Below are 115,466 nucleotides of genomic sequence, written 5' to 3'. Positions count from 1 at the left end.
ATGTTGTTGCCTCCTTCAGCTCTGCGACTTCGTTGCTATCAGTCATACGGCTCCTCACAAACCTGAACAAAAGAAAGATTGTGCTACTGCTTCGTATTCGTAATTTCAGCTGCAGTTTGCGACACTCATCGCAAGGAACGTGAATTGTTACATTTTTAAATAAGGAAAAATTATGAAGGTTAACGAGGTGAAATAATATTTATACAAATAGAAACACAAAATTAAAACATACTGGGCTTGAGTGTATGAGTTGATATGTGTCACTTGAACAAATTTAAGCGAAAAGAATTTGCTATATTTATTATCTAAGAATTAACATTTAAAGAAAAAGAGATCGTTTAAAAAAATGTATTTCTTTTCCATTGAGCTGATTTCCGTCTTTATTCCCCATATTCAATATAATCATTGTGTATCCTTGTTGTTCGACGGGCTCGGGCTTTTATTAGGCCACAACTTAAACGCCGTTCTGGTAAGACATGGGGCCAGGGACAACGTGGAAGATGGAGGGAGGCAGCGGCGAGGTAAACAACGGAGGCAGCGATGCAGCTTAAGGGAGAGTCACCATAACTACCATATAATAACTCAAAGTTATATGTGCTATGCATTGGCGGAACTCAAGGACTAACACGGTTGCATGTTTTTCTTTATTTTTGTAAACTGGCTACGGTGTCCACCCGTTTCGGCACTTTTTTCGGCACTTTCTATTTTGACGTTTTCGGCACCCATATAAAACGCTTGGTCCCCCCTTGTATTTAAAATCTCCTCGTTCATTAAAAAAATCTTTCCGTTTCGGCACTAATATTCTCCGTTTCGGCACAAATTGTGTCTTTTTCGGCACCAACTGTGTCCGTTTCGGCACAAAAACAAAAAATTATTTTTCAAGTCATCTAGGGGTGATTTTCATATCCTCCATTAAATTCACCACGTCTACCTCTGCCTCGCACAACCCGCACAGATTCACCACTAACCTCATCATCAACTCCTCCAGAAAAGTTTGGGAATGCGTTTTGTGCAAAGATGTGGGAGACAATAAGGCAAATAAAGGAAACTTACTTCTCATCTCTAAAGTCATCTTAAGAAAAAAAACGGGGAAAGATGGTAAAAACGATTCTGATGATATGAATGTAGACTTCCGATTCTAATGAATGCCCAGTCGTCTCATGTAGGCATCGAACCCTTCTATCCCGCATATTAGTCGAATGCTATGCCACTGTGCCATGAGTCCCTATTCAGCTGAACGAAGGGCAAGTAGAAATCGTACCAAATTTACTAAATAAGACAAACAGATGTATCTCATTTCCGACCTTACGATTACACCATTCATTTTTGCATGGTTAGTTATAAAATATGCATCTTAGTTATAAAATGAATTTCCTCTAATAAATTATATTATATCAGAGATTCAAACCCGGATGTCCCGAACTCAAGCTGAATACTATGCTTACACGCCAAGAAACTCAGTTCAATTCTAAAGAAGTACGAGAACAGATCACGCTAATTTTCATTTTTACCGATACTGAGCAGCGATATATCTTAAAATATAGATATAAGATATCGATACACCTGAAATCTGAAATTGACGATATATCGACATCCCTAATGATAATGAGCAAATAAACTTTATGAATAAATAATCTAACATCTGAGAAATGTATATAGCACTTGATAATAAAGCGTCTAAGAACAAAGTGGGCAAAATTTCACAATATATACACGGTGCCGAAACAGACAATAATAGTGCCGAAACGGACAAAAAAGGCTAAGAAAACATGCATCGAAATACCAATACTTAGGACCACCTCTGGTGGCGGTGCCGAAAAATACAATCGCAGTGCCGAAACGGAAAAAATTGGTGCCGAAACCACCAAAATTCAAAGTGCCAAAAAAAGTGCCGAAACGGGTGGCAACCCTGGCTACACGACCTAAAAAAAAAGGATAAAGTTTTTTTTAAACTATCTCGTTGTATTATATTGTAATTTTTTGCTCTCTCAAGCTATTATAAAAACGACAACAGCAAGAGGTAGACCTTAACAAATGAAATGTAAAGTTTGATAACTTGTAATTTTATTGTTTTCGAAAAAGAACAATTCAAAATTCAAGCAAATCCGATTGAAATGTACGTAATTATAATAATTTGTCTTGATTGGTTGAATCACTGAATGTATCAAAATTGCGGTAAACGAATAAACGCATTAAGAAAACTTTAAATTCCTCGTAGGTTCCTAATGAATTTCATATTACGAACCATAATAGTACTTCTTTTGGTGTGACCCATGGCTAGAACTGTGTCCTCAAAGACTTGGACTACAAAATCTTCTGAAGCAGTCTGTAGGCTTTCAAGTGCATTAGGGGTAAACCTACTGAGAAAAGCTTACTTTAAAAAACTGTGGACCAAACACACATAGGTTTTGGAAAGAGAACAAACCTTGCAGTTAACCTGTAAGCATATAGAAGACATCCTGAACAAGGCGCTGGAATGAGGCTTTCTGAAGTGGTAAAAGAAAAAGGAATTAAGTCTTCACATGTTCTATCTCAATATACAGTACCTACCGGCGAAGTTGTTACTGCGTACCAACTTCGCCCGTTTTTACATGGCGTCTTATGGCACTACGCAGCTTTATTTTTTATTTTTTTATTAGCAGCCTAGTTGCTGTAGTGTAAAGATTTTTGGGGAGGGAGGTCACTACATAACTGTTAACATGAAAAAAATACGCCCTCCCCCTTTTTGTACATTTCCCTACCCCCTGGAACTGGCGCCATGCGTAACCGCTTCGCCGAGCGAAACTTTGGGTAGTTGCCGTGCTTTTCTCATGGCGCTACCAAAAAAAGGGCCCTTTAAAAAAAATCATTAAAAATTAACCGCTATAGTTACGCACTTCTAGCTTTGACTAAAAGATGAAGACTAAGTTCATCTACATTTTAAGTTATTCAATTTATTTTTTTGTTAAAGTGTAGGGGTGTAAAAAAAAGAAAAAGAAAAAAACGGCAAAATTTTCCCCGAATGATGAGTCTCTCTAGTGGTAGGCATAGCAACTTCTTGTTCAGAGACGATAAATTTTGTCATTTTTTTCTTTTTCTTTTTTTTACACCCTTAAACTTTAACAAAAAAATTAATTGAATTACTTTTTTTTTGAATAATGCCGTGACTTTGCCAGGTAGAAAACATTTTCTAAGGTGTTTTTTTTCATTAAAAAAACTTTAAAAGCAACCCCAAAAAACCCTGCTTTTCAAATGATAAAACCCCGAAAAACACTAGAATTTAAAAAGAAAACCCATAGAAATGATAAAAACTTTCTTTTATGTTTTAAAAATTTAATAGAGTAGTTGGACATCCTGCGTTGCCATGTCATTTGTGTCCAAAATGGACAGGCCAATAAAGTCAACTTGATCTTCGTCAGAGCCATGGCTTATGGTTGTCCGACTCAACGTTAAAGGCTTTCAAAAGCTTTTGGCGTCGTTTTGAATTCGTGACGACAATCACTGCCACCTGGTGGGTGTGTAACAACACTACGTGCCAGGCGCCACCTTACTACCATTTGAAATTTCTGCAATAATCTGTTTTTTTCTTCAAAACATTTATTTTTATTTGTAAATCTTATTTGGCAACATCGCATACCACTCACAGTGAGCACTCTCATGGACTACTCTAATTAAGGACGGGACTCTTAGCCACCTCGCAGTGTTAAAGCTAATCGGGCGGGGTATTTTAATGAAAAATAAAAATAATGGATAAATTCAGTTTTTTACGCCGAATCCAACTATGTATACGAATCTAAATGAAAAAGATTATTAAGAAGGTTTTATTTTTATAGTTTTTCTTTCGGGAGGAGTGGTATTAAGTAAAAAAACCGGTGCCATCAATCAACCAAACACACTAAGCTCTTAAGAATATACGCTATAAGGTGAAAGATAGTTAGGTAGCTATGTCAGAAGACTAGAGATAAGAGAGTGGTCTCTCTTACTTTAGGTATGCACGCTTGGGCATCTACTTGCAAACTCAAAGAGCTTAGGGTTTCTAGTTCCTAGATGGCACCGGTGTTTTTACCTATTTCAAATTTTCCTTAAAGAAAAATTGAAATATCTCTATAAAAATAAATTTTAGATATAGGAACATTAGTTTATTCAATGTTTGTTTTAAAATTCAGATTCCGATTCTCCCAGAAAAAAATTTACATGGCCAAAATAGGAAAGGCCGAAGAGTTCCGTCCTTAATTAGAGTAGTCCATGGTACTCTAGAGCTAGCACTTAACGAATTGTGGGTGCTGAGTTCCAATCCTCTCAATATAGGATTGTGCGTCAACGGGCATTCTTAACGTTGTGGGAATAGTAGAAAGTGTGTTTTTGATTTTTTAAGCATAGTAATACTTATCCAATCATCTAAGTGTTCAGGAATATCATAGTTTAGAACATTCTGCGTCTTATACTGAAAAATCCAAATATATAATTCGTCCACCCTAGATTACTCATGAAAATTAAAGAGAGTCTAATCCCCCCCCTTTTGAGATGTCACCAGCAGCTAGAATTTCGTTTAGTTTTTTTGTCTAGTTTTTTTTTTAAATAATTATGAGGATAATTGTTATTTTGGGATAGGGTAATGGACGTTCAGGACAGGTACATTCAGGCCAGCGACGTTCAGGCCAGGACCTGAAAGTCCCCGGGCCACCGACCTGAATTGCCAAATCCTTCAGGCAAGTCAGTGGCCGTGACGATCAGAGCTTCATTTTCTATCTGAGCTCATAAAGCCTTTGATAATCTGCTGTAACAGATGTTACTTTATATTAAATTGAATACATTATTATTATTATTAACTTGTAACTATGGTGACGATCAGCTTAAAAGAAGCGATTTAGGAATGTGAAGCTGGATCTTATTAGAATCGGGAGCGAATAGCGTGTTTGTAGCCCTTTAGACTTGAAATACGAATAATTGCAAAAAACTATTTTGATTTTCTTACTGTAGCTTGCTGTAAGCCAGTCAGAAAAAAATAAAGCCAGATGAAATAATATGCTGATGATGGATGATAATACATAAGAGGATGGTAGCTTGACGAGTTTTCAACTAGAAAATTCTAATTGACCCCACGTTCCATTGCCCCGAAAACACGGGCTTCCTTCCCCATCTTTCCTTAGTAATAGGGGAGGGCGGGGTTATGTTGGACGGGTCCAGCATTGGAAAAATTATCCTGTGACTAAACTCTTTAGAAAAAAAATGGAAAAAAAATCATTTTAATGATGAGAATGTTATTCATTATACGAGAATGTAATTAGATGTTTCCATCTATTTAATTTCTCAAGATATCATTAAAAGTAAGAAAACCGCTAGGAAGAGAATAAAAGAATGGAAAAGGGGGAAAGGTGTGAATATATGGGGGTGTGTCACTTATTGTTTCATTTTGTCGATGTCAATCATCTCTCCTGTCATTCACCCACTATTCCCTTTCGTCATTGCGTCTGAATCTGAAGCTGCTACTGATTTTTAAATGGTTAATATTCGAGCTGGATTTACGAACGTTAGGAAACTTCCAGGAGATCGAGATGGAGCTACTCATTACGTGACACCCGACGACATGATTTATCTCGTGGAAAGAAACAGGCAAGTAGTTTTCATTGACTGTGCACTCTATATACCTTAATAATTTAATTATTCTTTAGGGGTCATGTTTGTTACCTCCATTGTCGTTTGAAACAGTCACAAGATTGTCCGAATCGAATGACGATGAGAAACGGAGTTTACGTTCTTAATGAATCGCCTCATAATCATGGTCCAGAGACTCAATAATTGCGAAGAATTGCCCTAGTTAATGAATGTGTCGCTAAAGCTGCTGCTGAACCTGGCAATTTAAGTGACATTTTTAGAGAAATTCATTGCACCAGGTAAATATTGTATTTGTGCATGATTTGTACTTTCTTAAAACATGCTTTTAATTGTCACAGTTATGCTGACGTGCCAGCTTCGAGCGATGACGCTATTCAAAAAAGAATGCAAAATGCAAGGAGAAAGAATGGGCCCTCTCTGCCGAAATCTGTACTCGATATTGAAGACATTTGTACCAGATTCGACCATTATGGGTAAGAATGTTTTTTTAACAAAGATTGTATTTGTTTTACTAATTAATTTATTTATGCAGTAAAACACACGAGGGTAAACCGTTCTTTAGTAAGATTGTTGACAAAGTGGTGGGTGGCGTCGCAATGTACGGCGTCATTTTTATTTCCCTCTCGATTTTGGCTCTTCTTGGTGATGCCACCACTTTAGCGTCAGACGGAACTTTCAGATCTGCCCCTGAGTTGTTCAACCAAGTGTATACAATTCACGTTGATTATCAAGAACATTCTTTTCCGTTCGCGTACGTATTGATGACGCACAGAAACCAGCTGCTCTATAGTGATGTGTTGTATCACATTAAGGAAAATGTTTCATTGGAGTTTCTAGGCATCAGTCTTTGTAACATTAAATACTGTATTTCTGATTTTGAGCCTGCGATTCTTGGGGCACACATATGAAAACAGATATCGATGCAAGAGGTGAGAAGAGAAAAAGAAACCCACAAGCGGTACTAGCAACAAGTACTAGAAGAACTAAGCGCCCATCTTGGCTGGTTGACTATGAGGAATAGGGAGCATGATAATGATGTTTAATTGTTCCGTTAGTTTTATCGTTTTAAGATAACAACTTTTTTCTTATTGCTTTTGTGATTAATTGCATTTTGTAATCTGTGCAAAATTTCTCGCCGTCGTTAATTAATTTTTGATTTATTCCCTCTGTTTTTTTTTACAAACAACGCCTTGATTTATGACATTCAAATACAAATGACGTTATTAACAAAAGTTACAGGGATATTTAATAAACAAACACGTAGGAAATCCAGTCGGGGGGAAATCGCATTTTGTCGGAGTAAATTCGGGAACTGTCGGGGTAAAATCGACCTCTGTCGGAGTTTTGTCGAGGTCTTGTCAACTTTAAGTTTTGTCGGGTGGATATACCCTTGCCCTATTTTTTCCTTTTTTTCTATAGTTTTTTTGGGTTACGACCAAGTAATAGCTCACAAATTAAATATAAAATATAATAAAAAATAGCCTACCCATCCCTTTATCAGTTGTAATAATTTTCAAATTATAAATGTACTTGATTAAAACATTATAACAACTTTCCTTGATGACCATTGCTGGGGGTTGTTTGGACAGGCGCTCGGGGGCAAAATTGGACTGCAAGGGAGATTGAGATACTGAAACGCCCCCCTTTTTCTTACTTTTTGTCCGATTTGTCCAGTTTTTACCCTCTAGTTTTAATTTATGAAATTCTGTGTTAATTAACAAGAATTCAACATTTTTTTTTACAAAACAAGAGAACAGAAATTTCTCTACTTTAATATTTACAAAAAAACAATAAAACTTTAGTAAAAGTTCTTTTTTTGCTTGTCCAATTGATCACCCAAACCGTCCTGTTTTACCTCGTTTTTTTTTATTTGTTGTATCTTGTTACGATTTTTCTAAACTCACCTAGAACCCTGAGAAAAATAGGGAATATGAGGGAAAGAATAAACTATACTTTCATCATTTTTTTTGTCAAATCGTAATGAATTTCGTTAAAATCGGTTATTTTACAAATTTTGTCCAGGATAACCCCGCCATCCCCTATACTATACCCTGCTAGCACAGCTGGTCTAATATCCGTCTATTTGACGTATGTTTATCCATTCTTCGTTGCGTCTATTTTCCATAAAAAAATACGAAGAAACTACGTACTGCTACGTTCAAGCATTTCATTTATGTTGTAATCTTGTCTATTTTGTATGAGTTTTAACTGTCTAATTGACGTAATAATTTCACATAAACTGGATTTACTTTTCTTTGTTTAAAATGGCGTCCATTAGATGATCATAGCGGACGATAAATGGACAGACCTAGTTTGGACGTCCATTGGATGCAAATATACGTTTAGTTTTATTTAAGTTCACCTTAACTACAACAATGGACGGCTACAACACTAGAATCCAAGCTAAATTTGTTCTATCAGTTGACAGAACTCACGTGAAAAATAAGACAATTTCTTAAATGTTATAAGCTAAGTAACAATAAAACAGTAAAATTAAAAAGTACAAAAAATCTAATTCTATTGTTTTTTATTTTTCTTCTTTAATCCTATTCCTTATTTAACGTGGATGTAATTAGCTGTTAATTTAAGTTATTTGACAATTTCTAAGTTATAACATATGAATCATAAAATTGTATAGTAACTGTGAGAAGCGTTCTAGTGGATAAAGCGGGAGATTGGAATACGAAAAATCTAAGAATCGGTTCCATGGTGAGTCAAATCTTTTATCTTCTTTGTAAAACTAGCTTTCTTTGCTTGAAAGACACTACCAATATGGCGGAATGAATATGAAAGACAACAGTATAAGGTGGACTTAATATGGAAGACATAATCATGTTAGACTTAATTTGATTAACAACACTACCAATTGGACAAACTTAGTAAGAGCCAGCTACTCTTGATTTTTTTCTCTAATAATTTGAACGGCTGGAACTGGTTGCTTTTTTATGGTTAGAATGCCTAGTACCTAACGCCTTGTAAATCTATTCGGGTTTCCCGACGAGCGATTCATTTTCATGAACAACTTGAGTTTTTGGCGGAGAAATGGGTCGAGTAGTTCAAGCAGGTGTTCAATTGGCCCGTATGGTTCTTGCAATCTCTTCAGTTTCGTTGACTACTTTTCTGATATCAGCTTCATGATCGTGGTGTTCTTGAGCGATGGTTGTGTGGCGTTGATCGATTGGGAATGATTGCGTCCCTACCAAAGGGTGCTAGAGCTGGTAGATTTTCAAGATTCATGGTGTTTCTGATTTATGGTGCACTACAATGAGCACTTCTCTTCTACTTCAGCAACAAATTCTTTTCTGGTGTTTTTTTTTACTGCGTGACAGTTTCAAGCTTTATAGGAGATCGGGTCTTCGACGGCACGGGTAAGAAGAAAAGGTCAGCTTAGTCAAATGTCAACGATTTGGCGATATAAAAATGGAACGAGATGAAAAGTAACGTAGTTAAAAAAATAGAATTGTGATGATATAGGCTACGATAAGACACGAAGGTCGACGGAGGATTTTACATGAGTGCGCAGACAATAGAATCAACGAATATGTCAATACATTAGAGGAGACCGGACCCATGTTGGACACTGTATCACGTTAGACAGGGTCGGTAAAAATAGTAAAAATGATTTTAAAAATTCAATTTTTCTATAGTTCATTGTTTGTAGTGTAAGAATTAACTGTAATAAGTTTCATGAAAATCTAATTGTTATTTCCTGAGATATTCAAGAAATAAAAAATACGCAATTTTTTTCCCCACTAACGGTGCGATTGTGCCAAAGTTTGACGGGTGAAGTAAAATCTGCTCACATACAAACATAGGCTAGTCATTTTCCAACAGTATTCACAAAAATTTTTATTTTTAAGTATGATAGTTTATACGATATTCACATTTAGTGGAGGACGGTATCTCGGGGTCATTTGGGACAAGATTGTCCTATCTTAACGAGAGACTTCAGCGCCACCAACATTTTTTCCCTATCTCACCCAATCTAAAAGTTACAATTCTTTTTCTATAGGAAATCTTTTTCAGTTTTAAATATATCATTTCCAAAATTTCTGGAAGGTTTAACCACATTAAGATCTACATTTCCTTATTTTTTAATAATTTTTTATTCATCCTTTCCCTCTTTTAATACCCAGTCCAACATGGTACAGGCGTCTGTCCAATATTACCCCCGTCTGGTAAAAAACACGAAAAAATTTAAATCTCAATAACTTTTATACTTAAGTACTTAAGGTACTTACTTACGTACTTAAAGTACTTAATTGAAAAAAAAAATCATGTGTGTGCGGAAACTATATCCGCGTGTTTTTTCAAAAATTTCTCTCTTTCGCGTAAGGGGATGGGAGATTTGGGGATAAACCGAAACTGTCTAATATGGGTCCGGTCTCCCATATAGATGTTATTCCGACCAAAAATAGTAGACATGCCAAAAAGTCGTGCGCAGTTTACTCCGATGCGCACCACTGTGGCCGATAACAGAACAAAAATTTTTATTACTCTTGGCACTTAACCTAGGTAAAATCCTTTGTTCGAGAAGCAGACAGTTCTCGAACAAAGGATTGTACCTACGTCATCTGTCAAGCATAATTAAAATTTTCGTTCTGCTATACAAAAAATAAATAAATATAACAATAAAAAAAAGGCACATATCAGATCCCAAGGAAAAGTCAATGGCTGTCAACGGTGTGATGTTACGGTGCTGATCGGTGTAAGAATCACCGAACAGTTTTTGTGTTGGAGTTGTTTACTTCCAACCGCCGCCAAATTAACTTCGTCACAAATAGTCGTATTTGGATTAGTCGGAGCAAGTCGAAAATTTTCAAATTCCACTCTGAATGTTAAAGTCAAAAGACAACGCGTCATCAAGACAATTCATACGAACACATAAAATAAAATGAGTAATTACTTCAGTTGGCAGCTGCGAATGCTGCTGCTCGATGAAGTCAATCCATCGCCGATTGTAGTTCCACCGACCCTGACTGATACCTGGATTAATAATGTTATACCGAGTGACGTAATTGGTGTAGATAGAATCTAGTAGGGCAAACCACGTAAGATGATCTGGTAGCCACCACGCTGAAGTTAAGTGGATATCAAAAAATAATTTTAAGGCTTTCAGATTTCACCGCATGAATAAAGACTTTACTTACAGACAACTTAAAAGTGAGTGTTCGGCTCACTCCACAGACCGTGGCTTACAGCAAAAATCCTGATTTGATAACTTTCAGGTTAAAGATTTCCCGGCAGGATCCGCGGTTCCGTTACTTCACGGGTCTTAGAATCGCCTAAATTAATATTCATTTGAAAAAAGGGACAACCTCTTGATTTTGTTCAGGTTTTCTACAGGTATCATTCCGAATGTAAACCACATCTCACCACACCACATCACACCACATCTGTCTTTTTTGTAAATGACATCAAATTTCCAAGCAGAGACATTTAAACCGTTCGGCACTGGAGTAAATTCTTTGATGATTGGAGACGAATGATCGGAATAAAATTAATAATGACGATTTATTCGAGAATAAATTTATGAATAAATTATACTTGTAGCTTGATAAACGGTAATGGAGTCACTTTCCATTCCAACCATTACTAAGGCAATGATAGATAGAGAACAATTGCGACCCGGTCTTGACCAGTGGATTAGCGGAGGTATCTAGAATGTCACTTGTATCGGCAGCGTTAAGAGCTGTCACATCGCCGGCAGAAGGAGGGTTACTATCTATCTCAACAACCACTTGATATGCTATCCGGTAGGCATCTTGTTGAGAGCAAACTTTAGGCAATCAATCGAGAACTAAATCCGGTGCAGATGTTACACCCTCAGTTCGCCTCAGTTGTAGGAGAAGGAAGAGAGGCTGTCAAGTTATGAACAGTTGGGGGATTTTTTGGTAATATAATAACATGTAATACGGGGGTTGCTCACCTTAGGAATGTTTGTACGAACCTAGGCCGGCCAAAAACCCATTCTGTAATGATCTGTGCCTGGAGGGACCAGAACCAAAGATGCAGCTTCATCGGGAAACCTGATGCTCACCGAAGCTACGCCAACTTGCTGAGCCTGTAATACGAAAAAACAGACACAAATGTAAAATAAATTAACTTTCCGTTATGCAACAATCGAACCAGTTATTGATGGATCACAAAGTAAACAAGAGGGAAAAAAACGAATATTGAGATATTTCTGGGTTCATGTATCTTAAGAGAAAGAGGGCGAGACAATCATGGCAAGAGACGAGAAGCCGTATGACGGTACACAAGATTCTAAACGAGGACCAATCAATACGCGAAAAAAAGTTATGGAAATAAAATGGGGAAATTTATAAAAACAAATAGCAACGCTTATTCTCAGCGCATTTGTCACTTTAATGATGGGGAAATGCGTTTGAATCACCGGCAGACGTCATACTCAACATTGATCTACATTTTTAACTTCTAAAATGTGTCCCTTCTAAATTAGAAGGCCCCTCGACGATTTTTAAAAATATTTCAATTCCAGCTGATGATTTTGTTATATCTCTGCTATACTAAAAGAGGTAGTGGGGGGAGTGGAGATCATCCTCGGAAAATGCATGCGCGTGTTCATTCACACGCCGCACGTATTTCGTCAATATATTTTTACTATCGTATCGCCAAACCAAAAGAAACAACTCAACTCTTTTGTTATACCAATGAGTTTGTATCATGATGAAGCGAGAGAAATGATACAATAGTTAATATTATTATTTAATACATCTATGATTATTAGAGAAACCCATCAGGTTGCAAACTATGGAACGCAAAAGGGACAACAAATTTACTGCTCCAAAGTAAGCATTAATTTAATGCTCTCAAAAAATAATTGCTCAAAATTTAGTGCTCTCTTGCATCCGCCCTCTAGCGGGCGGTTCAAAATATTTCGTTTCTCCGCCTGCTTGTGAGAGGAGTTAGAAGCTATTGATTAAAATCCAATATTTAGCTTAACTATGGGATTTATAAAATCGAATGCTTGCTCTTTTTCTTTCCTCATCACCTTTGCCAAACGCCTTCCAAGAATCCTGAAATCCGTCATCCATCCATTACGGATTCCGGCGATGACGAACATCGGAACATGCCAGGACTAATATTGCTACTTCTGCTTAGGCTACTTCTGCTGGCAAAAAATTTGTTATGTATGAGTTTTTTATATGTTTGAGTCGTGGTATCCACCAAAGTAGGTGCATACCAACCGAAAAATGCATTATTAGGATACAACGACTCAAGCATACAAAATACTCATACGTAAGTAACATAACAACATTTTTAGCAATAGTGCATTGGAGTAAGCTGCGCACCGCTTTTGCTTTTCACGTACTTTGAATTCCAAAAAGGTCTATACAATACAAAATATTAGCTGATAAAATACTGATGATCAATATTTACTTGTCGAGTGTACTAAATTAAAAAGTTTATTTTAAATTATATTAGGACCCATGAAAAAATAAAAAAAAATTGTTTCCCCAGCCAAAGTTGTGAAAAGATCGTCGTGGGCTTAAAGAGTGTTCAAATTGAGGAATTCCTCCGAAAACCGGATAGCTTTGAATTGAATGAACTCTCCGATTCCGGTTTGGGGGAGAAAATGATAGAATTTTTGTCAACGGATAACTACGGTACAGTTCTACACAAAATAATCAGGTGATATATTAAATAACTATTGAATTAACTATTTCTGAAAACTTATATTTTACTTTTTGCTCCATCAGCGTTTACAAACCCTACATTGCATTGAAAGGGGGCTTTCAGATGTTCGTGCAAGCTGAACGTGGGAATTGCCAATTTATAAAGAGATGCTTGCAGCCACTTCTCATTGGTTCACAGTTACAGGTAATTTTAGGTTGCGTCTCACAATTATTTACTCTCAGTAAATTGTTGAAAAAAATTACTATCAACCAATATCGATAGTAATTTTTTAAAAAATAAATAGTACTTTTCATAGTAATTCGATAGTAATTTTTTTCAATGAAAAAGTACTATCGACAAAGTTTTTAACATGCAATTTTCTAAAAAGTTACATAAGGTAACCATTCTACTGAGAAAAAATAATTTATTTTTATTTTTTATATTTCACGTCAGCGCAAAACACAATTTATTTTTTTAAATTTTATGTAACAAATTTTCAGATACTGCAGCATACCAAAGTTTATGTAGCGCCACTGCAGGATGAAACAATTCCCATTACAAACGATCAACAAGCTTCTTACAATGTCGAATGCCTCGAATGCGGAACAACTATTGATGCACTGGAGCTGGTGGCTCATTATTCTATATTTAAAGACAGACTTTGCGAGTTAGGACTCCTAAATCCGGAGAGCTTAAGACTTCTATCAGAATTAAGCCACCAGCAAATGAATGCTACAGAAGAGGATGCAATGGGCGACAAAAATCGTCGCAATTCTGTGCGTGTCAAAAGAGCTTTTTTGATGGACGACGCAATTGGACTGAGGATGGAAATGAGGATTTCCTTGTGAAATTGCCCTGCTGTAGTCCGAAGTTGTTTGCTGAATTGTTACGAAATTGATGAGCCTGGCGTCGATTGTGGTGCTTTACGTTCGGAATTTTTTTGGAGCCTTATGAATGAGGTAAAAGAAATTTTTGATATTGTACTGTCCTCCTATCAGTCCGCAACTGCATCAGAAGACGCAGACAGCGGCCCAGACGAAGGAGAAATGACTGCTTTATCCAAGGAAAACTTTGGTCAACGTCTTTTTACATTTTGACTATTTTGCGGTATATTTAAGCAGCTTAAACTATTTAAGTAATTCATAAACATAAAAATTGTTCGTACAATTCAGGTATAACAATTATCCAAATTGGGCCGCTGGGTCTTTTTTTTTCTAAGTGCCTTAAAAATAGTTTCTAGTGCTGGACAAGACCATCCATTTCTTAGAGGTTTGAATATACAGAAGGTCGCTGATCTGTTGGCGCAGTACAAAAGTGTGCGCTCCTTTTTCGGTGACAAAGTTTTGACTTCTGAAGATTTTCTGAAAAGCGTTTCGTTCGACCAGTTACACGAAGATCTCGCAACGTCATCTTCAGCTGTGTTGCCAGAACCACTTTGAAACTTTCATTTAAAATGTTGAAAGTGGCACTGTTGATTTTCCAACAAAAGGTAGGAAATTGAAATCAGAAGATGTTTTCCAGTTTTGTACTGGGGACCGTCAACCAGGGCGGGATCTAGAAAAAGAAAAAAAAAATTTGTTTTCTTTCAACTGAGCCCGCTGCGCAGCCTTCCACGACCACAAGTTAGGACTTGTTTCAAAAATCTATTTTCTCCCTGACAACTTCCGCAGAGTCGATGGAAAAATTACTCATGAAATCCATCTGCAACGGAGGATCCTTTTCGATGGCGTGAATTAAATCACATTCATTTCGCAAAATACTTTCGCGGCTTCAGCCAATAGACCTTATTGGCTTGAGGACTTTTTTCTTTTTAAAACTTAATTGAACTTAATACTGTCGAATTTTAAAATGTTGAATTGTCTAACTGTACTGTTGAATAATTTCACTGATTTACGTTAAACACCGAATATCATACACAGAATATCGTACACCGAAAGTCAAACACGGAATAAATACATGGCTAGCAGCTATTCTTGACAAACTTATCGATTGTAGTTTGTTTTCCTTTTATTGCAATCTTTAGTTTTCAAATAATTCTTCTCGGTAATAAATTGAGCTACTAAAATGTATTAATCAATCAATTATATAATCCGTTGATCCGCCCATTTTGTCAGCTTCGGAGACCGTTAAGACATTCAGTATTAAGTCATGATTCAGTCACGATATAATAGGAAAGGTACACTCTCGGCTATCCCCAAGACCGGCGTTTAGTAAAGGGTCCCAAAATTCAGTTTTGTTCAATTTTACAGATAACGAAGGAAAACCCCTATTTTGCTATACCCCCGAGAGGCGAGGGACCTCCTAACCTAGCGAACCTGGCGGGGAATCTTGGGACCCTTTACTAAACACCCGCCGTTTCTTCCAAGAGACTGGGATAGCGCGAGAGTGTACCTTTCCTATTATATCGTAATTCAGTCATTCAGTGGTGAAATGAATATCTCGCAGACTCGCAGATAGAATATACGCCAATCTGGCAAAGGCCAAAGGATAGGATTACCAGGGGTTCGTTAAGTGCTAGCCCTAGAGTGATCACTGTGAGTGGTATGCGATGTTGCCAAATAAAGCCCCTTGGGTGCCTTCGGAATTTAGAGTTAGTTAAATTTTAGATCTAAGTTTGAAATTTAAGATATGGGTGGGATTGACCTAACGTTAAAAAAGGCCACTCTTTTTTAACTTATTCTTACTATGGTTTTTTAAGGGTTTGATATTTACTTAATGTAGCGCAATCTGTTATCAGATCTGGGAAAACCACAGCCGTCAAAAAGGCCGCTACTTCACTTTTTAAATGCATTGAAAAGGTTAAAAGAATCACATAGTTTCTATTTTTAGGTTCAGAAGTATCTAATAAGCTCTATACCTAACTTCGTCATGCCTTATAGTTAAAAACTAAACCTTAAAAATACCCTAAATCGTGTTTTTCGGATTTCCTCGATTCTGATTGGCCGAGAAAATTCCCAATAAAGACTTTCAGGGTGCCTCTCTCAGCAGACTACTGTAACTTGTGCTGCATTAAAGGCCCCTAAACCTTTGGTAATTTAGTTAACTAAATTCCTCAGAGATAAACCGTTTCTGGGGTGCAGAACACTCTAGTCTAGTCTAGTAACGCTACGCGAGGTGAAGTATGCTGGTGAAAGTAGCGGCGTTATATATGCTGTACTCTAGACGTCCGCACTTTGAAACACCCCCTCAAAAAGCTGTGACGAGGCCTTACGGCCAATTCCTACATGTGACGGTACCACCTACTCATAGACCATGATCCGGATTCCGGACCTGGTTGCGGACTTTTCAGTTGTCACTTGTGGCAAAATGAAAAATAATTGTAGATTACCGGAGGGATCGTTCAACGATCCCGATAGGTAATCTTGATTGTGTTAGAAAGTAAATTTAGTGACGACCCTAAGGGTGTAGACACTTTATATTTTCAGCTTTTCAAAGACCAAACAAAAAATAGTGGTGCGGAAAAAAAACAATTCTTGTTAAACTTCTCTCTCCACTACAGCCAAACCAAGAAATACTTTTAGAACAAAAAATTACCAAAGAGAGAACTACGACCATGAGGGCAGAGAAAAAACCTGATTTAACTTGATCAGGGAAAAAAAAACTCAAACCCAAATTTTTCCAGTGGTCACATCAAATAACATAAAAACACAGACAAAACAAGCGAATAGAAATTTGACAGGCGGTTGCCAGCTGCCGTGTTCTTTCATGAGACGCTGCCCGTTCTGGCCAGTCTGCCCGTCACCCGTCTCGCGCTCAATTCTTCTGAACCAGAATCTTAGACACGCGTCGGGTTTGGATGTCTGCCTCTTCCCCTAGTAATAGTAAGGGCCTCCGTTTTACGTCCACCCGTCTGCTGACCTCTGCATGTCCCAACAAGAAGATTTTTCAAATTATGATGTAACATAAATGTAGCTAGGGAGGGCACGGGTTTGGGAGACGAACCCTCAGGGTCGTCGCTACATTTACTTTCTAACACAATCAAGGTTACCTATCGGGATCGTTGAACGATCCCTCCGGTAATCTACAGTTGTGTTTCGAAATCCATTTCGGTACACCCTAAGGGTGATTTTAAAGCTTACGGCATATGTTAAATTTTTATTCTTGTCTCTCGACAATCCGAGCTGGAGGCCGATTATAGAAGCGGTTGAATGTTGCTTCATGGGCCGAGCTACCTGTTTGAAGAATCGCATCAATCGGAGCGCCTTCGACCACCGCTCTGGAAGCTGCTGCACTTCTCGTGGAGTGCGCCCCGAACTTAGTCGTATCGACGCCCCCTTTGCTCAGCATGGATTTGATCCAACGACTCACAGTATTAGATGATACTGGTTTGTGCGGTCTAACGAGAGCAATTAGCAATCTAGACCCCTCCGAGGGCTCCGACGCCGGCCTGAATTTTTCCGTTCGCTCTATAAAATCTTTCAACGCTTTGACTGGACATAATTTCTCCTCCGTACTCGTCATCTCAAAAGATTTCAGCGGTCCACACCGCTGAGTCTTCCTCAGTCGGTCCAAGGAAAATTTTACACCTTCTTGCGTAAATTGAATGGACCGAAAGCTAATGGCCGTCACTTCCGCCACCCTCATCCAGGTGGTTAGCGCTATCAGAGTAACCAGCTTGCTCGTCAAAACTTTCAATGATAAATTTCGGTTTTCTCCTAACGACTCGAAAAACGTCGACACTTTCCCCGAGTCCCACATCTCGTTATATCTAGGCTGCGGCGGATTCTGGTGATAACATCCTCTCATTAATCTAACTATCAGAGGGTCCTCTCCTATCGCTACGCCATCCACCGCGTCTAAAGTTTTTGACAACTTCGAGCAATGAACATTCACTGTGTTGTTGGACTTGCCCGAAGCATGCAAGTCCGTGAGAAACTGGAACACGTTTTTAAAGTTGCCGATAAGGGATCCGCACTCCTTCGCACACACCAATAATCCCAATTTCGCCACGCGGAGTTGTATGCGCCGAGAGTTCTCTTTCTGTTTCCGGCCACGAGAAGGTCGACCACTGAAGAGGAAAATCCCTTGTTACGTAGTTGTCGCCTGACAACTTCCAAGCGGCAAGGTGTAGGCCGTTGGACGTCAAAAGCGGATGCGTCTCTTCTAGCGCTGACAACAAAAGACTGGGCTCTTGACGGAACATCACCGGTACGTCGCATGCTAGTCCTAGCAAGACAGGGAACCACGGTTGGCCTGTCCACGCAGGGAAAACAAAAACGATTTCAGCTTTTTCTTGCCTAATTTTTTCTAAACATTAAAAAATAAGTGCAAAAGAGGGGAAGACGTAACCTGCTAGATCCTTCCAATTAATCACAAATGCATTCACCAACATTGCCTGCGGTTGCGGTCGCCAGAAAATAAATTTCGTCAATTGAGCGTTCCATCGTGAAGCAAAAACATCCACTTCGGATGACCATAATGCTTGGATGGAGGCAAACACGGCTGGATTTAAGATTTAAGTCCCCGGAATCCGGCTCCGTGCGGGACTATTCATCCTCCACTTTGTTTAATCTGCATTGAAGATAAACTGCTTCAATGCCAATATTCCAGCCCTCGCACCACTCTGTCAAAGCCGCCGAAATCCTCGTCAATTCCGCTGACCTAGTGCCGCCGCCGTGGTTAATGTACGCCACTGCGGTTATGTTATCTAAATAAATCCGCACCGCAATGTTCCCTGCCTCCGCCGTAAACGGTTGGATTGCATAGAGCGCCCCTATCAACTCCAGCTCATTTATGTGCATTTCACTATCCTGCAAGGTCCACGAACCCCTTGTTCTCCCGCTATTACAGCAAGCCCCCCATCCTGTTAATGAAGCGTCTGAAAAAATTTCCAAATCCGGAACTTTGGGAAAAAACACTTTCTCTCTGTGTAAAGTAAGATTACTGGACCACAACGCTAGATCCCGCCTTGTATCCAACGAAAGAGTGCATTTGGTGTTAAGATCAAAACTCGCTCGTCTGTCTTTACTAATATAAAAGGCCTGCATTCTTCTGAAATGCGCCTGCGCAAAGGGCATAGTTGGGATCGCCCATATGAAATTTCCCATTATCGACGCTATTTCCCGCAAGGAAATGACCCCTTTTACCAATGCCGTGTCGCATTTAGTCTTAACTTCTGACGCCTTGGTGTCCGGCAGCGCAAAGGATAAATTGTTCGAATTTATCAGAAGGCCCAAATATTCCATTATTTGGCTAGGTTCCACTATCGATTTATCAACATTTATTAGGAAACCTAGATGCTGTAACAACCCGATCGCATTTTTAACATCCGCTTTCGCATCCTCCTTCGACGAGCTCATGATTAAAATATCATCGAGATATTTAATCAAGCGCATGCCTTGTTTTCTCAGGTAGGCCGCCACTACCCTCAAAATTTTTGAGACCAACCTTGGCGCAGGAGCCAAACCGAATGCTAGACAATTAAATTGATAGATGCGCCCCCTCCACGAAAAACGCAAAATTTTTTGATGGGATGGGTGTACAAGAATGGTCAAATAAGAATCTTTCAAATCCAGTTTGACCATCCAATCCCCTTCTCTCAGAATGCCTTCTCAGCCCGCCTTTTTGGAATGACGAAGAGAGCGCAAACAAATCCCTCGGAATTAGTGCCCTTTACGTCAACTATGGCTCTCTTCTTCAATAAATCCTTCACTTCCGGGTCACATACTTTTAACATGTCCGCCGACATAGGGACAGGCGACGGTTTTCTAAACTGTTTTGGGGGCTCCAAAAATTCAAATTTAACCCCGCTCGTCACACAGTCGATTACACAAGCATCGTCCGTAACTTTACTCCAATTACTTGCGAAATCTAAAATCCGCGCTCCCACTCTAACCAACTTTTCCTCTTTACAATTACCGCTGGACTTAGGGGGATTGACAGAACGGTATTTGCTGGTATTTGCTGGTGCTGTATGCTTCTTTCTTCCATCCGACCTCTGTCGCTCTTACAGAAAATAGCGAGCCCCCTCGGATCTTCTTGGCCTTAAGACCCTGGTGGACGGATCTGGACGGTTCGTCTTCCTTATGCCCGCTCTCGCCTTCTCCCTTGCCGCCGTCGAGTTGGCCAAGGTGACGTCCTGTGTTGCCTCTTTCAACATTCGATTGCAAAAAGGCGTCCGTAAAAAGGAGCTTTACGGCCTCCTTTTCAGGGACATAAGCACTGGGCTGTGACAGTAGATATTCAAAACCCGGGTCAACTAGCGACACCACCGAACGTCTTCTCCGTTGAGAAATATAATTAAAGGCTCTTCCCCACTGCTGCAGGATCGCCTTTGCCACACTTTTAGCCTCGTTTTCCGCTTCCCCTTCGCCGAGAGAACATATCTTGGTGTACAATTCAATGAGAGGCGGCGCTATATCCATGATTTTTAGCTGCGTGGATATAAGCGCATCTTCAACCGCGCCAACCACCTTCGAACGATTGCTATCTTTAGCCCGACGCGACATAAAGCTATCGAGCTTCGGGGGCTTGATAGAGAAAGATTTGTCCTCAAACTCAAATTCAAATCTCTTGGAAATCGCCTTAGAATCTTCCGCCGATAGACCGTGCACCAGCCAATTACTGATTTCTTCCGTGATTTCTCGTGAAACGAAAGTTGGCTCATCGGATCCACTGGTGGCATTAGACGGTCCAGCGCAACATGCCTGGGGAGCTCGGCTTGCATTAGACGGTCCAGCTTGATTTGCTTGCTCAGGGACTACCTCGAATTTCCGCTTTTTCTTCTGCGATGCTTTCGGTAACCAAGCCCAATCCGCTGGTCTGCGCTTAGGGGATTCAGCCTCCTCCTGCACTGACTCCTCATCACTAACGTCTTCTTCTAACACCTCAATAGCCTCCTCCTCTTCTTCCTCTTTACGCTTATTCTTTCTCTGATCCACTCGATCCGCTCCCGGTTTCTCTACTACTTTTAATTTCTTCCCTCGATCTGCTCTTGGTTTCTCCAATCGATCAGATCCAGGCTTTTCTACTTGATCTTCGTGAATTTTCTGCTCGAAATCGCCTTGTCAATTCGAGAATTCCCCAAACTCCTCGTCCTGATAATAACGCTCCTTATACCTTTCGCCCTGCTGATGATCAACGAATCTCACACTTGAACGACGGTCACGATATTTGAACTGGTCGCGTGGTTGAACATGGAACATTGGGCCAGCACCGTGCTGGTCCCAAAATGGGGCTCGATCTCTTTCCGCAAACACAAATTCGTCGTACGGACCACGAGGTCACCTATCCCGTTCCTCAAATCTAGGCTCAAAATCACGATTTTCTTGATGTCTAACTCTATTCACGGCCCGTGGATCCCACGGATAACTCCCACCATAGTAATCATTTGGACCTGACATCCTTTCTGTTCAAGAGCTGAAAAAAGTCTGAAGATAGGGGGCGTGTACAGGTCTGAAGAGAAAGGTAGCGTACCGCACCTCTATTTTTTGTTTGGTCTTTGAAAAGCTGAAAATATAAAGTGTCTACACCCTTAGGGTCTAGCGAAATGAATTTCGAAACACAATTGAAATAATTGAACTGCTTGAAATGAAAAAAATATAAATAACAAATTTATATTTAATTATTTGTTCTATTTTGCATCATTGCCAAACATGGATGCATTTGTACTAACCACATTTTAGTTCTAGTTTCTAGTAAATGAATTTAGCAAGGTACTATACGAAAATAGTTTGAGGTATAATAGGTTTAAGGTGGAACCTTCTTTTTGGATAACTGGACTCCAATATGGACACATCCAGGTTTACTAGAGAAACAGATGAGGATAAAATTTATAACTCTGGGCTGTATTAAAGTATGGTGTACACATTTTTTATCATATTGGTAAGTCGACGCTCCTAGTCCTTGCCCTAGATTTGACGCTTAATGCATGAGCATCTTCTCAACTAAATGGAGTATTCAGATTTACATTGAACTTCAGAGTGTATTATATAGATTTCATAAGACTAAAAATGAATTTGAAAGGGGGGGGGATAACACAGGGCATTTAGAAATCACAAACCTTAGTTACCTCCATGTTAATGAAGACAGCAGCTAATACTTGTGCGGCTTTTTTAACTTTATAAGCTAGTAAAGTAATAATATATTCATGCATAAAAGCATGTAGGGCGTGGCGCTAACTGCCATTTAACTGAAATACTCCAACAGATTTAGCTAGATGCGGGGGGGTTGAGCCAAACGACCGGAAAAGAGGATCAACTTTGTTACATTGTCCCGGATGAAATAGTAAAAAGGATGATCAGCAATAAATGGTGCAGGCGGATCCGAAGGGATTCCATACGTTTCATATACATAGCCTACAAGAATAAAAACAAACTCTCATGGGTTAATAACTAGATGTATGTATACTATAATTAAATGCGAGATTGAATGTGAAAGTTTCACTAACTAATATCTACCGTACCAAATCTCGAAACTTAAAAGGAACACACGGATCCCAGAAGCTGTCTTAAACGAAACCGTTATGCTTAAAGCTCATCATTATGGTGGGTTTATGTTATTTCGGGAATGGCACGAATGAAAATTGGATCAACATATCGTACGAGGAAGATCCACATGCCAGAATCATTGTCTCGTAATAGCCACATGAAAGGGTGATCAGCGATAAAAGGATCCACTATCTGATCTTCCTCGAAATTCAATTATCTCTTCTTTCTACTGGTACTACCTATTTGCGAACCCAAACCAACGTAGAAAGCAAAGTGAACATGAGGCAACCAACCATACACAACAAACACGGTAATAACAACAAAGCGCACACTACAGGGATAGCGTTCAAAATTCTAGTGCAAAGCAATCTCTGCAACTTTTCGAAATAATTATGATAAGAAGAAATTATCAAAACAAATCAAACACCAACCCATTTTTTCGGCAGTGTAAAACTAAAAATATAATGATTTTACTCGTCCGAGCTATTTAAAGTTAAGAAACTAACCTGTTGCAGCATTAGCCTCACTTCCTTCTTCGTTGACGTCGATAAATGATTTGTGGAATATACTGGACACAAAAAGGTCTTTCTCTCCCGATATTCCAGAAAAGTCAGCAGCGTTTGCGTCAAACAAATCAGCTATTCCCATTTTGATTAAAATATCTTTAAGTTTAATATCAGCATCCAGCTTGAATTTTGGGATAGCCACATGCAGTTTAGCACTACGCATTTCTACATTGGAGTCGTCCAGAGAAGCCTCGTGCATTTTCAATTCCAATTCAGGCAACCCATCAATTTTGTTGGGAAGTACGATGAACATGCTAAAAACCCAACCCTGAAATATGACGAGAATTTTGGTAAAAATAATCTCTGTACGAGGTATTCCTTAAAGCTTGAAACAACCCTATAGGGCAGCTCCAAAAGTCGAGCGTCCAGGCTCTCGATGTATCCAGTATGAAATTCCGCATCAATATGCATCATATTAACATTCTTTTGTTTGTCTTTGGATCCTAAATAGAAAGGTTGTACTGCGGTAAGCGACGAGTCGAATTTTCGCATCCAATTTCCCTTAAAATATACGGCATTGACCAACACCAATTTGGATAAAGAATTCACCGATCCTAATATAAATAGATAATGATTTTAGTTAAAATCTGTAGAATGATGAGTATGTCTGACTGATTTTCTCAATGAAGAAAGCAACCTTCAGGGAGAAGATCTTTAATTTTGTGCTGGGTGAATTCTTCCACCCACTCATTGATTTTTTTGCGTGAAGCATCTACGGCAAAATCAACGGATTGCCCAGCGGCTCCATAATTGTCATTCAAGTTTTGTTTAAAGTTATCAGTGAGCTGATACTTTTCGGCAACGTAAAGCTGATTAGCGGCTTCGAAAGAAAAATTTTCATCACCCTGCAAACAAACGATTCATGTTTAAAGCAATTTTATTAAAAATATGTCACACTATGTGGTAATGTATTGGATTTCTTACCTTGATGCTTTGAATAAGGCTTCCAATCACACTATCACTATTCCCATTTTCAGCTACATAGTTTGTAAGGCCCATTGATTTCTTTAGTTGTACAGCTGTATTGCCTCTGGCACCAACACCTACCATACTTAAAACTGCAGCAACGCTAAAAGGAGAAATGAAAACATTTTCTGTTGGGCTATGATGCTTTCCAACTGCCTAATACAACAGGAAAAATTTTAGTAAATAAAGATTCTTTACTTTAAAAGGCATTAGTTTTATGTAAACTCACCTGGAACAAAGAAACAGAAAAGTTCTGAAGTGCAGCTACAGCTTTTGCCTGATCAGCTATCGTAATTGGAGTTTTGGAAATTGAAGCCATTGTAGAAATATGATAAAATCCCAAAGCTATGAAAACAGTTGCTGTCACTCAAGCTAGAGAACCTGTAAACAAACTTATCTTCTTTAGATATGCAAACAGGTCAAATAGATTAAAAGGATATAGGAAATGTGAAAATTACTGTACAAATATTAAACAGAAGTATTTTCAATATAAATTTTTTCAGCACTTGTCCGTGTGAAGCGTGAAAACTAAGTGATGGTCCGATACGACTATGACTAGGGAGATAAGGGAAAACTTACGAAACACTGATGGAATAGGTGAGACAGCGCAACCGGAACTACTACCTGCTTGCAGTTTCTGATAAGCAAGCTGTTTCATGTCAAAAAAATCCCAAGGATGCCGTGGAACTGATTACAAATAGTGATTTAACAGTTTCTTTCCGATTTCACAACTTAAATGCGAAATAAAGACAAATAATATAGTAAATCGTATTAAGACTTACTTTTATAACTATTCACTAAAAATTCAAACGTCGGAATGACAGAATATTACAATTAATACTTCCTACGAAAGCGATAAAGCCCCTTGGGCGCCTTCGGAATTTAGAGTTAGTTACATTTTAGATCTAAGTTTGAAATCTAAGATATGGGTGGGATTGACCTAACGTTAAAAAAGGCCACTCTTTTCTTACTGATTCTTACTATGGCTTTTTTTGGGTTTGATATTTACTTAATGTAGCGTCATCTGTTATCAGATCTGGGAAAATCACAGCCGTCAAAAAGTAAATGGCCGCTACTTCACTTTTTAAATGCATCGAAAGGTTAAAAGAATCACATAGTTCTATTTTTAGGTTCAGAAGTATCTAATAAGCTCTATACCTAACTTCGTCATGCCTTATAGTTAAAAACTAAACCATAAAAATACCGTAAATCGTGTTTTTCGGATTTCCTCGATTCTGATTGGTCGAGAAAATTCCCAATAAAGACTTTCGGGGTGCCTCTCTCAGCAGACTACTGTAACTTGTGCTGCATTAAAGGCCCCTAAACCTTTGGTAATTTAGTAAACTAAATTCCTCAGGGATAAGATATTAATGTTTTGAAAAAAAACAGGAAACACCCTATCGAAAACTCCTTAAAAACCCATAAAACAAATTAATATATTGATTGAAAATATATATTTTTTAATTCTTACTGTGTAGAGTTGGCCCATTTCGAAGGTATTCGATGCCATTTACAACTCATACATAGTATGTTACAATTTGGCGCGTCTGCGCAATTTGCTGGGACATGGCAGCTTTGTCAGGGGTATGGAGAGAAAGCTATGGGGATCTCTTCGCTTTGTTAAACACACTTTTCGTGCCATGTCGAGAGTAGGCATGGTCGAGAGTACTCAATGCATCATCTAATTGGGTAAAATGTGGCGTCACGTGACTTTTGGCAACGTCTATTGGGATTTTGACTGTTTGCAAACTTATAGAACCCCAGACAATTCAATTCGAAAGCGAAAACTGACAATTACAATTACAATTACAAACTTCGATTACTGAAAAAAGTTGTACTTCAAAAAAGTGGTTACTGAGTTTTGACTGATGACTTACTTTTTCAAAACCTAAAAATAATTTGTTTTATTACGTGTGCTGTAATGGCTGCCCCGAATCTTTCCTTCTTTTTTTATGAGAATGTACAAGTTCAATTGTACAAGTATGCAAAGTGAAAGATGGAGTAAATGACTTGCATTTGATAAAAGAACTTCTTGGTTAGTTATACGTGTCTAAAACGTTTTTCATATTCATTTTCTTCCATTTCAATACATTTTATTGGGTATTTTTCCTTTTTTAGGTATGCAGTTGACAATAGGCCACTAGCGTCACGACACTCTCTTACGGCCCCAGTTTCCCATCCACATTCTCTCAGCTACACGTAATTACCACACGGCGACTGCCGGTCAGGCTTCCGTCGGGCTTTGGCTATACCAGCGACTGTCCGGTACAGTCTTGAAGGTCCAACCAAGCCGGGCAGGCACAAAAAGGTCCGACTGGAGGCTGGGGCTGTGCCCGACCCGTGGCGGCTAATAGGCCCAATTTCCCCAATTTTCCATGTACAGTTATCATGGTACTGGTACAAGACTATCAAGAGAACGACTTAGACGATCTTTAAATCGTGTTCGAGAAATTCTTTATATTACACCTCCAATGTTAGCTGTTCGTCGCCGTGTGTACCACGTAAAAGGGCCTTTATCCATGATGCTCATTGACAAACACCACAGCCTCACAATGTTATTTTGTGTAGTTTAATGACGTTGACTAATAATATATTATTATATTTAATTACATTTCATTAGATGGCGATTTGTAATTCATGGTGGAATAGACAGATATTCAAGAGCCATATCTTTTTAAAAATTGTCCAACAACAATCGTGCATTCACCGTGCTGGAACATTTCAAAAAGAGGGTACCGGTTTGGGGTCTTCCCGTTCGAGTTCAGTTAGTAATTAAGAATTATCTCTTTATTTCCCGTAGGAATAATGGATTCATTACGTAAAAAAATATTTAATATAGATCTGACAAGGGAACGGAGAATGTTGGGGTATGCGATTTTATGTTGGAGGCTCAGCCTTCAAATGCATTCATCACTGGGCGTTCGATCATGGACTACTTTAACTAAAGGACGGGACTCTTAGCCTATCTCGCCGTGTTAAAGCTAGTCGGGTGGGGTTTGTTCAGGAGATAATTAATGGAAAACATCAATAAATGCAGTTTTTTTTGCTGATTCCAACTGTGTTTATAAATCTTAGTAAAAAAAACTAATTAATAAGGTATTCTAATTTTACTTTCAGGAGTAGGGGTAAAAAGACAAAACACCGGTGCCATCTAGCAGCCAAGCACCCTAAGCTCTCAAGAATATATGCCACAAGGTAAAAGAGAGTTATGCAGCTATGTGAAAGCAATAGAGATAAGAGAGTGGTGTCTCTTTCTCTTGGTATGCACGAATGGGCATCTGCTTGCAGACTTCCAAGAGCTTAGGAGGTTTGGTTCCTAGATGGCACCGGTGTTTTGTCTTTTTTCAAATATTTCCGTAAAGTAATTTGCAATATCTCTATAACCGTACATTTTTGGTATAGGGACATTAGGTAACACAATACATATTTTTAAATTTCGATTCTGATTCTCCCGGAAAAATTTTTACATGGCCGACATAGGAAAGGCCGAAGAGTCCCGTCCTTTAGTTAAAGTAGTCCATGGTTCGATTCATAACAAAACGAATTGATAGGGCCTTGCGCGATGTATTCCAGAATTGTGTGGTGCCCTTCTACAATAATTTTAGTAAGTATTTGAGGTCAATAACTATTATTGCTTAATTAAAAAAATATATTTTTGTAGTAGTCAATTGGAGTACGAAGGGATACTCAACCCCAGCGACAACTTTGATATTTATTGTCTGCACTTTGTAGCCACCAAGCTGCTAACTGATGCGGTAGATGGATTTATGCGCGGATGGAATGCCCACCCAATTTTAACAGAAAGTAATTTCTCGCCTAATCAGCTCTTCGTTATAGGTCTACTGAGGCTGATGATGTCGGGATTACAACATGAAGAATTAAGTCAAAGCGAAGTTACAAATAAATTTGCCGAAAGAAAAGCTAACATGTTAGCAGAACTTTCGTATGAGAATCGCGTGGTTGTTCCTCCATTTGCGTGTCCTCTATCCCCAAACCATGAACTTCTTCTCGCATTCTCAGTTTAATCCTAACAGTGTCACCCTGGCTAATTTAAAGGAAAACTACCTTAAAGTGAAAATTTTAGCTCAACTACTTTCCATCATTAACCTGTAAAGTGTTTGTTTTTTTTTAAAGGCTAAAAAAATTAATCTTTGCACAGCAAAACGAATAGTATTCTTTCCGATTAATTTAATCTTCTGAATTTATTCCCTTACTATCCTTTAAATCAGCTTTTTTTATTTCGTGATTGATTCAAAATGAAATTATTCTTTAGAGTATCGTTTATTATAAAGCTAAGATTTTGTGATTGATTCACAATTAATGATTAGCATTCGCGTTGCTTTGCAACAGTTAATATTAATATTTCGTTTAATGTTAGATTGAACAATAATTCATGCATTTCCGATTTCTGTTATTTGTTTTTCAGTTAACAGTTTGATTTTATTAGTGATTTATTTGTCCCGATTGATATTCCTGTTAGCGGGTTGATTTCCTGATTGGTTTATTAATTACTGTTCTAAATCTTTTTTGTTTTGCAATTGAATTAATTGATGGTTAGTGTAATGTTACGTGATTGAATGACTGATTAATTTAATGCAAATTCAACCTAATGTGTGTTTAATATAGATGGCTTGATAGATGTTACCTTTTATGTTTCATTTGACATTAGACGTTTGTTTTTTAGTTATGAAATCTTAGTTCATTGTTATGTATCGAAAATCCGTGTTAAACAAATGTTAGATTCGTTTGATGATTGTTAGAAAGGGTGTTAGATTAGTAGTTAACGGTTGGTTAACTTTAGATGGTAATGTTTCCTTTATATTTATTGTTTAATCTCAAGAACGGCACCCTATAGATGACTGAGAGAAACTGTTTTATTGCAACATTTCGAAAAGTTTTTTAATTGCTCAAAAGATAAACCTATATTGCTAACATTGGATAAACCCAATATTAATAAAACCTGACCCTAAATGGCACCATTTAAAAAAATACCACCGATTTTTGCACCATACTGTACACTCGTATCCATAAATATGAAAATATCCGACCCACCCCGAGTAATGGGAAATTTTCTAATACCGTAGTATTTATTCTTAACGTTGAATATCATTGCAGTAGCATTTTGTGAATTCTGTTTTCTTCTATTTAGATTTTGGCAAATACAGCTAATGTTTATTTTTGTCTTGTTTAATCCGTTAAATATAGCATTAAAATTGAAGTTTCTTTTTGTCACTACTAAATGGCACCACATATCGGGATTCCCGCGAAACCTAGATCCGTCCCAAAAAACAGCCCCAAAAGAAAAATTATTGTTAAAGGGATACCTCTTAGCGGGATTTGTTTTCCTTGTACCGGGATCTGTCCTGGACCACAACTCTCTTTGGATTATGGAATCTTATATCATGTAGATATCACGTAAATTGTCTGGGAGTTCAAACAAGGTTAGCTCGCAATTTTTTAAGTATAATGCTGGAGATAGCGTATAATTACAATAGCATTGTTCTCGTTAAATTGTAAATAAAAAATGTGTCGAAATTCGATCGAATCACATTATTATTCGCAAGATAGGCTACGTACACAATGTTGAATATTTCTAAATATTTTGCACAGCCAGTTTATCTTATTGCAAATGCCAAAGTGTTGTTCATCTTCATGTTCTTCAGTCCTAAGCTAATTTTTTTATTGTTGATTCGATATATAGAATGTATTATCAAGTTTCGAATAAAAATGTCTACAAACGTTAAATCTACTAGATAGGCCTACTTTGAGTGTATGAAGAACGTTTTGAAGTGAAATTTGTGAAGAAAAAATTTGTAAGAAAGGGTTCATTCAGATTTCGTAGCTATATCAGCTTGATCTTTCGATGGGCTGTCGAACATAATGGAAGAAGATATTTTAGCACAAAAAAGGACATTCAGTTACATGAGTCTGCTTCCCCCTCTGCTATATCAATACCAATAGTAGTTAGAAGATAATCGTAGATAATAAGTGAACCAACCAATCAGCTGAAATCATTTAAAGAAAAACTAAAGCAAATTTCATATTAATTATTTTTTTTACGATGAGTTAAGCGAAGATGACAAACAGGAGGTCTAATATTAGTCTTACGATTCGGTAAAATACAATACGTGACTTATTACTAAGTTCCGACATAAACTGTCCTGCGGTTGGTAATAATGTAATATCGACAACGTTTTTTTTTCTTCTTGGAGCTTCATAAATTGGGAAAAAACTGAAGATTTTGAAAGGCTGAATTGGATAGTGGACCAACATGTTACAAAATTCAGTAGGTTAATTATATCGGAGAATCAACTTCATGAAAAATACAACTAGTGAACGAATATAAACCTGAACAAATAAAGGTTATATATACTTACGGCATTAAAGCTACTCGGCTCCAATGACATTTCTTTTACGAATATAATTTAAAGATAGGAAGCGAAAACGACCCAATAAGACCCATTTAGCACAGTAAACAGAAATGGGAAAAAGAATCGAGAAAATCGGTCGACTTGAATAGCCCTTATTCGCGCGCGCTGAGCTGGCGTTGGTCCTGGCGGCCTTGGTGGTTGCCCCATCAACATGCGAGCGTTTTCCTTCAAGTCCAAAAAGAAAAAAACAGAGAGTAGAATAATGCGTCAATATTCCTCCGACCAAAATGAACGGAAGAAATATGTCAGACAAAAATACGCCTCAAATACTGTGATATTTTCAAAAAATATTGAAATTGTGAAATCATTGACTACAAAGACGACAGGAATTTTAGAACGAATATTAAAATACAGAGAAGCCTAAATGGAACTCAGGTTACCCATTCAATATCATTGGAGTTAAATTTCAAAATTTAATTTACATTGCGTTACGAATATCAGAATGCAAAAAAAAGTATGTTGGAATGCTCGATTGATTTAAGACTAGCGATTACACGTTCTACACAGCCCCATTTTTCACCAAGAATAACAGGATTCAATTTAAAAATATCCATTTAAGTCAGTCAGTCATTCTGCTGAGTACAACGAATTCCTATCTCAAAATTTCGCCTAATAACAAAAAAAAGGATTTTGCAAACCTTTGCAGCCAGGTCAAAAACTTTTTCTGGCTTAGGAGGCTCATTTGCAGTCTTCGGTGTGTCTGAATCGCCCAAGATGATGTTCACCAGACAATACTCCATCAACGCCATGAACACGAATCTTTTGTGAGACAACAGTGTAGAATATTAAGAACATGATGCCGTGAAAGCTCCAAGAAAACAAAGTGTGCAATATTTCTTGCAAATCATTACACAAATATGGAACGTCCAGTGAATCTATAAAAACATTAGTTATCTAACGTAAGAAAAATCAAACGCTTACATTGTGCATGTTGACATAAAAGCGTCTACCGCCTTGAGATAGGAGACGGGTGGTAATGCTGCTTGAGATTTTGCATGTTGCGTTGACAGAGTCAACAGTGACGTGACGCCCAATGTGACTCGAGCAGGAGCTACTTCAGGTTTAATCCAAAACGATACCCACTGTTCACATAGACAACACAGTCATTATTATAATATCCAAGATTATTTAAAGATAAATTCTTAGACCAAGATCTCCAAGACTAAGAACATCCTCAGCATGATTTAATATTTTGTAAGTGTTTTCTCAGCTTTTATGGACTTGATCTCTTAAGCTAATCATCTGGTGTCGAATATTTTTTAATAGGACTACAGTTTTTGCCTCCTCAATGGGATTTTTAAGATTGCTATGAAGGACAATGATCCTAAAAGGCGATTATAAATTGAAATCATTACTTACAGACATGACAACAATCAAGCAAGTCGGGATGTAGGTGTGGAACATGTAGTAACCCAGTCGTCGTTTCAGCACGAAAACCACCTCCAGACAAGTAAAGTTTCCTTTAAAAAAATTGTCAAATAACATGTTAAGTACCAAGAACAAAACTAAAATAAAATAGTAGATCAAAAATTGACTGTTATTATATCGTAAACGCTAGAAATAATGAAAGGAGATCTACCAATCCATCGTACCCGAAAGTTAGGGCCTGTTAGTTAAATAACAATTGTCCTGTGGCCTGCGCATTATGTCAATACTGTTGTGTACTTAGAGAAGCTAGTGTGCACTTGCAAGACATGACACTGGGTTGCTACCGTTTCGCATTCACTTGTCGGAAACAACCCTCTCTCAATATTTGGCATTGAAACAGAGTGAAAGACCATAAAGAATTTCTATTAATTTCGTTTCTTAACAAATCGTAACAAATTAACGCCAACGCAGAACGTAGGGGAGAGTAGTAAGGGTTGGCACACATTTTTTTTATTTTCTCTCCCATTTCTCTCCATCAATACCTTTTTGATATCTTTTGGTCTTAAAAAAAGAGAAAAAAATTCTTTTATCTTGAAAGTATTTTTTTGAAAATTTCATTAGTTACAATTCAAGCGTTATTAAAGTTATAAAACAATAAGAAAAATTACGCAACATGCCCCTACAACGGGACTAGTTGGCTTTCCTTGTAATTCTAATGGGAGAACAGCCTATACGGGGGTTGATTTGAAACCTTGATTTTGATCAAATAAATCATAATAACAACGATTTATTTTTTCAGTGTGGTTTTATATAATTGCCTTGGTTAGTTTTTAATATCCATAAGTAATTTGAGCTAATTAAAAAATTCAGTTATTCTCAGCAATGGTAATTTTCCATAAGCCAACTAGCCCTACGGTTAAAGGCAGAAATAGCCCCAACAAGGTCGTCTACACAAAATATATTTAAGGCCACTATAATTTATTTTTCTGTTTATCCCTTTACATATAGTCGATAGAGAATAAAATTCTCTATTTCACTAGTTTTTTTAAATATTTCTATCGTTATTCCAAAAGAAATTATATGAAAAAGCTTTTCGAAAAATCTTGCATAAGAAAAGTCAAAAGTGTTTTTACTTTATATCTTCAGAACGGCTAGTTATATATTCTTGAAATTTCCAATATTAGTGCGAATGCTAATGATGCACACATGGTTCAAAGCTCAATTTTTTTAATTTAATACAGAGCTAAATAATTAGAAAAGAGCGACCTGCCCTCAGGACTTTTAGCCCCACTCTCCCGGATTGCGGATCTGGCCTATAAGGGTTATTGGGTGCACTGGCCACTTTCAAAGAAAGCAGTGATACATGCCTTTGACTTAAAATATAGCTCTGAATTAATACTATATATGTATGTATTTGGCCTAAAATACCTGTAGCATAAACTTGTGTGCAATCGTTTGTGTAGTTTCCTTCCAACTGCAGCTGCGGCAATTCAATGTTCTTCCAAACATCAAGAGGCACGTCTTCTTCCCACTCGAAAACCAGGTCGTCAGTAGTGTGAGATACTTGATGAAAAATAAATAAAATTAAAAGACATATAGCAAAAAAAATTGCAGTAGAGAAAATTTGTCGTTCTTTCTGCCTTGGTAATAATTATTTCTCTATTAAAACTATTGCCAAATACCTAGTGTTGCCGAAATCATATTTTCAGAAGATTTTAATTCAAATTTACGGTCACTCATCCACGCATTTTGTTGTCCACAGCGGAATTTTCCAAACCTTTTAAAAATTATCCTTTCACTTTTCATATCGAGGTCTTTTGGACAGGGCCTGCTGAGCCGTTGACTGTTGACTTCCCGCAATCCAATCTCAATGACTTCGACTGTACTGGACTGTACTGGACTGTACTGGACTGTACTGGACGTCTGGACTGTACTGGACTGTACTGGACTGTACTGGACTGTACTGGACTGTACTGGACTGTACTGCTCAGTACACACAACAACACATCCGCCAGAGGTGCCTACGTTTTTAGCGCTTTTGCTCCGTGTGAGAATCCGATTTTCTCTTCTGACAAGTGGATTTACTGATTTTAATGGCGGCCCTTATTATTAATTCTGAAGAACTGTCACTGATGGTCAACCCTCTCTCAAAAACCTCAGACTGCATTTTCATCCTACACTTTAAGATTTTTGTTCTCTACTTTCGTCTACTTTCGGCTACTTTTTCGGTAGCGAAATGGCTTTTTGGTAGGGCTTTCTACCTTGTTGACGTAACGTCTACCATTGCAATAAAGTCGCGAAAAGGTAGTCAGCAAAAGTAGAGTATCTACTATTTGTCTACCATTTAAAAATTCCCGATGGTAGCAAAGAAAAGTAGAGTAACAACATTTTGTCTACTTTATCCCTACTCCATCCCTACGCAACCAACCAGACTTGAACCTTCAACCTTTGGAATGGCACTCCAGCTTGCTAACCACTGTGCTAATTGATTCTAACATTACTTATCAAATCGTAAGTCATAATTAACAGTTATGGTAAATAAAATGGAATCTTTTCACATTTTCGTTGCAGTAGGGAAACTAATCATAAGCATGTTCCCAAAATTCTTATTAAAGCTTAACAAATAATTATTAACCATTAAAATGCTAGATAGTCTACTTTTAACCTACTATACAAAAGTAGAATGAAAAATAATTTCCTTCTTTATTAAATATAGAAGAAATTTCCTACCTTTTCCCTACTTTCAAAAGTAGAAGGAATAAAATTTCCTACCTTTCCCTACTTTCAAAAGTAGAAGGAATAAAATAGTTTCCTACTTCGTTAAAGTAGAAGGAATTTCCTACCTTTTTCCTACTTTTTCGCCTCTACCATATAAAGAAGGGAAAAAGTAGGAGATAAAAACTTAGAGTGTATATTACACACCTAGGTGGAAACGAAAAATCTTGATCGATCGGCCAATCAAGTCTTTCAAAAAAATTCGCTGATTCACTAGAAAAAAAAAGAAAAAGTGACAGTACTTATATAGCTCCCATCAAGATCTGAAAGCTTTCTGCTGATACTTTGATTTACTATCAGTTCTTGTGTTCAGTAAATATATTCATCGATGTATAAAAAATAAAAAGTTCCTATTGCGCGCTGTAAAATTTGTAACAAGGTGTATAAAAAAAAGTAAGAAGTTTTATTTTTGTTAACATCTTATAATAATCAATAAAAGAAAACTTTAAAAGGCAACGGCCAAAAAGTTTTTCAAAATAGGGCCTTTTTTACGCTTTTTTAGATGCAGAGAAAAAGTTCATTCCTGATTTTTTATATGAAGTAATAAGTAACTGTTCTAACATTGGTTCTGGCATCATTTCGTCTATTTCTTTAGCATTTTAACGACGAAGACATAATTTCGCTTTTTAGCCTAATGCCTGTGCATAGATAGATCGATCATATAATATACATGTTGTTACTTCGCTCCAGATTACATGACGGTTGAGTATGGACTAGTCATCAGCATCATTTAGCATTGCCCCTTTTTACGTTTCTGGTGCAGTATTTTTTTTTTTTTATTCGAATATAATGACATCAAAGAGCCGGGTTAATTTGACTTATTTGAGGTTCCTTACTATACTGAAGCGGGGAATTAACTGTACTATAATGAAAGAATCTAAAAAAAAACTATAGACTTCTAATTATTGAAATTTGACAATGTGTATCCGTAGACATGGACGAGGCCTATTCACGAAATAAATTATGATTTACATTTATAATGAATAAGCTATTCATGAACGCTATAGTACGTACGTACGTAATATTAGCTACAAGATTTAACTATATTACGTGTACATTACATTAGATCTTACATTTTTTAATGTTGCAGATAAAGTTAAAAAGAAAGCAGAGACTTACAGCTTTCAATCTGAATCTTGCACTCTTGAGAGTCGTGTGGGTAGAGGGCGAAATTCATGGAGCACGACAGAGTCAAGGTGAGTCTATATGTACCATCAAAGCAGATTTAAAAAACAGAAGAAGTCAGAATACGTCAACTTGACAGCTCTTGAGTCTATATATAACAACTACTCACAAAATCGCATCATAAAATGTAAGTCTTCTCACTCCTCAAACTTACTTGACGACATAGAGGATTTTTTTGTCCTTGTAGAGCCATAGATAGTGGTTCGGAATGGTCATTGTCTGGAATGTGACTTGTTTGGCATTCTTGAAATACGAGTCTGGGCGCCAAATGCTCTTCAACCATTCAACGTCCAATAATCTGCAATCGTCACCAAAAAAAAATGAATTGAAAATGAAAAACGCCGGTTGTCTTTGCAAGTCAACAGCGTGAACTAGGACGAGACAGGAAAACTTTTGCCATTGTCAGCAGCAATTTAAAAAAAAAATGTGTTCTATTCAGCAAATTTTTCACATCCGTATATCACTAATTATGCGCATTCAGCAGTTTTCTTTCATCCTTATAATCGATTATATATCAACAGAAAATGGTAAGACTCGCATTAGACTGCCATTATATCAAGCAGCCATTGTTGAAGGAGGTAAAAAGCTCGGCGCCTTTGCCCTTTGACTGGATCCAACTTTCAGACTTATTTATTGGAGCTGTATACTGCGGAATAGGATTGGCGACTTATCTAAAGTTTGGTCAGGCGCGAAATAAAACTCAATCGAGGATAATTGCAATCCTTCTAGCTTCTCTCAGCAGAGCCGTCGGATTCCGCTGACTTGATCTATACCCGGCCAACTCGCGCTCCCGCTCGCCCTCCAAATAGAGATTGAACGAGCTGCTGGACGCGTGCTCGAAACGAGTGAGAGAGTCCACAATCACCGCCACCACCTTATTATATATATTTGTCCCGTTTTCATTATTACGCTCAGGGAGCACAGCGTACGTCTCCTTTTGCGCCCTTTCTTCTTTTCTCATTTCCACCTTGGATGATGCAGTATATAACCCTCCTTTTTTTGTCAAACGAATCTGAAGAGGCGAAGAGCAGCACGGATAACAAGTGAGGGTAGTAGCATAGTTGGAGGCAGACAACAGAAACACAGTCTGAAGCTGAAGAAGACTAGAACCGTGGGCTTTTGTGTTGCGCTCAAGTGGTGGGAGCTGCTGGAGAGTTTCTCCTTCTTCCGAATGCGGAGTGTACTACGAGAGAGTTGGGAAAAAACAGTCGGAAGAATATAAGGAGCAGACGGTGATGGGAGGGGGGGGGGGGGGAGTAGAGAGGGATGAAGGAGGGGGGGAGGGTTGAAAAGGTTCTGGTTGAGAATAGATAAGGCACCGCACCACCACACTACGTTAGTTTGGGCTTGTTGGTCTCCTTCTATTTCAATCTGAACATCATCGACGTACAGGCACGGACGCCAAGGACAATCACGGCCAACAAGAGTACATGACAAGAAAAAACTACAGACGGGATGACTTGTAGTTGGGGTGGATGAGTGGACATGTCAAACTGATTCACTGAAATACATTTCTTCCTTTCGGTTTTTTAGAATATCCACGAGCATTCTCGGTCGGAAATGCGGCAAGAGAATTATTCGGGATGCTCGTTTTTGGTTCAATGCCAACGGCACAAGACCATCGTCGGTATACTATTAAATCAAAACTAACGTAACTTTGGCCTATAAAAGGTCTACTGGTACGTAGTTATATCCAATACTTGCTTACAATTTTCAACATTTTACCCAGCTGCCAGTAGTAATCAAAATAAATATAGCTCCGTATAATCATACTGCCACAACACAATCACCTAACCTATATAGGCTAAGTTGAGAAATCGTAAAAATGTCTATCACAAGTATTTTGCCATCAAATCTTGGAATGAGTGGTCAACAGCAGTGAAGTGTGGTTATTACCTGTATTCGGACGTCATATTTTCCGGAAGGCTGAGACGGTGATCCCGCCACGACTGGACGTAAAAGACATCAGCCATGTAAGTCTAGAAAAAGGCAATAGGGAAACGGGGTTTATTTTATTTTTATCTTCCTTTATATAGTCGCTCAACTTTTACACAGTAGTTAGATCCAGTCATTCAAGCTCATGTGCAGTATGCTTGTTTAATGTACCTATTAAGTGAACCGTGTACACCCACCCCCTTTCAAAGTCATTTTTTATTTGAAAATTTTGAATGCTCGATCTTGAGAGCTTCTAGAAAGGCGTGGGGTTGACAACAGATTCAAACTTATTATGTAAATCACCATGGCAAAATCTTTGAATTTCGTAAACTTTCTCCTAAAGTTGCCGACCTCGGACCCCGCCTCGTCTAAAAGTGACGTTATGTTAGGCAGTTCAGCTCTTTTGATAAAAGTTTATTTTTCTAAACCGTTTATGTGTGCAACTTACGGATGCGTGAGTAAATCACAGACTTACAAACATTCATTAGGGTGTAATTCAAAGTATTCAATAAGTTATGGAGCTGAATAGTTAACTAAATACGCGCGACTAGCTACGTGCTGTTCGTGCAGAAATAGAAGGTAAAGGAAACTTCTATGTGAAAATCTACGAAAAAGTTTCCACATCAGGGCATCATCAGGCACAGCCTTTGTCGTCAGAGAAGAGAAATAATTACGTATTATATATACCGCTAAGTCGTGCAGTGTTAGATCAAATCAAGAAAACCATGACCATTATAAGAGCAATTTGACTTACCATTGAGTTCTCGTTAATGGAATCAAGACCCATGACTGTCAAGTGATTGAACACCTTGGCCGGCTGACCTTCCAGTCTAGGTGGGCGCATTTTATCGTAATTGAATCGATCAGGCAGAATATCGGATAACTCCATCGCATCGACTAGGATCCCACAACCAATCAAGCTGCTCCAAGGAATATACAACAACGAAAAACGAAGATGAGATTAAGGCAATAGTAGGCCTAATGGGACCAATAAAGTTGGCCTGCCGACACTCAGCACACAAGCACAGGAATTATATAATCATTAATTTTTTTTTTTTACTTTTTGTTCTGAAACTAAAAATTTTACATGTTAGTGCAAGGTTGCCAAGTTGACCATTACGTTATTTAAAATTACGAAATAACTCTTGATGTATAAACTTATTGTAGGCCTAGGGAAAAGTAAATCGAATTTCATGCAAGTATCGATAGAAAGAATGAATCGGGTAGTTTTTTGTTGTTGTAGCGTGTTTAGTTGATTTAAGTCATTTGATTCCTCGATTGCAATAATTTTTAGCTTTTTTGGAAAAAATGACAAAAATCAGCTCAAATTCATCATTTCATTTTATTCATTTCTAATTATTCACGACATTTAAGAATTTTGAAAATTTACAGCCGCTTTTGTGTTTTCTAGAATATGAATTCCATCACTGCCTTTTTATTCTTCTTTTTACAAGCATGCATAATTATCAATACAAAGTTCATTAATTAGATAGTTTTTTTGCTGCTCAACATTTCGTTGCATAACTTAGAAATATAGTAATGTTGTTTAATTGAAATGTGTTGAAAAGTTGTAATTTAGAAATATAAGAGCAAGCACTTGCGGAGCGCTCACTGCCAGTGAGATAACAAATTACCACTAGAATGATTTTCCATGTTTTTATAAATGTCTGTCTAAACTTTCGTTCAATATCAAGCGGTGACCCATTAAGCACGGAATGAGTTTGGAAGGAGCATGTCCGGTACAAACAGAACGAATTTCATTTTGGCGACTGGTGTCTCACCTTGAAATGACTAGAGCGACGATCTGCGCCATGGGAAAAAATTCAGGTTGCCGACTAATGCTGCAGGAGGTAGGTAGATCCAAGTGGGGCGCTGGCGGCAGTTGCTCCTACCGGAAGTAAATTCCCCTTCTAGAGGAAGATGGGTTTGCTATATATAGGCTACTATGTAGGTAGCTATACGATGCTTTGCGTGACTCTACGCCGAGCTGCCGGTGGCGAGGCTGGCGATGCCCGTGATACTAAAATCTATTGATTATCATTTAGATATACATAAGGTTTCATCAATGCAATAGAACGGGTGGAGCGAATAGTGGGGAAAACACAGAAGGAGCGAGTAAAAGGAGAGAAGAAACGAGAGCGCATAAGAGAGAGTGAGAGAGAGAGAGTGGGAAGAGGAGAATAAAGGCGGATGAGAGGGAGGGGGAGCAACGTGACCAAACGGAGAGCAACGTCGAGCGGAGGCTGCCGGAGCTGCTCTGCTTTTCGGAGGTTCCGTATCGATCCGCCCGTTGAATCTGCAACCAAGAGCTGGTACACATTTTTGATCGGGCGGCATTGCTGGTGATCCATGCCCAGATAGATCTTGATGTCGACGTCGGCTTCCATTGCCATTGAGTCATTGAATCTTAAGACTCGGGCCCATTATAAAGCGCCACTGAAAGAAGCATAGAGGCCACTTGCTTAATTATTCAACGTCGACGTCAAGCAAACCGGTTAGTTTGCATTTCGGCTAACTCTCTCTCTCTCCCGTCGCAGAGCCAATGTTCATACAAATCGATCGATTTATAACAACTGATAGTTTTGGCTTCGACATCTCAGATCTTCAGCCCATGTCGTGCTCACGCCAGCCATCATTATTGTACATCATCATTCATTAATGTAGTATAGTACATTTCTTTTCTTTCTTTTCTCTTTATATCATCCCAGGCCATCCCGAATAACACGACTGGGCGGAATATAACGACGAAACAATGTCACGAAGGAATCTAATCATAGATGTATAGGCCAGTATAAGGTATCCTTTCTTTTCTTTTTCGGATTACGCGGTTAGGTAAAGTGCGAAACCCTGCACCAATGAGATCTATAGATCTCATTGGTGCAGGCCTTGTCATTGAAGGATCTCTCGTGCCATTAGGGCAAAATTCTAGTATTGCTTTTAACGTTCTTTTTTGTTCTTTTTTCGTGTTTCAGCTACACTATCCTCCCTACATAAAGCCCCTATTTCATTTTTTTGAACAGCGTGTGGTCCAAATAGCATCGATGTCGGCTTCAACCGCTGACTTTGTATCCCGTCTCGAGTCCATCCAGCCTCTTTGAATTTTGTTTTATCCCTTGACTTAAATCTATTCAAATACGAAGTTTTTTATCGTTACATTTAGTTAGTATGTCTCAACTCTGAAGCCAATATACATTTGAATTTCTTATCTTTATTGTTTTGTATCTACTTCTTTAGATTAGCAAAGAAGAGAGCAAGCGTGTGAAGGGGTATATGCGGTATTCTATATAGGGAAAAGGGCTAAATCCGCTAGTAGCGCTCGCAACGTACGGCAAAGTAGACACTCTACTATGGCATTTAGTTGTGCCCCCTTCTTTCTAAGAAGCGTTTCTCAACTTATAAGTTGCACTTTCCATTTCGCATCTTATAAGTAGCGCTAAGTAGCACTCATTTGAATGAGAGTGTAGAGGGCTGGGAGCTGGATTATCGGTAGCTGGATAATCGGTTATAGTGCCCAACAGTTTTCCAGGCTCTATGTACAGATTAGATATGAAATCTCTGTGGAAATTTTGGTATTGTATAATAAGGTTCTCTGTTTGTCTTTCGACACAAAGATTACACGGTTTGCTCTCATATTGTTGCTGGTTTCCTTTTTCAATCGATAGGCATTTTATTAACGAGCTGGGAATAAAGCCTCAAATACAATAGGGGCGTATTGATTTGTTGGTTGTCTACAAAATCAGTTGGACTTTCGTCAATTGATCGGCTGTCGAACGACGTTTGAGGCGTAGCACGATAGAGCACATTCTTCCTTGTTGCGGGGCCCAGACAAAACAATCCGATTCGACTCTTCCGCAGGCACACACACACACATTGCTGGTCGTGTTTCCTTTTCACAGCTTTCTTCGGGGATTTCAATACGCTAGACAAGTGCTGTAGCTACAACCGCTCGTGGCAACTCTGTCTTTATAGCACAAAAACCGGATGAAAATAGTTGCCAATCTTTCTTTTTTCCCCGGCTTTGCCATTGATTATTTTCTCCCCCAAGAGCGTCGACGATCCAGCGGCAAAGGCGAGTTACACGAATTGAATTTACGACCTGTTATTTAAAGGCAACTTGATTCCAAAGCCCATTGTTGTAACGTCGAGATATACCTCTGGGTCCGATTCTGTTTTCTTTCAAGTCTCGACAAAATTCACGGGACTTTGATTTAGTACACAAATCCAGAAAAAATAAAGGGGAGAGATAAAAATAGAGAGTGTGGATGAAAGGCGATGAAATATAGCATGCAAGATAAAGCCGAGCCGAGCCGAGCTACTCGATGTCAAACAGTCGTACAAAATACTACGCGATCCCGTCAATTAAGAAAATCTTGGAATGCTACCAGCAGCTCAGCAAAGAGCAAACAGATGTAGCACGTCACATCTTGTAGAAACAATGGCGGTGCGATATGGGCCGGAAGAATCAAAGCATTTTTTTTTTGCCCCCACTTTGGGGAACTTTGTTTTATTTGCGGATTACTCCATCAAGGCTCACGCGGAATATAGAGAGACCCCCTTTTTTTCTTAATTTTGGGGACACGGGGATCAGATTGCTGGGCTTGAAAAAGATCTTCGCTTATTTTCAGCGTTCCTTTGAAAACTTCACCAGTGAGGGCTGGCGACGAGTATAGATTTTCTCTTATTTTTTTTTTCGTTTCCGCCGAGCACTTTTCCGTACGTGATAAACCACGTATTCTCATTTTCATCCTTATCCTTGTTCCATTTTTTTTTCTCCTTTTCTTCATCCCGTTTTTATTTTTCCCTTGCGAAACTAAAGTTGAACTTTCCAAGAATTTCACCATTTTCTTCATTACAAGAAACGTTCATTCCGCTTGCTAAGTTCAAATTGACTTTCCTTACTAGGGAATACATTGTATTCAGTTTCAGACAGTCTTGCTATAAACCAACTTGTCCATGTGTATTGCAGAAATGCAGGTTTAAAAAAGTAAATGCTTTTGCTGGATGTGAATGGCCAATTGTAATATTTCCAGTTAATCAAACAGGGCTCTCTGTTAATTAGGCGCTGATGGACTCTTGGTGCGGGATAATGCCAATAATGTACACTGTACTATTTCTGGTCAAAAGAGAACACATTTCCGTTTACTACGTCGGTACATCTGCCTGGTACTTACGATTCAAGTTCAAATCGAGTTCACCTTTAATCTTTTGAGTTGGATGAATGACCAAATATATTGTAATATCTAGTGATGTCGTATGTAGACCAACCCTTTTTCTTTCTTCCAGATAAGGAAGACCATTCCAGACATATATAGGGGAGGGCTCTGCCTCTCGTTTGAAGTCTCGAAATCAAAGGCACCATGGACACACGCGGGATGTACCAGGCAAAGTCTGGTGACGGGCATCATCAGCTCTTAGTTGCTTCCTTCCAGTCGTTGATTAAGCACTTGGAACGCTGCCACTCCATTTAGCGCGAGCCGATGATCAGTGTAGCTCGTAAATCAGTGGCGACACAGCGTCAAAAAAAAAATCTTAATTGCTGACTCCAGTGGTATAGACGAAGATTCCTGACGATGACAATGGCCCGTCGCGGTGATGCTGCGTGTGCTACTGCTGGCCCGTGAGACGTGTGCTGTGTGATCCGAGAGACATATTGCTTAACACGTCGAAATAACGCCACATATGCACGTATAGAGTCCCCCGCTCCAATGCGTCCAGCAACGTCGTAGTAGCAGACGCGACCGAGCGCTTTATAGTGACGCGGTGACCCATCAAGCATGTAGCATTCATTCGTCTTTGTATACGCTATTTTTCAAGATGACACGTCGTACGTCATAGTGTATCGTGTTGACCTGACAGCCTCTTATCTTTCCCCTTCCTCTTTTCTTTTTTTTTTCATATTTTTATTATTTTTATTTGGGTTAAAAAGGAAAATATTTCTTTCGTTCAACCCCAAAGATTCGTTTGTCGTTTGACGCAGAGATAACAAGTCGGCAGTGAAATGAGCAACAGCGTTGGCCATTCAAATTCAAATTCGAGAAATACTTCCATGCCAGCATTCCGCATTCTACTTGAATTTTCGGAAGTGCTCACGTGGTATTTGTCAACGCCTACACACTCTATTTGCTGTACCATTTATTTCACCCTTTCAACGCGTGCTCATCAATCAACGAGGGCCACAAAATCAACAAGACAGGCCTAGGAGGGTGTAGGGTGTAGACTATATAGATAGAGCGTGAACTTACGTATTGATCAGTCGAAGAAGAACACCGGTCGAAGCAGAGCCGGATCGAAAAGATTGGTTGTATAGCCGAGTTAAAGGCTTTCAGCACACCGTAAAATGGTAGTAATCCATAAGCGGTGGACTACGGATGTCCGCAACCAATTAAAACGAAGAGAGAGCGATAGTGCGTGTGCCAAAGAAGAAGGAAGGAATAGGAACGTGTTGGAGGAGGGAAGAAGACCTATAGAGTGCCGCTTGGCTCCGTAACGAATCAACTGGGTGGTCCAGCAGCAGAGAGTTTACCTTATGTATTAGCGATGGGTGGGAGAGGAGGTTGGAAATTCGTCGAATCCCCGCCTGCCGATGCGCGTCAACTACGCGCCGGAGCCCGGAGTTGCGCACCAACTTGTGCTGTGCCTGGTATACGTATATCCCGTCGTGCATTCTAGTAGAGACCAGAAAAAAAAAACGGGTCGTATACAACATCGAAAGATCCATGAACTCCGGGAGTTTGCTCCGCTTTTGGGTCCGTGGGTTTCGTATATACTTGGTGGTTGCGCATTTCCCCCCCGCATCTATATCGTCTCCGCTGTCTCCCCGCTGCCATTCAAAATGAGAGATTTGAGAGAGGGGTTCTTCTTCTCTGACGTATTCAGCGTGATCTAATCTCCCCGTCGCTATAGAGCTCTCATCATGCACGCAGGTCACCTTCTTTTATTCTTTTCTATTCGGTGCGCATTTTCTTATTTTTGTTGTTGGACTCGGCATCTTTTTCTTGTTGTTGATTATGGCATTATCGCTTCTCCGTCCTTCTTCTCTTCCTCTCTCTATCTCTCTAATGATCCTGCACACTTATTCTCTAGCCAGCACCCTTATACTATTCTATATATGTACCTCCTATTTAGTCCTGCACGCGTCATTCCTTTATATCGATAGGAATCTTTATTGTGCGGCAGGCTCATATCCAGCGAACCTTCCAAATCGATTTCAATCCGGAATTTCTTCTGATTGTCAGCCGCGATCTACTGGAGCGGGATAACAGCGGCGTCGTCAGCTCCTGGTTCGGCGATTGAATTAAGTCATCTGAAGGAGTTTTGGACTCAAATGCGTTGTGATTTATGCTGATTACTGCAAAGATTCTCAAGCAGAACCCAGTACCCCCCTGCACGATCGCCATATAATATTCAGATCGAATCATGGTTGCGATGCAGTACGCACCCAACGATGAATTAGGATCAACCAGATAGTAGCAAATGAAGATTGGCCAAAAGCGTTTCAACTTTTCTTTTGCATGGTAATTCATTTTTTTTTTGTCACGAGTTTTTCAATTATTTTCAAATTGAATTAATTACAAGTTCTCGAAGCAAACTAGCCTGTAGTACAGCGAGTGAAAATTGGGCTGAATGCTGATGATTCAGCATTCAGCCAATAGGCATGCTTCAAGCCCGCCGACCCCATGACTTTTTCTTTCACATGAAAACACATTTACAGCTTTTGCTACGCTACTATACATTATATTCCGGAAATTACACTGTTTGGATCGGTACTGTTTCAATTAAGAAAATAGTTTCTTCTGAAGTTTACTACACGCTGGGGTGTGATATAGGCTATATGTATAATGATGTATCACTGAAATCTATAAGTTGTAACGAAGTGCGTGGTGAAAGGCTCTCAAAGAAGGGTATACGTGAGTAGTATTGTACAGTGTACACCTAACTTAAGCGTCATTTGCTTTTATTGATCTTTATTTGTGTTTCATTATTTCAAAGCACTAAATTAATTTGAGTCTTAAATGTAGTGTGGAATAAGAGTAAAGCCCAGAGTTAAATACCGCGCAATTTCTCAAGAGAAAAAGAATTGCTTGATTATTCCTCGTTGTTTATCTCCAGACAAGTTATTTCTGACAAGCTAAATTTCGTTATATTTGAAGATATCAATAAGCGGGAAGGCTGCCTACGAATAACGCTATGTGCAATTGTGCAGGGGGCTCTATTGGGACTTCCACTTGGCTTTGCCGTGATGGAAGGCGCAGACAATCCAATCGAAAATAAGTCGCGTTCAGTTGTGCGCGTACCGTGCATTCAGGGGCAACATGCCATGCTAATTGATCATGGACACGGTCCGACGACGTACAGTTGGGTCCACTGCCCTTGTCAACTCCCCCAAGTCTATAACTTTAGAGAAAAAAACAAAACCCAACTGTACTTTATTTTATTTTATTTATTTTTCTTCATTTATTTAAAGTTCATGCAACCATATCTTTGTTCGGGAGATGTATAGGGAAGCATTTCCAACTTTATACTGAAGTTCTTCGTCCTCTCACAAAGACATCATGAACAGTCCAAACTCATTAAATTCATGCCCCTTGACCCGTTCCATTGTTTTGGCATTGCATTTGGCGGTTAAACTTTACGGCACTCCTCGTCATCGTAAGCCACGAGTGATTAAGTTTCTCGAATTAGATTCCACTACAATGCCGCCGATGCGAAATAAAAATAGACAAAACTCTGGCAAAACTAGAGCAATAAAGTAAAGGTTAACACGGGCCAAAAGATATCGTAGTAAACCCGTTTTCAAATTCCGACCGGATCTCCTTACTTTTCCATTTCGTGTCTCCCAAATATAAAGGCCCCATAACTGTCCTTGCAATAACTATGCCATATAAAACAAAACCAGAAAACATCACAAAAAGCCAGCTCGTCCAAAACGAACTAGGAATGGAACAAGAACGATTTCAGTGCACGCGTTATTATCCGATACCAAAATAATCAAAAGCTCGCTTGCCATAGTTGTATATACTGTACAGGCCTATTAATCTGCAGAATAAATAAAAGATTAGATGGCTAATAGTCTTTTACACGATCAAAGAATAACAGTAGCTTATCATACAATGCCGCAGGCCTCGCACTCTCTATAATGATAATCTAGTGATACGTCTCGTGTGCTTCCCTATCCGACCTAATGCAATATGAATTCAGAAAGAAAAGGCTATTTTGATCTTAGTTATACTATTTGCGCTGGAGTAAATGTTCCGTCGCAAATGGATCGGAGGTACAATTGGCCTGCAGCACGCGCCGCAATAGCATCAACGAAACCAGCGGTGATTTATTCCAAAATTTAATCTTAATCTTAGGAAAAGCTATAACCGATACAAAGATTAGCATTTCACATTAATCCGTGTGAGACTGTTCAACGTCTACGCCTGCCTCCATCAAGTAATGTGATTTGTTAATATTTGATGTTTAGAATTTACCAACTTTTAGCATCCGAAACTTTAGACGGGTAGGGCAACATTAAATAGATTACACTAGTGTTGTTCCGTTGTGCTTTTTTGGATTCGTTATCGTTATCGTTAATCGTTATTTTTTCAATTTTTCATTCGTTTCGTTCTTCGTTTCGTTAATTTAAACGTGTCGCATTTTTCTTTTTTTGCGACCGTTTTCGTTTACCTTACAATTTTTTTTTCTAATGAAGTAATGAGTAGGCATGTTAGGCCAAATGATGTATCGAAAATAATGACCTAATTCCTCGCTAGGGGATCGCTAAGTCGCTAGTAGGTGGTCATTTCAAAATTGAAAATTCCAAATTTTGAGGGAAAAAAAAGTTCCCCCTGATGGTCAAAAAATTTGAAATCTCTACGGTTTTGATACGAAAAATTTAGCAAGAAATTAACGAAAACAACGAAAAAAACAGCCATTTCGTTATCGTTAACGAAAAAAACGAGCATTTTTCAAAAAAGTCGACAACGAGGCTCGTTAATACGTTATTTTCGTTGTCGTTATTTAAACGAGAACATCACTAGATTACACAATATGCTAAACACAAATATTAAAACAGCAATAGTTATAGCCAAAATAGAAATATTCGCCGTTCTAGCTAGTGGCAAAAAAGTAAACTTTGAATTCGACGTGATTAGCATTTCCCGTTTACCGTTTGTTCTTCTAAATTAATAGGAGAAGAAGTATATGTATGCGAAACAATACGGAACTTTATATATTGCCAAATGAAACAACCTTGCACACAGACCACTCTAAATAAAAACACTCAACCCTGAAAATTTGCCAAGCGACTGCCAAGCAAACATCCGAAACTTTTTAATTCAGTGACCCAAACTTCATCTTCCGTGTGGTTTGTCGTGTTAAGTTAAGTTAACTTCAATTCAAAACGACGGGGCTTGGTGTATCGATAATAAATCCGCAAGTCTATACTGATGCGAGTTTATAAATTTGACCACGTTCAAATCGTCCTGTCACATAATTATCGGGGATTATAGTCATTCTCTTGATACTACTTTATCAAATAGAGCGAACGAGAAAATGATCAAAGAAGGATATAGGGTGTCACTGCAGTTTCCTTCCGAGCTGTCAGTTTTTTTTCTCGTCGACACGCTCGCACTGCATCATAAACTGCTTCGAGTGTGGCGGGTTGGGATCTTCTCATCCACCGCAAATAACTCAGTATGCATCCCGCAACACGCCCCAAAATTGCCAGCCATTTCTGATCATCAACATCTACTGGCTGATCAAATATATATGTAGGATGTTATACCATGTACAACTCCTGAGAACTCGGCTATTACGATTGAGTTGTTCAGTTAATTTAATCACAAGTTGCTGCTGTCTCCTTTTTTTGTGAACTGCTCAAAGGGCTCGGATTAGATATAGAGAGAGACGTTGCGGGTTTCCCGTCTGGCACTCCCTCTTTTTTTTCCTCCCGGCGTACTATACTCTTTTTCTTAGCTCTTTTGAAATTTCCCCATTTGTGTGAACCCAACAGATCAAAAGATTGGTACAGAGGGGACCAAAAAAGAGGACAAAATCCTGAAGAGGGTAGGGTCGATTATAGTTTGAAGCGTGATATATACATGGATCTTTAAAACTCCAACTTTGATGTCTATCTCTTGACGTTTCAGCAACATCCTCCTCAGGCTCTGTCCAAGAGAAAAGAGAGAAATAAAAAGGCAGGAAAGGAAGGCAGCGAGATATGACTGCTGCACATCGCACAAAGAGCTGCAGCAGAGAAAGTCGTGTAGGCGAATAGAGTAGGCGGAGACCAGTCGTATTGATTACCACGCCAAACTTGTTTAGCGGCTGACATATATCACTAGTGATGAGGCCAGCAGTCGTTCCCTTTTTTGCCTGACGTTATGGATTTTCATTTAGACTATGCAGCGCCAACTGCCTCGGAGCTAAACGCGGCCTTATCCAAGCGACGAAAAAAAAAAGAAAAAAAAAAGACAAAATTCGCACGATTTCATAAAGCTCGGCATATGATTTCATCTAATCCCTTGATAAGAGCAAAAAGTCTGTGGTTACACCGCTAAAGTTGCGGGCATTGTGTATACATCTCACGCCCAGAGAGGCGACGAAAAGACAAAAGGAGCCAAAAAAATAGATATCAGGAAAACAAGACCAACGACCATATTTCAACGACGTGGTCGACGTTATTGTTGCCATCCACTTGGCACACATGACACGAAACACGCTAAGATATCAACAGAAAAAAAAAAAAAAATGAAAAACCAAAAACGAAAACAAAAACAAAACTAAACAACATCACACAGGCTTTCGGCTGGGAAACCAAATAAACATTTCCAAACAACCTTTTTATTTCTTTTAATTTAATTTCATGGGGTGGCCGCCGTTTTTATTCATCAAGTTCCGTTGATTGAAGTTGAAGCGGTGGCCGCTGGCGGTTGCAGTAAATCAGAATACTGGCAAAGGGCGTCGCGGAGATTTCGCCCAATGCGAGTCGAATCCACGGCCGTCAGCTCAACCAAGTGCGGATACAGAGAAATTAGTTGCCTCCAAGTCAACGGATTCACTGCATCGTCGGGTTCGGAGTTGGCGGAAACGACGGAAAATAAAATAAAACAGACAAACAAATAAGTATCAAGTTACGGCTCGGTTTCAATCGACTTTCAACAGTTGTTGGAAGGATTCAGACTTCAGACGAGGAAAAGGAAATGTCTGTGACTGGTTCCAACAAACTGCATTCAAGACTGAAAGTAAGGAAAAATTCTCGTTACCCTTTGTGGTCGGAATCTTCTTTAAAGCCGATATTAGAGAGGAAAGCCCTTGCAGAGTGAAGGCAATTTCGGCAGTGCGATACCTATCCAAAGTTGATGTGTGCACAAAAGTAAAATTATGGGGTTTATCGATAAACATACGATGGGATTGTATCGTGTGAGGAGAAGGGCGAGCGGCGCCGTACCGCACAGAATTCACAAAAACGTTGACTTTGATGTACTAGACACGGCAGAAACCGCTTCCGGCGAAACATTTATTTTGTATCTAGAAGGGCAAAAGAGGCAAAGCTGGCCAAGGGGAGGAAATGTAGCCAAAAGACTCACCTTGGCATGGGGCTCTGGCCACTAGTCTTGGCGTCTTGAGCAAAAGCAGCCAGAACTTTATGAAATCGATCAAGAAGTGCCGTGATGGCAAGCTGATTTGTAACCTGGCTAGGATTGCCGGAAGGTATCTTCGTTTGTTCTTGCTGCTGTTGTTTTTCTTCGTGAAACAACGAAAACTGCAACAGCACCTCGAAGCAGACGCGAGCAAACTCCTCGCGCAGTTTAGGTCCAGTCTCACTATCTACTATGTACACACACAATTCGGTTAATACTTAAAATAATAATTTTTTTTTCTGCCCCATGTTTAATATTACCTGGTGGAACCAGATGAATGGATCCCTTGCTGAGCAACCCCATGATTTTGGAGATGAAATGTGGTGGATAGAAATTGGCCTGCGGTAATATTTCGTCACGTATCAACTCCATTACTTGGCAGTCCAACAATTCATCCGATTGAATTTCTTCTGGCGTTTGATTGGCCAAAGGCACGCTAGTTACATAAAAAATAAATAAATAAATTTAATTAGAAAAAACGTAAATTGATGAACTCGATTTTTCCTCCAACCTTTTGGGGAAAAGAAATTCGTCTAACGCTAGAGTGATTTCCGTCCAAAGCGGCAGCATAACTTCCTGTACATTTATATTATTCTCCTGATTGTCGGGTCTCAGCCGAGCCATGGGTAATCCCAAACGTAAGACATGCAGTAAAGAGTGAACTGCAAGTCGCCAAGTCGTCTGAGAGGTGCAGTCATACTTAAGACTTAGCGGCAAACGAAGGCACTGAGAAGTCGAAAAAGTATTTTGGAATCAAAGTCACCGCGGTAATCTAAATCTGTAATGAGACTTACTCTAATAATGCTGGTCAACACTTGAGACTGATTAACGACTTCTTCTTGGCACGTTTTCCCATACAAATGGACAGCCATAGTCAAACATTTTTCTCCAAATGGAACATAGTTTAACGTGACCCATTCTGCAGACTAAAAATGCAAATAAAAAAATTATGGTTTTATACGTATCAACGGAATTCGTAAATTCGTTGGTTGTTAGTTTTTAGCATATGGACCTGTTTAATGTGACATGAATGGAGATTCACCTGCATTCCTTTGAAAGAGCTTATGGATTTAGTCTTGAGTTGCCCATAGGTTGGAGCTTGACAAGCAAAGCCAGCAAAGACCAAAAGTTGATAAAAGAGTGCAGGTATCATGGATTTCATCAGTTCGTTTCCAGAGACAAAGTCCTGTTATGGAAAAAAAAGAAAAAAAAATCGATTTTGATACTCTAAACAATGGACTTGCTAACAGTTCAATTGTGAAGTACCCGTTGCAAAGTATCCATGCAGAGTAAAACTCCTTCTTGGAGTGGTGTCAGCACAGGGTCATTCACCGATGGAAGAATGAACGGAGAAGCTTCACCATGCACGGGAACGCTGACTGCTGATTGAAGGACAGTGCACAACATCTGCAAATTGTCCGACCCGAACCTGTACAAATAAAGGCGGCAGGAGATAATGAAGAAAATGACATTACATAATTAAACTATAGAAAATAATAAGTTTGGTAATTCCAATCTTTAGTAGTACCTAGATTTTATATATTGGAAGAGTCCAGGAAAGATAAGCACTAAGGCGGTCAGGAACGGCTGTGACGGAATATAAGTTACGCGCTCTTCTTTTTGCGGACTCGTCGCTAATGTTCCAATTTGAAGCCAGGCTTTCCACGCCACGTTCCAGACGAAATCATCGTGGGACCCACTACCATTGGATTCACTGGAATTGCATTTAGTCGTCGTTGACAGAACATCTTGAAACGCTTTCAATGAGGCCAGCGAAACCTAACATCATATCGATGCAATACATTTCTATGATGACACTGACAAATAATATGAAGTTCCAATGATTTACCTCAGAGTTTTTACTCAATGCCGAATTTTCAATGTGTTCAAGCAAAAGAATCCAAGCCCTTGAAAATTCATCTAGTGACTGCAACATCGGCCGCTTAGTCTGGAATACACGAGCGACGCCAGAAAGTGTCAGCACCTGTGTTAATAAATGAAAGAAATATTAATTGTCCTATTTTAGCTGTTAGCACTAATAAATATGTATGCATATATATTTAAAAAAATAAAAACAAATCAAATAAGATAAAAGTAATTCATACTTGAGTCTCTGCCCATTGTTTTTGAGCTGTGTTACGTGAATGATGGATTAGCATACTTCCGGAAGTGTCCACCTTTACATCACTAGCTTGCCCAGATAATTTCTTGACATTATCCAACAATGGAAACAATACCTGAATATATGACAACGAATTTAAATAAATAATAAATAATAACTATCATCTTTTATTTATTTTGCCTGCCACACGACAGCCTGCCAAGTGTTATGATGCAGAAGATCTCCATGGGCTGCAATAGTGCTAAAGAGTGTTTGGCCAGCTGATTTGCGAACCGCTGGGCGTTCATCGATACACAACTCACCTAAGCCAAGTAAAACATTAAAATTCAAATTAGTAACCATTTCCCTCCAAAGAAAAACAAGCAAACAGGCGATTTATTACCAAGTTTGGTATACAGACACATCCAGAGTTTGTCGAAGGCAGCCATATTTGGCACACCAGGAAAGTCTGGGAAAACTTTATTTTTTTCTTCACACAATGAAGAGCGTAATACTTCTCGGTTTTGATAAAAATAGTCGGATATGTTCCACTTAAAACGTACACAATGGTAGAAAAAACGTACCAAAAATATGTTAAAAGGACTTCATCTACAGAAGTGTGATTGTTTTTTTACCATCAAACCTATGGCCGTAAGTGAGACGTTGAGATCCTGTGTTTGCGATCCAAATTTTCCAGTTGTCTCAACTGCTAGAGGCAGACAATTCCATGGCAAAATAGGGAGGTAATCCGTAACCACCAACTGCAAACATTGGAACGCTGAGCGAATTGAATTCTCTCTTTAAGATCGATAGCGCAAAACAGAAAAGAAAAAAGAAACAAAAACACAGTGAGCATCATTAACAGACAAAAGTTGGTTTAATAATACCCTTGAGAATTGTTGATAGCTCCTATTATGTTGAGGAACAAGGGCCATCCAAAAGAGATTATGTCACCGGAGCTGTGCAGCAGATGGAGGACACAATCTACTTGCTTTTGCCGTACATCTGCAAAGCTGGTACTAGATAACTCATTCAACGGCGATATTAACAATGTTTGCAACCTCTATAAAACAAAAAAAGAAGAGAAAAGGAGGTATAAGCGTTCAATTCCTAAAAATGCTCGAGTAATTTAACAAAAAAAAAAAATCGATAACTAATGGTATTAACCTGGTTCTCTTTTAAAGAAGTAGAATGTTGATATTGAATAGCTGATCGAACTAAAGTAGTAATGGCTTCTATTCCCCACTCTCTCATGCGGTTAAGCGGATGGCTACTAACTTCAAGTAAATGGTTTGTCACAGGACGCCAAAGAACTTCAACACGATTCAAATTGACAAGGCCCGTTTCTAACAGTTTGGCCACCGCAAAAAGTGATGGCTCCTGAGTTAAATATTGAATACATAATTAAAACATAGTTCTTTTTTAAATTCAACTTCAGATAATACATACCCTATTGGAATAGGCAACTTCAAGAGCTTCCTGTGACAACTGGCGTAAAGCGTCGATCAAATGATGGAGAGCTACATCATCTAAATATTGGCTAGATTCGAACAATCGGCTTAACATGGACGAAAGAACGGGCAAATCAGCCAGCACCGCGGCAGTACTTGGCACTAGAGTGGCCGAACTCGATTCCATCAACGGCCGTGATGATTTTAAAGAACCACCACTCGACGGCTTTAAGCCCAAAATCCATGCCAGATGCTGTTCACATAAGTGGAATGTAGAAGAAAAAGAATTAAATACTCAGCTTAACATTAAGGAAACACAAGAACACATACTTGTAATGTAGTTAAGACCATGTGCCATGCAGATCCCAACACTGCTCCGTGGCAATGAGCAACACTCAAGATAGCGCGCATGCATTGTAAATTTTTGGCTGTCAAAACAACCGGCCCCTGCTGACATCCGGCAGGCTGCGAAGGAGTAGGCAGTGGAGACCCGACAGCCACGATCAAATGCTGGCGGAATTCCGTCTCAATATTGGCATTTGCGTTTCCTCCAGTGTTAACCATATGTTGGCCATAGCTTTCGGTGCTCGGTTGTCGAGACTGTGCGACTACAGGATTCATTGCAGTCACAGAGAAATTAAACTTAATTAAGTGAAAAACAAACAGACAAGCAAACAAACAAAATTGAGTGTTTACCTCGACTAGTGACCGTTCCAGGAGAGGAAGCGTTAAGAACGGTTAATGTGTAATGGGGCGGCAAGGAGGCTTTACACAATGCGGTTATGAAAGCATCACGAGGAGTTGTCAATCCAACACGGCCACTCACACTGGCGAACGTCTGTAGAGATTTGAGCACATTTTCCGTGCTTGTCTCGTCAGTACTAATAAAATCCTTGGAATGAATGACTTTCGAAAGAAAAAAATGTTTTTACTTAAAAACAAATTTTTTACCTAGCCTCAAGTAGGAGGGTTAAGGCCGCTAATAACCCACACCAACTAGAATTGACAAGCTGAATGCTAAAGGAATCGTCGTCAATAGAAGTCTTTTCATTTGGAGCTCCATCTGAAGGCGCCGATGAGTCGCTCGCGTTACCACAGGGTGTGTTTTGCACCACAAGTGATATTGAACGGATAACATCCAGCAAGCATGCGTACGCTACAGACATGCAGTAACCATCTTGGATGCTAGGCGGATCAGTTTTGTCCAACATTTCGAGGCTGTAAAAAAAAGACGGATTATGTTATTCAGCAGAAGGTTAGACGGGCGATAAAGAGGAGAGAAAAATTGAATTAATCATACAAAGTGGCTTTTGGTTGTCCGCTGGTAAACACAGTACATATGGGTATCCAAACGCCACGATAATAGAAGCCAGCTTGCGGAGAGATCCCTGGTCCCATACTAACCGTATTTATCAAGGGGGACGAAGACGATGTTGAATTGGTCAACGCTGCTTGAGCTGAAAATTAATCAGGTATTTTAAAACATTATCTTTTTTTCTCTATTTGACATTATGATACTTGAAGAAGCAAGACCCGGCGGTGTTGTCACAAAGAGTGACTGTATACACGCGGCGAGGGAATTGACGGTATCTTGAAATATGTTTGTTGCATGTGGTTTCATGTCGTAGCTTTGACAGAAAGACTTCACCAACAAAGGTTGAGCCAGCAACCTATGGAGGATTTCTAAAGCTAATGCTCTCTGCCATGCCGGTTTATCAGGATCCAAGAACTTTATGATTAACGACAGAAATATTTCACATTCTGTAACCTAAACGATCGTGAAAGAGAAGACAACATTATTTTTATAGTATTAAACAAAGTAGAAAACTCGAGCATAATTTTTTCTCACCAGTAATGAATAATACTTCTGTACCAATACCGATACTAGTCTTAAAAGTCGCATGCTGACGGGAAAAAATGGTTTGTCTGTTGTTATGGGTTGTTGTGTTTGTAACTGTTGCTGTTGATGACCGATCGCAATTCTATACTGAGACTTCACATTGGGTGAAAACAACTTGATCACCAGAGCACACACTCTCTCTTTCAATAATGAACTAAATTCCTGGTGCTATTGAAACATTCCTCAGTTAACATTGATTTCCTTATCCTTATTACATTCATAATTTAGAACCTTGAAAAAGACGCTATAGAACGTGGACAAGATGTTCTCCAATAATTCGATTCCAAACGTTCGCGTCATCTCGGTCATTCCGATTAGCCAGGATGGTTGATCGCCGTTGACCAACATCACCAGGTCCTTCGATAATAATCAACAATTAATGAAACGATGTTTCCGATGGAAAAAACACACAGATACATACTTGAAAAAGAGAAAATGCATCTTGTGCAAAGGGTTTAAGCGCCTTCAGAGGAGAATCGGGTAATTTAATAAATTCTTTGCTGCCGCCAGAAAAACTACTATCGACTAATGCAGGAGGCTCTTCATTTGATGATGCGTCTTCTATAACCACCCTTTCAAAAACTAATGAAACTAGTTGACGGACGGTAGCTCCAGCTGTGTTTCCTATTGTAGCATCCTTAGCGAAGTGGAGTCGAAAACACAGCACTAGACACTGTTCAAACATTATAATAGAGATTTTCTTGCTTCACATAGCAAAATTGATTTTTTTCTGTACCTTGGAGAGTGAATCCCCTCTAACTAAATTGCTAGTTGTAAGTAGCAATGCAGCAGTTTGGAGGACTTTCACTTCATCAATGTTATTTTCCATCAAAAGCCACATAACATTAATTACATATTTGGCTCCTTTTTCATCAAGTAAATCATATGTGATAAATCTTTGTATAGCCCCTAAACATACCTGCATAATACAATTTATTTAACAAGATAAGTTTTTTGTCTAAAAAGAAAATGAATACTTTTGTTAGTTTGGGATCTTTTGTTTCACATCCTTGAATGAGTGGATACAGGGCAGGATTGGTAATGCTTCGTAGAGTTTGATGTGTCAGCTGGGAACCGCCATAAGAGTTTTTTAATTTGGACAGCACTTCCTCACATGCCTGCAGAAAATGAATATTGCAATAACAGATGTATGGTGACAATTTAAAGTATTGATTTGAACTTGTCATGTATTTCAATTTACCTCTTTAACTGAAGTGTATTTTTTCCTTGTTTCAAGTATCAAAGTTTTCAGATCAGACTGAAGTCCTTCAATTACCCTATTAACCTGATCTTTATCCATTCTATAAAAATCTATAACCAGTTGTTTAGCTATTTGTAAAGAAACACTACTTTTGTAATGCTAAATAGAGGATCCACACAACTTGGTTTAGTCACAAAATAACATCAGAATCACAAAACCTTGATTGCATAATGTTGAAAAAACATGCTGACTGGGTGATTGGAATTGCAAACAATAGTAAATTGTATTTCTCAAAATTAAGAAAAAACAATCACTTCCCGGTTGTCAAATGAATTTTGCAGAAACAGTTATTGTGACGTGGGGATTTTTACTGTCCCGCCATCTAGAGGTAACGGAAAGTAATATAAATTATTTAAAAAAAAAGATTGGCGCCCTATTCTCAGCAGTTGAGTTGAGTTGAGTATCCGATAGGCGATACGGCGATACTAACAAAGTAACAAAAAAAAAATAAAATAAAAAAAAATAAAAAACCTTATTATGGACAATTGTGCATAGAGTATAATGTATCTATGCATAACAAATAATCGGTGATAGGTCATAACATACGTAAATAGGCTAAGCTAATATAGCTAGGAAATTTGATTAGGCCCTGTTCCGAATTTTCTGCACCATATTTTTCTTTTTTTTTATCATTTGGTTTATTTCTTGTTACATATTTACCTTATGGCTAGAAAAAGGCGGGTATCTAGCGGACCAAATTCCAATTTACCAGACACACCAATAGCTTACACATGATTTCTGTTTTATAGGTATCAAATAAATACAAAGTCTGTTTTTCTAGCTCAATATATTATGAATGGTTTATTCCAGAAGCAATCTTTGAAGGAAAGCACATTATAGATCCCAGTATACAGAACCCATAAAACAACTTTAAAGAAGTTTTAGATGATTTGTTACTTGATCAACCATTTCTGAGGAAGCTGGTCCAACACCTAATACAGTCTTTGACCCTGGTGCAATTTGAGTTCTTCCAGCATCTCTTACAACAGTCGTTGGGAGACCCTTACTTCTTGAATTTGCTGCAATTGACAGCAGCTCCTCCTCTGAATCAACTTTAACCACAACTTTAGGTTGGCCAAGGTTTTCCCAGTGTTTCAAAATTTCTTGATCTTTTTGTTTCATTTGCTTGTAAGCTGCAACTGCAGCATGTGAACACTGCATTATGGAAGTAATTTTTTTTAAATAAGTTATAATAACATGTAAATAAATTACACAACTAGAGACAAGAAACCTGGGCAGCAATTTTTCCTTTCCCCATTTTTAGATCATTTCGAACAACAAGGACTAATTTGTATGTTTTTCCACTGTTGTTGACTGCATCTCCATATGATAATTCCTCGTCCTAAAAACCAAAAAAATGCAATAGTAAAATTTTTGTTTTTGAATTACCCTCTCAAAATTAATACTCAATTCTTACTATGTATCCTGGGCTTGTGCTGTTCATCAATTTGTAAAGCAATGCTGATGATATGATTCCACAAGATAATCCAACCACAAATGACGGACTAATAAAGTCTGTGAATGCAGCCATCCTGAAATCCAGAATAAAACACAAAATTTTGTTTTTCCACTGACACACACAGACACTTACACTGACAGTGAATTATTTTCAAAGAATTGATTTGCTCAAACTTGGCCTACTATATTCACGGCCACTCATCTGAGCAACTGTCTGTTGCCTAAAGCGGTGGCGGATAGGGATAGCATTAGCAAACATGTCGTACTGTCGGCGCTGTCGGCATGGTATATAGAGAGGATGATAGAGCCACGGCCAAGAAATTAGTCCATAAGGATAAGGGTTTGTCATTTGTCCGAACCTGTTTGGCTGTTTCGAGAACGTCATATGAATGATACATTCCTAAAGGCATCTTGAAAATAAAATGGATGGCCAAACTCCTGAATCAGATTCTAGGTGTCTTGGTTCCCTTCTATGATTTGGAGTGGGGCGATCCTGCATGGAAAACTAAACATGCAAATCCAAACAACTCGGTAGGCTAAATCATTCAGTCAAAAGCGCTCTTTGTCCTTCCTTGCCGTAACGATCATCTAGCGCTATCTACAGGGATGTACCTTGAGGTATAACTTTATTTTAAATACTGCATACATTATACTACGAAACAGGTTAGAGAACGCATTTTATGAACTAAGCCAAAGCGCACAATAATCATTTCTCATCGCGGGCCGTTGCTGTTCGCTCCCACCGCGACTAATTGAACATGACATACAAATAAAAATCACGGCGTCAACCTGTTTGTGAGACATAAGTTTAAAATCGGATTTTACCACGAACTTATAAGCAGTATGTTACAATGGCGCATTTACTAGAGCTTCGTATTATAGATGCCAATGTCACTGAAGTGAAGATTGCATAGGCTACATCGGTTTCAAAGTCTGGCGGCTCTCGTTCTTGCTCAATCTTCCTATAGCGAAGCTATCGCCCATTTCAGGAGTCATGCCCATGGATTTTTTTTGGGCTGTGAATCGGGAAGATTGGAACCCTTTGAGGAAATTCGAACACCACGCCTGGTTGGGTGCCCAGTATAATTAAAATAACGCTTTTGTTAAAAAAAAATGATTTTTAATTATATTTGTATGAATTCTTTTGTTTAGATTTTCGACGGTCGGCATTTTATTTGAGGATGATGCATGCGAGTGAGTTATAGTACTTCCGGCAATCCAGACTCAACATCCTGGCTTCTTCTACCAACAGTCTACGCATTCTATTCTAAGGAATAAGGCTTGTTACCAAGATTGCGATGCTTTTCGAAGAAACTGTCATTAATAACTTGACTCAATTTCATTCGGCGAATCGTCACAACTGGACTTCTGCGGGCAAAGACCCTGGCGGCTGGACCGGCTGGAAGTCGGGCGGCCTAGTCGGGTGAACCTTACCAGCTGATATGAAAGCTGAGGACGACTCGCGAGATTGCTGCAATGTTAGTCCGCGAACGACATCAAGTTGATCTCACGGTACTACTCCCTTTCAAAACATTTATCATGTCGACTTCATCTTAATCACTTAGTTTTTTAAAAATCAATAAAAGAGCAAAAACATTTCTTCTTCTAGTGGTGCAATCGCAATATAATGGCGGAATATTGCCGGTTGGAAAACTTTCCGGAAGCCCTTACGTAATCAAAATACACCTCAACTTTTGTTTCAATTTATTCTAAATGGAAACTTACTTTTTGTTTAACTTTCTCGAATCTTTGCTCTGGGATTGCCGCAAAGAGTTTTGGTGGATAACACTGACATCTTTACTCCAGTTGGGTTTGCGTTGTGCATTTCTTTTCGGTCGGCCTGGGCCAAATACGCCGTGGAATTGTGTTCCCGGGTGGCGATGTAATGAAGCCAAGAAGAAAAGGCGCAATTATTCGATAACATCTTTCACAATGATGATATACATGAACTCTTTCACAAGAGGATACCACTGCCACCGACTCTACAGCGGTTTCGTTGGCTACTTATTTAACTATGGGTTTATCAATTTGCTAGTTTGACCAGCAGCGCCTGCGTAACTAAAATCGTCAACAACATGATTTCGTCATTCGTTGAAGTCATCAAGGGCATTTTTACTCTAAAGCAATTTCTGGCGAGGATGTTGAAGTTCACGTCTGGTAAAGAATTGGAATTTTTCTTTCAAATAAAAAATGTAATAATATCTTTAATTTAATAATAATTGTACGGGTGCAAAGGCGATACAGTGCACCAGCTCACATGTGGCTCCCAACAATACTGTCTTTCCCTTACATTCCTTTCTGTCATGTGAAGGATCTGAAAGAGCTGGAATTTGAACCCAATCAGATCTGACACATCCAAAATCTACAAGTTTGAATTTGCTGCGCAATCTCAAGACGTGTTGAACTTCAAGTAGGTCGTATAGCAGGTACGTACGTCGAACATCCGACTGGGAGCTACACAACTAAAGGAAAATCTCCGTTTAACGATTTCTCGTGGATGAGAGGGTTGAGAGCTAAAGGAACATATCCATTTGAATTTCCTCGTGAATGAAAGAGTATAATCCTTTTTCATATTTTTGGTTTACAGAAGTTAAATGCATCCAAAATGTGTAAATATTGATTGTAAATAAATTGTAGTTATAAAACGATAGATTGAGGCTAACATAGTAAAATAATCTTTTTATTCAAGACAGCAGGTCAGTTCTAGAATGTGACTTGCATTCTTAACATGAGATTTGTATCACACAGACACACATAACAACTTCTGAGTGGGGGAAATTCTTTTTCAATAGAATTTTCTTTTTATAATTTATCCTTTTTTTTTAAATTATTATGTGGAATCCATATTCTGCTCGGCCCACAGTGAGTATCCAGGATTCAAAACAAACTGTTTAACACAGCTACAGAGCATACATTTCCATTCCTGAATTTTCCTCTGATTTCCACGCCGACTTTTTCTTTTTCTGGAAGCAGGAATTGGTTTTATTTTTACTTCTACTGATTTCCCTGGAATCAATAGAACTTTACATCCTTTACATATTGTTCGTTTTACAGAGTGGTCCCTGATCGAAAATAGTGAAAGTAAGTACATGTTCATCAGTTTATCTAATAAGCAAGGATGTCACTAAATGTAATTATTACAGTTTTAGTTGAAGTTTTTTTCCGATGCTAATCATATTCTTGCCAAATACCGAAGTAATCTGTGGACAGTGAGGAACTGCATTCAAGGCCACAATCGATGCCTGATTAGAAGGAAATTTACAAATTAAAATTTTATTTTATGAAACTGTATCAGAAAAGTATACCTGATATAGGAAATTAAGTCTTTGAAATCCATCAGATCCAGAAGTGTTCGTTTTTTTCCCAGACATATTCATTTTGCTGATAAAATATGGTGCGCCGCCGCCGTTTGTAGCAGCGAAATACATACACTTTTTTGAAGTTTGAAGCACACCACTTCTTCGTCTGCTACAGTCGTCTGGTTAGCAACATTGCCAGATATTCTTTTTGCGACCGAAAATTCTAAGATAGAAAAGCAAGCTTATCAGCTCGCCGCGAAGGGATAGTCCGTAAGCCAGTTGAAAACTGTCTTAAATGACAAATTCAGGGCCTACGATTAAGTCGGACTTATTCACAATTCACAATCCGATCCCTTGCTGCGCGCGCGAGTTTCCCGATAGGAATGGTCCAACAATTTGACCATATACATACAATCATTTATTGTAATATAAAATACAATCATACAACCATTTGAGGAATACGGTTACTTGGTTAGAATAGATTTCAATCCTACAGTTCCTCATTGTTCACTTGCGACTTGCCAGCCTTATTGGCCTCTGCCTGAGAGGCAAGATTCAGAAAAATGTGGTGGAAAGGATCAAATTGGACATAGTTATTGCAGAGGGTAAACACAGCACAGAAGAAGAGAGTAGGCCTAAGTCCTAATACCATATTTAAATGTTCAAAAAAGCTTTCATAAAATATTCTTATTCCCATCCAGTCAATAAACAAATCAACGATAAGGAAAGAGTCGCCGCCGCCTTAGAGAATCCCTACTTAAAAGAAATGTTCGATAGTTGCATAAGAGATGAAGAATACGAATTTTTTTGAGAAGAAAATAAAAAAAAGACAATAAATTTCCTCAGAGTATTTTGTATTCCATTCCATGAGATCAACTCACAAGTATGAAAGGCACTGCAAAGGCACTGCAGAGACAATTTCATCGCACACATACACCCTGGATTGATTTTAGTAGAAGACTAGTACAATTACCAAAAAGCTCCCTGGTATATTTATAAATTTTGCAAGTGTTATTATCTCTGGTAAGAAGAAAAGCATAACTAAAAGCGACAAGCAAGTTTGTTTCGTGAAAGACTTGTAAACTTAAAAAAAGATCAAAATTTCAAAAAAACGAGACAAGTTAAGTGAAAAACAAAAGGGAAGTGGGGCGGGAGGCAGTAAGTAATTTCAGGCGAGTCGAGGAGAGAGGGACTTTTTAAACTTCGGACAGGACCGCAGGAGTGCTGGGAATAACATCCATAATCACTTTGACAAGGTCGTTGTTGTTTTCCTCGGGCTCGATCTTGGACGCAGGCTGCTGCTTCTCCAAGTCCGTGGCAGTGCAAAGGGAACGAGTGCGGGGTGCTCGACGGCCGCTACCGCGTCGGACGGGCTTGTCTGGCTGCGCAAGGTGTTGATTCAGCAGCTTGCTGACTTCCTCCACGTCGGCTTCATTCTTGCCTTTGATGTTCTCTTTGATGACCTCGACCACACCGTCATCTTTCTTGTCCTGCAAAAGAAATTTCAATTATCCGGTTAAGAATTGAAAATAAGAAAACAAACTCACCTTGAATGTTTCCGTAAGGCCTGCATAGGTGATGCCCGACTCGACGAGCATATCGCGGAGGAATCCAGCTCGCCGGCGAGGCTTGATACCTTGACGAAACATGTCAGCGAATACAGGTCTCCATTGAGCCTCCTTAGTCAATTCTTCTTTGATCTTCTTGACTTGTTCGAGCAAATGATCGCAACTGATGAGGTTCTCCTTAAGTACCCTAGTGTTGATGCGGCCGCCATGCACCTTGCGAAGGATCTTGTGAAGTGCTTGATTGAGCACGTTGAACAGCGCTCTCCAAAGGTGTGTCGACTCCAAGGTGGTGATCAGCCAAAGCTTTAAGGACCATGCGATGTTCATCCTTCAAATCATGCACCTAATTTCGATTGAAACGTTAGAAAATCTAACCAATTCACGTGTTACTATTTCAGTTTTTACCTATTGACGGAGCAGATCCCAGCCATTAACACATCCAAGCAAAATCTTGTTGACATCATCAAGAAGACGGTAACGTTCCAAAGCCTAAAACAAACTGAAAGTTAGAAACGAGTCTAAAAATAGAAACTAAATGGCGATATACCTGGAAGAGCTGAAGGATCTTGGGAGTGGCGTGGTTCAAAGAAGACTAAGACAATTTTCTTGTCGGTGAAATTATCTTTTTGGAGCTTGTTGAGCCACGAGGCGAAATCATTGCAGGCGGCCACCTTGCTCTTGGACTTGAGCATTCTGTTGTTGTGGATCTCCTTGAGCATGCGGTAACGACCCGCAAAGATTGTAGTTGCGAATTACATTCAGCGGTAGCTTGCCATACGGCATGACGTACTTGTTGAAATCGTGCCCTTCTGCTTTCTCTTCCTGTGCCACGTAGAATGATCCATGACGTACTCGTTGAAATTGTGCCCTTCTGCTTTCTCTTCCTGTGCCACGTAGAATGATCCCAGGTTGACCATCTCGTCGATGAGGCGTCAACCGGTAACGGTGGCTTCCCACATGACCACAGCAATGCTGTCTTCGTGTTCAGGCATTGGCTGTGCTGGCTGAGTGGTGATCACAGCAGGGGGAGCATCAGATTCAACCTTGGCCTCTGTAGTTGGTGGCTGAATTACCACCTCTGTGATGATCTCCTCGGTGGAAGATGAGGTCTGTTGTTCTTCACTGTTGTTGGTCATTTCTGTAATTTTATTCTGCAACACAAAATACTATCGATAAATCAAACAGCATTCAACAACAGTGTAGATGGTTAAAAAAAAATGTGAGCAAAGAGAATATGAAGGCAGGCTTCAAGAACAGTCCCCCTTTTCTTTAACCAATGTGGAATTGAATTAGTTAATTAATTACCTGAGGATCTACCATTGATGGCTGCTGGTTGATGGACCAGTAACGGTGGCTTCCCACATGACCACAGTAATGCTGTCATCGTGTTCAGGCATTGGCTGTGCTGGCTGAGTGGTGATCACAGCAAGGGGAGCATCAGATTCAACCTTTGCCTCTGGAGTTGGTGGACTTGAATTACCACCTCTATGATGGTCTCCTCTATGATGGTCTCCCGGAAGATGAGGTCTGTTGTTCTTCACTGTTGTTGGTCATTTCTGTAATTTTATTCTGCAACACAAAATACTATCGATAAATCAAACAGCAGACATCAAACAGCAGACAACAACAGTGCAGATGGTTAAAAAAAATGCGAGCAAAGAGAATATTAAGGCAGGCTTCGCAGGCTTCAGTTCCCTTTTCTTTAACCAATGTGGAATTGAATTAGTTAATTAATTTTACCTGAGGATCTACCATAGATTTTTACCTGAGTCTACCATAGATGGCCGCTGGTTGATGGAAGAGAATTATTCATTTACTTTCGAACGCTTTCGAATGAAGACTACAAAGTGCAAATGGAAGGGCGTCCCTAAACTGCGAAAGCGAAACGCGAAACGCGAAACGCCTAAAATGCGAAACAGCTGTGCGAAACGGACCCAAAAGTTGGGACCCTGTTTCGCATTTTAGTCTTTGGGTCCGTACTAAACTGCGAAATCGGTGTGTGCGAAACGTCGCAGTGTAAACGTCTTGGTAGCAGACGACAATGGACTCAACAAACAAATTGTTAGAGTTTAAATGTTTCGAGACTTCGAGTTTCGTGCAGTCGTGCACCTTATATGGCCGGTCTATTTGTGTGTTGACCATGAATACGGAATACCTTGAATGCAATAGGTGTTTTTAATTAAAAGATTGGTATAAAAAAATTAATGGGAAATTAAATTCATGTATCAGTCATTACTCATTAACATTCTTAATTTTAAGGAAAGTTTTAGCCGATTAAATTTTAGCTTGATTTGGAACATGGGAGCTTTGATTTTTAGCTTGATTGACACTCATGGCCGATTTTTGTCGTGATGGCCGATTTTTCTTTGTGCACGTAGCCTACTAGTTGATTTAAATAATTTAATGTAATGTATAGTAATCCCTGTGCCATTATCTAATATATTATTATTTACAAATATAAATATCACCATACCGTGCTGCTCTATGTCTTTTATTTGTTTAATCATAAGATGCGCATTAAAACATACAGGGGTAGTGGCGAAGAAATCGAATTTGATTGCCCCCCTTCCTCCTTTAAAGCCTCATCATAGCGGGAGACAATGAAAAATGGCGGCAATCTCCGTCAATTTGGACCTCTGTGGGAAAAGGAAAACTTTTTTTTCGCAAGATGTTTCGCTCTTTAGTATGCCCTCCGGCATTTGGTCCCGCGAAACGGTCCCAAAATTTTGGTCCGTTTCGCACAGCTGTTTCGCATTTTAGGCGTTTCGCGTTTCGCGTTTCGCTTTCGCAGTTTAGGGACGCCCCAAATGGAAAACAGTTAAACAGAAACAGTAGACCGAGTTGACTAGATAATTGGCTGTGTTTATACAGTCATCCGTGAAAGTTTCTTGAACAGGCAAATGGCTCTCTATGTTTTAAGTTTAATTTGACGGAAGGGATACTACGGTGCCTACCGTACCCCCCATATTTTACGCCCTTTTCTCTTTTTCTTTATATTCTTCTCTTCCTTACCTACGAAAGAAAAAGAGAAAAAGAGAAAAAGGCGCAAAATACTGGGGGTACGGTAGGCACCGTAGTATCCCTTCCGTCAAATTAAACTTAAAACATAGAGAGCCATTTGCCTGTTCAAGAAACTTTCACGGATGACTGTATAGCACGGCCTTATAGCAATGCGTCAGAACTCAGAACCATCTAACGGCAGTTTAATAAAACACGAAAACACAAATTCGAGTTTATAATTATGATTTCGTCGCAATATAAAAATCTAAATGCGACGGCTCCATGTAAAACCTTGTCTTGCACAAGATGATCATAATTTCCTAATTGTTTAACTCTAAGAAAAAAAACGTATAAGACATTAATGAAATAAACAACTTTCCTATCTCACTGAGAGGAACAACGCCATCTGTTGGTGTGGGTTGGGTTGGGTTGGGTCAGGAAATAAGTCGTTTGGCGATTAGAATCCCTATCGGGAAACTTTCCTTCACAGACTTTCTGGTCTTAAAACGAGATTTTTCCGTCACAGTTCAATATCCTTGCAAGTCATTTACGTTTAGTTTGCTCAACTCATATTTTCCTATTTTAACATATAAAGTTCAATAATTGAATTTAAAAATAACCATCTTTTAGTTTAAAAACTGCAAAACTTAAATACAAATCTGGTTGTTGCGTCATGGTTGGGTCATCAAAGATTGCGCCAAACTTAACACGTTCAGTAAATGACAAGCTTACACATATAGTGGAAACTGGAATTTAAACCTAAGGTGAAAAAGTTGTAGTCGCCACCGCCAGATGCCACTAGTCGTAAAACAATTATTTTAACAGTTTTTCGTTAATTACGGGAAAACTAATTAAGTTAATGGAATTTTTTTGTTCTGGTCGCACCGAATAGTTTTTGTTTAATTTTTAAGACCAAAAAGTCTAAAATCTGTCGTAAAACGCACGAGCTATGGAGCGTTACATACATACAGACATACAAAGTGACATGGCTTTTTTTTCTGCGTATGCAATTATTAGCTTCGCCCTTCGGGCTCGCAATCAACCACTATTCTATCAAACGTGCCGGTACAAAAAGTATACGATGATGGTTATAACGTTTGTTGTCCTGATTGCCATTACAAATAGTCGCATAGAAGAATATAATAATACGAGCAAAAACGCCTGTGATGAGCTTGACGTTTGCCTTCCTCTTTTTTACATTTTTTATTAGTTGTCCTTTAATCATGTTTTATATACAAAAGTCAGAAAGAAGAAATGGCATATCTTCAAATTTTTAACAGTTGCATTGTTCTATGAATTGAATTAATGAATCTATGAAGTTGGATAGCTGTGCCTCTGCAACAACTAGACTTACATAAGCCAAGCCAGTGTGCACCAAAATAAGAAGTTCCAAACACGTTTGCTAACAGAAGATAAACATTAATTTTCTTCTCTAGAGAAATTTATTTCAAGATTTGTTAAAAAACTTAATTACATCTGATTTTTTTAGTTTCTTCTTCCGCTTCCAAGTTGTTGGCATTCAAAAACGATGTTTAACTTGTAACCCTCTATAGAGGTACATCATAAGCAGCAAACTAAAAAGCTGTGGATAAGACCCTTCAGCCACCCCTTTACCCATTCTGCGGAAATTTATTGATTTAACTCCCCAGGCACTTGTCAGTCAAACTACGATGATGACATAAAGAAATGTAATAGACACGTGTTTTGATCGAGAACGCGAATAATGTTGAAATGGAGTAACTATTTGTTTATTTAAAAATTACATTCGCTTGACGTGTTAAAGAGACAATCAAGTAAAAAAAGCTTATTACTAGCCCAACATCAGTTGTTAGTATAGTAGTTAGAGAGGCATAGCTTAGTAAGCCACCATCAGGCATAGTGATTAGAACAATCTGACTAATTGTAATTTAGAGATTGCTTAATAATAGAGATGCACCTTGTATCACCTTGTATACAATAAAACATTTATCTTGAATGGTATAATACAATCCTGACACAATGCGGACTCACTTCAACTCGTGTATAAAATCTGGTGTGCTTCTCTCATTTCCACCAACTACTTTTTGCATCGAGAGATCCCGTAAGGAAGCAGTGAAGAAAGTTTCATTGTTGTGTTGTGTAATACACGTAGCAGTAAAATATACTGAGATACAGCATCCCTTAGCCAGGGATGAATTTGAGTAGATGGCTTCTTTATTCTGTTATATTTATTCAAAAAGTAATTGATGTGAAAGTGGCTACATTGGGGCTACCAGAAAATTTCTTACTTGTCGCTTCCATGTTTTATGGATTTTTTGTAAAAAAAGAGTAAAGGGACGGTCACAGATATGTCTTCAGTGGGGGTAATTAGGTGAAGGACGCATATATTTTCTGAGATACTACAAGTTCTTTGCTTTAAGTTTGTTAATTTTTCAGTGAATTCCTTTTGAGAGTTTTCTATACGTGGATTGATCAGAAAACTTTCTGTTAGCTTCCCTTTCATAATCTCCAAAATTCCAGGTAACAATGTTACGGCCTTCTTCAGCCTTGAAGATTATGTATGTGCGGGATTGGATGACTCTTTCATCATGAACCCAGGATTGGTGTTTGACTGTCCAAGAATTTTTAATTAAGCCAAATAAATTACATTCACATATATTTTAGGAAGAACTCTACACTTCTAATAATTTAAAGTGAACTGCCAGGAGGCAATTTCCCACAAGTAGAATAGTGCGTTGGTTTTTAAGGAAGTGTGAAATGACAACAAAAGAAGAAGAGCAATCAACAGCAACTCGTCTCTTGAATGGCAATACAACAACAATGGCACAACTAACTCGTTATCATCATGTTTTATACCCAAACGTTTCTATTGCCACGTAGTTGGCGCCTAACTACGCAGTTCTAGAAAACGCGTAAGTTACAACTGATGACAGGTGCGTAAATATAATAATACTTAGGTCACTCACTTTCAATCATATATTCTTTATACTTGCCCAATAAGAACGTTAAACTACGATATAATATTAAAGGTACACTCTCGGCTATCCCCAAGACCGGCGGGTGTTCAGTAAAGGGTCCCAAGATACCCCGCAAGGTATGCTAGTATGGGAGGCCCCTCGCCTCTCGGGGGTATAGTAAAAATTGGGTTTTTTCGTTCTTAATCATATAAAATTATTAATCAATGAGGCCAGAAATTGATTTCATTTGAGCTTTTTTGAATTCCCTATCCTTTAATATCTCATTCATCTAGATTAGACAATTATTTGTATGTTAAATTCATGATTGAAAATCACAATTATTTGAAAGTTGCGCCTTTCGCAACATTGACAATTTTATTACATTAAACACGTGTTTATGTTACCGACTGAGGCCGACAATACGGTATGTTGTTTAATTAGATGTTTTATGTCTTTAATTTCTGCATTTTTATATACACGAGTTAATAAGACTGTTATCTTAGGCTCAGTATGCCGAAAAAATGCTTTGTTTATGGTTGTTCAAGTGGTTAAGTGGAAAAGTGAAAAAGTGCCTATGTTTAATGTACCTAAACATGACACTTTATTCATCAAATGGAAAAAAGCTGCTAAACGAGGCAGATCTGACAAGACGCTTTCCAAGAATGATCATATTTGCTCAAAACATTTCCTAGAGCAGGACATAGTTAAAGGGGAGACTGACTTCAACGGTGTATATACACCAAGAAAAAATGGTGGCTAACAAAAGGAGCAATTCCTGTACTAGAAAAAGGTACCGACACTATTTTATTTTAAAATGTAATTCCCTCTTGATGAATTGGAAGTAACAGTTGACATGCAGCGTGAATCATCTAAGAATAATGTCACTGTCAGTGCAACCTGTTACTAACTTGGAAGTAACAGTTGACATGCAGCGTAAATCATCTAAGAAGAATGTCACTGCCAGTGACACCAACGAAGACCCATCAGCATCAGTGCAACCTGTTACTAACTTGGAAGTATCATTTGATGTTGAGCGGCAAAACCCACACCCGTTAGTTGGGATGCTGTTTAGCATCCACCTCAACCCTTTCCTCGTTTATGTCAAGCTCGCTACTAGCTTCTTCTCTCTCTGTCTCTCCTATCATTAACGTACCGTGTATAATCGTGTGTAATGTGAATGTAATAATGGCATATTGTATTACCTAACGTGTGACTATAAGACGGTACCTGGTGTGTGGAATAAAGTTCATTCAGCAACATGTGAAACTCTTTTATTCAAACTCAATAGTTGACATGCAGCGTGAAGCACCATCGAAGACCCATCAGCATCAGTGCAACTTAAACTATGCTTTTTAATTTATATGCATTGTATTCTCCGCTTATCGGCTAAACTACAGATTATTTCAGATTGACATCTTCATAATTTCAGATTGACATCTTCATAATTTCAGATTGACATCTTCATAATTTCAGATTGACATCTTCATAATTTCAGATTGACATCTTCATAATTTCAGATTGACATCTTCATAATTTCAGATTGACATCTTCATAATTTCAGATTGACATCTTCATAATTTCAGATTGACATCTTCATAATTTCAGATTGACATCTTCATAATTTCAGATTGACATCTTCATATTCATTTAAATTATCTTAAAATAGAATATAAACCATAGCAAGTTATTAAAAACACATTTTATTTGTTTGTTTTTTTCAACACCAGATAATAAATGAAAAAGTCGCAAATCCTTTCACACTTCCTTTTCTGCTTGCTTTGCTTTGGTTAATTTGGGAGTTTTTTTTCTTGCCCTTATTCGCAGGACAGGAACAAATTCAATTACATCAGACTTTGCCTTTACATTAAGTGGAATATTTGGCATGATTTTTTTATTGCATTGATTTCTTTTGTCTTTGGATCCTTTTCATGAACTATTTTGGCATAATTCTTTTTTTTTATCACATCCGATTGAGCAACGACTTTTGAAGATTTTTTTATCCTGTTGCGATATCTTCGACAAATTCATTTGTATATGACGGACAGAGTCTGCCTTTGCAGCCTGTTCTTGTTTTTTTTTTTTTTTTCAATTTTCCTTGCTTTTTTTTGAGAGATTTCTTTTTTCTTTGGATCCTTTCCATGAACTATTTTGGCATCATTCTTGACAGGTATGATTTTGGAATTTTTCTGGACAAGTGTGTTTTTGTCACAATTCTTTTTATTTCACAAATCCGATTGAGAAACGACTTTTGAAGTTTTTTTTATCCTGTTGCGATATCTTCGACAGTTTTCTTTGGGTATCACGGACAGAGGCTGCTTTTGCAGCCTGTTCGTGTTTTTTCCATTTGCCTTGGAACCGATAACGAATAACGATGTACTCGTATATGAGACTAGATGCAAGTTTTTCGCGATGCAATTCACAGCAGATACGATGGACTTTCATTTCTGACATTTTTGAGATCACTGAGTCGAATGAATCACGAATGTAAGCATCTTGTGATGCAAAGTGCAAAGATAAGAACTATTTCGACTTCTAAAATCACAGCAAACACATTTTTGGTTGGGCTTTTCAAACGCTTTTCAATACCACCAATTTGTCTCCGTAAAAACTGTCTGGCTTTAACTGGTCGCTAGTGAGCAACGACTTCCAGCAGCCATCACATTTTCCTATTAATTTTCTTCTTGCGTTAAGCATATAACCAGAGAGATCGTACACGACATGTTCCAAATATTTGTCGTACGACTTCTCATTTTGTGCATCGTAATCTAAAAATTGGATTCCTTTAGCGAGTTTACTTGTAAAACCGTCGCGCCTTTTCTTCGTCTCTTTTTCATCAGCTTTAAATCTATCCAGCATATTCTCCTTGTAAGTCGTCAGAAGTTTTATTTGTTCCAGTTGGTCAACATTTGCCCTATTTCTTGTTATTTCTCTTGTAGGATAATAAACAGAAAGCATTATGAATAGTGAAAGAAACGACCGGACAGTTGGCATTTCTTGACCGCCAACAGCAGCACGAATTATGCCAAAAAAGCGCTACGTAAAAGCAAATAAAATAAGAAATTAATAAAGGATTTTTGTTTTCGTCGAGCCAGTAATAGTACTTCAATACAGTCCTGATAAAATTTTCCCATTTAAACAAAATCGTATCTTATTTCGTCAGAAAGGAGATAGTCCGTAAGTTCAATTGTGCTAAATACAGTCATCCTCAATGCTTGTAGGGTAGTTTGAGATACAAAATATAGAATTCGAGTCTCGTCACTCTTTAATTCGGTTTCCCAGAGAGACTCAAGAAGCTCCTCTACTATCTTTAAATTATTAGAAAATTTTGATCATAAAAAAAATTATTCCATTTATATAAATATTCTTACGGCTTTTTCAAACTCCAGTTATTTCCCATTTTGATTGCCTGCTTCAAGCATTGACCGTTCATTATATCAAACGATTTGTTTATTAAGTCAACGGCAACCTTTTTACCAGGACCAAAATCTGTATCGTACAAAATTATTAGTTGTTATATGCACAGTTATATGAAATTATAAATACTTTTCTCATTTGTGAACACATTTCTCGTCGTAGTCAAAGAAGAGAAATATTTAATTGCTAAAACAACGGAATCGGACAAAATTTGTGCCGCAAGTTTAACATTCATTTTCTCAAAAGAATTATGATAAAGGTGAGCTTTCGTAAGCTTGCTTAAAATATATAGTGGAGTGTCAGGAATTTTACTAGTATTGTATAACAACTCGAAGTCAGAAAACCGAACTATTTTCCTTTGAACTAAAATAAATTAGATAACATAATGCTAGTAAACATTTCTTATTGCTTCTAATACCTGAACCCCCTTTACGGTGAAAATGTTATTCCTAATGCATTTCAATAGACGAGGAACATCAATGAAAAAGTAGATTAATTCTCCGTCTGTTGTCGGATGTCCAAATGATGTGAAATCATCGTGTCCGCATGCTACCTCGTTCCGAGATAAGGAGCATACGTTTGATTCCAGCGATTTATTCGATAGACTTGGTTTCACTCCATGGTCTGGATCTGGCGGACACATTTGCACTTCCATTGGTGGTTCTTTATCGAAAAAGGTTTGATTCACTGCAACGTCTGGATCAGGCGGACACATTCCCACTTCCATTGGTGTTTCTTTATCGGAAAAGGTTGGATTCACTGCAACGTCTGGATCTGGCGGACACATTTCCACTTCCACTGGCATAGCTTTATTGACAAAGGTGTTGGCAATCTGGTCGTACTTTCCTACCACACCACAATTTAAGTCTTCATCACAGCTTTGTTTGATTGGGCTCCGTCGCAGACTACTAACTTCACAATTGCTTCATTTTGTCCAATACTGTAATAGCTCTTGCCATCAGTTCGGTCAACAACTCACCTTTGCAGGCTCTTTTTGTCGCATAGCAGGCAATGGGTTGAATCCAAGAGTACCAGTATGGTCGAAACAAGTACAGGTATTAAAACAAGGGCATGATCTGCTAATTCTTCTTTATGTTATTTTAATAGTAGCCCAGCAGTACCGTAATCTACGAATCCTTCAAATAAAAGTTTCTTGGCATCGAATTTAACTAACTCGGCTAGCGACATCTCGTCCCTAACAAGACTGCTGAATCTCATTGATCTTGGCTTAATTTTCAGAAAAAATTTCATTGCATTTAACGCGTAACCGTTGTGGCCAAAAGTGCAGGTCATACAACTTAACAGCTTTCTGATGGTATTTGGGCAAGGTAGAGGCAAGAGCTTTTGTAGCCTTAGATGATCGTAAGCAGCTTTACTTTTAATCCTTAACATAATTCACTCAAGCAAAAAAGCAGGATCGTAGCGCATGCTTTTATCGTTCTTATATTCTGCTTTCTTGAAAATAGTTTTTACTACCAAAAGTTCCTGAAGAAGAAGAGAAAAAAGTAATTGTTAAAACGAATTAATTTTCAAAATGTTATATTAGTACGCACTTTATGTGAATAACACTTTATGTAGAAAAGAAATGAAATAGTGAGAATGTAATTCAAAATTGAAATTAACGACACTCTTGTCAATTAATAAAAAGAGATTGTCAAAAAGAAAGGAAATTATGGACCTTAGTAAATATAGTGAATGAATGAACGTGATAGCCTATAAGTGAAATTTGTCCAATGCAATTTTTGTCAAAAATTTTAAAATCTATGCTATTCATCTCATACCCTAATGCACTGTTTACCCGTTTACCTGTGAATCCAACTTGGAAAATTTGTCGGCCAAAACTCGGTTGCACGACCTCACCATATCTTTGCGGAGAACAATTATCTCTTTCCTGAGTTTCTAAATAAACAGACATAAAAAATTAGAATTGGCATAACGTTATACAGAGGCCATGTTTATAGAACAAATACCTTTACAGCATCATTTCTTTTTTTAACCTGCTTTTCTTTCGCAGTGTTACTGGCTTCAAGCTTCCTATTCCTGCTTACAAGTTTCTCTATTTTGAATTGTTTAAGTGGCAATAATTCGTTCAGATGACGACAAAATTGACAGGTCGAGCCTCGCTCGAGAACTTTTAGGCATCTCTTGGATCGCCAATTTGAGTTACAATTTCCATTGTCGCCAATTGCTCCCCAAACTTTGGGTCATAGCCAAGACATAGTGAAGACGAATCAAACCGAGCCATAGCATCTTCTAAATCTAAAATACACACGAAACTTTTGGGTAAGAAATTCGGTGTTTCTCCTCACCAAAAGCTTCCACTTCGGCAGGTAGCCAACACCAAGATGCATTAGGTGTTTTGGCCTCAGTGGGATCTAAGATAAGACCGTCCAAGTTAGTAACAGGTTGCACTGATGCTAATGGGTCTTCGTTGGTGTCACTGGCAGTGGCATTCTTCCTAGATGATAGTAACAGGTTGCACTGACAGGGACATTATTCTTAGATGATTCACGCTGCATGTCAACTGTTACTTCCAATTCATTAGTAGGGAATTACATTTTAAAATAAAATAGTGTCGGTACCTTTTCCTAGTACAGGAATTGCTCCTTTTGTTAGCCACCATTTTTTTCTTGGTGTATATACACCGTTGAAGTCAGTCTCCCCTTTAACTATGTCCTGCTCTAGGAAATGTTTTGAGCAAATATGATCATTCTTGGAAAGCGTCTTGTCAGATCTGCCTCGTTTAGCAGCTTTTTTCCATTTGATGAATAAAGTGTCATCTTTAGGTACTTGAAACATAGGCACTTTTTCACTTTTCCACTTAACCACTTGAACAACCATAAACAAAGCATTTTTTCGGCATACTGAGCCTAAGATAACAGTCTTATTAACTCGTTTTTATAAAAATGAAAAATGAGATGAGAAATTAAAGATATCAAACATCTAATTAAACAACATACCGTATTGTCGGCCTCAGCCGTAACATAAACACGTCACGTGCTATTACAATAACATCAAAAAGATTTAAAAGTTGCTGCACTAGAGAGAAGACAAACGTGTTTAATATAATGAAATTGGCAATGTTGCGAAAGGCGAAACTTTCAAATAATTGTGATTTTCAATCATGAATTAAACATACAAATAATTGTCTAATCTAGATGAATGAGATATTAAAGGATAGGGAATTCAATAAAGCTCAAACGAAAAACCTCAATTTTTACTTTACCCCCGAGAGGCGAGAGGCCTCCTATACTAGCGAACCTTGCGGGGACCCTTTACTGAACACCCGCCGTTTCTTCCAACAGTCTGGGATTGCGCGAGAGTGTACCTTTAATTTTATATCGTGGTTAAACGTTGAACAAGGCACGTTTAGGACACCCAAAACGCTCACAAATATGAATCAGCATGATATCATTGATCAATATAACCTTGCTGCAATATGATCCGTTACAAGGCTCCCGGCCCCGTTGCATTACGCCCCGTAATTCCATTTCGGAAGCAGGTTGCGCATGTGAACGAGATCTCGGAGAACGACTAATCATCTCAAACAAACTACAACACCCACAAACAATACAAACACGTAGAATAATTAACATAGCAACAATTATAGTGACAAGAACAAAATAGAATTAAAATTTTTTGATCCACTTCGGATACTCCGAATTGTCTTGCGCCTCTACCAAGACTTTATTCGTCCGTAGAACATGGGATGAGCTGAAATTCCCAGAAGAATGATCATTGGTTGTTGCGACGATCTCAGCCAGCACATTCATGCTGTCCAAGAACATCTTGTTATAGGCGGGGTTGGTCTGATGAAGGTAATCAAAATACCGCAATTCGTTGCAACGGAATGAATGTGCGAGGGTCTTTTGGGGAATAACTATTTTTGCCTTTATTGGGTACCATGTATTGTTACGGTACCCATAGGGTTTGTCGTTGAAGTTGACAAATCCCTTTGTCCAATAGCAAGGAGCGAAAGGCACTAGCTCCTATCCATCCAGATTGATAGTTAAGTTATTATATTTTGGTTGTGGCCAGCAAGACGATAGTTCAACACTGAAATCTACTTCATTTGCGTTGAACGAAATTGCTAAAGTAGTTTTGCCATATGCGGTTAGTTTTGTACATTTGGGTAGGCGAACCATTGACGCGGCCAGCCAACCGTTGTACTGCGCGGTCAAAATGACCATTTGGCGCATCGCTTTTCGCGAATCGCACTGCAAATTTTCAATCACTTGAACTAGATCATTTGAATAGTCGATCAGCTGATCTTTGATAAACTGCATGTTTGCGATTACGTCTACGTTCCCAACTAGTTTAAACAGTTGGGGAGATTTGAAGACAGTACTAGAAGAATTTTTTCACTAGTAGACACTTTCACCATCACAAACAACTTAGGCTGACCGATCACGTCGTACGAGTCAACTTTTCTATCCCACTCGATTTTAGGAGGAGGGCATCGTTGTTTTTTCTCCAGTTTGAATTCTAACTTTTTTCCCTCGTCATGAAGGCGTAATTTTCCTGATGAACCGAGCGAAAATATAGATCCAATCCCAGATTCTAACAGGCGTAATCTAAAAGTTGTCTTCTGCATAAATGATTTATCCCAAACCAAGATGATGTGGTTGTGGGATAAACTTCCAGCCGCTGCAGAAGCCATACCAACAGGGGTAGGCAAGGTGTCCTCTTCTATTTCCTGAAACAGATGAATTTTTTCCACTACACAGTTACCAGTTTCTAGCACCACAGTGCTCAGCCACCAACCATTTTCAGCTGGTTCTTGATGGAACACAAATTTGTTTTCGGTGATTTCCATTGGCTGCTCATTGCCGCGACTTTAATACATGGTCCAGCACTCCATCGGCGAATTATTAACGCCACCTTGTCTAGAACGATCACTTTCTGGAAAAAAAAATCGTCGTAATGTGTTTCTGCTGTTTCCAGCGCGCACATAATAATCCAGGGATCTTTGTTTCTGCACGAATTTCGGTATATACCGAATACCTGACCGGTTGAAGATCCGCCTTTTTTGTCCAGGAACGCAGTCTTCCTCCGAAAATTGTAAAATTCCAGTTTGTAGAGGCTCACTGCAATCGCACACAGTAACCTTAAACGCTACCAGACCTCCAACATAGAGTATGAGAAGCAGCATGACTTGTAGAACAAACATCCTAATGCTATTTGAAGACGGAGAATGGATAAATCAAATTAAAGGCTCTTCCCTAGCAAGACAGGTAACAGAGACAGATAAAATAATGGGGAACAATAATATTCTGGAAAAATAGAACAAATAAAGAAAATAAGACAATGGAACAAACAACAACAAAAAATTCACAAAACAAGAATAGAGGCCCTTTCCATAGCTGTCGGCTTGCGTAGGCTATCGGGTGTTCTTCTCCATTTTGTATTTGGGACAGAACAGCCCCTATTTCGTAATCACAAGCATCCGTAAATAACAAAAATTTTTCATCAAAATTCGGGTAAGCAAGAACAGGAGGCGTTATTAGACGGTCGCGTAATGTCTCAAACGCCTTCTGAACTTCCGCTGTCCAAATAAATGGTTGTTTAAGCATATCTGTGTGTTTAACATAAGGTAACGATCATTTCGTTTTCCCTTCAATCACCAATATAGATTAACGTGGTACTTTTACTCGTTGTTTGGACACAATTGATATCTCTGGTGAGACATCTTGATCAGAAGCTTCTCAGCCACTGGTCATGTCTTTCCCCCAAAAAATTATGAATGAAATCAGACAGGCTGTCTGGAATTTCCATTGCGGGGTAAAAGTGAATAACCGTCTTGCAATAGCCTTAGGCTCACTGTCAATCTTTCGACAAATTACAAGAAAACTAAAAAGCCTTCCGAATCCTGCATCATAAAGTGGAAAAAATTCAAAGGTATCGTAATGTTGCTTGCAAAAAACGCGCTAGATTCATGCATAATGAAATCTGTTTCCTAAAAATTACTTATGGCGGAACGATTAAATTTTTCACAAGACGAACGCTGGTAAGTTCACACAGTGGCAGAATACATTTATTTAAGTGATATTCGAAGCTTCGGGAATGGGATTTGGCTTCTTTGTTTTTTTTTTCTCTGTGGAGTTGCATAGTCTGTCAAAGTAGTTGGCCTTTTACTTTGTCTCTGCTATGCCGCGTGTTGGGACGGAGATTGAAGAATTGAGTTTTGGGAGGGTGGACTCACGGACTAGCTTACGTTCCGCTAGCTTGAAGTGTGGTGATTTGAGAATTTTCAGAGGGAGGGGATAATGCAGAATTGATTTGTGGGGAAGCTTGTCGAAGCGAGTAGCGTTTGGCGTTGATGACGGTCTGGCTCTAAAAAGGCTGAACTGTGCTGGTATTTAGCTTCCTGGTCCAAAAAGCGATGTGTGGATTTCGAAGGAAGAATTTTCTTGTAGTGGAACCTCCGAAATATACTATGGTGAGCTCCAATAATTCTCTGTAATCTTCTCTGGGGAAGGTTGCAGCTTCAAGGCAATGTTCTCCCCATTCACCTACTTCAGCAGCAAAGAAATAAAGTGAAAATGACTTGCTCGGCTATTTGTATAAATGAAGATTATCTGTAGTTTTGTCTAAAGATCCCAATCACTTTGAAATCTTTTAAGAAGAGGCTAAACTGGGCGGTCTAATTTTTTGATAGTGCCTCCCAAACGTGACGAATACGAAGTTCAAACATGTGATTGCGGCAAACCAACCATAAATTGGGACAAAGGATTTCTTTTTTGATGAGTGCACAACAACTAGCATTAATTCTCAAATTCTAGCGTCGGTGTCAAAATCTTGGCCAACAAGTCGTCCAAGAACATTCCGATCAGACAGAAGCTTAATCTAAAAAAATATTTGAAAAATGAACGATAGAGAAATTACTTACAGTCATCGCAGTGCTCTTTTTCATATAAATATTTACAATTGCGCTGTTTAGCTATTCCTGTTGACGAAGGAATGAGAGGAACTTGGACTCTCTTAGAGGAAATCTGCTCACTCGATTACAATGTGATCACAAGATTTTCTACTCAAATAAGTTAGAACTTTAGAACAGCAGTGAGCGACAATGAATTCTGGATTTTGAAAATCAGCTTTTAGACGTTTTATGGCAACATCAGTTCGTGCTTTGCTAAAATGGCGTCAAACTTTAGATGTTGAAATTGAAAATTGATAAACGCTCGCTTCACATGTGAAAGTAATCTTGCTTTGCAAAGCTATTTGCTATTTTTTTATCAGTTAAAGACTTCTTTGACGGCGAACTTTCTTCTCTGTTTCGTTTTTTGCTGCAGGTTTCATGTTTCGATTCTCTGGAGCACCAATGTGAATGATTTCTGCGTATTTGAGCTAATTTGCAAGTTGAAATTCAGATTCTTTGCTTCAAAATCCTCCTTAGTTGTCTTCACTCGCGCCTACCATCCCGGAAAAATCAGCTACTTTTCTTAAATGGCCAGAGAATTCCGAAACAAGCTCCTCGTGGTCACACTGAACACCGAACTCCTTTGGAAGGACCACATCTCTGGAGTCAATATCAATTTCGTCAGGATCAAAAATGCCGTTTATATTATCCCCAAATCATCAGAAGCACCATCTCTTAGATCCCTTTCTACCCTATTTAAAGGTCAAGTCAGAAGCAGGATCGACTACACCTCATCAAATACTGATCCATTAGCAAAACAAACCAAATAAATTGACGTCGCGGCCCGATCACTAAGGCTCATCCTAGGATTCAGACCATCAACCCCTATCGAAATTATTTATGCTAAAACCTGCATCGAACCTCTATCTGATAGGAGAGACTGGATATCCACAAAATACCTTTATATAAGGATGGACTACCGTTATATAAGGTCCCTGTTCAATTCAACCTGGCAAATACGATGCTCCCTCTGCCTACTACCAAAGTTCAATGGCACTTCCAGGGGTAACAGACCAACCATCGTCCCCTTCCCCACCCTGGTCCCCTCCCTTACATATCACTAAATGGTTCCCGTTAAATAAAAACCTTGTCAAATCTAACTCTTTAGCAGTCGCGTCTACCTTCAATTCCCTTCTAGTCAATACCGGCCCACCCGACGTATTCACCAACACAGATTGCTCCTTCTCAAGTAATCCTCCGACCTCTTCATGTGCTGTCTCCATCACCGATATAGATCTCTCAAATTTCTGGCAACTCACAGCAGGATCCAGCATCTTCACAACTAAACTACACGGCATCTACCAAGCACTAGCTGCCATCTTTGCCCAGGAATCATCCCCCAGAAATTAACATTTTATCAGACTCCAGCGCAGCCATCAAATCCCTATCGTCCACCCAACCACACAGTAACCAGTATGTAACTGATATAATAAGACACCTATTAAAATGCCTTTCTTCAAGTGGATCAAGAACTACAATCTACTGAATTCCCAGGCAATCAGGCACCGAAGGAATTGATACTGCGGACAAGCCAAGACAACAATCAATAACAATCACACCTTTCTTAACTTCTTCGTTGACGAATAAACTCAGATGCAGGTCCATGCTGCGTGAGGAACATTGATCTTTCTTGAATAAAGTTTGTTTTCTAACTGTTTTTTCGATAAGAAACTCATATTTGAAAAATAAAACTAAAAAACACAAATAGCACGAGCCACGTAAGCACAATTACTTTCACCAATCGTACGTGGTGAAGAGCTGTTGCCGGTTGGCCTGCTGCCTCAAGCATTCATTCCCTAACTCCAATTGATTCGTTGGGCTTCTGCCTCAAGCTTTCATTTCCTAACTCCATTGATTCATTTTCTTCAACCTAGATGCAGCCATTTTTTTTGCGCCGAAACCACAAGACACCTTTATACGACATTTTTGGTTGAAAAATAAAACCTTGAGATAATGATTTATAAATTTATCAAAGCAATTTGAAATGATATATTATTGAGCATTCCAATACTATATTGGTTATTGCAACGAAATAAGTTAACTTTTCTTTTCAGAGTGTTCTATTTCGAAAGAATACTTCACTCTCCATAGCGAAGGGTATTTTTTTTTTTTAGTTTAAAAGGGCAGCACTCGGGTACCGAGTATAGCTTTGTGTATTATCACCCAAGTAGTATAATTTACAGTATGTACAGGGTGGAATAAAAAGCGAAATAAAACAAATAAACAAACGATCAGAGAAACTGGGCTGCCGGCTGCTTTGGGGCAGGCAGAAACAGGACACTCATGCTCATTGATTGATGTACTTGCCTGGCTTGGTAAGACCTGCAAGACCGCCAGCCGGCGGTCGCCGGTATAGCTAACCAATGGAGGCATGAGGTCCTGGACACGATACCCAGAGCTCGGCCTGGAATACTCTTGCTTGAGAGAGAAGGGGGGGGGGAGATAAAAACATAACAGAGATGCATTCGCCAACCACACAAGACCAAAACCGATAGGTTATGACCAGGCTATGGCCGACTCAGTTCTCTACTCATAGAGGCGCTACGCTTCCAGAGAGAAACAATTGAGGGCCAACTAGTCAGCTATAGTTACGTTCTGTGTCTAGGCTGTCATGAATAAGGAAATTCATGGCCAGACGGGGAGCGTAGTGGAGCAAACAGAACGATAAATTCACAGATAGCTAGTGGCCTGCTAGAAACCAATTGAGGCGCTTGGTTTTAGCAATAAAGCTTACCAGAGCATTCCAGAGAGAGACGTGTAGGGGAAAAGACGAAAGCGGGGGAGGCCAGCTGATAATGCTGGGCAAACCATCCAGAGCAGCAATAAGGGTGGAGAGTCGTTCATGACAAAAACGAGGGCATTCAAATAGAAAGTGTTCGGCCAACTCAAAATCATGTCCGCATAGACAGGCCATAGTTTCAGAGAAGCCAAAACGTTTTTGGTGGCCGTTAAGAGCACAGTGGCCCGAAATGAGTTGATATACGCCGATGCTGGGGCGGAGTTTGAGGAGAACGGATGCAGAGCTGACCGTTGGAAAGAAAAGACGCCTAGCCACGCTCTTAATAGACGAAACCCATTCCTCATTCCAAATCCTATAGAGGAAGTCAGAGATGCGGCTGACAACCGGAGCTCTGTCGAGACAGCGAGCATTTAAAAGAGAGTCAGTTTTCACGTCAGAAAGCGCTGCCCAGACCTTAGCTAGTTGAAATCCGGGCGAAGGGAGTCGGCGAAAAGGTATAGATGACAAGAGATTCCGATTTTCAAAATTTTACGGAAAACTGACGATTCCGCTGAGGAAATACGCGCATTAAGGAATAAGAAAGCAGGGGCACAACGACCAGGAAAGAAAATTTCGAAAGAGTTAAAACAAAGGCTTTGGCTTTGAATAAAATTCATAGCCTTAACAAGAGCTGCGCAAGTGGCAAGACGATGGAAAGAAGAAGTTGGCAGAGAGTAATTTTTGATGACACGGACCTGTTTGGAGTCAGACGCAACCACACAGTATTTAGGCCTCTCATTCTCGCGGATAGTCCAGAAAACGACCCTGAGAATTTTGGGGTGCAATGACAGTAAAGGCACGAAAGCTCCAGCCACAGAAGTGAGTCTGTGGTTGATATACTCCATGGAGGCTGATCGGGCTGGAAAAACGAGCTCATGGGCTGAATTGATGGAGAATCAAGGACGGACGGAACACGGGTCACCAGAGTTTTTAGGGACGAGGGAGAGAAGCAGTCACCGTCTTTAGAAGACAGGTATCTGACGCCTGCTAGTTTCACGAGCTTTAAGTCCAGAGGCAAGAGATTGGCTAATACAAATAGCGATTCAGTAGGGGCAGTTTTAAATGACCGGGTAATTAGTTGAGCGGCAAAGCGCTGGAAGGATCTCAAAGTCTTGATGCTAGTTTTAGTTTTGAGAGCAGACAGCCAGACAGAGCAACCATAAGAGAGTAAAGGCTCAACGGTGGATAAGTACAAAAATCTGAGGCGTTTGCTGTCGTAGCCAAAAGATTTGCGGAGACAGCTATTGGCCATGAGGAGAGCACGCTTCGCTGACTCCCATTTAGCTTTGAGGTGCTCCTTCCATTTAACATTAGCGTCAACAATAAAGCCGAGGTAGTGAACCGAAAAGGATGGAGTAATCTTGACGCCATCAACGTCAATAATATGGTCCAGCCAGACAGAGCGTTTCCGAGAGAAAAGAACAAACACCGTTTTAAGGATGTTCAAAGACAACTTTCTGGAGTTGAGCCACACCCCAACAGCATCACAGACAATTTGGAGATGGCGAGTGGCCATGGCCGGATCTTTGTGACTAGTGACAATGGTGATGTCATCGGCGTAAGCAACGAAATGGACGGAGAAGTCAAAAGAAAGCCGGAGTAGGTCATCGACCAAAATGTTCCATAAGAAAGGTGAGAGTACCCGCCGCCTCCTGAGGACATCCAAAAGAGACCGATTTCGAGAAAGTTGCGTTTTGAACAGAGAAGACAGCCGTTCTGTTGGTAAGGAAGCTCTGGACCAATTTTAAAAGATATGAAAGACAAGAACGTATGGCCAAAGCGGCAATGATCGCCGGATGCCACGCGGAGTCAAAAGCGCTTTTGATGTCAAGGAAGGCCGCTGCGCTTACTTTTTTCTCTTCAAATCCAGTTTCAACAAAAGAAATGAGCGAGTGGGCAGCTGTTTCAGTGGACCTTCCTTCCCTGAATCCATTTTGGAAGTCGCTTATCGCGTTTAAAGAACGGCTGTACCAGATAAGACGATCATGAATTACTTTTTCAAGGAGCTTGGCCAGATTAGAGATAAGACTGATTAGCCTAAAGCTGTTGAGAGTAGCATAGTCGGGCTTGTTTGGTTTTCCAATAACTACAACCTTGACAAGTTTCCAGGGGCTCGGAAAAAACAAAGCAGAAAGCAGGCGTTCAAAATCTTGAGGAGCAAAGGTTTTATCAATGGGAGGCTAAGCAGGAGGAGGCCGGCAGAGTTGCCATCTTCACCTGGAGCGGATTTGCAGTTTAACGATTTGGCCGCAGCTTCGAATTCCCAATCAGAAATCGAGGGGGGAATTTCACAATTATTTTGGTTTAAAGAGAGACTGGAGGTTTCAATAATATTGGCGTGCATAGGCTCAGTAGGTTTATCAGCAGGAAAGAAATGGTCAGCACATCCTTCAGCAATGATAGCAGGATCAGATGTGGGAAGACCATTAACAACAAGCTCAAGAGGAATAGGGATGGATTTGGACTTTCCAGAGAATTCAGCGAGCGCTTTAAAGGTGTCGCCGGACGACGCACGCTGACGGAAATCCGCCCACGCTTTGCATTTGGCCCGCCGCAACGCCTGTTGGTAACCGGACTTAGCAAGCCGGTACAAAATCTCGTCCGCAGAGCTCTCACTTCTAGACCATTCAAAGCCGTCCGAGCTTTAGTACGGAGGGCACAAAGTTCCGTTGTCCACCAGGGCATGTTTTTAGAATTTACGGCTATAGGAGCTTTCACCTTGGCCGAACTAGCGCAAGAAACCAACACAGCAGACAGATTAAAAATGCCGAGATCAGTAGAACCAGGAGACGGAAAGGACACCATATGCGACTCAAAGTTGGGTAGTGATCGAGCTAGATTGTCCAGAAAAGTAGCCCTATTGATACAGTTTAGAGCCGGAGCCTTCCGTGCAGCAGCAGGATTCGCAGGTGGAGGAGCCATTCCAGCAAACCCCACCTCAAAATAGATGTATGGATGGTCCGAGAGGGAGGGAAAGGCAAGGTACAGCCACCTAGATACAACAATTTTATCCCCCGTGAGAGTAATATCAACGAAAGAGGTGCCTTTCGGAAGGAAGTCAAGATCGGTGCGAGGCCTGTTTACTATATTTAGTTTGTGCCAAGTGATCAGATCCTCCAGCTCTCTCCCGCGTGAGTCGTTACCACAGCTGTTCCATAGTGGTTTTTTTGCGTTTGAATCCGTACCGATAATGGACAAAGGGGTGGCGAAGCTGTCAAAAATGGCCGACACAGTGTGACTTAAGTCAGTCAGAGATGGTCGTAGGTAAGCGGAGCAGAGACATAAAGAACCAGATCGCGTAGAAACACGAACGCAGGTGGAGAGATTGGGAGGGCCAGTGGAGGAGAGAGTGGCAGAGTGAGAGAAGGAATCACGAACAAGATTGGCAGTACCGTATGCATGATCATCAGTGAGCTTGTGAAACGACGAGAAGCCAGATGGAACATTAGCTAGCACGGGAACAGTGGCAGAATACGCATACGGCTCCTGGATGAGAGCGACATCAATATTCAAGTCAAGGAGGACTTGAGCAGAACCAGCAGAGGCGAGTTTAGAGTGTCTCAAATTAATTTGGATGCATTTCATAAGCCGGGGTCCGTCATGACGCAGGAAAGAATAATCTCTAGGCATGCTTGTCTTAAAATGATCTGTACCGAGCTACTGCTTTGACTTGTTCAGCACACTCTCTGTGTCCTGCATGATGACAGTCCTTACGATTAACGCAAACAAACGCGTCAGAAGCAGTAGTGCATTCTTGTGTGCGATGGGGCCAGCGCATTTGCCACAGGCCGCCGGTTTAGCACATAGATGTTGTGTGTGACCGTATTGTTGACACCTGTAGCAGCGCCTGACTTCTCGATTGAGATCCAAGGGAAGATGCGATAGTCCTTATACCCAGAATGGAAGCTTTGCCAAGAAATAAAATATCGTCTCTTGCTTGCTTAGTGCGGAGGAACAATTTAACATGCCCTTCAGTTGTATGCTGTTTGGTAAAAACTACTTTGACCGAGTGAATCAGACCTCTTAGACTCTTGTTGCGGTGTTCTAGCTCAACCTTTAACGACGCAGGATCAGAAACATTTACAAAAAGGTCGATCACGGGGAGCAGGACATTTAGCTTCGACGCAGGATCAAAGTTGGACTGAACATCCGGTTTGCTGTTAAGAATAGCAGCGGCTTTAGCAACGTCAGCCTCGTTGTCAAGCGTGACGTAGACTCTGTGGTTTTTATACCGAACGTGTGATGGGATTAGACCACTAATGGGGGTATCTAAAAGCTTTTAAACAGAGTGAACATCAAGAACAGCGGATGAGCCTCCATCTACACATTTAGCAACAGGGACTGCGCCGGGCAAAGGGCTGCGAGTGACAGAGGCATAAGTCTGCCCAGAGACACAAGTAGGGGAGGATACAGCAGATTGATTCATTTTCAAAATAGAGTTGGCAAAGAATACCTTATTCTTGACAATTTCCTCCTCTATATCACAAATAAGATCATTTTTCTCTTCCAAAGAGATGGTTAGTTTCAGGACCTTCTCTTCAAGAGATGCTACAGTTGGTGAGACATTGCTAAAAGAATGGAGAAATCCAACAGCAGTTAGAAGGCGAGATACAAGTTCGTCTTTTCTTAGGGCTGGAATTGTAGATGCAGTGTTTTCATCCAGAAAGCGATCAAAGTCCGTTTTTCCTTTTTTACTCTGACTGGCGACTTCACTGCTGGGCTAAAGAGCAAAGGACCGTTTGCTTCTAGTCGGATTAGATTCCAGAGGAGTAGATTGACTGGATTTTGACTTGTTCGCATTGCATAGGGAGGAGCAACAACGATGATTTTTCTGTTTGACAGTAAAGCTCTTATTACAATATAAACAGTTTCTGATTTTACCAGATGCGCCGTCAGAGGCCGCATCGTCACTCTCTGTCATGCCAATGGCAACTTAAGAGGCAAAATGCGTATGGAATATCCAGGCACTGACAAACACACTCACACACATAAAGATACCACCAGAATCACCACAAAAAACTCTACAACTGAGCGTAAAGCAGTAGAAAAAGAAAGTAACACAATTATGCAAATTAGGAAAAGTATGGGAGCGAACGAGCTGCAGTCTGAGTGACAGCGAGAGCCAGCCAGAGGGTATCACAGTGATCCATCGTGTTCAACATGGTGTTCTCGGAAGTAGTAATATATTTGATCTGACTTAAGTATCTGAGAATCTGACTTCTAATACGCTAATACGTTTGGACATTAAAAATTTACTAATTCTGTCATTGTTTCTCATCCACGAAACTCGAGAGAACATTTAAAACAACGCGCTTCTTTTTTACGAAACCTCGATGAGTTTCTAATTATTTACGAACAAGTCGAACACTTTCATGCTAGTATAGTCCTTTATTTCACCCCCAATTTGTCTAGGGAAGCCAAAAAAAACAAAACAAATAGAGGACATTTAAAAGTGATAAATGTTTAGTGCTGACAGAACACGCTGACAGAACGCAGCTAACCTCTCTCTTGGAGATTTGCAGATGGATAGTCAGTCACCAAATTAATCAAATTCCGTGCTTTAAAGAAGGTATTAAAAAAATTCCTGCCAATTCAAAGCCAAACGTTATTGAGTAGGAACTTACGATTGCGACGCTCAATTTCCTTCCTATCTTCATTGCAAAGAATGAATTAAGTGGTAAAAATGATGTCTATGGAATGGAGCCAATAATCATGGGAAATCTTGTTAAAATGCTAGTCTTTTAACTAAGATACATTCTACCAGTTAAAGACGATATTTAAGTAAGTTTTACTCCTTTATCTTACAGACATGGTTTAATTTTTCTGGATGCACATTTAAAATTGCGTTGGGGACTTTGATCTTCGTTGGACAAGAATACGTCACTGTCACCACTTTATTACATTATTATTACGCATAGCAAAAAGCCAACCTTTCTTACGGTACATGGATTGGTTGCTATCCCTGGTTGTTCATAGACTTAACCCAACCCATTTATAAAAAAACAATTAATATTTTTTCTTATAAATAAAAAATAATTTTTAAATCTTTCCTGATTCCTTTACCTTTTCCCCAGGTTGTATCTGAGTTATTCGAATCAAAATTATGATCTGAACCAAAAATATTTATAGCTAGTCTGCTCTACTAGATCGAATTATTGGGGCATTTTTCGTTATCAAACGTTTTTATTATTTCCTCCTACTACGCAATTTCCCTCGTGTTCACTTGATGAGAGTGTTTGCTTTACCCGCAGACGCTTTTTCTCAGCTTCTGGACTAATCCGGTCGAAATAGCCAAAAATGTAAAAAAAAATAAATAAAAAAAAATACCTTAAAAAATTGATTCTTTTCGTTTTCTTCGTGAGCTTTATATATAAAATATTTAGTATGGTTAATTTTGATTTGAAAATAAAGATGTTTTTGTTATGTTATTTAGACACATTTAGCACAAAATAATTCAATTTTTGATGAATGAGCTTTTTCTCCACCCCCACCCCTGTTTCTTACCCATTCATTTATATTTGTGCCAATTTTTATCTTCCAGAGTAAAAAATGAAAAAAAAACATAAAAAAAATATTCCTTCTCCTTTCTTCGACAGGATTTTCGCGTTTGTGTTTGTTTGTAAATAGTGGCAGTGAAACTCGTTTCCACTGGTAAATTAAAACCCCTCCTCCTTCGTCAAGGTCTTTTTTTAATGAGCAAATTCTCTATAAGTTAATGATTTGAGTTGACTTTTAAAATTCTGAAACAAAATCTAGTTCATATTTTTCCTAAAATTTCCTTCATACTCAGTCTGTCTTTAGCCACATCCGCTTATAGCATGTCCATCAACGCTCTCTGTTCTCAGTTTTCAAAGCTATTCGTCCGGTTGAGGTGGATAAACGGAATCAGCCAGAGTCGAGTTGAAATTCTTGGAACCTGAGACCTCAAACATCAAAGCATCAGTGAACGGCATCGACCAGGCATCATCTTCAACGACTCTCTCTTTGCTCCCAGACTGGGCATCAGTCTTTTCCCTGTAAGATCAATTACAGCCACTTTCAGTCAAATCCTTTATTGCCTAGATACAAAGGCTCCTATCCTTCAACTACATTTTCTAAATTCATTTTCAGCCTTCCTGGTCTATATCTCTGAATCAATCCAAGAGTGGCCCAGTCACAGTGGCAGCTTGCGCACCTCAATTACCAAATGATGATCCAAATGACTAATTGCATTTCAGCAATCAGCCTCAATTTACCAGACGGGAAGTAGCCTTCCACGAACATTGTTACTAATGTGCTGCAGGAAAGAAGAAACGCGTCATATTTCACCTCAGTACCACCAAAAAATCTCAACGCATTGGTATTTAGTGGTTAGTGTCGTTTGGGCTCCAGCAGAGGCCAAAAGTAACGGAGGAGCGATGTACTGCGCTTCAGAGATGAATGCAGCGACTACCGCGTCGCGTCGTCTACTACCCAAAGACAGAAGGAGTCATCGCTAATTCAGTCAAATAAAATTGTTTTCCATTTATTGAACACCCAAATAGGGTAGCTCATAGCCTTTATTTGGACTGACGGTGGCAAGAAATACCAATCAAAAGATCTATAGAAAGATGGATACGGAAAAAGGGCATCAGGAATGAGACCACGGTTCGTTATTCGCCGATAAGTAAGGAGGTTCCGAGTTCCAATGTGATCTCGGACATAAAATTTTTTACTTAATTGTGGTCTTTGATGTACGCGAAGAATAAAAAAGGTGTGATTCTTTCAACGTACAAAGGGTACGTGACCTAGCTTACTGGGTCAGGTAAGCCATTGTGCGGCCAAAGACGCTACGGAACCAAAAACTTTCTATTCGATATGGGTTCACTTGCACAAAAACTTTCCCTTGTGCAATTCCAATAGACTTGAAAAGCTCTCTGTAGTTGTAGATTCCGTGCCACTCTAGGCCACTACGTAACGTTGCTTTTTTATAAACATATTGTAAAGATTCTTTGTTACAGTTTGGCCTACTGAAACTCGCGTAGGCAAGGCTACTACGCAGTACTTGAAGGTCACTGTACTATGCAGTAAACTGCAGTTTCTCTATGGCCATCTTCTGGCCATTCAGCAGAGTCTTACTCGGCAATATACCCCGTGAAAACTGCAATACAATATCACAAGAAATCCCTGCCTTCCTCTCATCATTGTTTCTAATGTGAATCATCACAAATTGGTGAAAAGCCAGGTTTGGCTACGAATATCTTTTTCAATATGTCAATAATGTTTTTGAATATGTATTTTATTCAACAATCACCGACGAAGGATCTTTTTCTGCCCTAAACGAGTCGATAGGGGAGACAGACTTTGATGAAGCACGCTACATAAATTGCCCCCACACAGTGTTTTGCCGATGAGAGAAAATTTTTTGGAACAAAACTTTCTAAATACGTCTCAGTGTGATGAGAAGATATTTTCTCGCGAAAAAGACAGATATCACAAGCCAAGTCTATAATTCATTAAGCAGTATACTTTCGAACTTTGCAAAAAAGAATTAGGCGGATTTCAGTACATAACCGGCGAAGCAAAAGACAAAGAAGTAGATGAACTAGGAATTTATCTTGTGCAGTTGAAAGGAGACTCTTCAGTTTATACACTAAGCTTCATCGCGTTTTGTAATCTAGGATTGCGAGAAGATCGATAGTAATCAAAATGTCTTCAAAATCTTCTTAAATTTCTAAATTCTTTTAGGCGAAGCTCGAATCGAGGTTTTTAGTTATTTTCATAGGCATCACTGAGTGGGGTTGACATGTTGCTCAAAATACATCACGCAAATTAAGATAAACAAAAAAAAACAGTGAAAAAAAAACGAAAAAAAAACCATTCCAACACATCAGATCTTTCCCATCAAGGAAAATAAATATCTTCCAAAGATGTACGTTCAACCAAACCAAACCACATCAAACCAAGATATTTTGAAGCATTCGAAAAAAATCATTAAAAAAATCACAAAAGCTAGAAAAATAAAAAAAAAAACAGAAAAAAAATTCACTACAAAAATGGAACACTAACGATCACAAATAACTAAAACTAACCTAACACTAACGATCGTGGTTTTAAAACACAAAAATTGGAAATCCTAAGTTGATACAAAGCTGTTAAAGAAATGCAAAAATAAGTAAGAAATAGGTAGATATAGAAAAAAAATCAGTCGGGTTTTTACAATTCACCTTTTGGAGAAGTTTAGGTATAATTATTTTGTGTACGTATGTGTTTAAGATATGCGCAAAATATAACTCACATGTCTTGATCAAAGGACCTTGAATTTTTCTTAGTTAGGTAGACTAAGGGATTGATGATGCTATTATTTGAATTTTACAGATTATTGATCATTTTATTGAGCATTATCTTTATAGTTGCAGATAAAGTCTGGGAGTAAAAGAATGATAATCTAATGAATTCTTGACAATGAAGTAAATCTTAATTTCGGTTAAAGATGCATACCATTTCTTGGAGATCATAAATGGAATCGCCATCAAAATAACCGTCACAAAAGGAATCGCCAATATTAATTCGGAATATTCGACTAGCAATTGTTTGTTCCCTGTTATAGCCTCAATCGGTTTTAATTGTCTAGTCAGCAGGAAGGAAGCTGTGATTCCGATGAATGCCAACTTGTTTAACGTGGTCCTACTTTGCTTCTTTGCAGTAACTTTTTTTCTTTATTCAATGAACTTGATTCAATGAAAGTTGGCCAACTTATTTTTCACCGAGTTCTTGGATAGTGGCCTGTATGGCTGCAGATTGACAAGGAAAAATAATCGTATGGTTCAACAAATAGAAGGAATTGTGACTTGTCACTGTAAATCTTAAACAAAATAGAAATAGTCCATTTAATGTGTGCTATAGCGAAATTGAGGTTCAGAACAAAATATACCTTGAATGGTACAACAACTTTTACAAAAGGATCAGAGTGTTGGCTGTTAAGTGTTTTTCAGCTTGTCACCATGTTGTTACTTAACTGTTCATTCCCACAATTTTTTTAATGAATATTTTCGGACCAACATTGGTCATTTCCAAAGAGATATCATTCCTATGTGACAGAAGTGGGTAGGATTTGATAAAAAATAGGCCATCCTAGAAATTACGGAAAGAATCTAAGGGTTCTGTCTGTTCCTTATTCGCGATTCCAAAGAAATGGTTCAGAGTAGTCAACCTGAAACATTTGAACAAGTTAATTTAATGTGAACATTTAAAAATGGAAAATTTTAATTCGGAGAGGTTTCTGCTTAGGAAAGTGGATTAGATAGCTAAACAGTATATAAAGAACGTGAACTGGTCAGATTTGGTGCACTCACCCAATAAAAAATTTCTACTTTCCGCATGGAATGGCAGTTATTTTTGAATTTTAATGTCGGGTATTTTGCCTTGTTAGAGCGCCAATAATTCAAGGCTGTCGCATCATGTTTGAGAAGAAAGGGTACATAACAGCGTCTGGAATTCTTAATTAACTGGGGAAAATCGGTACTAGATCCTACCTAAAGACTTGAGTATTTGGGGTTAATAATCAAGTCAATCAAGCTATTGTTTGCTACGGGAAAGGCAGAAAAAGTCAAGTTGAAGTATCAATCGACAAGAAAGACCGCATTTCTATAAGAGAGGTATCGTCTATCACGAGAAATTTTACTTGGGTCATACCAAACATTTCTTTACTTGGCAAAGCAGGTTGCAAAAATTTAATACCTATTTAGCAAGCGTGAAGGCCAATTTTGACTTTAAAACCATTTGAGTTCTCTCAAAAGATAGAAAAGACGATTTAGAGTGGATTATTACTAATCTGAGACTAGCTAGATACAAAATTTTTCCCCGAGCGTCAAGAATATCGAAATCTTTTTAGATGCTTCGCTTTCGGGTTGTATCGGCATCAACACAAAATGATCGTAGACTAGTTCAGATATAAGAAAACCCATTAACGAGCTTGAATTGTTGGGCGTTTTCTAAGCGGTATGCAGGTCTTTGCTGCATTGACAAAGAATGAAGTCGCTAGGAATTATTTAAACATCATAACGGCGACAAAATGATGATGGCATATGTAAATCCCTGTGGCGACACAAAATCAGATAGATTGACCAAATTATCAGCAGATTTAACTGCTTGTTGTGAGTCACGCAATTTAGCTCAGTAGTATCTCAAATAAACATCGTTTTTTAACGAATATTCTTTTTCGTTGGACTTATGCCTAATACCCTAAAGCTCAAAAATCGCGTGAAGTTGCAAAATGTTGAGCATCGAAAGATAGAATGACTGCAATCGATGGTATAATCAACGAGTTGCTATTGGAGCGGGAAGTTATAACAGCCCAATTGATCACACTCATATAATCTGAGTTCAGCCCCTCAAACATCTCATAACTTACTGTTTGCTGACGATTCTAGATATTCTTGCCTCCTCAAGTGTATCTGTAAATCTCTTTAAAGACCAAGGCACGTAATTGCTTTTAAACATTTCTTCTTTGAAATTTCATAGGTTAATTGATCCTCCAATTGCCTTTGAAACTTTGCGATAAAAGATTATCAATTTCCATAATCTTCATTATGGCAAGTGCTTGTTGTGCCTGACGGAATAAGAAGGGGAAATATTTTGGTACGTACTGAACAAAAGACACTATTTGCAATTTGTGATCCCATCCTCGAGAAATTTACAAGCCTTTAATGTGTTGTTCACCATTCCTTGTCGTCTTGTCGGTAAATAATCTTTAGTAAATTAGGTATCCTTAAAGAAACCCCAATGTCAACAAAAAAAAGGGGATACGGTATGACAGGAATTGATTATTACAATGCCTGTTGCTGCGAGTGAGAAGTCCTACGAAATACGAACAGTATGGTTCAAAAAAATCCAAAAAGCCTAAAAGCCACCAATCAGTCATGCGGGAACTATGTTAAGATTTTTGGTCCTAATTTTGGGGGAATAGGAACAAAGCGAAAGGTGGGAAGAAAGAAAGAGGAGTAATAGGCTCATTTAGCCACTGGTTATGTCTCCCCCCCCCCCAAAAAAAAAACTATGAATGAAACCAGACAAGCGGTCTGGAATTTTCTTTGCGGGTAAAAACGAATAACCGCATTGCAATAGCCTTAGGTTCACCGTAATTTTTGTGACAAGTGACAAGAAAAGGAAAAAGCTGTCCGTATCCTGCAAAATAAAGCGGGAAAAATCAAAGTTATCGTAATGTCGCTTTGAATCACTTCATGCAAGTCAATTTTTACCGAATGTCGTGAGCTCGTGACGTCAATAAAATCATTTCATTGGTGATTGTATATCGATCGATAACATCGATCTTAACTGTGTTGACCATGTATTCTCAGCTGTTTAAAGGTAGAGAAAAGAAACGACCTGACTACTCGGCCTGCTGCCAGAGCCTCAGACAATTCTAGCTGTCGGTAGCGGAAGGTGATCAGAGTTTCACTCCTCAGTTTCACTTGAATTCCTTTCAGATTTTTAGTTATTCCAGTGAGTTCACCTAAGTTGCAGAATGCCGAGATGAGAATTTGACGATTCAACTTCGGGTTTAGTTCGTCCTCTTCATCTTCCACCTCAGATTCATCATCAGATGAGTGGACTCAGGAGACTTGCCACGCTGAAAAGGCTAGAGAGACGGAGAAGGCACGCCCCCCTCCCCACTCCGAAGAATCTCGCATCCAGAATAATCCCGGCCATCCTCAGATGGACGAGGCTGTCGTCGTGCCAGAAGCATTATCGTTCTTGATTCAGCGAACTCTGGGCCAGGGAGATAATTTGGGGGAGAGAGTGGAAGAAGGCGGGGGAAGTGAGCCATCGATTCCGGGCATCCCACCGATCCCATCCTTGGCTGGCAGTGGTTTGGAGAGAGGAGAGCAGTTTTGGGCGCAAATTGTGGCGGCTTTAAAGGGTGCCAAGGAATCAAGAAAAAGGAAGAAACTTAAGCCAACATTCAGGACCTGTAAACGCACACTGAAGCGTCTAAGGAAGGGGACGAGCAAAAAGAGGTTGAAGGAACTCAACAAGATGTACAGGTACCAGGGCGTGAATGCTCTTAACTTATTTCAAGCTTCTGCGATCAGAGTAATTAGTTTTCTGGCTTTCTTGTGCACGCTTCGAAATATTCGTTTGTCTTTGGAATTCCTGTGCTGTTTGGAAAGCAGGATCGTATCGCTGTAGACTTTTTTGTCATTCTGACCCGCGGCTTCCTTGTTTTTTTGTGAGATCAAAGTCGTTTTTCACAGATAACCATGTACATTCACTATTGGTAATATAGCATGGACGTGGAGGCGACCTCGATTTTAGAGCGCCTTCGTTGGATTTCGAGATACTGCTGAAATGCAAAGCGAAGTTGGACTCATCCATAGGCAAAGGAGTGAACGATGTGGAGAAGGTGTTATACAAGTCGATGTTGCCTGTCTTTCCAGTGCTTGCCTTTCTGGAGAGTTTGGATCTTGAGGGGAAACCAGGGAAGGCGGTAAAACACGCTTTCCAATTGGCGGGAAGCGCGTTCTATGACGTTTCGGATTTCCGTCGAAAAACATCCTCTCTATCGTGGCGTAGAATTGCATGCAGTTGATCGAGAATCGGGACGTATTCAACGTACTCAAACCTGTTTGGAGCGTCGATCATCGACAAATTGTTGAAGAGCGGGAGATTGCTTGAGGCGCTTGTCAGCCTAGACGTCGGGGCGAAGAAGAAAAGTGGCGAGAGTGGAGGAGATACGCGTCACACGGCTCACCTGCACCAACAGCAGCAGCAGCCACGAGGCGGAACTTGGGGTAGTGGCTACCAAGGGCGCCCCTACACCAAGAACTTTGGTGGTGGAGGCGGAGAGTCTCGTTTTGGTAACGGAGCCGGGCCGTCTCATCAGCAAGTCAACGTTGGAGCCGGTCCATCTCATCGGCAGATCGACAACGGTGGTGTCTGGAACAACGCCAATCATGGGTTCGTAGTTGAGTGTATTTATGATCTATCGCTTAAACCTTTTGCAGTTAGTGAGGGTTCCATTGGGGGTAGAATTAAGTATTTTTTGAAGGCATGGGAACGGATCTCGGCGGATCCGTGGATCCTCAACGTGGTAAGGCACGGTTTGAAATTAGACTTTGAGGCACCACCTGTGATTTTTAATTTTCCAAGTAACGCGCAAATGAGTGTGGATCAGTTATCGATCGGAAATGAGGAAGTATGGGCGTTGCTTCAGAAAGGGGCAGCGGTAAGGGCCAGCAAGATCGGTTTCGTCAGTTCAATGTTTATTATTAAGAAAGCATCTGGGGGATTTAGAACGATCAGCAATTTAAAGAAACTCAACGATTTTCTAGTTTACAGACAATTTAAGATGGAGGGATTACCCACCCCTAAGCATTTTATTAGAGAATGAGATTGGTTGGTCAAGATTGATTTAAAAGACGCCTATCTGACGGTACCGATAAATGTAAGTTTTCATAAATTTTTACAGTTCTTGTGTGTTACGAATCAAAAAGATGCGTAAGAACGAGGAGGCAACGCTGGTTACCAAGAGAACGGAACAGACGAAAAGGAGAGTAGAAAAACGTGTGAGACTGGATTGATTTGTTAAATTACGAGAGAGAAGAATAAAACAGTAAATCGGCTTTCTTAAATTGTGTCGTCTTAATATATGCTGGGAGATTCACTCTTAATCAGGTAATGATAATTATAAATGTGAAAGGTTAAAGTTATTAGTTGTGAAACCGAACATTGTGGGCAGGTGAAGTTTTTCAATTCACAAGTCTCTGTTTTGGTCTGGCGTCGGCACCTTGGGCGTTCACAAAGCTCTTGAAGCCAGTAGTGGCTCGTTTGAGAACTTTGGGTTTCAGGGTGGTAATCTATTTGGATGACTTTATGATGGTGAATCAATGCGAGTTGGAAGTTTTGAGGAAATTCAAATTTATTAGGAAATTGTTGCGGGTTCAGAGGTTTGTGATCAACGAGGAAAAGTCAGTGGGGACACCATCTCAGGTGATGGAATTCCTGGGACTCATCGTTAATACGATCACTTTGATTTTTCGGTTGCCTTCAAAGAAAGTCGATTCGATGGTTAAGAAATGCGTCCAGATATTGAGCAAGCGGGGCGTTCAGCTGCGGGTGTTGGCAAGCCGTTTAGGGGACTTTACTTGGGCGTCGTCGGCCGTTCCGTTCACGCGTTCACATTACAGAGAAGTACAGTCGCTGTACATAGGCAACTCAAAGTTTTACAAGAGAGAGCTAGATACTAAAGTGGACCTAACTCATTCAGCGAGGTCCGATTTATTGTGGTGGGTAACCAACCTTGCCACCTGCCAGGGTGTTAGAGGCGGAGCCTACATTGCCAATCTTCTCAGCCGCATCTTTGTCGGGTTGGGGAGCGGTCTGCGATGGTGTTACGACGGGCATGTCTTGGTCGGAAGAAGAGTGCCATATCAACGAGCTTGAGATGTTAGGAGCATTTAATGCTCTCAGGGCCTTTACGAGCTCTAGGCGCAACTGTACCATCGAGTGGACAACACGACCGCGGTAGCATATGTAAATAAAAAGGGAGGGACTCGGTCGGCATCCCTTAATAATTTAGCGCTAGAGGTGGCTCGGTGGTGTGAGAGGAAATTTTTTTTTTGAAAGCGGAGCACTTACCGGGTGTCTTAAATTCGATTGCAGACAGGGAATTACGCAGGAGAGTGGATTGGAGCGATCGGAGATTATGCCCGGAGGTCTGTCAGGCTCTATCGAGAGTTTAGAGGACTTCGGTCGACCTCTTCGCCAACCCGTGGAACAGCCAGCTAGTGAAGTTTGTGTCTTGGAAGCCTCAGACTCGGGCGTGAGCGGTCAACGCGTTTTTACTTAGCTGGAAAGAGCTGGAAGCCTATGTTTTCCACCCCTTCTCCCTGATTCAAGAATGCTTGTCCAAGATCCACAGGGATCAAGCGACTGTTGAATTTAATATTACAACCCCGAGATCCCAGTTGCTGAACCCCATGTGTCATAACCCAATCCTCTCTTCCCCTTGACATCTAGCTTAAAGTCGTCTGCAAAGCCCCGATCTCTCTCACTCTCACACTGACACCACGTCTGTATAGCTGCTGTACCTCTCTACGTATACTATCACTGTGTGTCATTTGATAACTTGTTACGTGTAAGTTGTACTGCTGCCTTTCTCTATTGTATAGATTAATAAATAATCTCAACAGCGACTGTATTATTGATTTTCCCGTTGTGGCCGAGCCAGCCATATTTCGCGTCGCTGTTGAGTCTGGCGTGCGATGTGCCGCAGATTCTAGCTCCACACCCGTCGCTATTGCGTTCGGTCAAAGGGGAAGAGCACCCGCAGTGCAGCGTACCCAGCTTCCGGCTAGTCGCTTGGAAGTTTTCAGGGATAACTACGCTAAACAGGGGTTTTTGGCAGACGTGGTCGAGTTATTGTTGGGAGCAGTCAGACATAACACAAATTCCGCATACGATTCCGGCTGGAAGATTTTGTCAGATTGGTGTTTGCGAAGGAGTCACGTTCCCCTGCACAGTGCTATTCCAGTAGTTGCGTCCTTTTTAGCCGAGCAGTCTAGATCCAAGTCCTAAAGCACGGTAAATATATATTGGTGTACCCTATCGTCTGTTCTGGAGCGAGTAATGGGCTCCCAGTTGGTCAGCACCCTGAAATTATTCTGCTCATGAAGGGCATTTAAAAAAAAGCCACCTTCGGTCAAATACAATTCTACTTGGGACGTCGATGTGGTTTTGTCTTATCTTAGGAACCAGGGGAACACCTCACTTTCGGTAGGGGCTCTGGTGGCGAAGTTAGCCACCCTACTGGCCCTAGCAACCCTTTTACGGGCTTCAGATTCGGCTGCAATCAGTTAAGAGTCCATCAAGTTCTCGGCCAATCAGGTTTCATTCTCCTTGACCCGCCCTCGCATAGCCATCAGGAGCGCTACAATCGTTCACTCTGGAGAGGTTGGAGGATGAGACGCTGGACTCGGTAGCGTGCTTAAAGTGCTACATTTCAATGACTGAGGGCTTCAGGAAGGACTCGAACAACGGACTCCTTTTCATTAGCTCGGTTGGACAGCACAATCCAGTTAAAAGCCAGACGATTTCAAATTGGATAAAGAAGGCGCTTAAAGACGCGGGCATTGATGTGGAGATCTTTTCGAGCCACTCAACCAGGGGAGCGGAAGCCTCTAAGGCAGTAGCAGTGGGAGCCTCGTTAGATTCGGTCCTAAGTGCAGGGCACTGGGTATGGTCTTCATCATTTAAGAAATTCTATCACCGCGAGAAAGATCCAGGGCCGTCGGTGGCCACGTCAGTGTTGATACCGGACCACAATTGGTATCCTTATTATTCAGTTCCAATATTTGTTAGATTCCCCCAGAAAGGTCAATTGGAGTTTCGGGGTCACTTTAATTCTGAGTTTTGGCTTTGGTTTCACGTAAGCTTTAAAGTTACAGTTAAGATCGATGTTATCGATCGATATACAATTCTAGATTGTCCAAGCTGGCGTCAGGACAATATTGATTGTATGAGTGAGTATAACACGATCTTAACTGTGTTGACCATGTATTCTCAGCTGTTTAAAGGTAGGGAAAAGAAACTGTCGTTACGATTTCTTTCGAAGAGTAATTTGATAAGCCCAAAATCAATTTTTTCTCCATCCTTTACGAAGTTTTTCTCGATTAGTTGGTTCCTTACATTCTTGATGATGTGTGTGTAATCATACGATAAAAATAGTTATCTTGCAGGGTTTGCTGGATGAGTCACCCGGAAGTCTTCTGGATCGTTAGCTCGTCGGAGTAGTTTGAATTACTCAACATTTATTTTAGCATTGTCAGCAACTACCCGGTCGACGATGAATCCAATTTCTTCTAGTTTTTTCACAACATGAACTGTTAAGAAAAATAATTGACGTCCAGTTAGTTTACTCACTGGCCAACATCCCACAAGGGCCGAAAATTTAGTTGTAAGGCCAGTCATCTGTCTTCGTCCTGTTGACAAATAGATCCGCGTGAGATTCTTCCACCATCAACATCTCCATTTGCATCTTCTTCTAATAGGTACTCATCATCTTCATTGTCGTCATCAATTTAATTGTCATCCATTTCATTGTATACATCATCAATATCACCATCAACGTCTACCTCTTCAAAGTCAACTTCACCAACAAATTCTTGCCTGGATTGTATCCACATCAGTAAAGACTTGCATGACATTTCGTCAACTTCGATGCTGACTCTTTTCTCGTGTTAATGTGACAGGGAACTGCATGTCATTCTTAATCGTTATTCGTTTACATTCGTTATTCCACTTGACCTCTTGTTCTTCCAGTATAACTTAATAAGGTTTTCCGGCAAGGTAGGGTCATCAGGTCATGTCAGCGGATAAAATCGTAAGATTTTGAACTTCTACCCTGAAGTGCAATCGCATATTAAATTGTCCACTGCCCGTATCTTACTTGATTCTTTTCCTTTGTAAAATTCTGGTTCTAAGAAATACAAATAAAGAAATTAGTATCATCACTGTTGGGTTTCAGTAACTGTTACATTCACCTGATCTAGCAAGAAACTTGATTTTGCATTTTTATCTGATGACTTGTTTTCTTCTTCTTCAATTATTTTTTTAATTGATTTCAGACAAATTTTCATTCACTTATCACGTTGACATAGATCTATGAAAGCTAATCCCACAAGCTTACAAATTTTAACAATATTCCCTTCAAGTTTCTTTGTCTGAGATCTCAGCAGCTGAACTAATTTTTTTTACGACTATAAGGTGTGCCACCCCAAGATTTAGATATTTTTGGATTGTTAAATAGTTTATTATGTAAAGCAAAGTCATTATTCAAAGAAGAAATAGGCCTACTGGTGGCAAAAATTTTTTCCACAAGATTTTCTTCCACTACATTTGAAATGTGATGGTTTTCCTCATCATCATCAAGAAATAGGTCTTCTGGTGGCAACATTTTTTTCCACAAGATTTTCTTCCACTACATTTGAAATGTGATGGTTTTCCTCATCCTAAGGAAGAAAATGAAAGGAAAGTGTGATTTTATGGTAGGCTCTAGTAGGGATATAGTGGTTAGTTAAACCTCATTTGTAGGTGACACAAGATTCATTGTTTCATATTAAGGATGGAAATTTTTTTTACTTGGTGGTGATGGTATTATTATGCTACCTACATCTTGAGAGAGATTATGAATAATCAAGGGTCTTTTGATAACATTTCTTCTTTTTTCTTCTCTGTACGTCCCCCCTTTCGTTGCACAATACATCACCTTAGCAGGTATCAAGTTAAAAATAAAAAATTAGTAAAATAAAAAAAAAAAGTTTATCCAAAAAGAGGTCTGTTAATTCATAATTGAGTAATTGATTTCACTAAATATTTCTTAGGTTGCAAAAACAGAGAAAGAATGACATGTAATGGAAAAGGTTATTTGACTTTAACTGAATATTTTTCTATGCGATACCTCATTCTCTGGACTATTATTGTAAGTATCTGTATTTGATACACAATTTACTCCAATTAATTCTTTCATGAAAGACGGCTGAGTACCCTGTAAAATTTTAGGAAAATATCAAATAAAACTATAACCACTTTAACGAAGAAGAAACATTACACCTCTACTATACCTTGTTATTAAATAAAGTAGGAACTGCTCCTTTCTTCAAACGCTGTTTGCCATCGAAACAATCTTTTTCAAAATGATCGCAACATATAACAGTACTTTGTTTTATAGTGATGTCATTCATGCTCGAAAATCCTGTATGGAGATTAATTTGACCTTAACATACGGTTTTAGAGTCGTGAAGGCGAAAGTGACGCATTCACAATCAACCAAGGATCCCCCCTCTTCTTCCTTGGTCGGCACTTTCTCGAGATCATGGTCAAGCCACACACTTTGACTGTATTTCTGGTTATAACATAACTTTGTATCAGTAATGTGTTTTTTATTACTGTATCATTTAAATTTCAGATTAGGAGAAGTCTGTATAATCACATAGCAGCATTGCTATATTTGACAGTCGAAGCAAACTTAAGTCTGAGAGGGATTTAGTTTACTAAATTACCGAAGGTGTAGGGGCTCTTAACGCAGCACAAGTTACAGTAGTCTGCTGAGAGAGGCATAATTTTCTCGACCAATAAGAATCGAGGAAATCCGAAAAACACGATTTAGGGTATTTTTAAGGTTTAGTTTTTAACTATGAGGCATACCAAAGTTAGGTATAGAGCTTATTAGACACTGCATTACCTAAAAAAAGAAACTATGTGACTCTTTTAACCTTTTCGATGCATTTATAAAGTGAAGTAGTGGACATTTACCTTTTTACTGCTGTTGTTTTCTGAGATAGTTCATAATTTGACAGCAGATGACGCTACAATAGGTTAATGGGTAAATGTTAACAAACGAAAATAGAATGACAGTTGCACACTTGTGTGAAACGCAATCTATGGTGAGACATGGTGAGAAAACTAAGCAATAGTCTAAAATAGAGAGTTAGAAAATGTTATATGGTTCTTTTTTATTTGGAATCCCTGTCTTTTACAAATTTTAACATCTTATTTTTCATCAAATAAACTTATGTGACATTGGGAAAAACCACTACCAGCATAGTCAAATTCACCACGTAGAACCATCATGAAAACACACACGGGGACAATGAAAGTACTTCCAACACAATATGTTGAATACTGAAGAAGAAAGATAAAGTGGATGGTAGGGGCCTAAATTTGATTTCAGAGAGTGTAAGTATTTTTTCTGGTATGAAGGACAAAGACTTGCACATAATTGAGTTGTGACTCGCAATAAACAAGATAACGTTTGTGAATATAACTAGTCATCCTCATTATGTAATATTATAATTGATTAGTGTGATCAAACCTTTGAGAACTTTTTGGAATCTGTTCATTTAGAACATTACACTCAAACGCATGATGATTGCCAAGAAGAAAAGAATCAATCAGCACTACCTAAGACTTCATACCAATAAGAAATTTCACTGCATCAAAGTATATTTTAAATCTCACTTAAGTAATAAATTTTTATTTATTCCCTTACAGAACACAACTGAGTTGAGTTGAACAACATTAACTATACCGAATGAATTGGATGATACCATGACACATGACACAGTGATACCATTTACGTTTAGGCCTATATTAACCTATATTACCTAATGGAATAATATGAACTGCTGGTTTAGCACACTGCAGACAGCACACAAAACCTGATAGACATTGTGAAGAATAAACAGTGAAACTTAAACTAAATTGTAAATGTTCTGATTTATTACGGGGTCCGAAAAATGTCATTGTAGAACAAAAATATAAGGAACTTTTCCGCCAAATCAATATTCGATTGCTTTGCTTCGATTTATAGGCTTATAGTTGTGCCAAAATAATCAACGAATAGAGGACGGACATAGGGTGCCAGAGTTTGAATCTATCCAGAGACAAGTGAAGTAAATTTTTTGTTTATTCATTTTACATCCCCTCGGGCAATTTAGAAAATCTGTTGAACAAATATCACGAAATATCAAGAATACTAGGCTTTCACATATGAACAGATTAAAATAACTAATATAATATATACACGGCCATGGTCAAGTGGGTATAATCTCAGCGCTGCACTCAGAAGATTCAAGTTCGAACGCTTGTGGAGGCAGAATCATTCACATCGCTTTCATTTTAAAAGATCTTTTGAAAGAATATGAAAATATTAAGATGACAAAAATTTCAAAGAAAATATGTGACATTCATTGATTGTTTCTACTCCATGTCCATGGCTTTGTGGATGTGTTTTAGTTCTTGGTTCCTACATGGGAGTCTCGAGTTTTAATACAGCAGAAATCAGCTTGAGAGTGCTTTTAGTTTATTCATTGAAAAAACCTTCTGGTATTTCTTGAAAGTTGAAGATCGGTGGTAAATGAAAGAAGAAGAAATGTAATCAATAACAGTCGGAAAGGTGAAAGAGGAAGACGACACGAGTGGGAGAATGAAAACGAGTATAATGAAAGATTTTAAATGTTCCTCAACTTCTTTGAAGATGGCAGACTGTTAAATTTTCGATTCTTTCTATCATTAACTGTCTTATTGGACAACTTAACTCTCAGGCGTTCTTATACAAGAAGAGCAGAATATCTACGTTATCTGGTGATTCTCATTTGGTAAGCAATATGTTCCTCTGCACAACAGGCACCAACTCGAGGCAGATCCTTAACTAGGTACTCTGTCTTATAGCTAAAGGAAAAACAAGACAAATGACTAACAAACAATTGATTTTACTTGAATCTACAATTACTACTTTACGGCTACAATTACTAGCCATTAATTGTGTCCCCTTCTTGAGCTATACATTTCATACGCCGCAAATATGAAATTTTCGGGAGCCAGGAAGACAACCACCGAGAAAAATGACTAATTCTAATAGTTAGCCCCCTGTAGTTAGCTCTGGGAAATTAATTTTTCGCAAGACATTCTTCTGCCCATTTAAGTACCTCTGTAGCTTCGATGTGGATGTTGCTCTTCTCATCCGATTGCCACTCAAAAATTTTCAAGGCAAGGTTGTCATGATCAAGATTTTCCCATTGAAACTTGAAGCTTTTGAATAGTCACTCGTCAGTGCCGGATGTTGCTCCAGTAATTGCTTTCCATATGTTCCTTATATGAGTCTCGTAAATATAGTGACGGCAGGCGAGCCATAGAAGTGAGTGTTTTAGTTCACGCTCGATTAAGACAGTGCAACCTTTTCTAATTCAAGTGTTGCTAGCTGTCGTGTCGAAAAACACAGCAATTGCATTATCGGTCAATTGCCAAGTTGCCAACACATCAATGATGGCATCCTTTGGTGAAAGGCCAGTAGTCTTTTATGTACGGAATCCCAATAATCTTAGGTCTAGTTTAAAAAAAAAGTAATTTAGATCCATTATGAAAAATTAATGAATGTTGAAAAAACGAGGAATTTGTCGTACCCAGAAATAGCACCGCTCACAATGATCGTAACTCGCTCTTCCTTTTTCCCTGTGACGAAATCAATAATTTTTTAAATCCCAGTGAATTACAGCATACTTTGGCTTTTCTTTTAACCAACTTTCCATGATTTCCTTTGATAATTTTTCACGTTCATATGTCGCCTTTTGAGATATGTAATACGTAATTTGAAAAGTTTAAAATCTGTGTGACATCATAATTACTTTTAGGTAGTAGTATCGTGGAAATCAAAATATTTCGAAGTAAAGATCATTTTGAAAGCACAACTTTTTCGAGTCCAACGGACGGCTTTTCCGCCTTTTTTATTTTTCCTTTTCCCGTATCCACTGCATTACAAAAAGTCTAAATTACTGTATTCCGTTTCTAACCCAACATGCCATCTTTCGAGGAACGCAATCGATGAGCGAAATTGCACAAGAGCTCATTAATCGATCCAAAAATTAATTCAAGAAAATGTGTTGTATGAGTTTGTTGAAGTCGTCGGTTGTGACGAAGGGCCATATGTTTCCTAGGGGGTTAATATTCCTAACATATTTCCTTTAGTCCAACAATTTCTTCCCAATGTGTAATTCAATTTTGTAAGTTTCCAAAATGTGTTTAATTCATTCAAGCTTCCAGACGACGGTCACTTCATCTTCATCCTCTTTATCAGCTTTATTCATCTTCTGCCTCTGCAGTTCCATCTGAATCACAAACTGACAATGCGGAAAATTTGAAGATGAGGGTTGAAGCTATGAAGTTTAAAGCTGACCAACACTGCACACAATGTATAGATTTGGTCAAACTGAGAAAGCAGAAATTTCTCCAGCAAAAGAATAATCTTAGGGCCTATCTCCGAAGGAAAAGTGCCAACAATTAAGACTCGTTGCGGACGGCTAATAGCTGAGTCTAAAAAAGAGATTAGGATATGGACAAACAAATGAGCCAAAGGTTTCCTGGATAGACGGTTTCACGATCACCGAGAGGATCTCAAAGGAAAAACTGTGTTTCATTGTTTTAAATTATTATTTACTGCAACATCCCGATTTTAAATTCTGCCAACTTGTATGAAACTTTCTTGTGAAATTACTTGTTTCTCCTGCATTTAAGACCCATATTTGATTTTCGGTAAATAAAAGTGTGTGTTTTTTTCAGTTGTGAGACATAGTTGAAGGTCTACAGTTTACTTATTTCTACTTTTATTATTTTATTATTTACTTTGAGTTCAAACTGGCAATGTGAAAGATTTGAAGACGATGGTTGAAGCTATGAAGTTCAACAAATTAGGCTTCTATCCACCACAAGTAATTTCATTTAAGACTTCGTGTTATATACTATATTTAAAGCTGGCATGCACTGCACAGGATGTATAGATTTGGTCAAACTGAGATGGCAGGAATTCTTCCAGCAAAAGAATAATCTGAAGCCCTATCTCTGAGGGCGATAGTGCCAACAATTAAGGCTCATTGCGGACGGCTAGTTTAGTAAAAAAAAAAAAAAAAAAAATACTAAAAAAATATGGACAAACAGAAGAGCCAAAGGTTTTCTGGATAGACGGTTTCACGACCACCGAGTCGATCTCAAAGGAGAAACTCCATTTCATTGTTTTAAATTATTCTTTACTTCAATATCCCGATTCTCAGTTCTGCCAAACTTCCTTGCGAATATATGTAAAAAATGTATTTATTTCAAATATTACAAGTTGTCAAGTTGTAGTTTTCAAATGTTTCAATATATTTCAATAAATATAGGAAATTGTCGATCTGAACGAACCAATACCACAATTTCTCAACAATGAAATTTTCATCAAGGAGAGTGGTGAGGATAATATGGATGTTGATGCAATTCTACCACCATGTGAACATTGGAATGCGATAATAACGACTCTCCAGCAACGAAGGATCTCGTGGTCAGTAACATATCTAACAGATACATATGTTTTATGCATGCATGTACATCATGTTCCATGTTAAAAAAAAGTTTTCGTAAAGAAGAAAGGGCAAAGAAAAATACTTCATCGCCTGATTCAGACAAATGAGCGACTTAAAAACCATATAAAAGTTGTATGATATGATATCATACAACTTGCCGTCCTGCCTAACATTTTGCGGTTTTTTGGGAAGAACCCGGCACCAACACCACCCCAAACACCTTCACCTGCACCAATTGAACGTAATCCAACTTTCGACTTCGTCAGGCTTTCTGAAGCTTTGGAAAAATGAACAGGAGCAGTAAATCGTTTAAATTCAAGTAAACAATTCAAAATTTTATACTGCAATTTTATTTTATTAACAAATTTCAAATTTTAGGTATGCAGACAGAGACTAGAAGCACCTTTGACCAAAAATGACAAATGCCCGGACATGAAAAAGAACCTCTCTAGATGCCGGTGCTAGCTGGAATAAGAGCTTTTTTTCTTCGCCTTTGGCGGCCCTCTACTGGACATTTCTACGCATCACTTAACCGTGAAGTGAAAGACAGGATAAACAACGACGTACTAAGAGTTTGATATCATGCTGAAGCCGGCTGAAGCCTGGCTGGAACTAAACCGCTTGGTGGCGCTGTGCGGTGGTAGGGCAGTGAGCCTATATTTAAGTCGTGAGACCAGACTGTGACATCGGCCGTTTTATATTCATCAAACGTGATGAAACCAATGAAACATCGAAAAAATTGACATTTAGATTCCAAGGTGAATTTTTTTGTATAAATCTGGCGCTATTTATAAAAAATGTCAAATGGAAAAATTCATTTGACTTGTTTTTTAAGATTAAATTTAAGAAAAATTTACATAAATAAATAAAAAAAAAGTTTCATTATTTAAAAAAATAGAGGCCTTAACATAAAGTTAATCATCGGCAGCTGCTGAATCTTCATTTGGGGTCAATCCACGCGCATTTGACAAATCCGATGCTTGACAAAAACTTAGATTTCGTTCAAATTTTGTTAGTGAATCAAAACATTTTTTAAATTTATTGCCCAAAGGATTTTTTTTGCGCAATTAGGGAAAAAGTTATAGCGAAATGAAAATCAGATTTTTTCATTTTGCCGTAACTTAGGATTGTTTCCGCGTTTTCATTTTTATTTATTTAAGACAATGTTTATTTCTAAATTTATTTTTGAATAAGTACGTCTTATTCAGTTTTTCATGCTCTTTATAATGGTATTTTTTTTCAAAATTTTTAAAATTAATGGAGTTGGCTAACTTCCGAAGTTGCCAGTTTTATTTAAGCGTTAAAAAACGTATGGGCAGGAACTCTTGCCAGCTCTTGCATGGCGGCTTACGGAGTTTCGTCGGTGTGAGAAAGGTGAGCAAAATCTGCTTCACTTTTTGTCTTTTTCCACAAGGGAGGAAAAGCGTTCCTTTCGGCTTTCCTAAATAGAGAAGGGGAAGGCTATTTCCCGATAGGGATTCTATCTCAACTCGATGACGATGATATGACAGACGACCTCTGAAAAGTTCAAACCCACCAGTCGACATCCGATAAGATGGCGCTGTTCTTCTCAGAGGTATGGGGTGAACGAGGGCGAATGAGGGGGGGTTCGTTGTTAATTTATACGTTTTTTTAACGTTAAATTAAAACAAAAACAATTAATTCTTGGTTGTAGAGGAGATAACGACGGATGGCAACGTTATAGTGCCAGTTAGATTTGAGTAGCCATTAATTTAGGTTAATTGATGGAAGTGTGGAATGCGAGAAAAATTAGTTTCAGTAATAATTTTTTATTCCGCCAGATGGCACTCATGCTTGTTCTTCAAACTGTTGTTTTAAGGCCGTAAATGAACTAGCTGTACTGTAATGTGTGAGAGGCCGTTGCCACAGATAAAAACACGGAAAAGTCTTCTTTACAATGCTGTTGCAATAAAAGGACGGATAAAGACATTTTAAAGTTTTTTAATTTTTATTGCCTTTTCTTGTGTTTCTATTTTTGATTTGATACATTTGTTTTAAAGGTTTCAACAATGCCGTAACTGATATTGCAACATTATGCTTACCAAAAAATGAGAACATGTAAAATGGGAAAATGTTTACGTCAAATGTTTGTGTTTGGTAACATTTGTTGAGGTCAGGCCATGGTTGAGGTAAAGAAAGATTGTGTAGTTTGCTTAAAAAATCGAAGATAGGATATATTTTGATATTGCTTGGTAAACTCCTGTAAGGTAATTATGTCATGTCATTTGACGTGAATGGAAACAGTCATTGATGTGAAGAATATTTGTATATTTTGATTATTGGTTTACATGTGATAGTGTTTCTTCAAATGTTTGCTTTATAGTTAAAATGATGGCAAGGTGTATATGGCAACAGTTATGCTCATAAAGAAATGTGAGAAAATGAAAAACAGTTTGTCAACTGTTGGTGGATCAGAAACTTCAACAGGGACAGAAAACGTATAGTTTCACTAAGATTTTAATTTTTTTTAAATATTTGTTAATTGAAGAAAGGAATGTTGGTGGTTATTTTCATTATTTTTCTTGAATTTTTTGGTAAAAAAGGAAAGACGCCAAAACAAGATCTTTTGGAGTTTACTATTCGTTATACGTTTTGTTCATTTAATTTTTACTTTTTTGGGGGAAACGAATCCAACGATGTTCAGGTTGAAATAAAAATAATATCATTAACAACTTAACGTAGACAAAGTAAGTAAGTACAAGTAAGTACATGAAAAGAATGGAAGCAAATTTTAAGAAATTTTGTTTTATTTTAAAATTATTGTAGCAATAAAGGAGTTGGAATAAAACGGGTTTCTGTGGTGAAACTAATTTCATATCGGTTGTTTTTTTAAACGTTAGAAGTAGATTGTTGTGAAGGTTCTAATTTTGCCTTCAGACACAATAATTTTCTTTTCATTTTCAGTTCCATTTTTCCAATTTTGCCTTCGAGTTCAATAAGCTTCTTGTACGATTTTTTCCTTAAATATATAAAGATTGCAAAAATTAGAGTAAAAAAAATGCTGTTGATGATGTTAGAGCATTTTTCCATATGTCAAGCTCATAATCCTTTTCAAATATATTTTCAAGTGAGTTTTGAAATGTTTATAGCGTAGAATTTATTTCTGCGTTAATTTGATCTTTAAGTAATATTTTCCCGATGTTTGTTAAAAGTTGTATAGGTTGTGCAGGAATGGGGCTCGTATTTATGTTTCCAAAATAATAATGTATAAGTAATACAAGCACCGGTACTGAATTCATTTTGAATAGTCTTATTAAAAATGAAATGCAAGAGGTTAATATATGTAATTGTTTAAAAACTTTTTTATCGTAGACTTACAAAATCAGGCGCAACTGTTGTACCTATATAATTGTTTGTAGTGATTATATAGCTACCGCTGTGTTGCGTGTCAGTTATGATCACAAAATGATGGGTTTTAATGTTTGTATTTTAAATATAGGTTTGCGTCTCACACTTAGTTATAAGAGGGAGGTTATTATGATGTGTGTAATTGTGTATTCGAATAAGTGAATGATTAAATATTAGTCGTTACAAAATTGTTATTTATTTTAATTGATCTACGGCCGATTATAATGAAGGTGTTAAATGATTTTCTTGAATAATGGTGAATGTATGATTATATGAATAATTACTACATGATTAATACATGATGCGTAATTTGTGAATACAACGTTTCCCGTAAGAGTGATTTACAGCAATGGTTCATTTTTCTATATATGACGGTGCAATTATCCTTGGATTATATTTTCCCCTGTAGTCCACGAAAAGGTTTTCATGAAAGATTATTAGGAAACGTCAATGATTTTTTTTTAATTTTGAATACTTGTTAGTTTTTCTCTGGTAGTTGTGTTTGTGGTTTAATGCTTTGTGGTTGAAATTGTTTAGTCCTGTTAACTTGAAGAATTTTTTCCTTTTTTCGACATTTTTGCGTAGCAATTTAAAATGCCTCCGAAGAAAAGGTCGCGCCTGTCTACTAAGAAAAAGGGACGTTCAAAAGAAAGTGATAGTGAAATTAATTCGTTCTGATGAAGATGCGTCACAGGAAGTTAAAACAAAGTTTTGCGAAAAAGAGAATTCAGTGAAAAAATTCTTGGTAGGAGCAGTAAAGAAAACCCAGGAAATAATTGGAATGGGAAATAAAAGAATTTCAAAGAAAAAATTGAAATCTTATGGAACTTCAACATCTATGGCAAGTGAAAGAAGTGACGGACATACTGAAATGGATCGTCGATTGAAGAAAGTAGTTAATGACGAATTCTTGTCATCGTCAAGTAGCAAGAGTGGTGAATGTGGAGCTATTATCATATCCTTTAAATCAAGTTCAAGTGAAATTTCAATTGTAAAGGAAACCTAGAAAAACAAACCTAAAATATCATTAACAGAAATTAGTGCTGAATGGAGCAGTTGTGAGGAAGTCGATACGGTAGACAACGGAACAAAGAAAAACAAACCTAAAATGACATTAACAGAAATTAGTGCTGAATGGAGCAGCTGTGAGGAAGTCGATGTAGTAGACAATGGAAATTCATCAGAATTGGTTAGCGCATCAATGGAAAGTGTTTGCTCACATAACATTTCAGAAGCAACAAAAGAACTTGCAGCAAATCAATGGAGTAGTTCTAATGAAAACGGAGAACAATACTTTGACATAGAAATAATGAGTTCAACAGACGAGGATAATTCAGACGGGAAAAATAAATCCGAAAACGTGACATTGGTGCAGCGTGTGCGTCAACGTGTAATATCAGCAATTAAAAAGATTGATAGCAAACATTTAAGAAGAGGAAAACCAGAGTTGTTTGGAAACACTTTGACTTGTGAAATTTCACAACTGGTAAATATATATATTTTATATTTTAAATGTCGTCCTAAAAATGTTGACTGAAAACTTAACTTTATTCAGACTAATGACGCTGAATGTGACAAAGAATTGGAACGAGACGTTTCTAATTTTGAAAATGGCAGTTATGGGAAAGACATCAGGTAACAGTTGCAATACATTTTTTCCAAAGTTAGCTTTAATTTCATATTTATTTAATTTTTAATGTGTTGGGATGTAGACTGTAATAGTGTAATGTGGTGAATAATTTAGATGTCTGAAATTAATTTTCATGTAAATTAAGAAATGAAGCTTTACGATTTTATGCTTGTTGGCCAGTTTAAATTATTATCCTAGTGACTTTCTGAATTTCAACTAATGCCCATCTTCCCATCAAATACTGAGATGTGAAAAACCATTTTTAAGATTATTTTAAGAATTACTAGTTTGATGAAAACTGCTAATTGGTAAAACTACAATTTATTTATTTTTTAACGATAGATCAACCGGAGATCCGTCTGACATTGAAGATAATTCACAAATTCCCGTTGTTAAATTGAAAAAAAGGAACATTGGATGATGGTCATTTGGAATGTCCTTTAAACAAATCTTTAAATAAGGTTAAATTTGAAAAACAAAGCAAAAATGGAAAGTCTGATAGCAAAAGGATTGAAAGAGTTGATTATCGAGAAAAACGAGAAAGAATTAATCAAACTGCTTCGTTTGGTAAAAGTAATCGAGTCACTTGCTCAGCAGTTAGAACTAATATAGACGACAGATCAGCAGTCCATATTGATCGTACTATTAAAAATAACGAACATGGAATACGATCAGGTAACAGTAATCAAATCGACAAGGGAAACAAAATTGGATCTGCAAGAAATAGGAAAACAATTTCTGATTCTTCGTTTAATGATAAAGAGATATTAGAACTTCACACTAACGCCATGCTAAATGATGATAAAAGCAAAGATGAAATAGGATCAGGTAGAATTAATCGAATCGATAGGAAAAAAATTAGGTTGGATTTTGCTGGAAAAAGAAAAAGCAATTTTGATAATTGTTTTAAAGACAAAGAATTATTAGAACTTGAGAAAAATGGCATTCCAGATCCACTTTCTCTAGAAAAATTGGCTGAAATAACTTGCTTTGGGTGTAACTGATCCCGGGTTCAATTCCCGGATGGGCGAAAGGTTCCATGAAGTAATGGTTATCACATCAGACTTTGACTCTGATAATCTGAGTTCGATTCTCATTGGGACCTTTTTTAATCCAATTTCTATCAATCGTGTTTATTTCTATGCACGACATTTGGATTGTAATAATAATAAAATAATTTTCTGGCTTCTTCCTTAATTTTTCAAATATTTTTATATTTAAGGGGAGGGCAGCTAAAATGGATGTTCAAGTTTGGAAACACGCTGTAGGGGTTTATTAAAAAAGGGGCTACTTTGCCCAATCTCTAAATAGGGAACAAATAACCCTAGAGAGACGCAAAAAATGCAAAGTAAAGAACTTCGTTAGATCTTTAACAAGTGCTATTTTCAAATTTTTCGATAATCATTTAATATAATGATTTTCGATTTGAAAATGTGATTTTTTATTTTGGACCATTTTCCCCTTCTATCCCTCCCCGCGGTGTTGTCGTGATTTCTCTGTTGTTAAATTTTTTCGTAGGAAGGGTAAATGTCGCCTACTAGAGCAAAGGCGAAATTTTCCCACCTCCAAAAATTAAACAAAGGGTTTGATTTTTTGGTTAGAGGGAAATTGGGAATTGGGAAAGTGTTGAAATTGGGCATCCCAAATATATTTTCTGATAAGTGTGGTTTTGTAAACCCACTTGGTTGCCAAACCGAAGGATGCCGTTGAGCAACACCCTTCTTAATGCTTTCTCTCTCTCTTTCGCCTTTCTTTTCAGCCTCCTTGCTGTCAGGAGGTGCTTTTTCTCACTCACTCAACTTTTATCTTTTATACTTAATTCTATATCATTTAAGAGTTGTTGGGAATTTGTTACTTTACTGGTGGCCATGTTGAGTTCTCTGATGAATCGATTCCAAATCGACGTCTTTGGCAAAACATCGGTCCTCCAGAAGGCTAAAGCGAACGAAAACGATGACCTGTTTCTGTTAGACATCCACTTCTTTACCTTGGCCGATTTATGGACGCTACTATTGGGAACAATAGCTGTCCTTCCTGGAGAAACCAAAGGGCTCAGTGCGTTCAAATGCTTTTCAGCATTCAAGAAACCATTTAGATGGCAAATAGCCTTTGGCCAGTTAATACAAATATTCGTCAGTTTCCTAGCAAGACAGGTTTTGGGACTACCATCGACAGAATTAGTCCTAGTTGTACCATCGGTATTGACCTACCACATCGTACACTTTTTGATTCATTACAATAAAAAATTTAAAAAATTTGAACGGGCTGTAGCTTTCTTGAATGTTAAAGAGCTGTTGATGAGTAGAGACGAAGTATGCACGTGAGTAGAGACAATAAGATTACATACAAGAAGGCAATAGGCGCATTAAGAAACTAGATATGAGTGAAGCATTTTCGATGATAATGGCAAGAAATAAATTGGAAAAAAGTATTTGGAATACAGAAAAAAATGATGTTGATGCTTCGGGTAATACGTAATTAGCAAAACTTCTTTGTGTTTTTCGGGAAAAATTGCCTTTCCAATTGAGCTTGTATACATGGCGATACATATATGTGTATGTATGTGTATCTCCTTTTGATAATATTGGAAGAGTAAGCCAATTTGTCAGGAATAGCTTCATTAGCAAATAGTAGGTAATCGCGTTTGAGGATACACTTTGCGTTTTGCAATAAGACAAGCCGCGGATATCTTGCTGCCAAACTTGACATTTACTGCTCTTGTTGCATTTATCAGCTCGGCTCCCTTCGATTCTACAGTTTTTTTGTGTCACCGAACATTTTTTGTTTTTCGGCTAAATCCATAAATACTCAAGTTTCTTTTGTAATTTGGAATTGGCTTCTTCAGTGCCTACGACGTTTCTAGCTGCTACTTCATCTTTAAATGATACGCCAATATTTATATAGTCATGGCAATTACTAATTTATAAAAAGTTTTAATTTCAATTTTATTAAAGAGCTTTTGATGAGTAGAGACAAAGTATAAACGTGAGTAGAGACAATAAGATTACATACAAGAA

General features: G+C 38.7%; 6 protein-coding genes and 2 long non-coding RNA genes across 20 annotated transcripts; 2 read left to right on the top strand and 6 right to left on the bottom strand.

Annotated features, from left to right (window-relative positions):
* Nucleotides 1-22,139: 22,139 nt before the first annotated feature.
* LOC124204212 (leukocyte elastase inhibitor-like) lies at nt 22,140-24,792 on the bottom strand. Of its 4 annotated transcripts, none has more exons than XM_046601257.1 (7): nt 24,776-24,792; nt 24,426-24,577; nt 24,155-24,352; nt 23,868-24,075; nt 23,567-23,784; nt 23,171-23,498; nt 22,140-22,532 (listed from the first exon to the last, which is right to left on the bottom strand). In XM_046601257.1, exons 2-7 carry the CDS (start codon nt 24,513-24,515, stop codon nt 22,390-22,392), a joined length of 1,185 nt encoding a protein of 394 aa, XP_046457213.1. In that variant the 5' UTR covers nt 24,516-24,577; nt 24,776-24,792; the 3' UTR covers nt 22,140-22,389. The 4 variants fall into 4 exon arrangements, with proteins under 4 accessions (XP_046457213.1, XP_046457210.1, XP_046457209.1 ...); XM_046601254.1 differs by lacking the exon at nt 24,776-24,792 and adding an exon at nt 24,660-24,758; XM_046601253.1 differs by lacking the exon at nt 24,776-24,792 and adding an exon at nt 24,655-24,751.
* A 5,093-nt stretch (nt 24,793-29,885) lies between these two features.
* On the bottom strand, nt 29,886-44,417 carry LOC124204255 (glycine receptor subunit alpha-2-like). 2 transcript variants are annotated; one of them, XM_046601299.1, is made up of 11 exons: nt 44,133-44,417; nt 39,672-39,800; nt 38,645-38,810; nt 37,852-37,934; nt 36,110-36,253; nt 35,890-35,972; nt 33,424-33,558; nt 31,987-32,087; nt 31,549-31,709; nt 31,266-31,386; nt 29,886-30,792 (listed from the first exon to the last, which is right to left on the bottom strand). In XM_046601299.1, the coding sequence occupies exons 2-11, from the start codon at nt 39,701-39,703 to the stop codon at nt 30,622-30,624; spliced, it is 1,197 nt and encodes a 398-aa protein (XP_046457255.1). In that variant the 5' UTR covers nt 39,704-39,800; nt 44,133-44,417; the 3' UTR covers nt 29,886-30,621. The 2 variants fall into 2 exon arrangements, with proteins under 2 accessions (XP_046457255.1, XP_046457256.1); XM_046601300.1 differs by having other exon boundaries at nt 39,672-39,917; nt 44,133-44,396.
* Nucleotides 44,418-49,414: 4,997 nt separating this feature from the next.
* Nucleotides 49,415-57,544, bottom strand: LOC124206085 (protein MON2 homolog). Of its 4 annotated transcripts, none has more exons than XM_046603723.1 (28): nt 57,170-57,544; nt 56,946-57,086; nt 56,705-56,887; nt 56,390-56,641; nt 56,200-56,325; nt 55,918-56,136; nt 55,587-55,836; nt 55,369-55,525; nt 55,020-55,286; nt 54,765-54,949; nt 54,399-54,676; nt 54,067-54,321; nt 53,785-53,997; nt 53,505-53,680; nt 53,253-53,415; nt 53,021-53,168; nt 52,819-52,940; nt 52,622-52,753; nt 52,366-52,500; nt 52,045-52,295; nt 51,783-51,945; nt 51,529-51,702; nt 51,311-51,442; nt 51,028-51,242; nt 50,777-50,952; nt 50,463-50,706; nt 50,139-50,221; nt 49,415-49,933 (listed from the first exon to the last, which is right to left on the bottom strand). In XM_046603723.1, exons 1-28 carry the CDS (start codon nt 57,266-57,268, stop codon nt 49,764-49,766), a joined length of 5,109 nt encoding a protein of 1,702 aa, XP_046459679.1. In that variant the 5' UTR covers nt 57,269-57,544; the 3' UTR covers nt 49,415-49,763. The 4 variants fall into 4 exon arrangements, with proteins under 4 accessions (XP_046459679.1, XP_046459680.1, XP_046459681.1 ...); XM_046603724.1 differs by having other exon boundaries at nt 50,463-50,703; XM_046603725.1 differs by having other exon boundaries at nt 51,559-51,702.
* Nucleotides 57,545-58,001: 457 nt separating this feature from the next.
* On the bottom strand, nt 58,002-58,914 carry LOC124206087 (peptidyl-tRNA hydrolase 2, mitochondrial-like). Its single transcript, XM_046603731.1, has 3 exons — nt 58,647-58,914; nt 58,461-58,571; nt 58,002-58,384 (listed from the first exon to the last, which is right to left on the bottom strand). The coding sequence occupies exons 1-3, from the start codon at nt 58,758-58,760 to the stop codon at nt 58,100-58,102; spliced, it is 510 nt and encodes a 169-aa protein (XP_046459687.1). The 5' UTR covers nt 58,761-58,914; the 3' UTR covers nt 58,002-58,099.
* A 119-nt stretch (nt 58,915-59,033) lies between these two features.
* LOC124206090 lies at nt 59,034-61,296 on the top strand. 3 transcript variants are annotated; one of them, XR_006879564.1, is made up of 3 exons: nt 59,034-59,755; nt 59,840-60,844; nt 60,923-61,296. It is a non-coding gene; the product is annotated as an uncharacterized LOC124206090 (long non-coding RNA). The 3 variants fall into 3 exon arrangements; XR_006879563.1 differs by having other exon boundaries at nt 59,034-59,767; XR_006879562.1 differs by lacking the exon at nt 60,923-61,296 and having other exon boundaries at nt 59,034-59,767; nt 59,840-60,199; nt 60,297-60,474.
* A 43-nt stretch (nt 61,297-61,339) lies between these two features.
* On the bottom strand, nt 61,340-62,164 carry LOC124206088 (ribonuclease P protein subunit p21-like). The gene is made up of 3 exons (XM_046603732.1): nt 61,993-62,164; nt 61,829-61,929; nt 61,340-61,749 (listed from the first exon to the last, which is right to left on the bottom strand). Exons 1-3 carry the CDS (start codon nt 62,113-62,115, stop codon nt 61,518-61,520), a joined length of 456 nt encoding a protein of 151 aa, XP_046459688.1. The 5' UTR covers nt 62,116-62,164; the 3' UTR covers nt 61,340-61,517.
* Nucleotides 62,165-62,506: 342 nt separating this feature from the next.
* On the top strand, nt 62,507-62,833 carry LOC124206089. The gene is made up of 2 exons (XR_006879561.1): nt 62,507-62,615; nt 62,688-62,833. It is a non-coding gene; the product is annotated as an uncharacterized LOC124206089 (long non-coding RNA).
* Nucleotides 62,824-65,383, bottom strand: LOC124206086. Of its 4 annotated transcripts, none has more exons than XM_046603728.1 (6): nt 65,320-65,383; nt 64,860-65,123; nt 64,102-64,705; nt 63,960-64,043; nt 63,534-63,897; nt 62,824-63,476 (listed from the first exon to the last, which is right to left on the bottom strand). In XM_046603728.1, the coding sequence occupies exons 5-6, from the start codon at nt 63,879-63,881 to the stop codon at nt 63,183-63,185; spliced, it is 642 nt and encodes a 213-aa protein (XP_046459684.1). In that variant the 5' UTR covers nt 63,882-63,897; nt 63,960-64,043; nt 64,102-64,705; nt 64,860-65,123; nt 65,320-65,383; the 3' UTR covers nt 62,824-63,182. The 4 variants fall into 4 exon arrangements, with proteins under 4 accessions (XP_046459684.1, XP_046459683.1, XP_046459686.1 ...); XM_046603727.1 differs by having other exon boundaries at nt 64,860-65,138; nt 65,295-65,356; XM_046603730.1 differs by having other exon boundaries at nt 65,295-65,350.
* Between the last annotated feature and the right edge of the window lie 50,083 nt (nt 65,384-115,466).

The sequence above is a fragment of the Daphnia pulex genome, chromosome 10 (genome assembly GCF_021134715.1).
Source record: "Daphnia pulex isolate KAP4 chromosome 10, ASM2113471v1".
NCBI lineage: Eukaryota > Metazoa > Arthropoda > Branchiopoda > Diplostraca > Daphniidae > Daphnia > Daphnia pulex.
The sequence above is the reverse complement of the archived record's forward strand: the minus strand, read 5'-3'. Positions and strand labels throughout refer to the sequence as shown.

Bases quoted from the DNA above. Each gene is read 5' to 3' on its own strand.
- LOC124206087 (XM_046603731.1), bottom strand. From the start codon at position 58,760: ATGGCTGCATTCACAGACTTTATTAGTCCGTCATTTGTGGTTGGATTA. The intron at 58,572-58,646 runs GTAAGAATTGAG...TTTGGTTTTTAG, and splicing joins GCACAAGCCCAGGATACATA to GACGAGGAATTATCATATGG. The intron at 58,385-58,460 runs GTTTCTTGTCTC...TCCATAATGCAG, and splicing joins AAGGAAAAATTGCTGCCCAG to TGTTCACATGCTGCAGTTGC.
- LOC124204212 (XM_046601257.1), bottom strand. From the start codon at position 24,515: ATGGCTTCAATTTCCAAAACTCCAATTACGATAGCTGATCAGGCAAAA. The intron at 24,353-24,425 runs GTGAGTTTACAT...CTGTTGTATTAG, and splicing joins TTTCTGTTTCTTTGTTCCAG to GCAGTTGGAAAGCATCATAG. The intron at 23,499-23,566 runs GTTGTTTCAAGC...GTCATATTTCAG, and splicing joins TTTTGGAGCTGCCCTATAGG to GGTTGGGTTTTTAGCATGTT.
- LOC124204255 (XM_046601299.1), bottom strand. From the start codon at position 39,703: ATGGCGCAGATCGTCGCTCTAGTCATTTCAAG. The intron at 38,811-39,671 runs GTGAGACACCAG...TCCTTGGAGCAG, and splicing joins GTCGCTCTAGTCATTTCAAG to CTTGATTGGTTGTGGGATCC. The intron at 36,254-37,851 runs GTAATAACCACA...TGACGATTGCAG, and splicing joins AATATGACGTCCGAATACAG to ATTATTGGACGTTGAATGGT.
- LOC124206085 (XM_046603723.1), bottom strand. From the start codon at position 57,268: ATGGATAAAGATCAGGTTAATAGGGTAATTGAAGGACTTCAGTCTGAT. The intron at 56,326-56,389 runs GTATGTATCTGT...TTATTATCGAAG, and splicing joins ATGCATTTTCTCTTTTTCAA to GACCTGGTGATGTTGGTCAA. The intron at 54,677-54,764 runs GTAAACACTCAA...TGAATCCTGTAG, and splicing joins TGGAACGGTCACTAGTCGAG to TCGCACAGTCTCGACAACCG.
- LOC124206088 (XM_046603732.1), bottom strand. From the start codon at position 62,115: ATGTATTTCGCTGCTACAAACGGCGGCGGCGCACCATATTTTATCAGC. The intron at 61,930-61,992 runs GTATACTTTTCT...CCTTCTAATCAG, and splicing joins GACTTAATTTCCTATATCAG to GCATCGATTGTGGCCTTGAA. The intron at 61,750-61,828 runs GTAATAATTACA...ATTTTCGATCAG, and splicing joins AAAAAACTTCAACTAAAACT to GGACCACTCTGTAAAACGAA.
- LOC124206086 (XM_046603728.1), bottom strand. From the start codon at position 63,881: ATGAACATCGCATGGTCCTTAAAGCTTTGGCTGATCACCACCTTGGAG. The intron at 63,477-63,533 runs GTGAGTTTGTTT...TTTCTTTTGCAG, and splicing joins GCCTTACGGAAACATTCAAG to GACAAGAAAGATGACGGTGT.